The 144,179-nt window shown below is 47.1% G+C and overlaps 4 protein-coding genes and 1 pseudogene across 4 annotated transcripts; all 5 read left to right on the top strand.

Moving 5' to 3' along the window:
* Positions 1 to 1,359: 1,359 nt before the first annotated feature.
* LOC146050902 (U2 spliceosomal RNA) lies at positions 1,360 to 1,488 on the top strand (annotated as a pseudogene).
* Positions 1,489 to 21,102: 19,614 nt separating this feature from the next.
* Positions 21,103 to 39,007, top strand: LOC146050323 (alpha-1-antiproteinase-like). Its single transcript, XM_083167268.1, has 5 exons — positions 21,103 to 21,253; positions 28,819 to 29,495; positions 30,407 to 30,671; positions 32,203 to 32,350; positions 38,770 to 39,007. The coding sequence occupies exons 2-5, from the start codon at positions 28,823 to 28,825 to the stop codon at positions 38,956 to 38,958; spliced, it is 1,275 nt and encodes a 424-aa protein (XP_083023394.1). The 5' UTR covers positions 21,103 to 21,253; positions 28,819 to 28,822; the 3' UTR covers positions 38,959 to 39,007.
* An 11,636-nt stretch (positions 39,008 to 50,643) lies between these two features.
* L2HGDH (L-2-hydroxyglutarate dehydrogenase) lies at positions 50,644 to 65,089 on the top strand. The gene is made up of 10 exons (XM_083166207.1): positions 50,644 to 50,789; positions 52,860 to 52,975; positions 54,889 to 55,040; positions 56,200 to 56,331; positions 58,721 to 58,883; positions 59,074 to 59,108; positions 59,386 to 59,553; positions 61,974 to 62,131; positions 63,377 to 63,508; positions 64,659 to 65,089. The coding sequence occupies exons 1-10, from the start codon at positions 50,707 to 50,709 to the stop codon at positions 64,882 to 64,884; spliced, it is 1,365 nt and encodes a 454-aa protein (XP_083022333.1). The 5' UTR covers positions 50,644 to 50,706; the 3' UTR covers positions 64,885 to 65,089.
* Positions 65,090 to 71,379: 6,290 nt separating this feature from the next.
* SOS2 (SOS Ras/Rho guanine nucleotide exchange factor 2) lies at positions 71,380 to 127,183 on the top strand. Its single transcript, XM_083167160.1, has 23 exons — positions 71,380 to 71,973; positions 89,328 to 89,453; positions 93,128 to 93,259; positions 94,010 to 94,174; positions 95,945 to 96,151; positions 96,503 to 96,646; positions 97,111 to 97,221; positions 99,273 to 99,371; positions 99,896 to 100,023; positions 100,458 to 101,113; positions 101,833 to 101,914; positions 103,291 to 103,413; positions 111,021 to 111,124; positions 111,200 to 111,422; positions 113,039 to 113,158; positions 113,494 to 113,656; positions 116,651 to 116,768; positions 117,504 to 117,676; positions 118,115 to 118,231; positions 118,335 to 118,590; positions 119,918 to 119,959; positions 121,760 to 121,869; positions 124,523 to 127,183. Exons 1-23 carry the CDS (start codon positions 71,887 to 71,889, stop codon positions 125,030 to 125,032), a joined length of 3,996 nt encoding a protein of 1,331 aa, XP_083023286.1. The 5' UTR covers positions 71,380 to 71,886; the 3' UTR covers positions 125,033 to 127,183.
* A 6,944-nt stretch (positions 127,184 to 134,127) lies between these two features.
* Positions 134,128 to 138,945, top strand: VCPKMT (valosin containing protein lysine methyltransferase). Its single transcript, XM_083166114.1, has 6 exons — positions 134,128 to 134,419; positions 134,995 to 135,105; positions 135,199 to 135,271; positions 135,355 to 135,474; positions 136,459 to 136,563; positions 137,503 to 138,945. Exons 1-5 carry the CDS (start codon positions 134,184 to 134,186, stop codon positions 136,561 to 136,563), a joined length of 645 nt encoding a protein of 214 aa, XP_083022240.1. The 5' UTR covers positions 134,128 to 134,183; the 3' UTR covers positions 137,503 to 138,945.
* Positions 138,946 to 144,179: the final 5,234 nt, after the last annotated feature.

Here is a 144,179-nt window from a genome sequence, read left to right as displayed (position 1 = left end):
TCCTGTATTGTGCTCCCCCTCTCACCTGTGCATCCAGTCTTGTGCTCCCCCCTACCACCTGTGCATCCTGTATTGTGATCCCGCCTCACCTGTGCATACTATATTCTGCTCCCCCTTCACCTGTGCATCATGTATTGTGCATCCTATATTGTGCTCCCGCCTCACCTGTGCATCCTGTATTGAGTTATATTGCAGATGTGATGTTGCTATGGCCAACCAATCAGATTTCTATTATCTTCTAGAAGGTGCTAAATGAGAAGTAAATCTAATTGGTTGCCCATAACAATATCCCATTTTGAATAGAACTTCCATCTTAGTAAATAAACCCCCATATGTCATAGAGTGAATTGAGGTTATTGTGTGGCATAATGTGTATAGGGCTGCCTACAATGTGACATCATGTAAACTGGGAACTACAATGGGTCATATAATGAACTAGGGCACTGCTATGGCCCATAACATTAACTAGGGCATTGGTGTGTCTCAGAAGCTGAACAAAAACACTGTTACATCATAGTTACCTCCCTTCCTGCATTCTACAGGAGACTCCCTGAAATAACAGCAATCTCCCTCTCTCCCTCATTAGTCTAGCAATCTCCCTCATGTCACCTAGCCCACATTACACTGTTACATCATAGTTACCTCCCCTCCTGCATTCTGCAGGAGACTCCCTGAAATAGCAGCAATCTCCCTCCCTCACTCATTAGTCTCATAATCTCCCTCATGTCACCTAGCCCACATTACACTGTTATTTTTTGGGGGGAAAAGGGAATGAGAGACAGATACATTTACATAGATGTGTCTTTCAAGAAGCATTGGAACAGGGGCCCCTTTAATGTTGCTATGGGGCCCACAAAGTCCTGCTTACGTCCCTGCATGTAATGTAATATTATATATGAAACTGTATTGCTACTGAGTAGTCACTAAGTGTAAACATAAGTATCACTGTGTAAAAAGAAAATGTAATTTTCAGAACTCTTTTTGATTAAATTAATACTTAGCGCCCTCTGCTGTTTACTATAAGTATTGCGACACAATAACAGCTGAAATTGAAGCGCTGTGTACTGTATCTCAAACCAGAGATGATGTTTTATTGTAGATCATGCAATGCAGCATGGATCACTGTTTAGTAGAATAGGAGTGACCTATTGTGAGCGAGGGGCCAGATGGAAGTGCACATGCCGCAGAGTAAAGCATTAGTCCTACCTACATATTCTTATTAGATTATTAAAGTCATAATAGTTAGACTACGTCTAAACATTCTTTTATATATTGATGGGCATATTTACTAAACACGTTGGAGGTAGGTTTCAGATGATTTACCTTTTTAATTCAATGTGTGTTACTAAGGTATATCATACCCCTTCTCGGCCTTTTGGCTAAGATCAAGTGTAGTATCTGTTCTTATCAGTGGGTATGGACTGGCCTCTGGTAGAGAAAGGCTGGACTGAGTAGCTGCTCTGATGGGCGGAGGGTGTGGGACCCCTCTTTTTTGCCTGGGAGTGGTGAAAAGTCTGGCTGAGTACCTTCACCTCTGCCAGTGGTAGGAGGTGTTGTTTCCGTAAACCCACTGGTGAGAGGGGGGGAGAAACACTGGGCCTAGTAGTTTGGCTCTCTTGACGTAGTCTAGTATCCATTCCCAAGGAGCGGAGAAAGGCTGGGACTGAGTAGATGGCTCCTGTTCCAGAGGTTCGTAGCCTCTGATGGGGAGACAGCGAAAGGCCCAGCTTAGTACCTTAACCTTGGGATCGGAGAAACACTGAGACTGAGTAGATTGCTCTTCCGAGGGAGTCGCAGCCCCTAAGGGAGTCAGTCGAAAAGCCCAGTGGAGTACCCATTCCCCTGCCAGGGGCTGGGAAGTGCCCTACGATGGGAGCAGAGAAACACTTGGTCGGACGCTGATTGGTCGGCTGCCTAGGGCCCGAGGCTGCACTGTGCCCCCGGGGAAACTCGGGGGTGCTGAACCTGCACGGGTGATCCCAAAAATCACCTTGCACAAGTAAGCACTTGCACTGCGCACTTCCCTTTAGGTTAGGCTGCAAGTCCTTACCTCGTCCTTTTGGATGGGGTAGGACAATTTTTCACACCCCCACCCCGGCCTTCTGGCTGGGGTCCTCTTTATTATTTATTTATTTTCCTCTCTTCATGTTCGTGCACTTTTACACGTTTTCTGTTTTCTGTAGTGTGTCACTTTTTTTGGGTTGTGTGATTGACCCTTTCGGGCCTTCCATTTCCCCAATGTGCCGAAGCTCTCGCCTTTTGGGGAGAGCTTCGGTCCCCCGAGGACGACCCCGAGCCGCAAGGCAGAGGGAAGTCTACAGAGGGTCTCTCCAAACCTTCGGGTGCGGAGGACCCACCGTCCTAACCCTTCCGGGGGTTGAGGAATGAGGGTCTCTCTAAGCTTCGGCGAAGAGGACCCACTGTTCCCTATTTTCCCCCTCTTCGGCCTTATGGTTGAGAGGGGTTAGGGGAAAAACGGGGCCCGTCTCCTTCGGGAGATGGCCCAATTCGATCACACAGCCCCCTTTGCACGTGTTTAGGCACAGCACTGGTGGTAGGGAGCACACCTCGGGCTCCTGAGTTTTTTCAAACTCATATTATACCCCTTTTACATCACACTTAATTACCGGGTTCATGCCGGTTTCTTGCCTGTCAGACCCGGTAATTGGTGAAAGCTGAAAGGGTTGACCGGATCCAGCAAACCAGTAGCAAAACGACAATACGAACCGGTAAAAAAGAAGTGTTTTTACCGGTTCGTTACTGTGTTGCTTTGCGGTGTGAACGGGTTAATCAGGTTGAGCGACCCATTTCCTGTTCACACTATGGAGGAGGCAGTGCTTGGAGCAGCGCCAGCTCTAAGCGCTGCCTCCTCCCCCACCCCCGATGACCACTCTGCCCCGCCCCCGCATGACATCAGCGATCTGATGTCTGAACAGCGCAAAATGCAGGGTCTCATGGGGACTGAGGTATTTTGCAATGTGAAAGCGGTATTAGTCTGTTAGGGTTAGGCACCAAGGGGGGAGGTTAGTGTTAGGCTGTGGGAGGGGATGTTTGGGTTAGGCACTATGGGGGAGGTTAGGGTTAGGCTATGGGAGGGGATAATAGGGTTAGGCACTATGGGAAGGTTAGGCTGTGGGAGCAGTGGCGTAACTACTGTAAGGCAGCCCCAGCAGCCACTTGGGGGAGCAAGCAGTAGCAGGGTCTGTGTGGGCACTGGCACCTGCTCAACGCACTGACATTCTGCTGCCTGCGGCTGCCCACTGGCTGAGCACTGCCTCAGTGCAACGTGGGTGGGGCCATGGCAGAGATGACAAATTCCCCCATTGATTCTATTGACTGTACACAGAGCTGGCTATTGGCTACTGTGTACAGGATGGGTGGCGGATGGGCGTGCTAGGACGGCCTTGGATGCATCGGAGGCAGGGGAAGCAGCAGTGTATGCTGGTCTCTCTTCCTCTCTCCTGCTTCAGCTTCTGCGTTATGCGTGTGACGTCATCACATGACACGCTGGGGAAACATGCTGGAGAGGAGCCTGGAGGGGGCGCCACATACTCTTTGGTAGAGGGGAGCAAAATGTATAGTTACGCCACTGTGTGGGAGGGGATGTTAGGGATAGGCTCTATGGGGAAGGTTAGGGTTAGGCTGTAGGAGAGAATGTTAGGGTCAGGCTCTATGGGGGAGGTTAGGGTTAGGCTGTGGGAGGGGATGTTAGGGTTAGGCACTATGGTCAAGGTAAGGGTTAGGCTGTGGGAGGGGAAGTTAGGGTTAGGCTCTATGGGGAAGGTTAGGGTTAGGCTGTGGGAGGGGGTTAGGGTTAGGCTCTATGGGGAAGGTTAGGGTTAGGCTGTAGGATAGAATGTTAGGGTCAGGCTCTATGGGGGAGGTTAGTATTAGGCTGTGGGAGGGGATGTTATGGTTAGGAACTATGGGGGAGGTTTGGTTTAGGCTGTAGGAGGGGGTGGTTAAGGTTAGGAACTATGGGGGAGGTTTGGTTTAGGCTGTGGGAGGTGATTTTATGGATAGGCTCTATGGGGGAGGTTAGGGTTAGGTTGTGGTAGGGGATGTCAGGGTTAGGCTCTATGGCGAATATTAGGATTAGGTTGTAAAAGGAGATGTTAGGGTTAGGCACTATGGGGGAGGTTAGGGTTAGGCTGTCGGAGGGGAGGTTAGGGTTAGACACTGTGGGTGAGGCAAGGGTTAGGCTGTGGGAGATGATTTTAGGGATAGCCTCTATGGGGAAGATTAGGGTTAGGCTGTAAAAGGAGATGTTAGGGTTAGGCACTATGGGGGAGGTTAGGGTTAGGCTATGGGAGGGGATGTTAGGGTTAGGCACTATGGGGGAGGTTAGTATTAGGCTGAGGGAGGGGATGTTAGGGTTAGACACTATGGGGGAGGTTAGAATTAGGCTATGGGACAGGATATTAGGGATAGGCACTATGGGGGAGGTTAGGGTTTAGGCTGTGGGAGGGGATGTTAAGGTTAGGCTCTATGGGGGAGGTTAGGGTTAGGCTATGGGAGGGGATGTTAGGGTTAGGCACTATGGGTGAGGTTAGGGTTAGGCTGTCGGAGGGGAGGTTAGGGTTAGACACTGTGGGGGAGATTAGGGTTAGGCTGAGGGAGGGGATGTTAGGGTTAGACACTATGGGGGAGGCAAGGGTTAGGCTGTGGGAGGGGATGTTAGGGTTAGACACTGTGGGGGAGATTAGGGTTAGGCTGAGGGAGGGGATGTTAGGGTTAGACACTGTGGGGGAGGCAAGGGTTAGGCTGAGGGAGGGGATGTTAGGGTTAGGCACTATGGGGGAGGTTAGGGTTAGGATGTGGGAGGGGATGTTAGGGTTAGACACTATGGGGGAGGTTAGGGTTAGGATGTGGGAGGGCATGTTAGGGTTAGACACTATGGGGGAGGTTAGGGTTAGGATGTGGGAGGGGATGTTAGGGTTAGACACTATGGGGGAGGTTAGGGTTAGGCTGAGGGAGGGGATGTTAGGGTTAGACACTATGGGGGGAGGTTAGGGTTAGGATGTGGGAGGGCATGTAAGGGTTAGACACTATGGGGGAGGTTAGGGTTAGGCTGTGGGAGGGGGTGTTAGGGTTAGACACTATGGGGGAGATTAGGGTTAGGCTGTGGGAGGGGATGTTAGGGTTAGGTTCTATGGGGGACGTTAGAGTTAGGCTGTGGGAGGGGATGTTAAGGTTAGGCACTATGGGGGAGGTTAGTATTAGGCTGTGGGAGGGGATGTTAGGGTTAGACACTATGGGTGAGGTTAGGGTTAGGATGTGGGAGGGGATGTTAGGGTTAGGCACTATGGCGGAGGTTAGGGTTAGGCTCTATGGGTGAGGTTAGGGTTTAGGATGTGGGAGGGGATGTTAGGGTTAAACACTATGGGGGAGGTTAGGGTTAGGCTGTGGGAGGGGATGTTAGGGTTAGGCACTATGGCGGAGGTTAGGGTTAGGCTGTAGGAGAGGATGTTAGGAATAGGCTCTATGGGGGAGGTTAGGGTTAGGATGTGGGAGGGGATGTTAGGGTTAGGCACTTTGGGGAGGTTAGGGTTAGGCTGTAGGAGGGGATGTTAGGGATAGCCTCTATGGGCAAGATTATGGTTAGGCTGTAAAAGGAGATGTTATGGTTAGGCTGTAGGAGGGGATGTTAGGGTTAGGCTCTATGGGGGAGGTTTTGGTTAGGCTGTGGGAGGAAATGTTAGGGTTAGGCCCCGCGAGGGGGCGTGGATTACTTTACATATATTATGCGTCCCCTTGCGGGGCTTGCTTCGCTCACCACACTTTATAAAATCAACTCCACTCTGACGTGGATAGTGGGGGTATGAAAAGGTCGGAGGACGCGTTCCACCTCTGCTCGCCAAGCTTCGGGAGGGGGGGGGGGTTGTGGATAGTGGGGGTGACGTCAAAAATGGCATGAGTGCTTTGGAAATGAAGCACCCTTCATAACTCATAGAATGGGTGCTTATACAATGAAATATCGCATCGCATCGGATCGCACCCAATGTATGGTGCCGTGCGATCCCATGCGATATTTCATTGTATAAGCACTCTTGTGCACTTAATATGGACGTCGCATCACGTCGCATCGCATCGCACGGCAACATACACGCCGTGCGATCCGATGCGATGCGATTTTACTACGGGGAATAGCCCTGTATGCTTAGAGCGTACTGGGTGCCGTGATAATACACAAGTACCCTGAGTTCCTGCTGGTTCCTGGTGAAAAATAGCACTGGATATCGGTGTTCTAAATGTATTTTCCATTAATAAATAATTTGCAATTCTTGTTGCTCCTAATGCTGCTGATCCGCATGGCAGGAAATTCTTGTCCTTGTTGATATATTATACAACGTCTGTTTATAAACTCACATGTTCATTTTATTTTGCAGAGAAAACAGTATCCAAACTCTTTACACCTCTCTCGTAACATAACCGGGGGCTTAAAGAAGAATAAAAACCCAGAAATGTGAGCGGAGCGCTGAGAAAGCCGGTTATTTCCACATAAAGGACTGGATTCTATTAATTCTATAAGCCCGAAATGATAACGTGACACATTGAATCCAGGTCATATCTTCCTTGCAGATACTGCTGCCCCTGTTGTCTTGTGAGGCATAGCCCTCAGTCCGATAACCATCGATGGTCACCAGTGCTTTTTAACGGTTAAAGTCAATGAAGTTCAGCCATCTATGTGGACGTTGCTGCTGTGAGGATTGTCAGGTGGCAAGCCAATCAGGGAAGGGGGTGGGGCTTAATGGAATACACAGTTGTAGCGTTAAACTTCATGCCCCGTAATTATTAATACCTAAGCGTTACATGCAGAGGCGCTGGAACGTTTTTAGGTTGGGGGGGGCAAGATATAATCTCATTTTGGCGCCCCCTAAATTGCTATATGTTACCCCCGGGCACTATACACACTGGCAGCGGCATATATGCATGGGCATTATACACAGGGCAGCGGCATATATGCGTGGGCATTATACACAGGGCAGCGGCATATATGCGTGGGCATTATACACAGGGCAGCGGCATATATGCGTGGGCATTATACACAAGGCAGCGGCATTTACGCATGGGCATTATACACAGGGCAGCGGCATATACACGTGGGCATTATACACCGGGCAGCGGCATATACATGTGGCCAGAGACACCAGGACTGACATTAATCCAGGGGTTGTCATTTACTCGTAAAAAGTGGAAAAAGTGGCAGTGTCACCCCCAAACAGATTTATGTGATTATGTCTGATTATGATAATCAGACATAATTACATAAACCTGTTTGGGTGTGAATCCAGGGGTAAATGACAACCCCTGGATGTGTCAGTCACTGGGGAAGGGAGGGTGAGAGAAGCAGCATTGGCGGGCGCACATCTTCCCTGCCACCCGCCCGGCTATATTACTGATTAATCAGCTGCCCACCCGCCCGCCAGGCTATATAACTGATTTATTATCAGCCGCCCGCCCGCCCCTATATTTCTTTTGTATTATCCAGTGGTGTAGCTAGGTGCCACAGTGCCCGGAGCAAGGGCATGTTTCGCGCCCCCCCCCCCCAATTTGTAGTAGGTGAGGCTCCTGCTCCGTGAAAAGTGGGCACGGCCCAACATTATACCACACACCGTAATGCCCATTGCACATTTTAGCAAACTTTGTAATACCTATTACACATAAAGCCACATGCCATAATGACAATTACACATAAGGCCACACATGATGCCAATTGCATACTATAGAACACACCGTAATGCCCGTCGCATACTAACACACCGCAATGCCCATCGCACACTATTTAACAAATCTTAATGTCCATTACACATTTAACACATAAGTGCCACTTACCTACATGCTCGGTGCCAGGGGCTTCATGCTCGATGCCATGGGCTTCATGCTCGATGCCAAGGGGGACTGAAATTGCTCGTTGCCAAGGGGGACTGAAATTTGCTCGCAGGGCGGGAAGGTGTGAGTAAATGATAGTGCAGAGCAGGGAGGGTGGGAGTGATAGTGCACAGCAGGGTGGGTGGGTGGGTGAGGATAGAGTGCACAGCAGGGTGGGTGGGTGAGGATAGAGTGCACAGCAGGGTGGGTGGGTGAGGATAGAGTGCACAGCAGGGTGGGTGGGTGAGGATAGAGTGCACAGCAGGGTGGGTGGGTGAGGATAGAGTGCACAGCAGGGTGGGTGGGTGGGTGAGGATAGAGTGCACAGCAGGGTGGGTGGGTGGGTGAGGATAGAGTGCACAGCAGGGTGGGTGGGTGAGGATAGAGTGCACAGCAGGGTGGGTGGGTGAGGATAGTGCACAGCAGGGTGGGTGAGGATAGTGCACAGCAGGGTGAGTGAGGATAGTACACAGCAGGGTAGGTGGGTGAGGATAGTGCACAGGTGGGTGAGGATAGTGCACAGCAGGGTGGGTGGGTGGGTGAGGATAGTGCATGGGTGGGTGGGTGTTGGAGGATAGTGCACAGCAGGGTGGGTGGGTGGGCGAGGATAGTGCAGAGATTAGTGCACCCCACCCCACCCACAGTCGGCAAAGCAGCAGCGGTGCTTTCCGCGCACCCCCTCCCCCCTGTCGCCGGGGTTGCCGGCTCCCTGCTGTGCACAGTGCTGCTATTCAAAAGTCACTCACATCTCCCGCTGGACCGCGCTAGCCAATAGGCGCTTGCGGTCCAGCAGGCAATCAACTGGTGGCTACTGGACCGCGAGCGCCTATTGGCTAGCGCGGTCCAGCGGGAGATGTGAGTGACTTTTAAATATACCACGTCTCCTGGGGGCAGCGGGCAGCCGGCGGGGGAGCCGCACTGACTTGGGCACCTGAGCGGGCGTGATGGCTACGCCTCTGGTATCATCATCCGCCCGCCCGCCCTCCTATATTACATACCAGGCGCCGTGGATGGCTGCTGCTGCTGCCGCCGGGGAGATGTGTGTAGAAGACGCGCCCGCCAATCACAGTGTATGTGGAGGGGATGCGCCGGCAGTGATTGGCTGGCGCGTCTTATGCACATCTCCCCGGCGGCAGCAGCAGCAACCATCCCCGGCGCCTGGTATGAAATATAGGCGGCCGGGCGGATGATACTGGCGCCTCAGTAATTTTGGGGGGGGGGCAAGCTGCCCCCTCGCCCCCCCCGTTCCGGCGCCACTGGTTACATGTAAGTTTGTTGGGTATGGGTCATTGGGTCTCGCCATATTAGGTCGACATGGCTTAGGTCGACACGTGAAATAGGTCGACATGGATAAGGTTGACAGAGTTGGAAGGTCGGCATTAGCTTGACAATGGGGAGGTTGACAAGAATTTTTGTCCCAAACGTCGACATGGACACCGTCAAAGTGTACCGCATCCCATCCCATGGCTCACTGAATTCACCATGCTCCGGGCACCTTGCCAAGCTGGGAATGAAATATTGCCTGTCAGCGCATGTCAGCTAAAAAAAATGTGAAAAACTCATGTCGACCTTTTGACTGTCAACCATCCCATTGTCGACATTCCAACCCCGTTGACCTTACTAGTGTTGACCTACTTCATGAGGAGAGGAGCTCAGAATCGGGTATAAAGTCATACTTACTGACGCTTTACCAGGCAGACCCAGGAGATGCTCCGCAAAGCAGTCTGTGATCACCGAACCATCAGTGCAGGGAGGGGTGGGAGGGGCTACCCAGCTGCTCGGAAAACATTGGGCACGCCTCCAAAGTAATAAAAACCGGGGGTCATGGCAATCAACCCCTCCCCTCCACCCAAAGCTCCACCTCTTTTTTTTAGGAACAGGTCCAGCTTCCCAGACAATGAAAGTTCAGAGGTATAGGGTTGCAGCTGTGTAACTAGTTTTGTTACAGAGCTTAATATATTTATTTCATCTTTGAAATAATACACCAATAAGAGAACAGCAACCCGGAAGGGGGGCTGAGATGAAGCTTTGCACTAATCTTATACGAGGGTGGATCAATAAGTACCTGTGCTTGAAGACAGGTGGCGTGGCTGAGGAAGGTTGGTATTACTATCGTGTACTTCCATCCAGTGGTGTATCTACGTGTCACGATGCCCGGAGCAAGGGTATGTTTCGCGCTCCCCCCCCCCCCAATTTGTAGCAGGCCACCTTCCCCCAATTTGTAGCAGGCTGCCACCTCTCCCCCCCCCCCCCCCCCCAATCAATGATTACTACAGATACCTTTTGTAGAGAGAGGGGGGAGTATGTGGAGCCTTTAGGGAGTGTGTGTCCTGACTCCTGTGCCGCCCGACAGTAGCTCACACAGCGGTGCAGGAGTCAGGACACAGAAGACAGTGGGCAGCACAGAGCAAGTGGGCAGCAGTGCGGCACACAGAGCAGGCGGGCGGGTGGCACACAGAGCTGGCGGGCAGGGGGCACACAGAGGGCAGGTGGGCGGCACACAGAGGGCGGGTGGATGGCACACAGAGGGCTGGATGAGCGGCACAGGTGCCTTTTGTGGTGCCCTATTAACTTCTTGGCGCCCGGAGCTCGTGCTCCGCCCCTGCTACCATCTTTCGAACAATGCCATACCAAATTTCAGATAGATTCATAGGATAGTTTTTTTCCCACCACGACAATGCACCAGCTCCCTCATCCGGAATTGTTGCTGCCAAATTGCATGAATTGCGCTATGAATGTTTTTTATTTTTTCCGCAAAACACAGTTTCAGGTTAGGGAACAGAAAGAAGTCGCAGGGAGACAAGTCGGTCGAGTACTACATATACATATATATATATATATATATATATATATATATATATACAAAACCAGCAGGTGGCACTCGGTGGCACTCGGTTTCCACAATAAAGGACTCAGAGACGTGTGTCTATCAACGTTTCATTTCTCTAAATGGAAATTTCGTCAGGATATCCTGACGAAATTTCCATTTAGAGAAATGAAACGTTGATAGACACATGTCTCTGAGTCCTTTATTGTTGAAACCGAGTGCCACCTGCTGGTTTTGTATGTATCCTGACCTGGGGTTTGGAATTGGAGGCACCGGGGCCAAGCATATACTCTTTGGAAGAGTGCCGACTTCTCTGCATATATATATATATTTATATATATATATATAGCGAGGTGTAGGTGGCGGCACTCACGGCGAATTAAATAAATCAAGCGACAGCAAAAGGGAAGCTTAACGTTTCAATTCACTAGCGGAATTTTCATCAGAAGCTTCTGATGAAAATTCCGCTAGAAAATTGAAACGTTAAGCTTCCCTTTTGCTGTCGCTTGATTTATTTCATTCGCCGTGAGTGCCGCCACCTACACCTCGCTACCTACTGGAATACCCTGGAGGGCACCTGGCTCATTATTGCTATCAGGAGGGGAGAGTGCCGATATCCAACTCTATATATATATATATATATATATATATATATATATATATATATATATATATATATATATGTCCAAACCCCCACAGGGGAATAAACGGCACTCAGGAGACGGTGTAACTTAATAAACAAAACAAAGTGTACACTTTGTTTTGTTTATTAAGTTACACCGTCTCCTGAGTGCCGTTTATTCCCCTGTGGCGGTTTGGACATCTATTGTATCTTCTTCTGGCACCGGGGGCAGCTGATTATCTCCTGTGGAGTGCCGGCAGATTTGGAGCTATATATATATATATATATATATATATAGATAGATAGATAGATAGATATATAGATATAGATATATATAGATATATTTCAACATTTCTGACCTCAGGAAAGGTTTAATTCCACTTGACCAGTTTACATAAAATGGTGAGAGACTTGTGCGATGTCCTGCTACGTCAGACGGCAGTAGCGCACGAAGGGGGGGTTTCCGAGTACCCAGAAACCCCCCCCAGGAATCTAAGGGCCATTGTCTGAAAGCTGAGGGTCCCCTTTTTAAAGAGTACAAGAATTTTTAAAATCGGACCTTGGGAACCGGAGATATCTGACTTCAAAGCAGTGGTCCCCATCCAAGCCTGTTAATTGCTGTTCCCAGTCAGATATTTCAGGTTCTGTCTGACGTAGAGTTTTTCTGAGGACATATTCCAAAATCTGTGACTCTCCCCCTTTGAAGGACACTAGTAGCTTGTCTCTACTCTTCCCAGAACCAGAGATATCAGCCTTCCAGCAGCTGGTTACTGCTCCAGCTCCACACACCTGGTATGTAGTTTTATATACTCCTTGGCAGATTGCTCTGCCTCCTGAACTCTCATCCCCTAGTCCCCAATACCATTTGGTAGGTGGGATTCTCTAGTTTTTAATTTTATTAAAATCTAAGAAATCTATTTCTGGGAACTGGAGATATCTGCAGTCAAGCAAGTTGTCCTCCCACCAGAAAATTATGAATAATAAGCCCACTCCACTATATACCCCTCCTCTGCATATTAAACATTCTATACCACCCTGGAAGTTATGTATCAGGGCCCCTTCATTCAGCCCAATGCCCCCTTCTCCCACCCCATCTCCCACCATCTGTGCAGTAAAGGGGTAATTAGTGAAATTACTGATCCAGGCCCTACAAGCTGAGCGGTTGATATAATACCCCCTACCACCCGCGGGCCATCAAAACATATACTGGGTCACCTAAGTGTCCATCTCCGTACTTTGCTCCGCACCTCTGGAAACCCCCTTTTGAAAATCCTGCGTTTGCCCCTGCACGGGTTCAGTTATACAACCAGAGCCATAAGTTGTGCCAAACAGATGATGAAACCTAGCTTAGTAATGCACATATCAGGACGATCACTAATGCTGACACACTGTTACAGGACAGGAACTTTAGTACTGAGGAACTGTTTGCCTTCCACGGGGGGGCGACCCACCTTTTGGCTGTGCAATGTGCTGCAGCACAAGCGCTCAGCACACATCGCGGTGCACCCGCTCAGCAACCCCGCGATGGTTTGTGCTGAACGTTCATTCTGAGTGGGGCTTTGCCTATTTCTATAATAGACAAAGCCCCGCGATCTATGGAAAGCCAATGCAAGCACTGGCTTTCCCAGCCAGGATTACCAACGCACGTGACCTCGCATCGGCATCGCTGGTGGGTATACACACGGGGCCTGCGAACGGACCAGAATTTTTGCAGGGGCTCCGATGGCATGCTCCAGGCGTACGCACCCAAGTGTGTGGGCGGGGGCATGGGGTGGCGGGCTGAGCGTTTCATGGGCGTTCCCAAGAGAACGTTGAGCATTCTCATGCAAATGCCCCGATGACGCATGTGCGGCCAGCTGACATGACCGGATGTCAGCTGCCCGCCCACTTCCTCCTGAGCATCCATGCATGTGTAAATAACTTGAGAGTCACTTTATTATGCGTGCACCTCCGCCATCATTCGATGGTCGCCGTGGATCCCGCTGCGAATGGATGTAGGGTAGGGAATCGCCCTTGTGAATGGGTGGCGGCCAGGCCACCATTCACAAGACGGGGTTTGGTGGACTCGTAAGGCTGCGAATTCGCAGCCTTGCGAATCAACCAGAATAACCCCCACAGAGCGATCCATGCTCCTTTTCTGAAATCGCCCCGTGTGTATGCCCCTTATCACTTATGGAAGCTTAGTACATCTGGTTCTGAGACTACAATGCAGTTTGATTCCTTTTTGTGCAGGGGGCGAGGACACAGGGCACCCCTGAGTCCCTACTACGACGCTTTAAAGATCCGGTGGTAAGCATCCTGTGGTGGGCCAGCTTTTGGGGTACTTCAAATGATTGCAATTTGCTAAAAGGAGGTAATGACCTTTGACTGTCGACATACCCAATGTCGACTTAAATTGTTGTGTTTACCTTCAGTGGTCAACCCAATGCATGTCGATCTTAGTTTGGACAACCGAATGACCCACACACGTGCCAAAAACCATACTACAGGCCCCTATCTCTTCACAATGGGGTGATGGGAGGGCAGTGGCGTAACTATCGTCCCGCAGCCCCCGCGGTGGCGGGGAGGCGCTGAGAGGGTGTGGGCGCCGGGGGGGGGGGGCTGCAGGACTGTTATTAATCACTGTCTGCCTTCTGCCGCCGGCACTTTTGTCTGCACCGGGTCCCAGCTCTCCCGGCTACTGCTGCAGCCGCAGAGCTGCTAATACAAAAAGTGACACTTGAAAAATGGCTGCGCCCATAACGCAGACAGTTTTTCGTCTGCTGTATGGGGGCAGCCATTTTCCAAGTGTCACTTTTCATTAGCAGCAGTAGCCGGGAGAGCCGGACCAGGCGCAGACGGATGCGGCCCGAGGTAACACACACACACACCCCCGCCACACCCCGGCTCCCCTCCGCTTGTGTTTGTCTACCCTAGAGGGGGGCGCCCCCCTGCGTTTTCGGCAGGGGGATGCAGAATTATTAGTTATGCCACTATGGGAGGGGGTTGAATTAGTTGCAGAGGGAAATGAGTTCCACCACCACCTCAAGGAGAACTTTAAGTCCTGCATATCACCAATAGGTCTGTAAAACAACGGGATATTTTCTCGTTTCTAGAAAGATAAACCAATAATTAAATCCAAACGGTTCCTTCTCCAACACACACTGCGGACAGATTACACAACCCTGAGCAAAGAGAGAAGGGCAAGGTTTATATATGTGAACATAACATTTGTTTAATATTATATACCGTGAGTGCAACGTTCAAGGCAGTGTCCTCATAGAATGACAACAGTGCAGACACCTGTGTCCTATTTTATTTAGATGGGGGTCAGATATCATGTCTTCCAATATTTGATTATTTCCACCGTGACGAGATCATTCTCATTAATGATTAGCAGAAAATACACACGGAGGGTCACAACCACAGAAGTGAAAGGGATTTATTTATTAACAGTTTCCTATATAGCGCACACCTATTCCGCAGCGCTTTACAGAGAATAGTTGAACATTCGCATCCGTCCTTGCCCCAGTGGAGCTTACAATCTATATTCTTACAATCTATATTCTTACAAAAGAGAGAGAAATAAGTATGTCTTAGACGGGTGCACCTAAGTGGTCTTTATTAAAATATAACCTTTAATAGTCTAATAAAAATTAGTGAAATATGACAAACACACATGTAACATCAAAACGTGAATACAGGGGAAAGGGAAAGATGGGTACTTCAATGTTAGCCAGGCCCTCGGCTACGCTACGCTGACAACGTAGCTTTGGCTATGTTATCAGCGTAGCCATTGCCGGGCGGCTGGCTAATCTCGGGCGTCAGGCGGGGATTGTGCGGCGGGCGGGGGCGGCTGGGCAGACAGGGGGGATACTTACATCGTCCTGTTGAAGGACGGGCGGCAGGGATTCAGCGGCGGCCAGGCGGGGGACAGACTTCTAGACGGCGGTGAGCAATGGCGGCGATTTAGCGTACTCACCGCTGGGGGAGCATCACATGGTTTCCCAGCTCCCCCAGCGGCACTACGCTAATAGTGTACATGCCGGACTGTCATGGCGGGTGGGACTGCGGGGAGCCGAGTGCCGGTGCCGCCGGAGACATCGTGGATGGTAAGTATCATGCACACTACACACACACATTACACACACACACAACACGCACTTACACAATCATATGCCCACTATCCACGTCATAACCCCAGTGTCCACGTGGGCGTGGAGTTAATTTTAGAAAGTGTGGCGAGTGCAGCGAGCCACCGAGCCTGACGCATGGCGAGCCCCGCGAGGTGACGCGTATCTGCATTCTCTCGCCACGCTTCGGGCTCGGTGGCTCGCTGCGCTCGCCACACTTTCTAAAATTACCTCCACACCCACGTGGACACTGGGGTTATGACGTGGATAGTGGGCATATGACCCTTTATGTGTTAGCAGGGCTCCAGTTACGTAATTTACGTCATTTGCGTAAGTTACGTAGTTTACGTAGCCAGCATAGTGGTGTTTTGGTATTCTCAATACACCACTACGCAAACTACGTAACGGGCGCCCAACTAACATATAAGTACTGAAAGATGTGTTTATTAAAACCAGTGGCTTACTCATTGCGCACTGGTGTTATATATATTTTGTAAGGTACTGCAGGTTACTTGTGTCGACTCACACGTATCAAATAAATTGTATATTGTGTTTTTGTATTTTTATTTGTCCTTATGTTAACACAAAGGGTTCTGGTGTGTACACGTGTTCAAATACCCTCTGGATTTGTGTGTTTTGATAGGAGTTTGAGTCCTATTACATTAAGCAATGTTAAGCAGTGAGATTCACATTATCCTTTGAGACCGAGTACAAGAAAGAATGTTGCAAGTTCTAATTGACAGTCTGATGCAACAGTGTATCTCTATAGAGTTCTCACTATGAACTCTTTGTATTTGAACAGTGTAAAGTTTGTGGATCATTGAATGCTCAAATTGCAATGATCGATACTGTGTCGACTGATCCCTGAAGGTAGTCAGACATTTGATACGTGGGTTCCAGAGGTCTCTGATGCAATACTAAGTGGTATAATAATGTTGGTGGGTCCTCTTAAATATGTATCAGCTCTGTGGCTCTATGAGGCAACCAGTTATATTTCACAGTATTGCAGAGACAACTGTAGATTCATACTGGCATGCTTAAGAACCCATGACCTCAGTGCTGTGAGGCAGTAATGTAACCATTACACCATCCGTAATGGATGCAACCAACGCGGGCAAATATAACTATGCGCATAAATAAAGGGACCTTCTTTTTTATAATGAAAAGGAGGACACAAATAAATGTAAAGAAAAAAAATATATATATCGTAAGTAAAAGAAACTAAGAACAAATCTAAATAGACTAGCAGGGTGGGCAGTGGTGGAACCAGCGACTCGTAGGCTCCGGTGCAAGCATATGCTTTGGGCCCCCCAACAACCCATACCTCCCAACTTCTAATCCACGGCAGGAGAGACATCAACGCACGCCCTAAATGTGGGGGCGTGGCCTGGCGGCAAGGCAAACCGTCAGTGAAAAATAAAAGCCAACCCCAATTTGTACATTTTACACATATCAGCACTGACATCCCCCACTTCCCCTATTCTCTACTGCCCCCATCTCCAATATGTTCAAAGTGCCCTGAGCTGTCTCTTACCTCCTGCTCTGAGACCGGGCCTGGGCTGGGTGTGCTGCGCAGCCAGCTGGAGCCTGGACTCAGAACCGCAGGGTGCTGCTGCTGCGGGCGGGCGAGTGTGCGCAACAGCAGCTCCCACTGGCTATTATATTATGGCCGCAGAGATCCTTCCTCCTCGGCGTCTGTACTAAGAATGACTTCTGGCCAATCAGAAGCCGACTTTCCTGGCTCCTGATTGGCCGCTAGTCGGCTCCTGATTGGCCAGAATTCATTCTTAGTACAGACGCCGAGGAGGAAGGATCTCTGCGGCTCTGACAGTCGGGAAGCTTTGCTGGAGTCGCCGGCAGCGTGAATAAGAAGCCAGAAGATGGAAGAAGATGCAAGAATGCCTGGACAACGTCGGACCAAGCCAGAAGAACTTCCATGAAGGACCTGGGTGAGTTGGATTTCCTTCCACAGGTCCACCATGGATTTCTTCGGACCCGGACCTGACTCCGACGCCGACATGAAGATCGACATGATGAAGAATGATGACATGATCCGAAACCAGGACAAGGCACCGGATCAAGACTCTGGGACCTACCTACGGGATCAAGATAGGTAAGTATCAGTGTGTGTGTAATGTATGTATTAAACTTTTATTTTTAAGGTGTCAGTGTGTATTTATTTAACTATTTTTTTTTACTGTGGAACTACAAGTGCCAGCGGGCCCTTTAATGCCCCGCAGGCTGGGACTTGTGGTTCTCCAAGTCCCAGCTTGCAGGGGAGGCTTGCTGGGACTCATAGTTCCACAGTTTAAAACAATAGTTTATTCATCTTTTTTTTACACCAAGATCAGCCCGGTGGCCACCGCACAGGGCCACCGGGGACAGCACCAGGCTTCAGCCTGGTCCGGTAAGTCCTGGAGGGGGAGACCCCTTTATTGGGGGGGGTCCCCACTCCCCCAGGGCCCCTGGCCAGGCTGACTGGTCAGAGGGTTAATGCTTTGGCCGGGGGGACTTGTATAAAAAGTCTCCCCCCGGCTGTGGCATTACCCTGCTGGCTGGTTTGGCCTGGGGCTGGTTCTTAAAATACGAGGGACCCCTACTCATTTTGTCCCCCGTATTTTGGGAACCAGCCCCGGACCTGGAGCCTGGGGCTGGTTGTAAAAAATCGGGGAACCCCTATTTGTCGGGTTCCCTGATTTTTAATTACCGGCCCCAGCTCTGTCAGCCTGGTGCTGGTTACAGCTGTTTTTTTTACACTAAAGCCTGCACGGATCTGATTGATCCGTGCAGGCTAAAGGCAAATACGACAGGGAAAGCAAGGTGAATTTTCCTGTCGTATTTGCGTGCCTGTTTTACACCAATTAGAAGCCGTATTATCAATACGGCTGCTTAGTACATCAGGAACCACCATTCTTTTGAATGGTGATTCCTGTGGTATTCTATCGATGGTGTAGACATTCGTATTTGTAAATACAAATACGAATGTCCCATCATTAGGAATACGAATTGTTGTATTTTCGGGATTGTAAATCCCGAAAATACAAATGTGTAAAAAATAGGTGTATTTCTGCCTACGAATACACCTATTTTTTACGAATCCATTTTGGTAAATTTCCCCCACAGTATCTGAATCCACCATTGGCGCTGCACGGCCGTCTATCTGCTGCCGTCTCTGCATCCATATCTAGGCGCCTTTTTCTTCTCTGAGATGCGAAATAAAACTCTGCCTGCATTGCGCGTAATGAAAACCTGCTGCGACATTACAGAGGTATTAGTCCCACCTGCTTCCCATTAACGCAGCAGCAGCTGACCAACAAAAGTTTATGAAGCACAACAGAGACTCCTGAAACTGCGTTACCTGCTGTTATATTTCCCCACAGACGCGGTTTGTAGAGTGTACAGGATTGGAAACGGTTGTGCGAGTAGAGGGGGCCGGTATTTACAGACAGCGCACTGAGGTGTTATCAGTGGTAGAATTAGACTGTTATAAAGTGACAGGCAGACGTTGCTTCTACTTTACGACCTTGAAATGTCCATCATATTATTGGATCGGGAATGTCATGTTCATTCAACTTTATAGACGTGTCGAACATTCCGGTATTCCAACAAATAAAAATGTCAGAAGCCTTCACTACAGGAGTTTTATTGGTCAGGTGCCGCTTTCAGTACGATTCCTGTCAATCTTATTTGTTCGGCACAACTCTAGTGATCCAACTCTGCAAAGGCCCTAGAATAATACCTCCCTAATTGGAGTTATAGGGGTATATTCAAATAAAGTCGGATTCATTCCGACAGGAATTTGTCGGAATGGATCCAAAAATGTATAAATAGTACCTGCTGTTACTTACCCAGCCCAGCACCCAGACCAGGTGAGCAGCGAGAGGACAGCGCCGTGAGGCGGGAGGGTGGAGGACGGCGCCAGGTGAGCAGCGGGAGGACAGAAAGATGGTGTCGGGAGGCTAGAGGAGAGCGTTGGGTGAGCTGCTGCTCACCCGGCGCCGTCCTCACTGCCTCATCTACTCAATCCGACTTTTTTAAATTCGGATTGAGATTGTCGGAAACGGACCAAAACCTTTCGAATTTGGCCCCATTTCTGACAAAAGCACGTGGATCCGCGGCTATTCTGTCAATCCACGTGGTTTCCGACCTGTCGGAAAGAAATCAAAAAATTTAATATGTTCGAATCACGGATTCACATTAACATTTTCCCACAAAAGTAATTTTCCGACTCTAATTGAATACTGCCCAGAATGTCATCTCAGAAAACAATGAACAAAGTATTACAATGAATGAAATACAAGATAAGTACATTTTCATGAAATAACAATGCCTTAAGAGCAGGGGCGTAACTAGATTTTTGTAGGCCCCATAGCAAAAGTTTGCAAGGGCCCCTATGTATCACCCGATGGTGAAAAATATATACAACCCAAGTACCTTTGACAGGGAAGGTGGCCCTCTATCCGTCAGTGGCATAACCATAGCACCAGAGTCCAAGTGGTGGCGGGGAGGTTGGGGACGCAGCGGCAAAGGGTCTCTGCATCCGGTCTCGCCATCCAAATGCAATCTGCTATATTGGCCCTCCAAAAATGTCCGCCGCCTTGTTGGAGTCAGTGGAGTACATCGTCATACGGAAGTGCCGGATTCCGGGAGCGCCGGGTGCTGTGAGCAAGTAGCTCTCTGGCAACGAGCATGTAACTCCCTGGCAATGAGCAATAAACCACTGGCAAGGAGCATGTAACCCCTGGCAACGAGCATAAACCCTTGGCAATGAGCAAGAAACCCCTGGTGATGAGCATGTAGGGTACCATAGCCATCCCACTCACCGCACCCATTCAATAGGTCAACCACTATTGGTCAACACTTGAAAGGGTCGACATGAGTTTTTCACAATTTATTTCTTAATTTAGTTATTTTTTCATATTTTACCATCCACATGGACCACGATTGGGAACGGAACATGGCGAGGTGCATAGTACACTAATTGGGAGTCCATGTACTCAGATCTACAAAATGACACAAAAGAATGAAAATCTCATGGTGACCTGTGCATGTGTCGACGATTTTTGTGTCAATTGGCAAAGTGTGTCATGCGCAGCGATACCGGAGCAAGGCATCTGGCCTGGAATATGGCAAGTAACGCGAGGGCTACACTGTACACTTATTGGGGTCCACTTGCTCAGATGTTGATATTGACACCAGAGAAAACGTGAATCACTCTTGTTGACCTTGTCATGTGTCGACCATTGCCATGTTGACCATTTGACAATGTTGACCTTTTGACCATGTCTACCATATGCCTGTCGCCCGTATGGGGAGGAATGTAATGCAGGCCGAGTCCGGCGACCGTGCAGGATGTTTTATTCCGCTCATGGTGTCAACCTACTGACTGTCCATTTGGGTCCCCGGACAAACAAGCTCATATTGAAGTTTGACAGTTGGAAATTCCATTTCTTAATTTATGCACACTGTCCCTTTCTCGGACAACCCCCCCCCCCCCCCCCCCACACACACACACACATTTCACCTGTATACTGTACATGGAGAATCCGATTTTCATTCCAGCGATTTTCACATCATCGCTATGCATACATGCCGGGCAAAATCCCCCAGTGTGTATGCACCTTTATACCTAGAAAACATGCAAGCAGATAGGTGCCAGTGCCACTGGCCAGTATTTACTCCCCCAGCTCTGAACCTGCAGCCATAAGGTTATCTGGTTAATGTTTAGAGAGGTCTCTGCTTGCACAATAATGCTTGTCCTATATAAGTCATCATAGGCGGTGTAGGAGCCCGACAGCTTCTGTGGGATCCCTGACAATAGTGAGTACAAAGATTTATCACTGAGCTTTCCTTATGAACTAACTGCTTTATATCCCTAGGTGTATTTAGGTCCTACGCTGCAGCTGATAACATATGGGGTATGTAAGTAAAGGTAATTTGCCAGAGGTCCAGAATTTCATCCAAGACTCGATGTTTTTTTTTTTACATGGCAATATAAAAGGTACTGTGAGGGATTATCTGGGTTTTTAACGCATTGTGGGATGCACTGAAGACCCCTTGCCGGGTTACTGCGACGGGCGGTGTCGCCAGCAAAAGCTGGTGATGCCCCATAGAACATAGCTGCCTACCCTTCTGCATTCTGCAGGAGACTCCCTGACATAGCAGTAATCTCCCTCTCTCCCTCATTAGTCTAGCAATCTCCCTCATGTCTCCTAGCCCACATTACACTGTTACATTTTTTAGGGAAAAAGGAACAAGAGATAGATCCATTTACATTGAATCATCAGCACCATTTCCCAGCACTTTACCAAGTATAGTAGATCTTACTAACTGCTTTGGGGCTCATCTACATTTGGATACAAGTCATTTTAAAAGATTCCTCTCAGATGTAGCAGTACACACCCACGCTTCTAGGTGCCACATTCACAATCTCTTTTCACAATCTCTCCATATATGGAACTAGGCACGCCCTTTGGGAGGAGCATGACATTAGGGCGCTGTGCAAAATTCTACTACCAACTACAATCTCCCTGAAACTAGTATTCAAAAGTAGGCACGTATGCCATAGAAGTTTATGGGCTTCTACTGCGCCCCACCGCCGCCCCACACGGACCCCCACTGACCCCCCCATCACCTGTGTCCGGGCAGCACAGCATTGTGCTGCCCAGACCTGTGACCTCCTCCTCCCTGCACTGTAAATCCTCTTCCCAGTGCAGCAGCAGCAGCACCCAGCCAGGTAAGGGAGGGTGGGGGGAGCCACCGGTGCGCATCACCGGTCACAATGCAAAGGACAGTTCTTAACGCAAGAGCTGTCCTTTGCCATAATTACCGCATATGTTAGGTGCATATGTGATATTTATGTCTGCGGTAGCTGGCTATGTGTGGCCGCAGATGTTAGAGAATCCCGCCCTTGTCTTGTAAATGATTGCCGCTTTAAAAATACAGACAAAATCTCAGACCTCCAGCAACTCAGGGGCATGAACAGATGATGTTGCCCATAGCAACCAATCAGATTTTGTCGATAATGTTCTAGGATGCAATACAGCATTGATAGATATGGGGGAATTTAATAAGATGGGAGTTCTGTTTCACATGGGATGTTGCTATGGGCAACCAATCAGATACTATCTATTATCTTCTAGAAGGTGCTAAATAATTAAGAAGTAGGTTCTGATTGGTTGCCTATAGCAAAGTTCCATGTGAAAAAGAACTCCCATCTTAGTATATTTCCCCCATAGAATCTGATTGGTTGCTATGGGCAACATCACCTTCTTTCAGTTTTAGAAGCGTTAGTAAATTTACCCCTCAGACTCTATTACACTTTCAGACCGCACTAAAAAAAAAACTGGTATTTTAACGATTTTTAACCGTTTTAAAAGGGTAATCTGTAGTGTTTCGGCCAGACAGGTCCAGAGTGATTTTACCGTTTAAAAAAAAAAAAAAAGTTTTTGGAAACGGTAAAAGAGCCGGGTCCTACACGTTTCAGACCCGTTTTTTTTTTTGCGGTCTGAACGGGTCTGAAACTGTATTTAGTACCCAGCCAATAGTGGTCCGCTCTGTGCATATCTAATGAGTGGTCCGCTCTGTGCATATTAATGAAATATTCACTGCTGTCATTAGATATGCAGGGTCCGTCCCCCCCCCCACCACCCCTGGAGGCATCCCCCCCCCCCCCCCACCTGGGCAGCGCAGCCAGTTATGCAGTCTAAAAGCAGCATTACCCCCATAGGGCAGTTAATTCAGGGTGCAGTTCTGACAGCAGCTGGGAAGAAGTTTCTGGGGTGCACATGTAATATTTCCCCTGGTAGACATACTGCACGGCATTATCCCATTAGGGTATTATTTGCAGAATATCCCCAAAAAACAAACATTTTCAAGATGCTTCCACATAGATTTTGCTTCACAATCCCAGGTCCGACCCTGACCGGCGCTTTTAGATTGAACCCGGGTTGCCCATTATACAGAGGACGACCCACATTTAACCCTTTGAGTGCCAATATCTCTGTGAGAGATGCGCAAAATATCTGCAAATAACGCCAGCATCGCTCACATTTGTTATATAAAATCAAATAAAAAAATGTTGTGTAAATAAAGTTTCTATTTCCTATATAAGGTAACATTACAGGTCATTATGAGGAATAAAAATGTTTGCGTGGCAACTTTCACACCTATTTTGACAAATTCACTTGGCACTCAGAGTTAAACTTTCTTGTAACCTGGGTCGATTTGCCAGGTTGCTAGACCCGGGTTATAAGGTTTGGTGCTTTCCGCACCTGACGCCAGCAACCCAGCAATAACCCGGGTCCGAGGTGCGGTGTGAAAGGGGCTTAATATTTTCTGTGGTCCTTCCCATTGCAGAAGGAGAATCAGCCCCCATTAGTTTGTTACGGGTCACAGATTTACTAACCTGAACAGTCAGATGGCTTTAGCTGCTGTGGCCTATGACAATATGACTGGAGAGGGTTCTGGGGGAACCTTCCCTGTTAACTGTCACTGCACATGTGCGGTCAGCATCCCCATAGAGAAGTAAAGTGATAGCGTTATTCTTTTCTGAGTCTCTGCCCATGCGTGTGTATACATTCAGGCAGACAATAATTTGTTATTGACACAAATAGCGGCGATCATTGATAAATATGCCCCATAACAATTTACAGGGTTTCCAACTTACATGGTCTTATTTCATGATTTATTTTTTGGATTATGTTATTCTATCTATTGAAAGAATTTAGAAAAAGTTCTTAGATATAAATCAGCACTCGCGCACGCATGGGGGGGGGGGAGGGGTCCCGAGTACCTGGAAACCCCCCTGTCCACGGTTATATCAGCGCAGTCATACCCCTTTTACAATGCACTTAATTACCGGGTTTGTGACAGTTTCTTGCGGGTTCCACCTGGTGATTGGTGCGATTTGAAAGGGGTTATCAGGTCCAGCAAACCGGTAGCAACACAGCAATACGAATGGTAAAAAAGAAGGGTTCTTACCGGTTCATAGTATGTTGCCTTGCGGTGTGAATGTGTTAATTTGGTCGAGTGCCCCGTTTCCCATTAACACCCCGGATTGCTGGACTGAACAGGCCCCATTTATCAATTTCTATCATTCCAGAGCTTGTAGTGTCCGTCCGGGTGTGTCCTGTCTAGGGGGGGGGGGGGCTGCCTGTGACAGCTGTCACCAGAGAGAGGAGGAGGGAGAGAATAAAGCCTCCCTGTATGATCTGGGCATGTAGCAAAAACAGAAACAGCCCAGAACACGCGGGGAGGCTGTAATATCCTCTTCCCCATGTCCCAGGTGAAAGCTATCCCAGGCATCCCCCCAGACAAGACACCCCCCCAGAGGGGACGGCGTTCCAGTGTCTTGTCCGAGTCCGGTTTTTACTTAGTCCCTGTCCTGTATTTATGTGTACTATGTGTGTCGGCTTTGTGTATGTGTACTACAGTATCAGTATGTATACTAGGTGTCTGTGGGCCTGAATCTGGTTCACACGCAAAAGCAAATTCTCTCTCTAATGGACAAAACTGCGCTGCAGGGGGAGCAGATGTAACAATTGTGGGGTTTGTATTTCAAACTGATATCTATATTGCAGTGCAAAAAATAAAGCAGCCAGTATTTACCCTGCACAGAAACAAAATAACAACCAAATGTAACTCTCTCTGCACATGTTACATCTGCCCCACCTGCTGTGCAGCATGGTTTTGTCCATTAGAGAGAGAATTTGCTTTTGGGAGTGAACCATCAGGCCCTCAGTGTATATATACAGTATGTGTGTGTTGGCTGTGTGTATGTATACTATGTGTGCGTGTTTCAGCTGTGTGTATGTATCGTTTATGAATGCATATTATGCACAGTCCATTGTAATATACATATTATAGTCAGATTCCTTTTATATGATGAGAATTTGGATTTTATATGGTTAAACAAATTGTTTATCATATCTACAGCCAGGGGCTTATTTATTAAGCTCGGTGAAGTGATGAAGTGTCTGTTTTTTGTCAACGGCCAATCAGCTACTAACTGTGAAGTTTCAGGCTTGGTTTGAAAAATGACAGGTAGGATCTGATTGGCCGGTGATTAAAAACCAGATACTTTATCACTTCCCCGAGCTTAATAACCCTACCCCTCAGTTACCTATCGTGTGTACTGACCTCCATCACACAGCAATGACCTGCAGTAAGGGGCATTTTCATAGAGCAGAGGTCCTATGTGCAGACTACATGTGGGCTCCTCCTCCCTGGCAGTAGCGCTGTAGATTCTGGATTTGTGCCAGAGTCTACTGCACGTGTGCAGCTCTCTGAGAACATTGCGTCCACTCTTTGTTATTTCCCGCCATTTTCCCTGTGATTTCTGTCTGCAGCAGTGGTTGCCACGGGACTCCAAAGGGGTAAGTATACTAATATGGGTGCAAGATGTGTGGTGTGGAGCCCCTCGCAAAGATGCTTGTGTGCACCTATTATACATATGCCAAAGGCTGTCAATTATATTAACACCTATGGAATCTAGAGAGTTGTTTCTTCTTGATGTGTCCCGTGGGGGGGATCTGTTGGAGTCCCCCCTGTCAGCTGCTGAGCAGCGCAAAATAGACACTGTGCGCATGCACACAGCGTCTATTCCCGCAGCCAGCGGGGCTCGGGCATGGCTAGAGGTTCGCAGAGCCTCTGGGCTAGGGATGGCCATCGACCATCGATGATTCGAAATCATCGATGGTTCATGGCCGATGTCGAATACTTTTGCCATCGATGGTGGAGAACCAGATGGTTTCCCTCCGTCGATGGAACAGCAAAACGATGTTTTGCCTTTTTTTTTTTTTTAAGTGCCGGGACACTAAGCATAGCTCCGCCCCCTGACACCAGCGAAGCCCCTCCCCGTATTTTGATTGGCCCACAGGCCAATCAATCAAACACAATGGATGACCATCGATATGTCAAAATATCGATGGTTATCCATTGCATAGTTTAGCACTATCGATGGCCTGTTGCAGAATTGCCATCGATGGCAACTATCGATGGCAATGGCAACGATGGCCATCCCTACTCTGGGCCATGTCCCCACAGCGGCAAAGGTGGCGTGGCCTCACAGGGAAGACGTGGCCATAGGCCACTCCCCCTTTTCAGTAAGCCACGCCCTCTAATTTCATGCACGCGCCTGTGTCCCTCCTTACGGAGACTACAAGTTGGGAGGTATGTAATAAACTATAACTTTTTTTTAAACCCATTTAAATATAGGTTCATATAACCTTAGGGAAATCTAAACATTGTTAAAACGAATAAAGACATTCAATGATTACGAATAAAGTGAGAATTGGGGGTAAATTTGCCACAGATTGATTTTGAACAATTTAAAATCGATCAACATCGATGATGTGTTTCAGGGTCTTTATCGCACATTTACTAACAGTCTTTGAGGCCATTTAGACACATTCGTTAGAATTTCGCCACATCCCTGATGGGAACGCAGGCGGGTGGATGCCTTCTCAGGGCGGGGTGCTGGCGTCGCATATCGTCATGGACCTCCCAGGATTCGGCCATCTCCGACCTCTTGACTGAATTTTATTAGCGAACGGAAGATAAATCTTTTGATGGTGCAGCGTTTACCTGTTCGCTAGGCTGTGATTATACGCAGCGTAGCAAACAGGTCTGAAACAGGTCTAAATTGCGTGATTTAGACCCTGAAACATCACAGTTAATCTGGTAAAATATATTTAAAATCGATCAAACTCGATCTTTAGTAAATTTATCCCTAGGTGATTAAAGAGCAACAGGTGTCTCACTGGTGTGGACTGTAGGGCACAAGCTCCGGACCGTTACACTCGGACAGGGTAGAGCAGTGATTTTCAACCTTTTTACCTTGCGGCACACTAAATAAGACTTTAAAATTGCCAAGGCACACCCTAAGATCCCCACAGGGTAAAACACATTGGCCACCACAGGAAAAACAATAGTAACAAAGTTATTATACCAATTGTGCTGGATGATCTGGGCTGCACCACATATCTGGGCTGGTTTGACTACCCTTCCCACAGAAATACACAACAAGCAAAAGTATAAAGTGTAACAGGCGCTCAGAAGTACTTCAAAAAAGTCCAATCACTTACACTTTTCAGTGCAGTAAACAAATTTTCAAGTTCTGGATAAAAGAACTTGAAAATTTGTTTACTGCACTGAAAAGTGTAAGTGATTGGACTTTTTTGAAGTACTTCTGAGCACCCGTTACACTTTATACTTTTGCTGGTTGTGCACCACAGGAAAAAAAAAAAACCTATTGGCCCCCACATTAAAAATATTCACACTGGTCCCCACAGGTAACAAAAATAAAATACATTGTCAATTTACATGAAAAGAAGAGACCAGTAAACAACAGTTGAACTGGTGGTGGCTGTAAACGGGTTTGGGCTTCTCTAGATCTGGGTGCACACTTGAGAACAGCTCAAGGCACACTAGTGTGCCACGGCACCCTGGTTGAAAAACACTGGGGTAGAGGAACGTGATCGGGTTTATTTAGGATATTAGTTCTATTGAGGATGGGCTGTTTTCCATAGCAACCATATAGAATCTACTTATTTATTTAGAAGATAATAGATAAATAGTAACATCCTAACGTCAGTAGAACTCTATCTCAGTAAATTAACCCCATAGTCGCTCAAAAAAACTTTAATTTTTTTTTCTATTGTGCTGCTAGGCTATAATGAAAAGATTTAGCCTTTTATATATATACATTTCTGTTCTGAGTAGTGGCATATCCGGGGGGGGGGGGGGGGGGGGGCTACTGCACAGTTCAACATTCAAATAGGGGAGCCACACCCACTGCCAGTTTTTGTGCCTCCCCTATATGAAGTTGAACTGTGTTGCAGCCTCTCCTTTTGAGCTCCCCCTGGTTAGGAGCATTGCAAAATAGTTCCATTCCGCAATAATATAAAGAAGACTCAGGGCCGGCACCACAACTAGGCAGCTCTAGGCATTTGCCTAGGGCGCCGGCCACTGGAGGGCGGAAGAAAGGAGCAGGAGGTGAGCGGCAACTCTCCCTCCCCCTCACCCAACACCCCCCCCAGTGCCTCCCTCACCCTCACCCAACACCCACACCCCCCCGCACGGAGCGATGGCCGCATCAACCCCCCCCCCCCATGGAGCGATGGCCGCATCCACCTACCCCTCCACGGAGCGACGGTGCACCCGCCCTGAGAAGACTCGTAGATGTGCTGTTCTTCTGGCCATATGACATTTATTCAATCTAAAAACAAAAGTCAATACTTAAAAGTGACCTCATGTAAAGATAAAGAAAGTGTTAAATTCCTCTATTACAAAAAAAAAAACCTAATACCATTAATAGCCTTTTATTTTATTTGAAGCTCCACGATCTACCTGTTTTCAGCCTTTGGCTTGGTTTTCTCTTTCAGAATAATGAGGGGCATTCTGTTCCTGTCCTTGTCTGTGGCCCTGCTTTGTGCAGTGGCCTTTGCTGACCACCATAAAGACCATCACGATCACAAAGATGACCATCACAAGAAGGGTGGCCACAAGCAAGGTGGCCACAAGCACCACCATAAGTCCAACGAAACCCTGGCCTGCCACAGAGTATCACAACAGAATGCTGATTTTGGATTTAAGCTTTTCAAACAAGCAGTTTTAGAACACCCCACCGAGAACATTGTCTATTCCCCAGTTAGTATATCGACATCATTAGCTTTGTTACTCCTTGGTGCCAGGTCTGAATCCCACAATCAGATCTTAGAAGGACTTGCATTCAACACCTCTAAAATCTCAGAACATGACATCCATGAAGGTTATCAACATCTCCTGGAAGAGTTGAATGACCAAGACAGTGAGTTGCAGCTCAACATTGGCAACGCTCTCTTCATTAGCCAAACACGTAATCTCCAGCAGAAGTTCTTAGTTGACGCCAAGAATCTTTACCATTCGGAGACATTTTCCACGGACTTTACCAAAACCGAAGAAGCTAAAAAGCAGATCAACGACTACGTTTCTAAGAACACCAATGGCTTGATTCCTGAGCTGCTGAGCAGTGTAAACTCAGATGCCGCTTTCATTTTGACCAACTATATTTATTTCAGAGGTAAGCCATTATACCTTCCAACATGTTGTGATGGGTTTAGTATTAGTGATGGTTCCATAAGTGGGGCTGCAGCACAGATCAAGCTTCAAATAGGGGAGCCCGCACCCCCACACACACAAACCCTTGATAGGACAGAAGCGGCACCCTTCCTTCCAGCCTACATCCCTCCCCCTGGTGGTCAGGTAGCTGTACACCCACCTCTCCTCCAGGGTGGTCAGGCAGGACAGTAGCAGATCCCGCACCAAAGCCCCCCCCCCCTTGCAGTGAGACAAGACAGTGGTTGCTCCTGCGCCACCCCGGGTCATACAGGACAGTGGTGGTCCCTTGCTGGCAAGCCACCATCCCCCCCATGATCAGATGGTCCAGTAGTGGGGTGCCTGGGGACATTTGCAGGGGTGCCTTGGATTGGTGGTCTAGGACAAATTCATAATAGTTATGGACAAAGCAATAGGCAAAACCAGAGTTGGTGGCCGCCAAATCATGAAATATGTGGGCAAACAAAAGCTTATCTGGTTCCTCACTACATAATTGATCCTAAGGATGACAAATAAACACTATTTACTTAATTTAAATTTTTTTCCTAACGTTACCAACAAGAAACTCTTGACCTAGGGGTGCCATGAAAAATATTCTGATATTCTTGGGCACCGTGGTTCAAAAATGTTGGGAACCACTCTTCTAGAAGATAGGAGACTCTGATTGGTTGCCCTTACACATCCGCTCGCAGTATAGCAAGGGGATTCAGGCGGGGGGGGGGGGGGGGGCATGTGTTTGGCAGGGTGGCGTTGACCTGCACGTAAGCTCCAAATAAACACAGCCTAGCTAGCAGGTACAAATAAGTTAAATAACCCCCCATATAGTACATTCTTGTTACATTTAAAAATAAAACAACGCATTTTCTCTCTTAATAGGGCAATGGGAACAGCCATTTGAGGAGAGAGACACACAGGAAGGAGATTTCCATGTGAACGAGAACACAACTGTGAAGGTGCCTTTCATGAGGAGAACCGGTCACTACTACGTTGCATTTAACGAAGACGCCTCAGTCGTATCAATCCCCTATAAAGGAAACACCACCGCCTTGTTTATTTTGCCAAATGAAGGAAAGCTGAGAGAAGTGGAACTGAACTATAATTATGAAGCAATAAAGAAGTGGAAGAAGTCATTCAGACGACAGTAAGGAATCATTTCGGTTATATACTCATCACATGTAATGCTGATATGTGTGGTGGTTCCTGTGTACTTTATACATCAGGCATGTCCAAACTGTGGCCCTCCAGCTGTTATGAAACTACAAGTCCCATCATGCCTTGCCACAGTTTTGCTATTAGGGAATGCTAAAACTATGCAAAGGGGGGTGTTTGCAAGGAGCAAACCAAAAGACAAATGTGCCTTTTTGGGCGCACTCTTTATTATATACGTTCGATATGGTTACTGCATTAAAACATAACTTTTAATAGGCTTCTTACACTAAAATATTGAGAGCATTCGTCAATTTATGATCAGTCATTTAATGTATATTCAATTGACTGTCAATCAAAAATCACATATAACATTAAACTAAGACATGGACAAACAAACATTTAAGAGACATGCTATACTAATAGCCTGTCTAAATGAGCATCATGAAATCAATCTGATATTGAATTAACTCAGTGCAATACCAATTTCTCTGTTATATTGTCAAAGAATTAAAGATATTAAATGCCTTAGCAAAACATAGACTGGTGGCTCAGCCGCTTCAGCTCGGACCATTACTCTTGCTAAAACTATGGCAAGGCATGCTGGGACGTATAACAGTCGGAGGGCCATCGTTTGGACATGCCTGTGATAATGCCATCTCTTATATGGGGTGATACTGTAAGGCTCGCTAAGCGCTGAAACACCGCCTTGCCGAACGCCAGCCCCAGTGGCGTAACTACATTTTTGGCGCCCCCTGCCACTAAAATATGGCCGCCTACCCTCCCTCCCCCTCCTCACCACTGCATTTGTCGCCTGGTCCGTGGTCCGTTCTCCTGTCTGTGGTCACGGCATGGCGCTCCTCCAATTAGAATGTCACATGCAAAATGCCCGCCGCCTTACAGCAGACCATTATTTAGGATGCAAGAGGAGGTCTTCCCCTCCTCTAGTATCCTTAATAACCATCTGCTGTGAGGGGAGCGGCCATTTTGCAAGTGGCATTCTAACAGGAGCCGGAGGAGCCCCGGGACTACAGACAGCAGCAACTGGTAATCGTCAGCGGCAGTGGCCCCATTAACAATAGCTTCTGCAGACCCCGCTGCGCCCAAATTTACCTAGCGCTTCCAAGCCACTTCGGGGTCTGTGGAGCTTTTGTTACGCCACAGGCCCACCCTTCCACTGCCGAATCGGTACCATGCAAGGTGATGTGTTAGTGAACACATCTGTACTATTGGGGAGTATGAGGATTAGGTGCAGTAGAGATTGTGGGGTAAATTTACTAAGATGTGTCTTCTAATTCACATGTGATGTTGCTATGGGCAACCAATCAGATCCTGTCTACAATCTTCTAGAGGGTGCTAAATAATTAAGAAGTAGATTCTGATTGGTTGCCCATAGCAACATCACATGTGAAGTAGAATACACATCTTAGTAAATTCCCCCTATACCTGGGAATAGAGTGATTTGTAAAGTTACAGTTGTGTTATTTGTGCCATTCACAATTTCCTATTTGTGTTCCTTTACACAGGGTAGTGAACCTATCAATCCCAAAGTTCTCCCTTTCTAGCTCACTGGACCTGACAGAGATTTTACCTAAATTTGGTATGCGAGATATCTTTACCGACAACGCTGATCTCTCTGGGATCACAGGAGAGAGGAATCTGAAAATTTCTAAGGTAAGATTTGGGGCGAAATGTAATAGGGTTCGTTTTTAGACAAGGGGGCGTTTTTTGGTAAAAAAAACCTCCGAAATCGCAAGTTTTCCAAAAATCGCACATGTCATAGGGTGAGATTCGCGGTAAAAAAAATCCTGCACTTTTTGCTGCAAAATCGCACATTTTGAAGTGGCGATCTTTAGTTACACTTCAGTTCGCATCCAGATGTTTTCCCATTATAAAGTATCTAACTCGCACATGTAATAGGGTGCGGTTTTTGGTAAACATTACCAAAAATCGCCAACAAATTGTTAAAAATATTAAATATAAATATGTATTCTGTCCTCATAAATGTTGCAAGTGTAAAGATAAAATTGCTTACCATGTGATATCTCTTATATATTTGGCTACATCTGTCACTCAAAGTGTGTCTGAAGCTGTAACGCTGGGTGGAGCCTCTGACAGAGAACCAGCCCAGTGAGCCCACAGTCATAGGAGGGATACAATGCTCTGCTCCTGCACTTTCCTTTTAATGTATGATTGCCATCACCTGTGTTGAAGCACCTTTCCTATCAATTAACCTGTTCAACACAGATGGAGGTAATCATACATTAGGAAGAAAGTCCAACGGCAGAGCATTGTGTCCCTCCTGGCATAGGTCATGTTGGGAGGTACGCACAGTGCCAGACACCCTCTGCCTCCCCATGTTACCCAGCAAAGACACAGCTACTCACCAGACACACCAGGTGAGCGCCCCACATACCTCCCAACATGACCCTCTCCAGGAGAGACAGAATGCTCTGTTTGTGGACTTCCATCTTAATTTAGGATTGTCATCACCTGTTTTAAACAGGGTAATTGATAAGAAAGGTGTTAAAGGAAAGGTGATGGTAATCCATAAATTAAGAAGAAAGTCCAGAAACAGAGCAATGTGTCCCTCCTGGAGAGGGTCATGTTGGGTATGCACCTTCCCCCCCCCCCCCCCCCCCCCATTCACGGCATCCCCACGATTAAATGGCACATGCAAAACACTGACATGGCTATGGTCGACTGAAAAAGGTTGACAAGATTTATTTTTCACTTTTTCAATGTTTTCATATTCATTCTCATGTGTCGACATGGACACCAATGAAGTGCCACACTTCTGTCAACATTTACATGTGTTGACCTTTCTGTGTTGATTTTTTCTTGTGGCGATTCGCGGCACCCCCCGCAACCCCCCTCCCGCGATTTGCAGCACACCCCCCGCAATTCGCGGCACCCCCGGTGACTCCCGCGATTCGCGGCCCCACCCCGTGACACCCCCCCCCCCCTGCGATTCGCGGCACCCCGCGACCCCCCCTCCCGCGATTCGCGCCAACCCCCTGGGCCCCCCCTTGCGAGGTTCACGGTGCCCCCCACGACCCCCCCAACCGCGATTCCCCACCCCTGACCCCCCCTCCTGTCATTGCGGCAACCACCCGCCCCCGCGACCCACCCTCCCGCGATTCACTGCAACACCCCTCGCCCCCGCCTCCCACGATTCGCGGCACCCCCCCCCCCCCCGTGGCCCCCCTCCCGCAATTCACGGCATCCCCACGATTAAATGGCACATGCAAAACACTGACATGGCTATGGTCGACAATGAAAAAGGTTGACAAGATTTATTTTTCACTTTTTCAATGTTTTCATATTCATTCTCATGTGTCGACATGGACACCAATGAAGTGCCACACTTATGTCAACAAATACATGTGTTGACCTTTCTTGTGGCGATTCGTGGCACCCCCCGCAACCCCCCTCCCGCGATTTGCAGCACACCCCCCGCAATTCGTGGCACCCCCGGTGACTCCCGCGATTCGCGGCCCCACCCTGTGACACCCCCCCCCCTCCTGCGATTCGCGGCACCCCGCGCCCCCCCCCCTCCCGCGATTCGCGCCAACCCCCTGGGCCCCCCCTCGCGAGGTTCACGGTGCCCCCCACGACTCCCCCAACCGCGATTCCCCACCCCTGACCCCCCCTCCTGTCATTGCGGCAACCCCCCGCCCCCGCGACCCACCCTCCCGCTATTCACTGCAACCCCCCCGCGCCCCCCCCCTCCCACGATTCGCGGCACCCACACCTTCCCCCCTGTGACCCCCCCTCCCGCAATTCACGGCATCCACCCACGACCCCTCCTCCCGTGATTCGCGGACACCCCTCACCTCCTCCTTCCCCCCCCCCCACCCCCGCGCGCGATTCACGGCAACCCCAGGATTAAATGGCACATGCACGGCTATGGTCGACAATGAAAAAGGTTGACATGAGTTTTTGAAGATTTATTTTTCTTTTTTTCAATGTTTTCATATTCATTCTCATGTGTCGACATGGACACCGATGAAGTGCCACACTTATGTCAACATTTACATGTGTTGAACTTTCTGTGTTGATTTTTTCGTGTAGCAATTTTTTTCCAGTGACAACTATGAACTATGTGCAGGTCAACCTACACATCATCAACCAATTCTTTGTATAATATATAACACCTGTTCTGTTTTACTGTAGGTGTTTTAAGTCAGATCTTTTACTGCTACTATTACTGTTTATGTAAATGCATTCTGAATGACAGCAACATCCTACCATCCTTCTACAAGAATATATAACCAACTAGGTGATTCATCACGCCCCGTGCCCCCCCCTTCCCGCAATTCACGGACCCCCCGCGCACCCCCCCTCCCGCGATTCGCAACTCCCCCTCGCGCAATTCACGCCCCCTCCCACGCTTTGCGGACCCCCGTCCTCTCCCGCGATTTGCCGACACCTGCGCCCCCTCCCTCCCTTGATTCACGGCACCCCCCGCGCCCCTCCCGCAATTCACGGCACCCCTAAGCCCCTCTTTAGTCCCCCGTATACTCACACACCCCTATCACTACCCAGCTTCCTGCTCTCCTGAACCGTAACTTCCACCACTGGGGAGTCGCTGACGCTGTTTTGCCCACATGCCCCTATCATGCCTCATAGCCCAGCCTCCTGCTCTCATGCACCCGAACTCCCACCCAGTAGGAGGAGACACTGACTAAGGGCCACCATCCTGTACTCCTGTACTGCCACGCTGGACCCTCACCCACTGGCAGAAGCTGCACAGTATCTCCCACCCTCCTCTTTAGTCACCCTTATGCCCACACACCCCTATCACTACCCAGCCTCCTGTTTTCCTGTGTCGTGACCTCTGCCAGTGGGGAGCCGCGAACTCAGAAACACCCTACTATACTATTGCACACACACACCTAAACAACATGCACACACAGCCCCCCCCCCACCCACAAATGTCACTGTACCCTCCACACTATCAATGTACATCTTACTCTGTAACCGCTTTTTAATTAAACAAAACAATACACACCCCCCTTCCACATCATATGCTCTCTATTTAACACATCTCACCTAAAACTCAAGTTGCAATACAGGCCATCTTACATACAATTCTAACCATATTTCTCATATACAAATGTTCACAAATTAAGGGGGCGCAGCCCCTTACGACGGTGTGAAGAGCGCCCGTAGGGCGCAATGAATCACCTAGTTCTTATAAATTTATTTAAATATATAATCATATTTTTTCTTACTTTTTTTATTTTTTTTAGTTTGTTAAAAGTTGTTGTTCATGTTTGCTTTGTTCTATGAAAAAATCAATAAAAAATTACTCAAATAAAAAATAAAAAAACCTCGCCAAAAAATTAGACCAGGTTCTAACTGGTGAATTTGACAGAACCATGCACAGATCTTTGTGATCTGTGCATGGTTGTGTAAAAAAAAGGGTTAAATACCAAAAAATGGGAAAGAAACGGTGTGGGGTCCCCCTCCCAGGGCCGTTTCTAGAGGCGGACAAGCCGTGCAGCAGCTCGGGGCGCCGCACGGCTTGTCCGCCTCTGTTTGACAGCCGGGGCGCCCTGCAGCCAGGGCCGTTTCTAGAGGCGGACAAGCCGTGCAGCAGCCCGGGGCGCCGCACGGCTTGTCCGCCTCTGTTTGACAGCCGGGGCGTCCTGCAGCTCCCCCGACGCCACGGCCGCCGCAGCCTCCTCCCCGGCGTCCACACACAACAAGCAGAGAGAGGGGAGGGGAACACATCGCGCGTCTCTCCTTCCCCCTCGCTCAGTGTGTCACTGGGCTGTCAGCCTATCAGAGCTCGCAGGCTGGCAGCCAATAAGGAGCCAGCCCGCGGGGTATGAATGGCTGATGGGCGACGGCTCAGGACAGACAGGTACACACTACACAGTAAATGGGGAAGGAAAGAAGCGCGATGCGCTCCGCTCCCCTCCCCAAGGAAGCAGCGCTGCAGCAGCACTCCCCAAGGAAGCAGCAGCAGAGGCAGAGGCGATGGCACAGGGGGAGACACAGACACAGTGAGTTTGGCACTGTGGGGGCATAGATCTATGGCACTGTGGGGGCATATTTGGCACTGTGGGGGCATATTTGGCACTGTGGGGGCATACATCTGTGGCACTGTGGGGGCATATTTGGCACTGTGGGGGCATATATCTGTGGCACTGTGGGGGCATATGTTTGGCACTGTGGGGGCATATGTTTGGCGCTATGGGGGCATAAGTGTGGCACTGTGGGGGCATATGTGGCACTGTGGGGGCATATGTGGCGCTGTGGGGGCATATGTGGCACTGTGGGGGCATATTTGGTGCTGTGGGGGCATATCTGGCACTGTGGGGGCATATATCTGTGGCACTGTGGGGGCATATGTGTGGCACTGTGGGGGTATATATTTGTGGTGCTGTGGGGGCATATATGGCACTGTGGGGGCATATTTGGCACTGGTGGCATATGTGTGGCACTGTGGGGGCATAGCTGTCACTGTGGGGGCATATATGTGTGGCGCTGTGGGGGGCATATCTGGCACTGTGGGGGCATATTAGTAAACGGCATCAGTTGTGCGTCACCGGCGCGTGGGGCATAATTTGTAATGGCCATTACGGTGTGGGGTCTAATGGGCATCACGGTGCGGTGCGACATAATGTGTAATTGTCATCACGATGTGTGCGACATAATGTGTAAATGTCATCACGGTGTGTAACATAATGTGTAATTGTCATCACGGTGTGCGGCGTAATGTGTAATTGTCATCACGGATAAATAGTGTATAATGATTTAAGTAGCCTGTCATTGTTTGGCCTTGATCTGTGAGGTGTACTAAGTCCCTGTGTGGCCTTCAGCCGGCCAACTTAAGTGCGGGAGGACAATGACAATTCCTGCGGTAACCAATGTCTGGTCATGCAGGATGCAAATGTGTGATGTAAGGTAATTGTTTTCCTGCTAGACCACGCCCTTATATTAAGCCACACCCCTTTTAAAATTAAGCCACACCCCCTATTTCGGCGCGCGCCTCCGGCGTGTGCAATTTCCGCAGTACCATGTTATGTATTTGGTTGGGGGGGGGGGGGGGGGCGCATTTTTTTTCCTTCGCCCTGGGAGCTAAATTGTCTAGAAACGGCCCTGCCCCCTCCTGAGCATAACCAGCCTCAAAGAGCCGGTCCCGGTTTCATAAAATCACAGGGACAAACAAGTTGATTTTACAAAACCAGCACCAGACTCAAGGGCCGGTCCTGGTTCCCAAAATACGGGGGACAAAATCACTAGGGGTCCCCTGTATTTCAAGAACCAGCACTGGGCCCAATCAGCCAGCAGGGTAATGCAACAGCCGGGGGAGACTTTTTATACAAGTCCTCCTGGCCAAAGCATTCATCCCTCTGACCGGTCAGCATGGGCAGGGGTCCTGGGGAAGTGGGGACCCCCCCAAAGAAGGGGTCCCCCACCTCAAGAACTTACCTGCCCAAGTTGAAGCCCGGGGCTGTCCTCGATACCCCTGGGTGGTGGGCATCGATCTGATAAAATGGTGTAAAAAATAGCAAGAATCCTATTGTATATTGCTGTAGAACTATGAGTCCCAGCAGGCCTGCACCGCATGCAGGGACTTGGAGAACCACAAGTCCCAGCATGCAGGGCAATAAAGGGCCTGCTGGGACTTGTAATCCCACAGTAGTACAAATAGTTCAATAAATACACACACACACACAGACAGTAAAACTTTATTACACACGGAGCCCATTCATCCAATACTCACTTATGTTGCCATGAAGCATCGGTCCTCTTGTCCAGTAGTATCCATGTGGGTACATGTGGATAGAAATCAGGGCACCCCTGCACCACTGTAAGCACTCTCCGGTCTTCTGTTTATTTCTGGGGCTCCGCCCCCTGACCGGACTTAGGCCCGCCCACCAGCCAATTATGGTTCGGGATTTCCCGATGCCGGACCATGATTGGCTGGTGGGCGAGCCTCATTAAGCAGCACATTTTGCTCCTTACAGAGCCAAGCTGAATTAGACCCAATATTTTTATATTAAAATGTATTCATCAATTTACCTATCTGGCAACACAGCATGAAACTCATTGATTTATTTTCATGACCCCTGCAGGCTCTCCATAAAGCTACACTGAAGGTTGATGAGAAGGGCTCAGAGGCTGCTGGATCCACCGCGTTAGAGGCCATTCCTATGTCACTTCCTCCAAGCATCACTTTCAACAGACCATCAATAATATCGATTTACAACCACGTATCCAGGAGTGTGCTCTTCACTGCCAAAGTTGCAAATCCTGCAAACTAATTCTGTTGACATTTTATGCCTGGTGTTATGAATAAAATATTATACTGAATTTATTGATTATTTGTGAACTTTGTTATGTTTTGCTGGTAATAATAAGTTAAAATAGATTGGGTGAAATCACAGGACATGTTGGAAGATACCATAAGAAGAGTCAGCAGGCTTCAGTGATGAGGAAGATCTGGCTTCCCAGCATAAGCGCCAAACAGATGAATCTTCTCAAGCTGAAACACCTAAGTACCTGGATAGCAGGGCTGCCATCTTGGGGGGACTTCTGGGTGTCCAGATAGAGCGTGGGCCTGCAAGTTTCTCTATGCACTGTGGAGATTATGTTAATTTAATTGTAACTGACCACCAAACTCCTTTGATCCATTCCAGGCTCTTCTCCTGCTCTGGCTTTTTAATCATAGTTGCCTACCCTCCTGCATTCTGCAGGAGACTCCCTGAAATATCAGCAATCTCCCTCACTCCCTTATTAGTCTAGCAATCTCCCTCATGTCACCTAGCCCACATTACACTGTTAAATTTTTTGGGAAAAAAGGAATGAGAGAGAGATACATTTACATTGAATCGTCAGTACCATTTCCCAGCACTTTACCGAGTATAGTATCTCTTACTAACTGCTCTGGGGCTCATCTACATTTGTCTATAAGTCATTTTAAATGATTCCTCTCAGATGTAGCAGTGCACACCCACGCTTCTAGGTGCCACGTTCACAATCTCTTTTCACAATCTCTCCATATACGGAACTAGACACGCCCTTTGGGTGGAGCATGACACGCCCCCTCAATGGGGCACTTTGCAAAATGCTACTACAAACTATAATCTCTCTGAAACTAGTTTTCAAAAGTAGGCAAGTATGTTTTTTTTTTTTTAAATAATATATTTATTGAATTTTTTCAACAGATTTGGGGGAAGGGATACAGAAAATGAAAAAGAAAAGGGGAAGGGGGGAGGGTGCTAATACACATTAAAGGTAACACAAAGAGAAACCAGTGTAATTTATAATCTCTGCACATACATCATGTTCTATACATACATAATAGTATTGAAAGAGTAACAGGATGGTCCGTAAGTATTATGTGGAGTCCACACATATTGCTGAAATTCTCTATAACTTTAAGTCTCGGATACTGGGGAGTTTAAGAGGCTAATAGCCACAGAAGTACTATTCTCCACTATATGTCTTCCCTATATGTAGTCCACCCCATCCACTTTACATGTATAGAGTGAGGGGAGGAGGAGTACTGCACCCCTGCTGTCTCGAAATTGTAGTGTTTCTGAATTTTATTACAAATCAAGGCCATATTAGGGATGCTCGCTGATCTCCATAACTGGGCAATAGCTGCTTTTGTAGCAATCAGAATGTGTCCAGAGACATAAGATTCGTCTGTGGACAATTGTCCCCTAAATAGGTGGAGTAAGGCCGTTTCCGGGTTGGGTTCAATCATTTCGCCTATTATCTTACTAATCATGCTAAATACTGACTTCCAAAGGGGCTTCAACAGGGGGCACTCCCAAAATATATGGAAGATGGTTCCTATTCCCCCGCAATTTCTCCAGCATGATTTAGGGATATCAGGCCATATTTTATGTTGGCGTTCCGGAGTGTAATACGCCCTGTGGATTAATTTGAAAAACATCTCAGCATGGTTAATGCACCTCGATACTCTAAAGCATGACTTATATATCAGGTCCCATTCCTCATCTTGCAAGGTTCTTTGGAAGTCTCTCTCCCATTGGGCCTGAGATTTAAGTTTAGGCGTGTTGTTCCGGTTGACGGTTATACCACTTGGATATTCCTCTTTTGTGGTTGGGGTTGCAGAGTAGCTTATGGGTCAGTGGGGCAATATAAGGAGACATATTCGGTGAGGGAAGTGATTTTGATAACCAGCTTCTCAACTGTAAATATTTATAGAAGTCACCTTTAGGAATATCGTAGGTTTCTTGTAAATAAGTAAAGGAGGCTAGGTGACCGTCAATATACAAATCGCCTACCTTACTCAGGCCCCTAGATATCCAATCTAGCAGATTTAAATTAGGTATCAAGGTCATTACCGACCTAAGGGTCAGAAGGGGGGCAGGGAGGGTAATGTCTCCTCCACCAGACATACTCTCGTGCCAGACCTTCACTGTGGTCCCTATAGCCGAGTTATTTATATTCAGTGAGCGGAAAGAAGAGGACGGCATCCAAAGTAGATCATCTAGACTGCAAGGCCCTATATATGCCCTCTCCGAACAAACCCATGGTTTTGGGGCTTCCTGAGTAAACCAATCTTTCACTTGACACAGGAGACATGCACGGTGATATTGTTCTAAGTCCGGGTATGCCACTCCCCCAGTTAGTTTAGAACGTATTAAAATGTTTTTGGCTATTTTTGGTTTTCCAGACATATTTAATAAGTGCAATATTAAACTTATTATACATGGATTTTGGGAGTAGTCTAGGGATTGCCCTTAACATATATAAAAGTTTTGGCAGGAGTACCATCTTTATTGCAGCTACACGGCCCAGCCAAGAAATTTCCTGTAGCATCCAGTCTCTAGTTAGGCCTTCAAAAGCCTTTAGTAGGGGGCCGTAGTTGCAGTCTAACAAGTCTGCCTCACTAGCCAGCTGGATTCCCAGGTATTTCAAAGATCTAGATTGCCAGGCGTACCTATATTCATCTTTAAGTCTAGACAACGTTTCGGGCGGGATAAAAAATGGGAGGACTTCTGTCTTGCTTGTGTTCAGCTTATAATAGGAGACGGAGGAATATTCTGTCAAGACGGCATGTAGTACTGGAAGGGAAGTTATTGGGTTCAAAATACATAGTAAAACATCGTCTGCAAATAGGCAAATCTTATGAGAAAGGCCTCCTAGTTCTGGACCGGATATTGATGTTGTACTTCTAATTTTTGCCGCCAAGGGTTCGATTGCCAAGGCAAAGATCAGAGGGGATAAAGGGCACCCCTGTCTTGTGCCATTGGTAATGGAGAAACTTGAGGAGAGACACCCGTTTGCGAATACCTTTGCTGAAGGTGACGAGTACAATGCCAGAATGGAGTCTAGTATTCTACCTGTGAAACCAAACTGGAGCAGGACGGCTCTGAGGTAGCCCCAATGCAGCCTGTCAAAGGCCTTTTCTGCATCCAAAGATAGGAGGAGCATTGCTTCCTTTTTCTTAGAGCAGTGTTCTAATACATTAAACATTCTACGTGTGTTGTCGGGGGCTTGTCTACCAAGCACGAAGCCGACCTGGTCAGGGTCAATAAGAGTTGTAGTAGTGGACAGAGCCTGTTGGCCACCATTTTAGCGAATAACTTTATGTCAATATTGAGTAAGGCGATAGGTCTGTAGTTCTGCACCAAGGAGGGGGATTTCCCTGGTTTGGGGATGGTTATAATCTGCGCTGCTAACATTTCTTTGGGGAAGACATTTAGGTCAGAAGCTTCATTAAAGACCGCTGTTAAGACTGGGGCTAATTCCGTTTTAAAGGTTTTATAGAAGTTTGCTGGGAAACCGTCTGGTCCCGGAGCTTTATCTCGAGGCATGGAGTCTATTGCCTTCGAGACCTCCTCAAGAGACCAGGGTTCATTAAGGGCCTTACAGGCCTCAGGGGACAGTCTAGGTAACTTCAGATCCCTAAGGAATGTTTCAATTAATTTTGTTTTTGGTTGGGGCGTGGAAGGGTCATTTTTGAGATTATATAAACTGGAGTAGTATGTGGCAAATACATTAGCAATCTCGACTTGGTCTGTGACTTTCTGGCCCTTATCCAAGGTTATGTTGTGGATTATTTCTTTGGCTTTCCTGCCCCTCAGTTTGCGTGCCAGCAACCTGCCTGCTCTGTTCCCCAAAATATAGTAATGCTGGTTAAGTTTTTTAATATTCTGCTGGACCTCTGCTAGGGAGAATTTGTTTAATTCCTCGCGTGCACTCATCAGGGATTTAAGTAAAGCCCTATCTGTGGGATTAGATTTATGGAGTGCCTCAAGTCTCTTTACTTCAGCTTCCACTTCTACAAATCGTATCCTATACTCTCTTTTTAATTTTGCAGCCGTCTGTATTGCTGTGCCTCTGACTACCGATTTAAGAGCGCACCAGTGGTTGAATACAGAGGTCTCCACTGGGGAGTTTTCACTCAGATAATTCTGAAGTGAGTTGCTAATCTCTTGGTGCGCCTTTGGGTTTGTAAGGGATTGTCTACCTAAACGCCATGGCCCGGGCTGGGCGCTCCTCTTACTGATGTCCCAAGCTATAAAGAGAGGGGAGTGGTCTGACCATGTCATAGGGAGGATCTCAACTTTACTGAACGCTGGCAGTGACCATCTATCTGAAATAGCCATGTCTATGCGGGAGTAAGTATAGTGTACATGTGAATAGTAGGTGTAATCCCTTACTGACGGATGTTTAGTCCGCCAGACATCGTATAAATCAAATTCTGCTAGGAGCATTCTAAGGTTTTTATTGGATTCTGTCTGGGGTGGATTAGGCAATACAACTGGTTTTCTAGTTCTATCTATAGTGGGGTCTAAAACTGTATTGAAGTCGCCTAACAGTAGCAAGGCTCCTCTATTATGTTTTTGGGTAATTTCTAATATTTTATCACAAAATGCTAGTTGTTTAGAGTTTGGAGCATAACAATTGACTATAGTGACTTCCACATTGTCTAGTCGCCCTATTAATATTAGATAACGGCCTTCTGGGTCAGTAACTTGTTTGGATAGGGAGAATGTACAGTCTTGGGATATGAGAATAGCTACCCCAGCTTTTTTGGCCGGGCCGCACGCCATGTAACAATGTGGGAATTTTGCGTTGGTAAAGAGTGGCAAGTATGTTTTTAATGAATCTAAACCTTTCTAGGCAACTTTATATCATAAGATTATAGGATTAGGGAGACTATATTGTTTAGTTATTTAAAAACATTTTTTTGTTAAATATTACTATATGCTAATTACAGCATGTATTGTAGCCGCACTTTGACGCATACGCAGTCTGACGATCATCGCTCACTTACCTGGAACCACAGCTTTGTGTCCAAGTCTGAATTAGGCACACAGCTGGGTACATTTAAAGGGAAACTATAAACCAAACGCATTTTGCCAAGAAACGGCTGATACATTTACTTGGACCTTCTGTCTGTCTGCATTCACTCAGCTTCCCCATGAAACAACAACACTCATTTTAAAAAGTTCTTCCATGTTGTAAAATGTAACAGATACCCATAAGAGTTACAGTGACAGTATTTGGCCAGCACCTGATCTATTCAGGCTGGGTTTTTTTAGTTACTCAATACTTTCTCCGCCCATTCTGTAAGCTTTCTAGACTGCCTGTCACCTTAAAGTATAAGTACTGTATGGCTGCCCACCAAATTCTCCCATACACTGGGGTGATTCACATGCAGTTTGGCCTCTTTTAATATGATTGGGGCAATCAATCCCATGAAAGGCCTCCAAATTGCATGTGATCCTACCGCCTAGGAAGGTTCTGCATGGCTCAAGGAGGGATTGCGGGAAATTCTAGGGGGGCCCTAGTGTGTACCCAGCTTTAATTTACTAATACCCCTTTCAGACAGAATTTCCCTGGTCCAAGAGGGTAGACCCGGGTTTTTTTTCTGTCTGAAAGGGTCAAGCCGGGGCTAAAATACCAGGGCTTCAACCCAGGAATTTACCTGGGTTTTTCCCGGGTCTGAATTCCAAAAACCCGGGTCGCCGTCTGTCTGAAAGGAAACGACCTGGATTTTTGGAATTATTACACATTGTTAGGCACTGATTGGCTCTCCTGGTGGGGTGCTGGCTGATTGGTTGTGAGAATGGGCCTCTCTGATTGGCTGAGAGGGCATGGCAATGGGTCTGGCATCTGAGGTCATTAGGGAGCTGAAGAAAAGACAGCATGGCCCACTGGAAGAAGCAAGAGGTGAGAGCTGCTGGCAGTGAGAGGGGAGGAGGATATCGGCAAACAGATGACTGGGACAGTCAAAGATGCCACAGTGTACTCAAACATTGCAAATATACTGACAGCCATGTGAGGTAACATCAGGGTTGCCGACCCTCCCGGAATTACCGGGAGTCTCCCGACAATCGGGACCCCCACTGAGCCCCCCAATCGTGGCATTTAAATGCCGCAATCCGCGGGTCTCAGAAGAGGGGGCGGAGCTAAAACGACACACTCGTGTCATTTTAGCCCCGCCCCCTCCATGGCGGGGCTTAATGACGCCACAGTCAAGCCCCGCCCCCGAACGGGTAATGAAAGTCTCCTCTCCGGGCTTCTCCCGGAGAGGAGCATTTTAAAGTCGGCAACCCTGGGTAACATGTACCTTCCAGTTTATAAAAATAATAAAACTTGTTTACAACATATCCTTGTGAGTTTTTCACATTTTTTTTCAAGAACAGGGTGTATTTCATATCCTACCTACTAGGGCGTGGAGGGAGAATATAATAGCGAGCGCAGCCAGCCATATGAGGGGACACGGTGCACTGATACAGTGTCCGTGTTGACTTGTGTCGACATTTGGCACTAAAACAGTGGAAATGTATTTTGACTGTTGACTTTCCCATTGTTGACTTGAATGCTTGTGTCGACCTTCCAACCCTGTCAACCTTAGGCCCAACAACGTATTTCTTGTATCGACCTAAGCACCGTCGACATTCAGTGGTCGACCATCATACAGTCAACCTAGGGCGAAATGTAATAGGGTGCGATTTTTTAGACTAAAAAAAAATCGCACCAAATCGCACCTTTAAAAATCGCATTTTTTGCCGCGAATTCGCATATGTAATGAGATGCGAATTAGCGGCAAAAAAATGCGATTTGCCGCGATTTGCCGCGATTTTTAGTCATGAAAATGTGCGCATTTTCAGTCATGAAAATGTGCGCATTTTTATAAATGCGCTTTTGTGCAAAAAAAAAAAAGTAAAAAAAAAAACGGCGTGGGGTCCCCCCTCCTAAGCATAACCAGCCCCGGGCTCATTGAGCCGGACCTGGTTCCAAAAATACGGGGGAACAAAAAGCATAGGGGTCCCCCGTATTTCTGAAACCAGCCCCGGACTCTTGGACCGGTCCTGGTTCCAAAAATACGGGGGACAAAAAATCTGGGGGTCCCCCGTATTTTGAAACCAGCACCGGGCTCCAACAGCCCGCGGTGTCATGCCACAGCCGGGGGACACTTTTTATACAAGGTCCCCCGGCCAAAACATGAGCACCGTGGCTGGTCAGCCTTGGACGGGGTACCTGGAGGAGTGGGGACCCCCCCAATAAAGGGGTCCCCCCCCCCCAGGCTTCACCCGTCCAGGGCTGAAGCCCGGGGCTGTCACCGGCGTCCGTGGCCAGTGGACGCCGGCCTGATAGGGTTAAATCCATCATACATATCATTACATTGCTTTTTACCGGCGAACTACAAGTGCCAGCAGACCTCCCCCGCATGCTGGGACTTGGAGAACCACAAGTCCCAGCATGCAGGGCATTAATGGGCCCGCTGGGACTTGTAGTCCACCTGTAAAAAGAATGTTTATAAAAAACACACACACAGAGAAGTACAAGTTTATTACACACACACACCTCAATTTTACACCAGCATACTTACCATTCCTGGATCCAGCGCTGGTCTGGCTGCTTTACAGCCGGCTCCCCCCGCACTGACAGGCAGCGGGGAGAACCGCTTTCTCCGTTGCCTGTCACCGGCTTTCTCCGTAGCTTCTGTAGCTCTGTCCCAGTGCTACAGAGGCTGAGAGCGTGATTGGCTGAGCTACAGTATGCGTCTCCATGGAGACGCATAGCTCAGTCCTGATTGGCTGAGCTATGCGTCTCCATGGAGACGCATACTGTAGCTCAGCCAATCACGCTCTCAGCCTCTGTAGCACTGGGACAGAGCTACAGAAGCTACGGAGAAAGCCGGTGACAGGCAACGGAGAAAGCGGTTCTCCCCGCTGCCTGTCAGTGCGGGGGGAGCCGGCTGTAAAGCAGCCAGACCAGCGCTGGATCCAGGAATGGTAAGTATGCTGGTGTAAAATTGAGGTGTGTGTGTGTAATAAACTTGTACTTCTCTGTGTGTGTGTTTTTTATAAACATTCTTTTTACAGGTGGACTACAAGTCCCAGCGGGCCCATTAATGCCCTGCATGCTGGGACTTGTGGTTCTCCAAGTCCCAGCATGCGGGGGAGGTCTGCTGGCACTTGTAGTTCGCCGGTAAAAAGCAATGTAATGATATGTATGATGGATTTAACCCTATCAGGCCGGCGTCCACTGGCCACGGACGCCGGTGACAGCCCCGGGCTTCAGCCCTGGACGGGTGAAGCCTGGGGGGGGGGACCCCTTTATTGGGGGGGTCCCCACTCCTCCAGGTACCCCGTCCAAGGCTGACCAGCCACGGTGCTCATGTTTTGGCCGGGGGACCTTGTATAAAAAGTGTCCCCCGGCTGTGGCATGACACCGCGGGCTGTTGGAGCCCGGTGCTGGTTTCAAAATACGGGGGACCCCCAGATTTTTTGTCCCCCGTATTTTTGGAACCAGGACCGGTCCAAGAGTCCGGGGCTGGTTTCAGAAATACGGGGGACCCCTATGCTTTTTGTTCCCCCGTTTTTTTGGAACCAGGTCCGGCTCAATGAGCCCGGGGCTGGTTATGCTTAGGAGGGGGGACCCCACGCCGTTTTTTTTTTTATAAAAACACTTTTACACATTTTTATTAACAGAACCATGCACAGATCTCAATGATCTGTGCATGGTTCTGTCAAATTCGCCTGTCAGAACCTGGTCTATTTTTTTTGCGATTTTTGGTAACATTGACCAAAAATCGCACCCTATTACATTTGCGAGTTGTATACTTTATAATGGGAAAACATCTGGATGCGAATTGAAATGTGACTAAAAATCGCACTTCTAAAAGTGCGATTTCGCGGTAAAAAGTGCGATTTTTTACCGCGATTTTCAACCTATTAAATGTGCGATTTTCGGAAAATGTGCGATTTCGGCCGTTTTTGACCAAAAATCGCACATGTCTAAAAAATCGCACTCTATTACATTTCGCCCCTAGTGTTCATTCTAGCACCCGCCATTTTTGAAAACCCATGCAGTTCCTCTTCCCTGCCTGGGGTGTCACCGTCTGCTGTGGTGTTTCTAGCACAGGTCTGGTTTGCATATCAGTGCTGATATACAGACCACACTGTGATAGGTGCACCACTGCAGACGGCGACACCCCAGGCAGGGAAGAGGAACTGCATGGGTTTTCAAAGTTGGTGGGTGCTAGAATGAACACTAGTCAACCCTATGACCCATACCCAGCCTAAAGGTTAGAAGTGAAGGAGGAGCGTAATTCCACCTCTCTGGATGTAAACAATGATGGGAGAGGATAAATGTCCGCATGATGTCACCAGCCCACCCCCGGCGCCCACGTCACCGAGCGATATCCACAGGAACGGCCATGAATTGCTGGCCATTCCCATGGGCGCAACTATCCCCCGCCCCCCGCCCACAGTCTTGGGTGCATGCACCCAGCAAACAGTCTTTTCGCTGTGGCCGCACGCACCCGGGGTACGCACAAGCACAGAAATGCAGCTGTGCAGGCGCATAGGCATAACATCGGTCCCTGTGCGAACCAGCAGCCACTACGAACGGACCTCAATAAGGTCCTATAAATATACTTACTAGGGAGCAGGGATTTTTCTACCAGCAGGTGAGCTGTGTAATCAAAAACAAGCTAATGACGCAGCATCTATGCAAAATACCCGCTAATGACGCAGTGGGTATGCAAAAACATAATAGTCAGCGGGTATACAAAAATACACTGACGCCGCAGATGTGTGTAAATATGCTAATAACTCAGCGGAAAATGCAAAAACACGCTCATAACATAGCAGATATGTAAAAACATTCCAAAAAGGCTGTGTATATGTGAAAACATGCTAATGATGTAGTGAACTGCGAAACACGCTAACGACACAGCAGGTATGTGAAAACACACTTATAGTGCAGTGGATATGTGGAAATATGCTAATAATGTTTCCGCAGGGATTTGAGCAGAGATGCCACTGATAGTGTCTCTGATCCGCTGCTTGCATACAAAGACGCAGCACCAGTTACACCATTGGAGCTTTGATTGCTCCAATGGTGTAACTGGTGCAGAATACTAAAAAATGCTCACGATACATCCGTGTTTGACTCGGGTGTGGATCGTTTTGTCGAACACACTAAGGTCGACAGTCATTAGGTCGACACCGTTGGATCGACAGGGTGCTAGGTCGATAGGGTGCTAAGTCAACATGGGTCAAGGTCGACGGGGTTTAGGTCGACATGGGACAAGGTTGACATGGGTTTAGGTCGACATATGCGTTAGGTCGACATGGGTTAGGTTGACATGGGTTTTTTCACTGTTTTTTTACCAGAATGTCGACACAGTCGACATGGACACAGTTGGAAGTGAACTTCAGCCCCTCGCATCGATCGCTTCGCTCGCGATGCTTCGGGCACGGTGTCTCGCTGCACTCGGCACACTATTTTATTCTCCCACCACGCCCTAGTGGATGGTAGGGCATGAAATACCACCTGTCGGCACATGACGGCTCAAAAAACAGTGAAAAAACCCATGTCGACCTAACGCATATGTCGACCTAAACCCATGTTGACATTGTCCCGTGTCGACCTAAACCCTGTCGACCTTGACCCATGTCGACCTAGAACCCTGTCGACATTCCCCCCTGTTGACCCAACGGTGTCGACCTAATGACTGTTGACCTAAGTGTGGTCGACAATACGACCATATACGGTATACGGTTTGACTCTCAGTCCAGCCGCCACTGCTGCCACCAATAAACCCTTTGACTGTCAAAATTGCAAACAAATTTTCAATGCATCCGGTGTCTCAAGACGGTTGTTGAATGTGCGACTCCAGTGCAGTGCAACAATAATGGCTCAATCATGGCACAAAAAGCAACAATGCTAATTTACTAAAACCTATTGAAAGTGGGGACGTTGCCCTTAACAACCAATCATTTCTTTATTGGGTACTTGTGTAGTTTCACGGCGCCAGCAAGGCGCCGTGCTACTTCCGGGTTCTACGCTCGCCACAAACTATGTTAAAAAAAGTAACTTAACTCCTGCCAACATGGATAGTTCATACCTCCACTATCCATGTTGGCATGGAGTTGATCTTAAATAGCGTGGCGAGCGTAGCGAGCCACCGAGCCTGCAGCGTGGGCGAGCGAAGCGAGCCCCGCAAGGGGACTCAGACGCGTGAAACTACACAAGTACCCTTTATTGCATCCTAGAAAAAAAAGACAGAATCTTATCGGTTGCTATGGGCAATATCATCCCTTTTCACTTTTAGTACTATGCATCCACCTCAGGCTCAGACAGGCTGCACTATGATGTGTGACAGACCGTGCTTGACAGCCACAGAGGGTATTATCCAGCATTTAATGATTATGAGTCATGACATTCTATGCGGCATAAATCGATGTCCACAAATAAGTTCTAGATAACATCGATGTCATTGTGCCCATATCGAAAAACAATAGATTATTTCTGCAAGAGAAACCTAAATCTCTAAGTCATTGCAGGTCGCCAAACCCACTGCCCTCACACCTTTAGCAGAATGACGTCAGATACTGCCCTTTTTCCTGGATCCACCCCATTGGTTGTGTGCGTATGAGTGCTCACTTCTTATTGGCTTAAGTACATTGCATTGTATGGTTGATTGGCTAAGCTGGGGAGTGTTTCAGTGATTGGCTGGCACTTGTCCACTCTGTGAGGCCGGGGTGTCCAGGGGACAGTGAGCAATGTACGGGCTGTGCTGTGCGGGGACCGCCCGGTTCCTAACCTTGGGCCGGGGGTGTTCCAGGCTTCACGGCCGGAGCCACAGGTAATGATGCTCTGTGTGATGGCAAATACACATCCCTCACTGTCCGGCTGCTGTGTAACTACAAGCCTCAGCACGGCTGGTTGGGCTTCAGGGATAGCTGGGACTTATATTTCAGTAACAGGAGCAGAGGCTTTATTCCACCCCTTCCTACATTGGCATTATACCAGTGTCTGCTCCCTTTTGCTGGTTTCCTCCTCACCAGTGTTAGAGCTTCCTAAGTGTATGTAAATAAAGGGGTATGAGTCATAGCAGGGTCGATAGTATTTGGTTCGACCACTATTGGTCAAAAGTCAAGAGGTCGACACATGACAGTGTTTGACATGGTCAAAAGGTTGACATGGGAAAAGGTCAACATGAGTTTTTAATTTTTGCTTGGTGTGTATGTCGACCTAAACACCGTATAAGTGCATCGTTTTGCCTGCCTTAAGGCACGGTGCCTCGCTGGGGTCTGCATGGAAAAAAAGTCTATATTTACACATGGAAAAACTCATGTCGACCGTCAACCTTTTCTTGTTGACCTATTGCTTGTATTGACTTTTTGACCATGTCAACCTAATGCACGTCAAACTTGTTTTATTAAAATACATCTAAATATATGTACAATCCGCCTTTAATGTCTTTACAATTCTATTATCAGCACAAAACTGGCTTCTAAAGGATACTGGAAATAATTATAAATATATATTTTTTATAGATAAAGGTTGAGTCTCCCTTATTCTGGTAAAACCAGCCGACGGGGGACTTTGCTAGCAAGTCTGCCATCGGCGGCCTATACACATGCGGCGATTTTTCGACTGAAAATCGCTCAAAACGGCCAAAACGAGCGATTTTCAGCTGAAAATTGTCTAGTGTGTATGGGCCTTTATCCGTATATTCCAAAAACCGAAATATTCCGAAAACCGCGGATTTCATATTACATGTTGCCAAGAATGTTGGTGACCTTTGATATTCTTAAGTACAATCACGATGCAGAAAAGGTGGATTTTGGCCTTTACTCCTTATTTAAGTACAAGTTAGATATTTGAAAAGTAATTAATGAAATAATTCTATTGTGCTGTGTGGATTAGAGACTTGTAGAGGTACTGTAATGGGTGTGTATCATTAGGTTGACCACTATTGGTCGACATTGACAAAAGGTCTACAGAAGCAAAAGATCGACACAGGAAAATGTTGACGTATGGTTTTCCCCTTTTTTTTGTGTCTATGCTAAAATCTGCCGACATAGCCTCCCAAATGTTCCTGTGTCAACAATTTTCATGTCGACCTTTTGCTATCCCAAGCCTTCCCCTCTCTTGCAGCCTATCCCAAACCTCGCCCTCTTATGCAACCTACCCTTTACCTCCTCCTCTCGAACCGTACTGCCTAACCCCTAACTCCAGTATTTCCATCCAGGATGTGTCGGTATTGTGACTGTCTGGATCCTGCTGTCACTTTCTGAATGTTGATATACTGAACGCCTCTTTTACAGTTGTCAGTATGAATTTGGGCAGGATATGTTCTCCTGGCATTATTTATTTATTTTTATAGCGCAGGAAATTCTGTTAGGCTTTGCAATTGGAAACAGTGATACAACAAACTGGGTATGTACAAACTGTTAGAAAGGTAGGAGGGCCCTGCTCACAAGCATAACATCGATAGGGTAATATACATTGATTCACAAGGATAGGTGTTATCTCTCCTTGGTTCCTGGTGTGCTGTATGATGCGGTAACCCAACAGTTTGGCCAGGGGTCAGGAGGATGAAAAGTGTGAAAAAGAAAGAGAGTGGATATGTGTGTACTATACAGTGGGGATGTGATTGGATAGGAGAAGTTTGACGGTTATGTGGGCAGTTCTGGAATACGATAAGCTGCCTGAAGAGGTGAGTTTTCAGGGAACGCTTAAAGAATTGGAGACTGGAGCTTATTGAGCTGGTGGACGTAGCCTGAAGAAAGTCCTGTAATTGGGAATGGGAGCAAGTAATGAGTGTGGATGAGAGACTTGTGAGGAGCACAATAGGAATAGACTGAATTACCTGCTGGTGTTTTATTAGAAATTGTTTCCTTTACCAATATTTTTTTTTTTTTGTCAGCACGTACGACGTGCTCATTGTCGGAGGCGGGCTTGTAGGACTGGCATCTGCCCGGCAGCTCATACTTCGCCACCCAGCCTTGCGCTTTGCCATATTGGAAAAGGAAAATGAAATTGGTAAGATTTATCGGGAGCAGCAATGTAATAACAAAATATGATCGAGGCAAACTGCTCATTGGACCAATTGGGTCACATGCACTGAAGACAACACAAAGTAAGGATACAAATTTCTATAAGATAGAAGAAGAGTGGAAAAGTCAGAAGCCGCCTTATACAGATTAAGTGTCTGGATATCGGTTATCCAAATTATTCTGAAAACCATAGTTTCTGCAATGTATCTTTTATTTTTTTCTGCTAAAAGCACTACTGGGGACGTCTGGAACTGGCCACTACTGGGGACAGGATCTGTAACTGGCCACTACTGGTGACATGATCTGTAACTGGCCACTACTGGCGACGTGATCTGTAACTGGCCACTACTGGGGACGTCTGGAACTGGCCACTACTGGGGACAGGATCTGTAACTGGCCACTACTGGCGACATGATCTGTAACTGGCCACTACTGGCAACGTGACCTGTAACTGGCCACTACTGGGGACGTGACATGTAACTGGCCACTACGGGGGACGTGACATGTAACTGCCCACTACTGGGGACGTGACATGTAACTGGCCACTACTGGGGACGTGACATGTAACTGGCACTAAATATGTGCAGGAAAAGGATTGATTGGCATTCACATTCCGTACCTAAGATAGTACACAAACTTGCTTCATGTTTTCAAACATTGTTTCATACTCAAATAAAATATATTTGTGGGTATTTCATGTGTTTGTACAACATTAATGCATTTTGCTCTCACACATGGGTCTCTTCCTCAAAATATTCCCCAACACTGCCCCGAGCAGTTTGGATAATGGATACTCAACCTGTATAACATCTTATTGAATTCCCATTGATTTTTAAGGTCAAGTATACACCTCATGCTTACAAAATCAATATCTGCTTTAGTTTTTCCTGAGTAATGTGTGTGGGCAGAGAAGCTAAATATATCTTTCCCATGAACACAACTTTTTTTTTTCCCCTTTGTTCCCCCCTTTATTTATTTACAGTTTAATATATAGCGCATACATATTATGCAGCGCTGTACAGAGAATATTAGAACATTCACATCAGTCCCTGCCCAATGGAGCTTGCAATCTATATTCCCTACCACTTATACATGCACACACAGACATTCTAGGGCTAATTTTTTGTTGGAAGCCAATTGGCCTACCAGTATATTTTTGGATTGTGGGAGGAAACTGGAGTACCCGGAGTAAACGCATGGGGAGAATATACAAACTCCACACAGTTAGGGCCATGGTGGGTATTGAACCCGTGACCTCAGCGCTGTGAGGCAGTAATGCTAACCGTTACACCATCCGTACTGCCCTTGCGCATGCCTGTCTTTTTGAAGTGTTCATCTCTTTCTACTGGCTAGATGCCCTGATGCCATTGTACGCCAATAGGGCTGGGTAGGGTGTTGGAGGCCAAGGTACGGTAAGGGCATGTTAAGATGAATTGTTCCAAAGATGACCGCTGTAAATGCACCTCTAGAGAGAAGTTTTGGTCACTGAATCTCTGGTGCAAAGCCGATTGTAACGGCCACAGGCCACATCTGATTTGATGAATGCATCTAATGGTGTCTACACACAGGTCGACTTGGCAGCCGTCAATATCGATTTGATGTTGATGGCTGGAAGGGAGGGGGGATGGGAGGGGGTCATTGAGCAGCATGCTTTCCTTATGATCATGGCAGATCGAAGCAGAAACAGGTTACAATGGCTTCCTATGAACTCCCAAATAATTTACTTGTGATAAATTGCATCATTTAGTATTAAAGTCAAAATAGCTTTTTATCCCCCCCAGGCTGCTTTCTAAATACTGTATATATATTTTTTTTATTCATATTTGCATTAAATGTACAATGCCAGTGTCCCGTTATTGAAGCACATGTGCAAAGATCATTTCTCTTGTGTTTTATCAGCTTTCCACCAAAGTGGGCATAACAGTGGTGTGATTCACAGCGGAATCTATTACACTCCGGGGTCTCTGAAAGCCAGACTGTGTGTGCGAGGGTCTGCTCTTCTGTATGACTACTGCGACCGCAAGAGAATTCCCTACAAGCAATGCGGGAAGGTACCGAGCAGTAATATTCTTATCCTCTGTTATTTATATGGGACCACAACGGTTCCACAGCACCTTACAGCGTGCGTGAGCATACACGGTGCAAGAATTACAGTACAATACATTTCAGAACATGAGATACAAGCTATATACACAGCGGTAGTGTTGCAAGTTGAACTTATAAAGATTTGGTTCTAATGGGGACAGATGAGAAGTACGTGAGAGAAGAGGGTCTTGCCCGTGAGAGCTTACAGTCTAGAGACTAATACCCCTTTCACACCAGAAAATGCAGGGACTTACTCAGGAATACGGTCCCTGGATCATGCAGGGACATTCCCAGGTTGGCCCCTCTCACACCAGCCTAGTCCCTGCATTTTCTGGTGTGAGGGGGAACCCGGCAGCTCTGTGTCCCCATCAGTCCCCCTAACAATGGACGGGAGGGGGCACATGGCAACTCCGTCCCCAGCAGTCCCCCCAGCTCCAAGCTGATAACAAGTCACAGGACAATAAGGACAAGCAGGAAGGCGGGGACGGGCCAGCAGCTCGAGCACAGCAGCTGCAGGTTCACTTCCATCAACGGCGAGGCACCACGGCCATACAAGAAAGCCAGGAAACCGGGTAATTACCTTTCACACCGGCCTGTATCCCGGGCTGGTCCCGGAAGCAACACTGCTAGCTAGCAAGGTTGAAATCCTGGGACATTGGTCCCGGGATTTTGGCTCGGGAACCTTTCACACCAGCGCTACTCGCCTGGGAATTTAGGCTGGTGTGAAAGGGGTATAAGTGGAAGACCTACAGAGGTGACACAGAGGAGAGGGGCAGATAGGGGGAGCACTGAGAGGTGGGGTAGGATGAGAGCTGGAATGTTCGAATAAAGGCGTGCGTTTGGAGATTGCGATTGGGGGAGGGAGAGCATTCTGGTGGTGAGAAGCGGTACAAGCAAAATCTTGGAGGCGATCTGATGGGAAAAGGGGCGGCAGCCATTGGATAGGTGTTTCTTACCAGAATGATGTATTTTCCCTCTAAGTTCACTTGATACTGTTCTATTATTATGTTGTGACTTAGATACATTGATTTTAAATAAGACCTTGCCATCATTTGATTGTAATGCTCTATGATTGTGGTGGTGTAGGAGTGAGATTCCACCTTGATGACACTATGTTTTCTCCAGCTGATAGTAGCTGTACAACACCAGGAGATACCAAGACTCCAAGCTTTATACGAGAGAGGGCAGCAGAACAGTGTGCCCGGGCTGCGCCTCATCAGTGCCAAGGAAATCCGGGAGAAGGAGCCCTACTGCAGGGTGAGCGTACACATATATACTGTTGTAGAACTTCACCTATCTTACAAAGAGGATGCCAGCACTAGCAGCCTTGTTCATGAGTTAAAAGCAACAGCATGTGATTGGGGGATCTACTGACATGTGTGAGCTCATTAAGCACGTGGTCTGATGTCATCAGGCCATTGCTGGATTTAGATAGGTTGGAAGTGACTGAGCGTGCAGGCTGGAGGCAAATGCAACGTCATAAGTTTGCTAAAAGCCTTTACTCTGAGAATAAAAAAAAACGGATGTCCACTATGAGCAATACCTTGCTTTTGGGACGGTTCAGCCTGGTGCCTTATATTAGCATACAGATGTAGTCATGCTGGTTGTGGCTGTGACTTGACGCAAGTGCAACTCGTTTGATGCGATTTGCATGGAATTACAGGCGGGTGGTCTAACACTGTTGGCCATATCCTACCATTGAATAACAGGAGGGTGGTCTAAAAGTGCTGGACATATCCTTCCATGGAATAACAGGAGGGTGGTCTAATGGTGGTTGCCTTATCCTACCATGGAATAGCAGGAGGGTGGTCTAACGGTGCTGGACATATCCTTCCATGGAATAACAGGAGGGTGGTCTAATGGTGATTGCCTTATCCTACCATGGAATAGCAGGAGGGTGGTCTAACGGTTCTAGCATTATCCTATCATGGAATAACGGGAGGGTGGTCTAACTGTGATGGCCTTATCCTACCATGGAATAGCAGGAGGGTGGTCTAACGGTTCTAGCATTATCCTACCATGGAATAACAGGAGGGTGGTCTAAAAGTGCTGGACATATCCTTCCATGTAATAACGGGAGGGTGGTCTAATGGTGATTGCCTTATCCTACCATGGAATAGCAGGAGGGTGGTCTAACGGTTCTAGCATTATCCTACCATGGAATAACAGGAGGGTGGTCTAAAAGTGCTGGACATATCCTTCCATGGAATAACAGGAGGGTGGTCTAATGGTGGTTGCCTTATCCTACCATGGAATAGCAGGAGGGTGGTCTAACGGTGCTGGACATATCCTTCCATGGAATAGCAGGAGGGTGGTCTAACGGTTCTAGCATTATCCTACCATGGAATAACAGGAGGGTGGTCTAAAAGTGCTGGACATATCCTTCCATGGAATAACAGGAGGGTGGTCTAATGGTGATTGCCTTATCCTACCATGGAATAGCAGGAGGGTGGTCTAACGGTTCTAGCATTATCCTATCATGGAATAACGGGAGGGTGGTCTAACTGTGATGGCCTTATCCTACCATGGAATAACATGAGGGTGGTCTAACAGTGTTGGCCATATCCTACCATGGAATAACAGGAGGGTGGTCTAACGGTGCTGGCCTTATCCTACCATGGAATAACGGGAGGGTGGTGTAACTGTGCTGGCCATATCCTGCCATGGAATTACAGGAGGGTGGTCTAACAGTGCTGGACATATCCTTCCATGGAATAACAGGATGGTGGTCTAACAGTGCTGGCCTTATCCTACCATGAAATAACAGGAGGGTGGTCTAATGGTGCTGATCTTAGGGTGGTCTAACTGTGCTGGCCTTATCCTACCATGAAATAACAGGAGGGTACTAATATCCTACCATGGAATAACAGGAGGGTTGTCTAATGGTGCTGGCCATATCCTACCATGGAATAACAGGAGGGTGGTCTAAGGGTGCTGCCCATATCCTACCATGGAATAGTAGGAGGGGGGTCTAACAATGCTGGTCATATCCTACCATGGAATAACAGGAGGGTGGTTTAACATTGCTGGCCTTCTCCTACCATGGAATAAGGGGAGGGTGGTCTTATGGTGCTGGCCTTATCCTGCCATGGAATAACAGGAGGGTGGTCAAATGGTGCTGATATCCTACCATGGAATAACAGGAGGGTGGTCATATCCTACCATGGAATAACAGGAGGGTGGTCTAACGGTGCTGGCCTTACCTTACTGTGGAATAACGGGAGGGCGGTCTAAGGGTGCAGGCCTTACCTTACCATGGAATAGCGGGAGGGCGGTCTAATGGTGGTGGCCTTATCCTACCATGGAATAGCGGGAGAGTGGTCTAATCGTGGTTGCCTTATCCTACCATGGAATAACAAGAGGGTAGTCTAACGGTGCTGGCCTTACCTTACCATGGAATAGCGGGAGGGCGGTCTAATGGTGGTGGCCTTATCCTACCATGGAATAGCGGGAGGGTCGTCTAATGGTGGTGGCCTTATCCTACCATGGAATAACAGGAGGGTAGTCTAACGGTGCTGGCCTTATCTTACCGTGGAATAACGGGAGGGTGGTCTAATGGTGGTGGCCTTATCCTACCATGGAATAATATGGTGCATCAGTAATACCACCAGAGGGCCCACCTTTTACCTCTGTCTTTGCATTGCAGGGTGTGATGGCCCTGGACTCTCCATACACAGGGATTGTTAATTACAAACAAGTAGCTCAGTCCTACACAGATGATTTCCAGGATGCCGGAGGTAGTGTCATCACAGGCTTTGAAGTATCCGATATAAAAATGGTGAACGAGAGCCCGGCTGGGTCAGCGCAGGGTGAGTTACCATAACCCCCATCTTTTTTAACTGGCATATTAATAATCAGCAACATATTTGTTTGATAAATTAAAAACTGCTGCTGTTTAAAAAGGTTTTTATGTTTTATGTTGTTCTAAAGCTGTACTGTTTAATTTCTCCTGTGTTTGTGAATGATGTATTAAGCACCAGTTTGTTCATTTCTCCCTAGGCTTGGAGCATCCCGTTGTACTCCGAAACACAAAGGTAATGTATTATTCTGCTAACACCTACCAGCGATGGTCCCCACTCAGTCCTGTGGGACTTTCCTGGCAGCCAATCCCCCTCCGTTACCCTACACTTTGTCATAGAAACAACCGCTTTTGGGTAGTATTCCGTGACCATGTGCAGCGATATTGGTGCCTTTGGTAGATCTCTGCCATAACTCTTGGAATATCCTTAGGTTCTCCCCACCCGGGTCCTGATGCATCTAACAGCTAGAAGAGCGTTGTCACATACGTGTTACATTATATCTATATTACAGGGAGAAGAAGTGTATTGTAAGTACGTGCTGACGTGTGCCGGGCTTTTCTCCGACCGATTGTCCCAGGTCAGCGGATGTAGCCCAGAACCGCGCATCGTTCCGTTCCGTGGGGATTACTTGGTGCTGAAACCAGAGAAATGTTATCTTGTCAAAGGGAACATTTACCCAGTAGGTATTTCCTTCAGCCTCTGCATTGCTATTTATTGTGTATTTTCTTGAGGTTGCCCTCCGATTTTAGGCGCTGTATAAATTTATAGGTATATGTGTCAATTTGAATTCTCTGAACAAAGAATTGTGAATAAAAATATAAATATGGAAAATTATAAATAAAAAATAATAATAATAAAACACTGATACTCGTTCAGCTGCAGATGGGGTGGTGTGACTGTGTAATCACACCTAATTTGAAGGTTTTAACCTGCACAAGTGTAGGGCACCTTCTACAAGACAACAAAAGAAAAATCCCAATATCTGCGCTAATGTTTCATGAAGTGCAATATGGCAGAATCACTGCCTCAACACAGTTTAAATCAATTATTGTTTTTAATGGATTATAAAAAGTATCAAAGTACAATAAAGATATTTCACAATTTAAATCAATAAAAAGTTTTATAAGCTATTGCTCGTATATAATTTAGGTGGCCACTTATTTTTCTCATTCATATACTGATTATAGCATGCATTTAATATAAAATAATATATCTGATTAGTAACTAATAATAAAAAAAATGGTACTTGTGTATTATCTGGGCGCCCGATATTGTTAATTGCATGCCTTAACTTAAGGCATGCGATGCGATTGACGCGATTTTTCCATAGGAATCAATGTTAAATGGTCCCTGAGACCATTAGGGTCAATGTGAAATGCCCCCTCATTGTTAACGCCACCCCACCATCAACGCCAACCCGATGCGCGGCGAGCCCGCGAGGGGCGGCGGTACGCGTCCTCTGACCTTTTCATACCCCCACTATCCACGTCGGCATGGAGTTGATTTTATATAGTGTGGCGAGCGGACGCGTAATACCAGTGAAGTAATGCGCGTCCCCACGTGGGGCTCGCTGCGCTCGCCACGCTTCGGGCTCGTTGACGCGCTGCGCTCGCCACACTATATAAAATCAACTCCACGCCGACGTGGATAGTGGGGGTATGAAAAGGTCGGAGGACGCGTACTGCCGCCCCTCGCGGGCTCTCTGCGCTCTCCATGCTTCGGGTTGGCGTTGATGGTGGGGTGGCGTTAACAATGAGGGGGCATACAAACAATGGGGAGGCCTGGGAGGCATTTCACATTGACCCTAATGGTCTCAGGGACCATTTGGGACCATGTAACATTGATTCCTATGGAAAAATCGCGTCCATCGCATGCAACCAAATCGCATGCGATGCGATGGACACGATTTTTCCAACCCAATGAAAATATCGGGCGCCCAGATAATACACAAGTACCAAAAAAATTAGTCTATATTAGTCTGTTAGTCTATACTAGTCTTGAGTCGAAGAGGAAGATGGAAAACCAGTGACCACCTCTGATCTAGAGGTGACTCCATCCCCCTGGTCTGGTGAGTTCCCCATACAGTAGCTGGATTTTGTTGCTGTGCCGGTTGCCAGGTTTCATTTAGCCTCGAATTGTCCAGATGGCATGGTGGTACATTAAATGTATTTGCCTGTTCTTTTCTGGGAGGTTTCAGGGCACTCTATAATCTGGTGACTTCTGCGGACCATCACTTCTAGAAGACTTCGAAGCCTACTATGGCCAGATATTGCTATACTGCTCCATTGGTGGACCTTCCTTAAAAAAAAGTCCTAGTTAGAGCTTATTCTAAGAGGGAACTTTACTAAGCCAGCCGTATATGACCGATCCTGTACGGGATTGGCCATATACGATCCAAAAAAGAAGTCGACAAAGTTACAAAGCTGTTGTATTCGCCTTATTCGTATTTTCCGATGCCGTAGGCGTTAGGATTTGTATTGAATACATACGATGCGGCACCATTGCACGGATCTGTTGTGCGCGAAAAATAAATAAATGAAAAACTGTCATGCCCCCTTCCCCCACGGCTATAACCAGCCCCGGGCTCATTGAACCGGTCCTGGTTTTAGAAAGAAAGATTGGGGTTCCCCCGTATTTCTAAAACCAGCTCATGGGCTGTTCTAGGTTCCCAAAATACAGGGACAAAATGGGCCTGGTGCTTGTTGTCAAACAGCCAGCAGGGTAATGCCACAGCCAGAAGAAATCTGACCGATCTGTGCAGACTTCAAAACTCACCGCAGAAAAACTGTTCTACTGATCATTCCTATTTACCGGTGAATTCACCAGTTCGAGTGATACTAAATTCAATAGAATAGTTCTATCATTGTTGTATGCATTCGTATTCACCCGAATATGGGTGACCCACATTCGGATGATATTAAATCCTCACGACCGTATGACAGATGGATTAGTTACGACTATTCGATTTTAGTCATTTTTCCTCCAAAGAATGCATCTGAGCTGTAATTCTCCAACATATTTTACCAGCTGCAACAACTACCCCTGCGTGTATCTGCTTATGTATGTGAGATTTACTCTTTTCTCCATATTGGGCTGTAGGTTCCAGACCCTCGCTTTCCCTTTCTCGGAGTCCATTTCACTCCCCGGATGGATGGCAGTGTTTGGCTTGGCCCGAATGCAGTATTGGCTTTTAAAAGAGAGGGCTACAGACTGTGGGATTTCAACAGCAGGGACTTTGGTGAATCTGTTACGTACAGGTAAAGTGTTACATTATTGGATTCTCTACACTGCTATAAATGACGTTGGAGCAGATTTATTAAGCCTGGTGAAGTGATAAAGTGGTAACGCAGCAGCCATTCAGCCCCTAACTGTCATTTTTCATAAATTGACAGGAGCTGATTGGCTTCTTCATTACCAGCTTACACTTTATCACTTCACCAGGCTAATTACATCTACCCCATTATGACCGTATTTGCGTACCTTTCAGAGTTTCTTCTCTTGAGCAATTGCTGATCCTTGACATAAACCGTATCACCCGTCATCATTTACTCTCCTCTCTTACTGAGATTACCTAAATAATTAGTTGCTGAGAAGGCAGCTATTTAATAATTAAGAATAATATTGTTTTATTTTACTACTGGGGAAGTGATCTGTAACTGGCCACTGCTGGGGACGTGATCTGTAACTGGCCACTGCTGGGGACGTGATCTGTAACTGGCCACTGCTGGGGACGTGATCTGTAACTGGCCACTGCTGGGGACGTGATCTGTAACTGGCAACTGCTGGGGACGTGATCTGTAACTGGCACTAAATATGTGCAAGAAAATCATTGCTTGGCATTCAAAATCAGTACCTGAGATAGTACACAAACTTTGTTTGATGTTTTGACACCTTGTATCATACACAAATGAAATATATTTGAGTATTGCATGTGTTTATACAACATAAATGCATAAAGGGACAGGTGTGATATAGGGGTCCGACAGTCGGGATCCTGACAGTCATTATCCCGACATCGGGATCCCGACTGGCCAGACCCAGACAGCAGGGCAAGCGCAACAATGCCCCTTGTGGGCTCGCCACGCTGCAGGCACGGTGGCTCGCCACCTATTCTATTCTCCCTCTATGGGGGTCGTGGAACCCCACGAGGGAAAATAGCCGATGGCTGTCGGTTGACAGTCGGGATCCCAACGTCGGGTGAATGCCTGTCGGGATCCCGTCCGGCACCCAAAGGGACATGGGTTCCTTCAAGTTACATAGATTATTCCGTATTTCGGAATATTTTTATATTATCCAGGTATACTTAATGCTGCTTAACAACATCCTGCACATTTATGTAGTTCAGAATTTGTAAACTAATAAAGCAGAATGAAGCCATCCAAGTGTTCTGTCATCAGCCAGAATTGGGTTTCAGTGATCAGTCTGTAGTAATGTGGAGCACCCGCAGATGTTATCGTGCGATGAGTCTGTTTTATTCCCACTCTCTTCTTCTTCTATTCTAGCGGCCTCCGTAAACTGGTGCTGAAGAATCTGGCGTATGGCGTGGGAGAATTATACCGGGCATGTTTCCTACGGGCGCAGCTGAAGGAACTGCAGAAATTCATCCCAGAGCTTTCTCTTAGCGATATTCACAGGTGAGGCCTATACTTACAGAGGGAAGGCACCAAGGGCCTGATTCAGGGTTGTATGCTTATCGTATTGCGACTGCGTCTTCCTATGGAAAGATCCTGTGCAAAAATATGCAAATGTCGCAGATGGTTTCTGTTCTTGCCAGTAGCTATACCACATAGTGACACAAGAGGGCGCTGTGCATTAAATGAAAACACTGTGTATGGACGACCAGGCTCTCAAAAACTCCAGTTACGTTTACACTAAAGTTACTGCAGAACCAACGATGGGCCTGATTCAGAACGGCTCATTCGATGGTCGCTCGCCAAAATGCCTGCGTTCGCGGGGGAACGCCCATCGTTTTCATGGGCGCACCCACTGTTTTTGTGGGCACATCCTTGAAACGCTGGTCTTACCCCTGGCCCTCCCTTCCCGGATCGAATGGACCGGCGAGTATTCGCTCCTGGAGTTTGCGCATATTCGCGCGTGCGCAAGCCCCTAACAGCGGGGCGGGGACGAATTTGGACACTAAGGATCAGGTCTGAATCCCCCCTTAATTTTAGATGTCATCCTGTAATCATGGTGGACTGCATCTGGTGGGGTATGGGTCACTGCATTAAGGTCGACATGCATTACGTCGACCACTGAAGGTTGACAGGGCTTAGGTCGACACAAACATTACATTGTCGGCATATGTCAGCTAGAAGAAAAATGCATGTCGACCTAATGCTTGTGTCGGCCTTCCAACCCTGTCAACCTTAGCCATGTCAACCTATTTCAGGTGTCGACCTAAGCCCTTTCGACCTTCGTTGGTTGACGTAATGACCATATACCATTTGGTGATGGTTTACTTTCTAAACTTTGTACTCTCATTATTTCTCTTTTGTATAAAGATGAGGCTTTTAATTCAATATTTGAGCCCCTGTATTTACCCCCCTACCCCTATAATATTTTGTTCGGTACTTATGTATTATCTGGACTCCCATGTTAAATGCACCCCATTTTTTCATACCCCTACTATCCAACTACGCATGGAGTTGATTTTATATAGTGTGGCGAGCGCAGCGAGCCACCGTGCCCGAAGCGTGTCGATCGGCCGCAGTCTCATAAGAAAAACGGGAGCCCAGATATTACATAAGTACCTTTTGTTCACTTAAGCCAATCTTTCCCCCACAGGGGTCCCTCGGGGGTCCGAGCACAGGCACTGGATAAAGATGGGAACCTGGTGGATGATTTTGTCTTTGACGGAGGCTCTGGGGACATCGCGAGCCGCATTCTGCATGTCCGGAACGCCCCATCTCCAGCCGCCACCTCTTCCCTCGCTATAGCAGAGATGATCGCTTCTGAAGTAGAAGAAAGGTTTGGACTGCGAGACCGGAGCCCTGGGGAATCCAACCTGTGAACTCAATCTTCGCTTGATAAAGAATGACCTTTGGCGTTTAAGTCACGTAAAAAAAACTACTGCCCTCAAGAATCTTGCGTCAGGATGACACCATTATGTGCACGGTTTCCATCCAAACTCCAGCAATCTTCCTCTATACATATATTTTGACCGGGATGAATAGAATATTTTATATTGTGTGATTGGATTTAAAGCCAATTCTCTATTTCTGTACTGTCCTCATTCAGAACAACAGTCACGGAAGTGGGTGGGGGTAAAACTTGCAGCAAAGCTAAGCATTTGATTTTAAGCAGCAGCACAGAGCATTTCAGGTCAGCCATCAGGGCGTGGAAGGCAAGTATGAAAAGGTGGTGCTATGCCAACGTGTAACCAGCAGCTCAAAGAATACAGATCTGAGTCGTGTCACAGGCCTGGAAGACTATTGTGGTCTTAGATGCTCCTCCTATATAAAGTTTGATCTAAAGTTCATGCATGGGGGTATATTCAATTAATGTCTGATCCATTCCGACATTCTTTTGTCGGAATGGATTCCGACATGCCCTATTCAATTAGCGGCCAAATCCGACTGTCAGATTTGGCCGCTGCTGCTCACCTGACCGGCTACAGGACTGAGCAACTAAGGAGGCGGTGGGTATGTGGCCAGGGGAGACGGGACGTATTACACTTTTTTTTTTTTAAATTGTCAGATTTGGCCATGTTTCACATGCACATGGATCCACAGCTATTCAGCCAATCCACATGGTTTCCGACAGGTCGGAGCATTCCAACCTATCAGAAAAAAGCAGACCTTATTGAATAGGTAGGAACCCTTTCCGACCTATTCAAGTTGGAAACTGCTGTCTTTCCAACAAGACGGCAGTTTCATCAACAATTGAACATACCCCATGGTTTATAGAGGATGATGCTACGCATAGAAAGCTTGTGGCGCTTATTTAGGTACATTACCACCAGGACACAGCATTACCCCAATGGAGAGGCGTGTACTGGTTTTCCTTTTGTCCAATCAGCAGCTTAGCGGTAGAGACAGAACTTACTTGTAACCACTATTGACAGGTTTGCGTACGGCACTCCTCCATTACCTGTATACAGTATCTCAGCAACCTGCACCACAAGTACCAGAAAAGCTTTGTAAGGGCTGAAATCATCTTGACAACCACTTGGCACCAGCTTAAAGAATTTGCTTCTTTAATAAGACATGAAAACCCCTCTATGGTGCTGGTCATTTGTATCTGAAATGAGTGCCAATATCTCTGTGAGAGATGTGCAAAATACCCACAAAAACTCCCAGCGTCGCTCACATTTGTTATACGAATTCAAACAAAAAAATTGTGTGTAAAAAAAAATATATATTTATATATATTTCCTATAAAAGGTAACATTACAGGTCATTATGATGAATACAAATATTTACTTGGCAATTTTCACTCCTATTTTGACAAATTCACTTGGCACTCAAAGGGTTCATCCATGTTGCCGTAACTATAGGTAACGCGGAAAGAGATGGGTTTAACTTTGGTTGTTGCATTTTTGCAACAAAAAAAAAATGAAAGGTCCACACCTGGAAAAGGTTGACACAAGCATTATGTCAATGTGGGTATTTCTCCCGCATGTTGACACAGTTGACAGGGACACTGAAAAAGTGCACCAGGTTCCCACGCATGGCTTACTGCGCTAGCCATGCTTTGGGCTCGGTACACTATTATAATCTCCCTGCACACCATAGTGGATGGTAGGGCATGAACCATTGACTGATGACAAATGTCTAGCTAGAAAAAAACGTGAAAAACCCATGTCACCATTTAGGGATACGGTCGTATTGTCAACACCACTTAGGTCGACACCAGTTGGGTCGACAGGTGGCAAGGTCGACATAGGTGAAGGTGGACAGGTGTCTAGGTCGACATGGGTTTAGGTCGACATAGCGTTAGGTCGACGTGTTTTCTTTTACTGTTTTTTGAGCCGACATGTTCCAACAGGCAGTATTTCATGCCCTACTATCCACTAGGGCTGGTGGGAGAATAAAATAGTGCCCGAAGCATAGTGAGGGGCTTCGGTTGACTTGCAACTGTGTCCATGCCGACATTCGGATAAAAAAAACCATGTCGACCTGCTGACCTAACACTATGTTGACCTAAACCCATGTCGACCTTGTTCTAAGTCGACCTAGGCACCTGTCGACCCAACGGTATGGACCTAATGATTGTCGACCTAAGTGGTGTCGATAAAACGATCCACACCCACATTTAGACTGTTGACCTTCCCAATGTCGACCTAATAGTTGTGTCAACCTAAAGCCATGTCGACCTTTTTCAGGTGTTAACCTAAGCTAAAAAAAATCTACCAGGCCTAAGATTTGCATTATAGCCCTTAGTACCAGACACGACTTTCCCTACTGTAACAAGTCTCAGTGTAATTGTGGCAAGAACCAGGCATCTACCGCCCCCCAAATGAAGGTGAAGACCACACCGGGCCTATTCTGGATTTGCCACCCTAGACACCAGTGACCACTGTTTTGTAGTTATAAAGCATATTGGGCCTAATTCGGGTCCAGTTGGTCTTGCACTCATCGTTGAAAAAGTACCAGTTTCCAGTACTTTGCACTTGTGCAGGACCCATTCTGCACATTCACAAACTGGTCCAGTGTCTTAGGACGCAGTATCCTAGGACACCGCACAAAACACTACCGCAGCAGGAGGAGTCTCCATGTAATAGACGCCTCCTGCTGCGTTACCATACAGCGCTATCACTGCTTCCAAGAAAACAGCAGTGATCGCAGCTCCAACCACTTGGTATGTGCAAGTTATTATCATGGGGTAACATAAGCATTGCAGCTCCTGAGTTATGTCACAAAGCAGTGAGGTGCAATCAGGCCCAGAGTGGATTATAGTCCACAGCACTATGGTCCCACTAGAATTCAGTAGGGTTACTTCCAGCAAGACACCTGGTAGATAAAGCCGGCTATTATTCCCCACAATCTGCACAGTGTCAGGAATAACCAGATGTGGGCAAAGCTGTGTCAGACACAGACAACATGAAAGTCTACTTCAAATAATTTAAAGTCAATGTCCAATCAATGCAGGGATGGAGAGACCCTAGGGCAGGACAGGCCAACCTGTGGCTCTCCAGATGTTGTGAAACTACAAATCCCAGCATGCCTTGCCACAGTTTTAACACTCCCTTATAGCAAAACTGTGGCAAGGCATCATGGGATGTGTAGTTTGACAACATCTGAAGAGCCACAGGTTGGACTTGCCTGCCCTAGGGCATCTACTGCCTTATTCATTCTGAATTGGTTTCACCAAAATTCTAATGGTGCCCAAGCACATGTGAGATATGGCATGCGATCCATGTGATTTTGATAAATCGCATGCCACCTGACTTGCACCAGTTGAATCTCGCGTTGATAGATATTATGGTTTTTATCGCTCACAAGGATGGTCATCGACCATCGATGATTTAAAATCATTGATGGTTTGTGGCTGATGTCGAATACTTTTGCCATCAATGTGGGAGTACCAGATGGTTTCCCTACACCGATGGCAAAGGAGTAGCGATGTTTCCTTTTTTTTAAAAGGTGCCTGGACACAGAGCATAGCTCCGCCCCCGAAAGTCCCGCCCCCGTGTTCTGATTGGCCCACGGACCATTCATGGTTATCCATCAAATAGTTTGCCACTATCGATGGCTGGGTGCAGAATTGCCATCGATGGCGTCTGCACCGATGGCCATCCCTACTCACAATGCGATCTGTAGTAGAGTTGGAGGCAGGAGAGCTGGCAGCGGACGGCAGGCGAGTGGCAGAATTTGAAAACATTTTTCTTTTAAAAAGACTGGGGGGCCCTCTGATCAAAGGGCCAATTTTTTTTTCAAATTCTGCTACCTGCCATCTTCCAGCACCCGATGTGCCATCACAGTTAGCGACAACGGTTGCTGGGGGAAAAAGCCCTTAAGATGTGATCGGATGCGATGGGAAGTGTATGGACACTACTAAGGATTAAGCCGTCAGCAAAGCAACTTTGCTATGGCTTATGTCCATTTGTACTTAGGGGGTTATTCTAGTTCACTCGCAAAGGCACAATCATTCTCTTATGGACAAAACCATGTGCACTGCAGGTGGGGCAGATGTAACGTGCAGAGAGAGTTAGATTTGGGTGGGGTTTTACTTCAAATTGATATCTATGTAAAAATAAAGCAGCCAGTATTTACCCTGCACAGAAACAATAAAACACCCAAATGTAAGTGATTGTGTCTTTGCATGTGAACTAGAATAACCCCCTTAGTGTTTTGTCGAGATGGTGACCGGCCACTAGCTGATCGCTGGAGAGTGGGCACTGACTTGTGGGTAGAGGGTAGACAATTTAAGCACAAGACACCTCCATAGCTGGGCACCCAAGAACTCTGAAGACTCCTGTCCAGCCTGCAGAATTCATTCTGGATTGGAATCTTCAACCAAGATTAACTATAGTCTTGTGAAATGTGTCAACATCTTGTGGTCCATTGCCCTAAACACAATGCCCATAACTGGTGAACCCTTTCAGTAGGTCAAGGACATTGCAGATCCCTATAGTAAAGTGTGCCATGTGCAATGAGACGCCATGCCCGAAGCATGGTAAACGCAGTGGTACACTGATACGTTGTACATGTCGACTTACGCCAAAATTCAGGACAAAAAAAGGTGAAAACCCATGTCGACCTTCCCATTATCGACCTAATGTTTGTGTCGACCTTTCGTGTTCAGCTTTCATAGTGTTGTTACTATGACGCATACAAGCCACTTCCCCACCATCCTGTCACCTGTGTCACTACCCCCATCCTCGTCTGTGTCCCGTCTCCGCCATGGCACTCTCCCTCCCTGCATCCAGTTACCTGTATCCTGGCTCTCCTGTGCCACATCCCAGCCATTATCCCGTCACCTGTACCCCGGATCCACCATCACCTGGGTCCCGGCTCCCCTGTGTCACATCACCCCCCATCCCGTTACCTGTACCCCGGATCCACCATCACCTGGGTCCCGGCTCCCCTGTACTGTGATCCCTCCATCCCACCACCTGGGTCCCAGCTCCCCTGTGCTGTGATCCCTCCATCCCACCACCTGGGTCCCAGCTCCCCTGTACTGTGATCCCTCCATCCCACCACCTGGGTCCCAGCTCCCCTGTGCTGTGATCCCTCCATCCCACCACCTGGGTCCCGGCTCCCCTGTGCTGTGATCCCACCACCTGGGTCCCGGCTCCCCTGTGCTGTGATCCCTCCATCCCACCACCTGGGTCCCAGCTCCCCTGTGCTGTGATCCCTCCATCCCACCACCTGGGTCCCGGCTCCCCTGTGCTGTGATCCCTCCATCCCACCTCCTGGGTTCCGGCTCCCCTGTGCTGTGATCCCCCCCTTCCCATCACCTGGGTCCCGGCTCCCCTGTGCTGTGATCCCCCCCTTCCCATCACCTGGGTCCCGGCTCCCCTGTGCTGTGATCCCCCCCTTCCCATCACCTGGGTCCCGGCTCCCGGGTGCTGTGATCCCCCCTCCCCATCACCTGGGTCCCAGCTCCCCTGTGCTGTGATCCCTCCATCCCATCACCTGGGTCCTGGCTCCCCTGTGCTGTAATCCCTCCATCCCATCACCTGGGTCCCAGCTTCCCTGTGCTGTAATCCCTCCATCCCACCACCTGGGTCCCGGCTCCCCTGTGCTGTGTTCCCCCCCTTCCCATCACCTGGGCCCCAGCTCCCCTGTGCTGTAATCCCTCCATCCCATCACCTGGGTCCCGGCTCCCCTGTGCTGTAATCCCCCAATCCCATCACCTTCGTCCCGGCTCCCCTGTGCTGTAATCCCCACATCCCATCACCTGGGTCCCGGCTCCCTTGTGCTGCAATCCCCCCATCCCATCACCTGCGTCCCGGCTCCCCTGTGCTGTAATCCCCACATCCCATCACCTGAGTCCCGGCTCCCCTGTGTTGCAATCCCCCCATCCCATCACCTGCGTCCCGGCTCCCCTGTGCTGTAATCCCACCTTCCCATCACCTGAGTCCCTGCTCCTGGATCACACGTCCCTTCTCCCTGTATCCCGTATCCCCAGTCCCTGTATCCCGACTCCCCCAGTCCCTGCTCCCTGTATCCCGGCTCCCCCAGTCCCTGCTCCCTGTACCCCGGCTCCCCCAGTCCCTGCTCCCTGTATCCCGGCTCCCCTGTCCCTGTGTCCCGGCTCCCCTGTCCCTGTGTCCCGGCTCCCCCAATCCCTGCTCCCTGTATCGCGGCTCCCCCAGTCCCTGCTCCCTGTATCCCGGCTCTCTCTTCCCCTGCTCCCGGCTCCCCCAGTCCCTGCTCCCTGTGTCCCGGCTCCCCCAGTCCCTGCTCCCTGTATCCCGATTCCCCCAGTCCCCGCTCCCTGTATCCCGGCTCCCCCAGTCCCTGCTCCCTGTGTACCGGCTCCCCCAGTCCCTGCTCCCTGTGTCCCGGCTCCCCCAGTCCCCGCTCCCTGTATCCCGGCTCTCTCTTCCCCTGCTCCCGGATCCCCAGTCCCTGCTCCCCTCTGTGCCACAGTCCCCGATCCCCCCCGCTCCCTGCTGGGAGGCTGCTGAGCGGCTCCTCCTCCCGCCCGTGGCCGCCTCCCTCCCCCAGGTTCCGGGCATGCTCCGTGGCGTCGGTGCGGGGCAGTGGGAGGGCAGCCGGGGCTGAGATTGCAGGACAGAGTCCCCCTGAGGACGCCGGATCCCAGCAGCACAAGCAGCGGCAGCTCCCCTCCCTCCCCCGGCCTCCATCACCCCCCGCCCCGGCCTCCAGGCCCCCGGCATGCGGCAGCGGGGGGAGCGCTGACAGCCCGGCGGCATGTAGCGGCAGCAGTGGGCCGGGGATCCTGTGCTCCCGGGGGGATATGCCGGCGGCAGAGCTCCGGACACACACACACTGCGGGCGGACAGCGGCGAGCTCCGGGGCTGCGGCCTGAGCGGCCCCCCCCTGCCCCGGCCTGTGCTAGGCGGACAGCGGGGGTGACGGCGTCCCAGGAGGCCAGGACCATGCAGCAGACACCGCACAGCTACGACTTCTTCAGCGAGGAGAACGGCGGCAAGTGGCGGGGGCTCTTCGTGCCGGCCCTGCGGAAGGTGAGAGGGGCCTGGGTGCACCACAAGTACCAGCATGCCCTGTCTGACGCTGCATGGTACCGCATGCTGGGATTTGTAGTTCCACCACAGCTGCAGAGCAGCCACTGCCAACCTTCTGTGCATTGTAGAGCTTTCTGTTGCTGTGGAACCAAAAGTCCCAGCATGTCATGGGAGTCTTTGCATGGCTAGGGCATGCCTTGGATTTGGGGACTTGAAGGCCTCCTATGTCCTCCAGCTCTGGAACCAGCACTAACTGGGGAGGCATGCTAGGACTTGTAGTTCTCCTGTATATAATTATGTAGGTTTTCTGTCCAGGTTCTGTGGAACCACAAATCCTAAAATGCCCTGAGGAACAAGGGCTGCTTGGATTTGTAGTTCTACAACAGCCGGTAAGCCGCAGGTTGACTATTTGGGCTTCTGGCTAGGGTGCTTGCTATAGGGACCTCCTATGGTCATACTAGACTGAGGGTGAGGAGTCACGTATGGGGAACCCCTCACAATATGCATGTCTGGCTAATGGTAATGGCAGGGTATGCTGATACTTGTAGTTCCATAATGGTCACCAACCTACAGGATACACAAACACAGCCCCAGAGATACAATGGTGGGGGGTGTCCCGGGAATCCTGAGGTGTCCGCAGAGACGCATTAGGTCAGGGCTGGGCAACACCGGCCCTCCAGATGTTAATGAACTACACATCCCAGCATGCCTTGCATCAGTTTCAGCATGGCCACATAGCAAAACTAATGCAAAGCATCCTGGGATGTGTAGTTCATTAACATCTGGAGTGCCGGTGTTGCCCAGCCCTGCATTAGGTGCATAGAGAAGAGTGTTCCTGATGCTGAGTTGTCTGCAGCGCAACGGACATGGGTGTTGAGCAGTATAATGAGGATCCACTTTTGTATATAAGGATTATATTGTGCATTGGCTGGGAGGTGACGAGCAGGGCCCTCATCACATTGCCTGCAATACCAGTATCCAGTTTTGTTAGCTATCTCCCTGGTGATTAATATCCAGCATGCTGGATAAATCAAGTTAATCGTCGGTGTCAGGGCCAGTGTTGTCACTAAGGGATCGCTCAGCGGAACATCACTGACACATCGCTGTGCAGCGATGTGTGCTGAGCGATCTAGCATCACTCAGAACGCTCATCTCCCCGTGTGTGCACCGCTTAAGTGCGGTAGTTACGGTATCAAATCGTGGAGAGAGATAAGATTGTGAGAGATAGAAGTGCCGATCAGCTCCTAGAGGGGGTACACACTAGAAGGGTATGACGGTTTCCCATATTGAAGTATCGCTGTCAAGTGTGTGCACACATAGTTGCGCGCCCTGACAGTCGGCCAATCAGGTGAAACTGTATGCGTGGCTGTGCAGTGTATCATTCCGTCATTCGTGTAGTGTGAACGGCCCATAACTTGTAAGGAAGAAGCTGATTGGCTGGTACTTTATTTCTCTCTCCTAGTTTTGATAAATATGAGTGTCAGGAATTGAGACTTTTGGAGTTGGTTTATGTTTGTAATGGCGGTAAGAAGATGACGGACCAGACTGTTACACTCCAAGGTGGCCGGTTAGTAGAGGATATCGCAGCCATGAGGAACTATAGTGATCGTAAGATCTCCTGTAGAGCCTGGTTGTCTTGGGGTCCATTTACTAAAGCGTCTAAGAAAAAGGAAAAAAAGTAGGGTTGCCCATAGCAACCCACCAGCTTCTACCTTTCATTTACCTATTGCATTCTAGAAAATAATAGAATCTGGTTGCTATGGACTACACTCTCACTTTCCATTTTTAGAAGCTTTAGTAAATCTATCCTCCTTTTTTTTCCGCTTCTAGCACAAGTCTCGTTTGTATATCAGTGCTGAAATACAGACCACAATTTGCTAGAAGCACCACAGACAGGAAAGAGAAACTACATGCAGTTCCTCTTCCATGCCTGGGGTGTCACTGTCTGCTGTGATGTTTCTGGCACAGGTCTGGTTTGCATATCAGTGCTGATATACAGATCAAACTGTGCTAGAAACAGCACAGCAGACAGTGACACCCCAGGCAGGGAAGAGGAACTGCATGGGTTTTCAAAGATAGCGGGTGCTAGAATGAACACTACTATTATGTCTTTGGACCCTGCTCACTTTCAGGCATTTTCCCCGGGACTTGCGTGACCCGGGTTACATCTAAAATGATTTGATTGGGTGGGACAATAGCGCTTGGAGATTATGTCATCTCCAAGCGCTATTGTCCCAAGTGATCTCTTGATAGATGTCTGGTGAGAAGGGTAACGACCCAGGTCACCCGTGTGTGTGCGTTAAGGAGTAGCCCTGACTTGACCTCTTGCTCCGTGTTTCGGATCCGAGCCTGGTTGATGATGGGAATTTAGGGCGAGTTTGCAACCTTGTGTCGGCGAATGTAGATTTATTTTCTTCCAAGGCAAAGACTGACTGGTCGGTCGTTTACACATTGCTGTGTTCTGGGCTCACTGCTGACCAGACTTAGGGCCCTATCGCAGAGACACTGGAATCCTGCAGGTTTATTGCATGGTTTGATGCTGTTTGTTTTATGAGATACAGCAGGACATTTATGGCAGTGATCCACTGTCTTTTGCTTTCAAGGCTTGTGATCCATTTATAGAAACCATTACATTCTCAGTCCGTCGCCTTGCTTTCTAGTCTTGCAATAGTCTGTTACATGTGCTTGTGTTCATGTGCTTGTAATAGTCACAGGCAGATAGCCTACGGCAGGCCATGGGACTTGTAGTTCTTCAGCAGCTGACGCGCCACAGTTCGCCTGCTACGGTCTATATACTGTATATGTTCTACAAAATGGACTCAAATTCTGTATTCATTTGGGGAGGGGGGGAGGACAATAAGCAGCTGAAAATTGTATCGAGGATGAGTCTATTACACTGGGGCAGTCCGAATAGATTTTAAACCGTGTTCAGTCAGTGATTTTTGCACTCTTATTAATGGTTGAAAAATGACAGCAAGCGTATTTCAACAAATTAAATTCTTTTCTGCATTTTGGGGGACGGAAAAATGTTTTATAGTAATGTTTCTTTGGTTTTTATTCAAGTTTGTAAAAATCAGGGATAAACACTTTGGGGCTTATGTGATACCCCTTTCACACCGCACCTCGGACCCGGGTTATTACCGAGTTGGTTACGTATGGACTCGGGTCAAGGTGCGGTGGTAAAGCACCACGGTTTATAGTGTTCATTCTAGCACCCGCTATCTTTGAAAACCCATGCAGTTCCTCTTCCCTGCCTGGGGTGTCGCTGTCTGCTGTAGTGCTTCTAGCACAGTGTGGTCTGTATATCAGCACTGATAGGCAAGCCAGTCCTGTGCTAGAAACACAGCAGCAGACAGCGACACCCCAGGCAGGGAACAGGAACTGCATGGGTTTTCAAAGATAGCGGGTGCTAGAGTGAACACTAGTTTATAACCCTGGTAGACCAACTCGGCAATTCATCTCAGGTTATAAGTAGGGATAAACTCAGGTCCCCATCTGTAAAATGGGTGACCAGGTTTTAAGGCAGGCATGGCCAAACTATGGCCCTCCAGCTGTTGTCAAACTACACATCCCAGCATGCCTTGCAATAGTTCTAGCATTCCCTAATAGCAAAACTGTGGCAAGGCATGATGGGACATGTAGTTTCACAACAGCTGGACATGCCTGGTTTAAGACTTTGCAATATCAAAGGGGTATAATAGTCTTTGTGAGATGCAGTCTGTGGGGGAATTCCAGTGAGTACATTATACCCATCTTGTTAAAGTGGCAATCAATTACAAGGCAAACCCAGGTTGGTTATGCCTTGTAAATGATTGCCTTTTTAAAAATATGGGCATACTCCGGAATTCGCGCACATTACATAATTACAGAATTCACGCACCTTACATAAGACCATTTACCTCTTATCTGCAAATTGAAAAACCTCTTTCCCGTGAATACATCACCTCCATGTACCTGTCCCACATCACTTAACTGATTTTGTCTCGAAAATCCATGCAGATAACTGTGCGAGTCCATTGCTAGAGCGGCTGGCAGGAGCTGACTCGCACCTCATTACTGAGGTCTCAATATGCTATGAAATTTAATTAGTTCATTTACATTATTATTATTTTTTTTAAACTTGTGTTGTGCTCTTATATTTGTGGAAACAGCCTGTTATACTGTCGGGACAGTAGCAGACAATGCAGGTAAATGATTACAAACCAGTGTCGCTTCTTAAATACTATGGGGTGTATTCGGTGTTTCCCATTATTTCCGATCCGCAGAAATAACGGGACTTCAATCACAGCCGCGTTTGAACAGGATTCGCGGCTGCAGATTCAACTCTATGAAAAGTCGAATCTGCATAAGCGGAAACGGGCGCTAACTTTGCGAATTAGTCTCTGTTCCCGTGGGAAAAGACGTGAATTCGTGGATCCCAGACTTTTACGATTGTGGGATTGTTTCAGAAAATCGAGGGGGAAAAAATCAAGAAAATTGAATAGATGGATGCAAATTGTATCTATTCTGCGAGAAAACGGCCGCTATTTCCACGGATCGGAAATAACGAGAAACATTAAATCCCCCCCCCCATATGACATGACATGACATACATTGGGTTGACTTGGTTTAGGTCGACACGGGAAATAGTTCGACATGCCTAAGATTGACAAGCCTGGAAGGTCTACACAAACATATTAGGTTGACAATGGCTAGGTCGACATTGGGTTTTCACTTTTTTGTCCCGAATGTCGACATGGGCACCGCATCCCCTCGGCACACTATTCTGTTCTTCCTCCATGCCCTAGTAAATGGTAGGGCATGAAATACTGCAAAAAAAAAGTGAAAAACCCATGTTAACCTTTTGACTGTCGACCCAGCCATTGTTGACATGCTTGTGTCGACCTTCCATCCATACCGACCGTAGGCGTTTCGACCTAAGCCATGTCGACCTTCAGTGGTCGACGCAATGTATGTCTACCTTTTTATATGTAACGACCATATACCATCCAAATGTATCAAAAGTGAAAAAAACAATAACTGTTGACCTTTTGAACCCGTTTGAGCTTTCACATATTGACCTATTGTCCAGGTTGACCTAATGTATATTGACAATATAGGTATGACACGAATACCAAATCACCCGTAAGAACTGTGTGTTGGCTATATAAGTTCCATCTAGTTATTTAGGAGTTTGGTTGCATTAGGAAACAATGATTCACACAGTATCGCTGCCTGCAGCTATGTCCCGGTGCTCCGGGAGCTGCGACGCACATAGTGCTTTGGGTGCAGACTTTCCCCTTGTTTCTGTCTGGAATTTCTTTTGCTTTGTTTGTATTATTAGTTGTATCTTGTTTGTGCATAAATAGAGCAGATGTTTCTCTTTACCTTTGAGTGTAGTAATATTATTGGGAACTTCCGTAACATTTCGAGTCTATTTCCTCTTTCCCTAGTCTCTGTATTGGGAACTGTAATGTTTACTGTACTGTGTTGTACTGTGATTACGGCACCCATAAATTATAGTGTTCCTGCATCGCGTATGGGTCATTGGGGTCGACCACACAAAGATCAACATGACTTAGGTTGACATGGCCGACATGCTCAAGGTCGACAGAAGCATTAGGTCAACAGTGTCTAGGTCAACAATCAATAGAATGACATTGGTTTTCTACCTTGTTTTGTCCTGGAAGCCAACATGGACACCGTATTGTTGAACCTCGTCCCCTCACATGGCTCGGAGCCTCGCTATGGCGCACTATTAGGGCAGGAAATACCGCTCGTCGGCTAAAAAAAAAAAACATGTCAACCTAGACCCTTGATGGCTAACCATGACACGCCAGCTGTTGTTGAACTACACATCCCAGCATGCTGTGCTTCAGTTTTGTTATTTGGCCATGCTAAATCTGATGCAGAGCATGCTGGGATTTGTAGTTCAACAACATCTGGAGTGTCAAGGTTCGCCATCAAGGACCTAGACACTGTCAATGCTTGTGTCGACCTTCCAACCCTGTCAACCTTGAGAATGTCAACCTGTTTCATGTGTTGACCTTTAGCAGTCGAGCCAATGTATGTCGACCTTTGGTGTGTCGGCCCAGTGACCATATACCGTTACATCCCTGGTGGGGACTTTATCAAAGAGTCTCTGAAAAAAAGTAGACACATGAAAAGTCGTCATGTGTTTTTCAAATTTTTGGGTGTCTATGTCGACATGGACCACCAATTAGGGTAACGCGTACCCTCGCAGGGCTTGCTGCGCGCTCCACGCTTCGGGTTCGGTGCCTCTCTAGGCTCGGCACATCTAACGTCTTAGAGAATGTATATGTATAACAATATGGCTGACACCCGGATTGGACGTAGCGCGTGTCCAGGTACCGCCCAGCTGGAATACCTGTTGCGGTCTCTTTGCTTTGTCCTTATCTACCTGGTCTCCAGCTATTTTGTAGTCGTCACTGATTGGCTCCTGTCAGGGTTAATCACAATAATGCAGCGTTTCCTGGTTCCATCATGTTCCGAGGCCACGTTTTGGTCTCTTTTCATAAGATCATAGGTTTGGTATTTGTACGTGGACCAAGGCCAAGGCGCTGCTGCTGCTGTGAAGGAAACAAACCTAGGTAATAATAATAATTCATTATTCAAATTCAGCTTTCGGGGTTTGTCACTACCGTTCCTTTAAAAATTGGTGGTGACTCTAATTTGTGTTGAGTGCGCTGATCAGCCTCTTGCGATGAGGTGAGACGTCCTCTGCATATTAAGACCAAGGAACGCCTTCGCTTGATATCAATCTGATTATCATCCAAAAAAAAATGGTCCGTGCACAGAAGTAGTGACGACATGGCATGCACAACGCAGAGGCAGGCTCCTTATGCATCTGAGAGCATATAAGCAATAAGAAATGATCATTATTGGGTGTATGACCTGATAATAATTATGTCCCTAGATATATTATGTTTGGGTTTATTACATCTGGTGAAATAATTCATTTTCTGTTTTTGCACATATGGGTATAGGTTATTGGGTCGACCACACAAAAGTCAACATACATTGGGTAGACTAAAGGTTGGCACAGCTTAGGCTGACACAAGCATTAGGTTGACAGTCTTGCCGCTTTCACCTACGCAACATCTCGCGCATCAGACCATTCCTCTCCACTGACGCGACCAAAATTCTCATTCACTCTCTTGTCATCTCCCGCCTTGACTACTGCAACATCCTTCTCTCTGGGCTACCTCTCACCCGCCTCGCACCTCTCCAATCCATTCTTAACGCTGCTGCTAGGCTCATCTTCCTCTCCCGCCGCTCTACCTCCGCCCCTCTGTCTATCTCTTCACTGGCCCATTCCTTTCCGAGTTCTCTTTAAACTCCTCACCACCACCTACAAGGCTCTCTCCTCCTTCACCGCTCCTTACCTCTCTTCACTGATCTCTATCCACACTCCCTCCCGTCCTCTTCGCTCTGCCGCTGACCTCCGACTGACCTCTCACCTAATCACCTCCTCCCACTCCCGTGTCCAAGACTTCTCTCGCGCTGCCCTCCTGCACTAGAACAACCTCCCGCCACCCATCAGGCTTTCTGATTCCCTTACCTCCTTCAAGCGCTCCCTCAAAACCCACTTTTTTCGACTAGCCTATCCCTCCTCCTAACCTCTTTTGATCCTCCTATCCTGCCTCCATTCCCATCAGTTCCTACTTATCCTATTGTTTTTTGTTCGTCCACCCACCTCCTTTTAGTATGTTAACTCTTATGAGTAGGGACCTCCTTCCTCACGTACTCACCCTACCTCTTTACCTCACCTGTGCTCCTGCCAGGGTCTTCCCTTCCTCTACTTCATCTTCAGTCTCCTCGACAATTTCGACACCTACTTCAGAACTGATGCTGATTTTAGTTCTACCAGCTATACCCCTATTTATGCTGTATTTTATCAAAACACCCTGTGCGTTACCTTGTAATCTGTTTTTTTTTTTTGCTATGTACGGCGCTGCGGACACTTTGTGGCGCCTTATAAATAAACGTACTACTACTACTGGATGTGCTGGTGTTCCCTATAGTGGATAAGTATATACTGTAGGTGCTGTATTCAGTATAGTGGGTATGACAGACATGTGTCAAGTCTGTTGCTACAAACTCTTTTCTTCTCTGCTTTGAAGTGGTTGTTGACCCTTCTGCAATTACACCTGCAGCAAGTGTCTGACTACACTTGGCTTGTAAATAGCTGTACACCTCTGTTACTATTGTGTTGCCTGGGGCATGGGAGTCTGGCAGGACTATTTCTGACCAAATAGACCAGAGTTAAATGACAGCTCTGATCAGTGTGCTGAGACCTGGAACTCTTATATGAAAGGAAAACATTTCCCCTACAGTACTGGTTACTTTGTGAGAGGAGACACAGACGTGTGTGTTCTGTCGCCCCTTAATGTGCCCTTATTGTACTTTCTCTATGCCAGCACAGAGATGCCCCAGCGTCTCCACACTGCTGCTGCTGCTCACATACATTATACCCTTTCCTGGAAACTCTGCCACTGACCTTGCTGTGGCTGCACACACACAGAATAGTCTGTTTCCTGACTTCGTTCTTGTGACAGTCTAGGAAGGAATACCACACTTGTGCAACACGCCTTATAATAACCAGGAATGAAGTATCTCACTGACTTGTGTAAAACACCTTTATAATATCCAGGAATGGAGTATCTTACTTGTGCAACACGCCTTACAATATCCAGGAATGGAGTATCTCACTTGTGCAACATGCCTTATAATATCCAGGAATGGAGTAACTCACTGACTTGTGTAAAACACCTTATAATATCCAGGAATGGAGTATCTCACTTGTGTAAAACACCTTTATAATATCTATGAATGGAGTATCTCGCTGACTTGTGTAAAACGCCTTTATAATATCCAGGAACAGAGTATCTCACTTGTGCAACACGCCTTATAATATCCAGGAACAGAGTATCTCACTTGTGCAACACGCCTTATAATATCCAGGAACAGAGTATCTCACTTGTGCAACACGCCTTATAATATCCAGGAATGGAGTATCTCACTTGTGTAAAACACCTTTATAATATCTATAAATGGAGTATCTCACTGACTTGTGTAAAATGCCTTATAATATCCAGGAAAGGAATACATCACTTGTGCAAAACGTCTTTATAATATCCTGCAATATCCAGGCAAATAATGACTTCTAAAAATGCCACTATAACCATGATAATGTCCAGGATAGGAATACTGACTGTAAGACGCAGCGTTACTGAATGCACAATTACAGAGGTTATCCTTCAGCTGGATATACACTCTGAGATACTTCTTAACGATATGCACGATATTGATATCGGTAACTGTATTATCGTCTTGTATGTACACACTGTATTGTTAACGCTGCACGCCCCCGTGGGCCATTATGACCCCCTGTCCTCTGAAAATGCAGTCAAATCTGACAACATCGGCAGCATGTTTGGTGGTGGTCCGGGTGATGCCAGTGAACGACAGCTGTCTGTCGTTTTTTTATCATGCAATAGAGCAGGGCTGGGCAACACCGGCCCTCCAGATGTTAATGAACTACACATCCCAGCATGCCTTGCATTAGTTTCAGCATGGCCACATAACAAAACTAAGGCAAAGCATCCTGGGATGTGTAGTTCATTAAAATCTGGAGGGCCGGTGTTGCCCAGCCCTGCAATAGAGAAATAACAGACCGGATCTGATTGGTCTCTATGGCACCGTCACCTCTAATTATTTTTACAAGCATGCAGGGGACTACAAATCCCAGCGGGTCCTTTAATGCCCCACATGCTGGGACTTGAGGTTCTCCCAAGTCCCTGCATGCGTGGGAGGCTTGCTGGGAATTGTTGTTAAACAGCACACCCCAATGTTGGGGGGGGGGGGGTTCCCCACTTCCGCAGGTACTTCCTCCAGGGCTGACCAGCCAGGGTGTTCATGTTTGGGTCGGGGGACCTTGTATAAAAGGGTATGGATCATAGGGTTGACCATAGGAAAGTCGACCGTCATTAGGTCGACCACTGGAGGTTGACAAGCATCATGGTCGACAGGGTCATTAAGTCGACACAAGCATTAGGTCGACATGGGGTTTTTCACATGGACACTGTAACAGAACACAGTGTCCCCTCGCACGGCTCGCTGTACTTGGCACACTATTCTATTCTCCCACCATGCCCTAGTGCAGGAGTGGGGAACCTTTTTTGTGGCCACGGCCGTTTGCATGTAGAAAAAAATCCTTCGGGGGCCATATGTAAAAAATGTCACTTACTGTTTGTCCTGCTGCAGCCGTCCCAAACTCCGGCTGCTGCAGATTAAGTGGAAACTCGTGAGAACTACCGGCCTCTCTGTTCTTGACTCCCGGCAAAACCGTCTCCGGAGGTTCCCCACCCTTGCCCTAGTGGATGGTAGGGCATGAAATACCGCCTGTCGGCACATGGCGGCCCCCCCAAAAAAGTGACCCCTACTCTTTTTGTCCTGTATTTTTGGAACCAGGGCCGATCCAAGAGCCCGGTGCTGGTTTCTTAAATAGGGGGGACCCTATTACTATTTCCCCTTCCCTTATTTAGGAAACCAGGACTAGCTCCTGTTACTTGTTAATTTAAAAAAAATATATATGTTTAGTAATTTCTGATTTTGTCCAAAAATTTGCACCCTATTACATGTGTGATTTTCAAATGAAAATGTCACATGTACGATACGGTGCAATTTTTTCTTTTCTTTTTATAAGTGGTCTAAAAATTAGCATCTAACTACATCTCTCCCCAGAGGGCTGAGAGTGTTCTGCAAATAGCTAGTAAGCCTAGTAGTCACCCCAGGTCCAGAAGCCCTTTAGGAACATGGTCCTTGATCCCATGTCACCATTTTAATCCCCATTTTTGTAACCCGTAACCTGGATGCTCCTCTTCACACGATTATTGTGTCAGCCAAAAACCGCTTGGGTTGCACTTTCTTTAATAGAGATACATTTTTAATTTGATCTATTTAAAGCTGTTTTTCCATCGATCGATAACTTGCAGGACTCTCTCCAGCTTTCTCCCCGTGCTGTAATACTATTCTGATCTGAGGTTGCTGATTCCACTGTCTGCCGCACATAGAACTCATGGCTGTTAGTGACCGTGTGTATATCTCATTAGCAGCATCTGTAGTATAGAACATTCAGCACATCGGCTGTATACCCACTTGAATAAGGTTGTGTATGTTAGCGCATAAAGAGGAGATTTGTGGCCTTGCTTTGTTTTTGCTTTCTGGTTTTATTTGTGTGTTCTTTCCATCTCCTTCTCTTCCAAGAATTTCTGACTGGTGAATGTTTGCTGAATTTTGTGGTGGAACGAAAGTGTGAAATGATTCGCAGGAGAACAAACGTCTCTCTCTCTCTGCTCTCCCTGTGATTTTGTTACCAAACTTTGGGTGTTGGGACCCCTTGAGCTGCTCGTAAATTGTCACCAGGCAGCGGACAAGCGCGAGAGGGGTGCAACACTGCTTTTTCAAATTGGTTAAATATGGTCTAAGAAGGGCCCTCTGCTTCTAACCCCCCCCCCCCCCCTCATAATTTAGAATTACCTCTATTTTACAACGTGGCTTGCTACTGTTAATTGTTTTTTTTTTTTTTAAACGTGTCATTCGTCAGTTAAGAAAACATATAAGTAAATGTATTTGTAATATAACTGAAAATACCAAAATACTGTAAAGTTCAACTGTGCTGTTTTTGTTCATATTATTATCAATAATAATTATCATATCTAGCTGATGTACTCTGTTTTTTATCCAGGCAGTGGTGGCTGGGCGTAACATTGTACCCCTCTTCAAACCGTAGTATCCCCTGCTTATACCCCTTTTACACCAAAATCCCGGATCTGACCCGGTATTTGGAACACGATGCCAAGCCACGGGTTGACCCCTTTTACACCGCCGCTGACCAGGGTACATGAGGGGATAACCCAGGTTTTTGCGGCGGTGTAATGGGCCCCATACATCAGCAATCACAATTTATGGATTTTCAGATATTGGGATATTTTGGCCAGATAACTGGATTTTCAGATCTATCCGACTTTGCCCACACATTACAGATTTTTTCAGTGATCGGCAGATTTTTCCATCTAAAGATTGCATCTTCATATCTGGAAATTGCCCCAATCGATTGTCATTTCAGCTGTTCATAATGTAAATAGATGAAGAAAACTAATTGGGAATGCCCACACATCTAAAAAAGATCTGCAGATAATACCAGATTATTAAACATGTTTAAAAACCTGATTAAGCAATCGATTGGCGATTGTGATTGGGATTGCCAAAAGGGGGAGCCCACACATCTAAAATTAATTGTGGCAATCATCTCCATATCTGAAAATTGTCACAATTAATTGCTGATGTATGGGGCCCTTAAAGTCACTGCACATAACGGTCACAGCTCCCAGACCAGCCAGCAAGGTCACACATTGCAGGTGCACAGGCAGACTTGACCAACTGTCAGATTTTCGAAGAGCTCAGTGGTGATGCATTGTGATTGGCTGGCTCGATTCGCTCGCCACAGATTTATATTCCCCCTCCAGGTATACGTGGACCCAGTGCATGAAGGGAAAATTGTCAAAACTGAAGGGGATGTAGACACTACCATGCCACGAAGCCTGCAAGAATAGATGCTGTCCGCATACGCACAGTGTCTATTCATTGATGACAGGGGGGGGACACTACCAGCCGTGGGAGGGATGCAGGAACGTCCCAAAAAAAAACGGGACGTTCCCGTCATAAGCAGGACAGTTGGGAGGTATGTGAATATTTGCTCAGTACTAGCTGCAATGCATTCACTACATGACGGTCTTTCTAAATGGACATGTGTGCTCTGCTCTTCCTAGGAGCTTGTGCCATTCTGTAACCTGTAAATTGTGCTGATGGTAGTATTATTTTCTTATTTCTTAATTCTCCTCCTCTTTCCCCCTCCCTCACTCCTCTTTCTTCCCCCTAGCTCCTCCTCTGTCTTCCTCCTCTTTCTCCCCCCTCCCTCTTTCTCCTCTCTCCTCTCCCCCCCCCCCCCCCCCTCCCCCCTCTCCTCCCTCCTCCCCCCCCCCCTCTTCTTCCCCTTTCCCTCCTCCTCCCTCCCCCTCCCCATACCCGGCCGTATCAGAGCAGGTCCGCTGCTATGTCAAAACTCGAGGCGGCTGCTGAGCCAATCAGTGCTCATGGTCAGAAATCCAATCAGGAGCTACCACTGCTGCTCCTGATTGGCTGCCAAACCAATTGGCTGCGCGTTAAGCAAGCGCACCACTCCACCCGGCCAGAGGAATGCTGGGGTGGTAGGGTGCACCTTGCAATCTGGTCACCATGGCAACCTGACCCCCGGGATTTGTCAAGCCCTGTCTTATTTGAACATCTGTAAAATTTGTTCTAGTTCCAAAGTCAAGAGAAATATTAAATACAACCCTTTGTTTGTCTGTCTCGTGCTCGCCCATGCTCTCTCGCTATATCTATACATACATACTGTGTGTGTGTGTGTGTATGTGTGTGTATGTATATATATATATATATATATATATATGTATATGTAAATTTGTTTCTAATGCTGTCTGAGCGATGCTGAGCTGTATTCGCCGTAATCTTTGCAAGCTGTCATTTTCACAGAGGCAAACAAGAATCCATTAATACCCCCAAAGTGTTTGGGGAATGAGATGCAGTCATTGTGTGCAGCTCAGGTTACAGACTGTTATTGCCTCTAGGAATTGCAGTGCGCGGCTGAGAGACGCGTAAGGAAAGGCACTCGCCAGCGCCAGCTATTTCTAGATGCATATAAAGCCTATGCTGCATTTTTAGACTCTTCTATATGGAATTTATTGGCTGTGTGCTTTATAATAGGCCGATCAATTGAAAATGTACTTGTGGCCTGTATATGGAATAAGCAGCCATTTCTTCAGGTTGAACGCTTACTGAGGAGAATGCAGCCTGTCTGGGAGCTAAGGACATCTCTGAGGTATGAGACACTTTGTACCTCATGCCTCAGTTACAGTATTCCACTAGTTCTTCGTGCATTGTGGACAGGGCATAGAAAAGAGTAATGTGTCAATGAGTAATGAGTGCACCTGCTGGCTGACCTGGAAAATGTGAACTGTGTGGGGTCCAGGACCGAGTTTGAGAACCCCTGCTCTAGGTCATTGCACCACTGGTAAGCTGTTCTGTCCACCTAGTGGTAGTGGATTATTTCGGACAGATCAGAGAAAGGATATGGATGGGGTTCTGTGGCTGAGATGCTCCGGCATACACCGTACATGTGATGTTAACCTCTCACTATTAATCAAATCCGTGTTACCTAAGCGGTTCTGTCCGGGCATGTTATAGGAATTCCTTATTAATCTGGTAACTTATTGTTGGAGCTGGGCTGAGTATTACGTATGAACTGTTTGTTTTCTCCTTTTGTCACAAATCAGCTGATTTTGACAATGACAGATCTACAGAAACCGGTTTGGAGTTAGTGAGACAAGAGCAGAGTATTGTGGTTCTAGGTCCCATTCCCACCATGGCCCTAAAGCTGGGAACACCCAAACTAGGGCCCTCCGCTAGCGATGTCTTGCGTTGAGCCTGCATTGGCAGCGACATAATGGGTACACACTAGAAGATGTCCCCGATTATGTCGATCCGTAACACGTCATAGGCCCCCATACGCTAGGCTGAGGTATCGCATGCAACTTCGCATGCGTTACCTCAGCAGCACTGACAGTCTCGAGATCCAATCCGATGTGCACAGGACTGCGGATCGGAATTGTAAGTAAATGACATACAGTATGACGCCTCTCTCAAGATTTATCGGCTTAATGCATCAAAATCGTGAGGGAAAAGGGACAAATCGTACTAGTGTATGGTCACCTTGAATATCATTATACGGCAGATTCCAAGCATTATAAATAATAGATCCTACGCCAACTCTTATAAGTTTGACTAGTTAAAAGCCCATCAAAATGACGGCTTCTGCAATGCACTTTCACTTTATGCTGTGACCGCACACAAAGGGCCAGATTCTCTAAGCTTCAAAAGTGATAAAATAGAGAGTGATAAGCAGCCAGCCAATCAGCTCCTACCTGATATTTTTCAAACACAGTCTGTGACATGGCAGGTAGGAGCTGATTGGCTGGCTGTTTATCACTCTCTATTTTATCACTGTTGAAGCTCAGAGAATCTGGCCCAAACTCTCTACCCCACCCCCAGTCCCTGTCTTCACAGCTCCCTCTCTCCATATCCAGCAAGTTTGATCAGTGTCCCTGCAAAACTGCTTTCACTTTGTGGTATGACATCTGTTGGCACACAAAGGAGTAATTTGGTCCGCCGAGTGACCTCTAGTGGTCAGTGATGGTACTTCTCTTCATAGAGGTGAGGAGTAGCTAGTCTTTTATATAGATTTATGTAAAACATGTCCTGTTCCTCCCAATTCCCGTAGCTCCATTTTCATATGTTTATCCACTAAGATGGGAGTTCTATTGCAGATCGGATGTTGCTATTGGTAACCAGATTCTATCTATTATCTTCTAGAACAGTGTTGGATAAATTGACACTCCAGATGTACATCCCAGCATGCCCTGTATCAGTTGTAGCATGGCCAAATAGCAATACTAGCAGGGCATGCTGGGATGTGTAGTTCAACAACGTCTGCAGTGTCAAGGTTAGCCATCACTGTTCTAGAAGATGCTAAATAAATAAGTCGGTTTGATTGGTTGCTATGGGCAACATCCCATCTTCAATAGAACTCCCATCTTAGTAAATAAAGCACGTTTCCCTGACTACTTTTCCTGCAGTACTCTTAAGCCCTTACACACTAGGTGACCCTGGGCCCCGCCAGGGGGTGTGGTATGACATGTCCATGTTCACTATGACGACACTGACATAATGTTGACGGTTCAATATGTAGACATTATAAATGTCAACATTCTTGTTTTAGCCTAATCCTAATATCATATCTTTGTCATTTTGGAAGTGTCGACATGTTATGTATGAAGGTCGACCACGTCAGGTCGACCAGGGTTGGAAGGTCGACACAAACATAAGTTTTTCACATTTTTTTTATTTTTTTTAAAGCGTTCGGCATTTCATACCCTACCATCCACTAGGGTGTTGAGGGAGAATACGTAGCGAGTCATGCGTTGGGACGTCAACATTTGGGACAAAAAAGTGAAAAACTCATGTCAACCTTTTTGACTGTCGACCTTCCCATTTTTTACTTAATGCGTGTGTTGACCTTCCGACCCTGTCAACCTATTTCATGTGTCGACCTTTAGCGGTCAACCTAATATGTCGACCATCATACTTTTGACCCTATGAGCCTTACTCGTGGCGACCACTTCTTCATCTCCTGTCCCTTACAATGATTCCCTCCGCTCCACTGGACCAGAACCGGGACTCCGTACAGTATCTCGTATATAGACCATGCGCTGTATTCTCACTCCGGGTGTGGTACTAAATCCCGGCGTTCAAAATCCTGACGCCGGAATCCCGACAAGGGGGGACGTGGATCGCCCCCCCCCCCCCTTGTGGGCTCGCTGCGCTCGGCACACTCATTTATTCTCCCTCTATGGGTCTCGTGGACACCCATAGAGGGAGAAAGTGTTGGGATTTCGGCGGTCGGGATTTTGAACGCCGGGATTGTAACTGCATCCTCTCACTCCCACCGTTCCTCTGCAATGCTTGGGGAGTTTCCAGCCTGTCCCATTGATGGTTTTGCAGAGTATTTTGTCATGGTTGAGTAGGCAGGAGCTGACGTTCCCCTGCTGCCGACGCACCCTGTTCTGGCAAGTTTGCACCTAGATACTGGTTTTGCCTGTTAATCAAGTTCTCGCTTCGTGAATTTGTCCTTTAAAAAAAAACAACCCTTTGTTATCGTCGCCTGGGGAAGTGTATCTTCAGCATGAGCAACACCAAAATGTTTCCCTGTGGTAGCATATGCTCATGACCTCGATATGTATTAGTAACGCGGCTTTCTTCGGTTTCTAGATAGCTAATGGCTTGCTTATTATAGAACCTATATTAATGGGCCTTCAGGAGCCAGTCTCTTGCATTGAAGCGTTCCCATCGTCTACACACAGCGAGGCTGCCATATCATACTCTGGCCTGTAGTGCCGCAGCGCTGAGATACAGACCATGCTGTAGCGCATGCAAGATCATTATTATTACTTTTATATATAGGCCTATGCCAGGCATGGAAAAACAATGGCCCTCCAGCTGTGGTGAAACTACAAGTCACATCATGCCTTGTCACAGTTTTGCTATTGGGGAATGCTAAAACTATGGCAAGGCATGCTGGGATGTGTAGTTTCCAAAACAGCTGGGAGGGTCATCGTTTGGCCATGCCTGATCTATGTATTCTGAGACTGTTTGCTGATTGTCTTGTTCCTTCCCAGGTCCAGCAGCAAGTTCATCCCACACTGTCTGCCAAAGAAGACTCCTTGTACTACATAGAAGAACTCATCCTCCAACTCCTCAATAAATTATGCATTGCTCAGCCCAGGACTGTTCAGGATGTGGAGGTAAGCCATGTTATTGTGTCGCCTTTTACCAGGAGGTGGTGACATCATCGATACACCAAAGCTCTTGGTCACTGGTCCTTTGCGAATGTGTGTGTGATGTTTTTAACGCATGTAGTTCTCATCACGATTCAGTTTCCCAACTTTCTCTTCTTCCCTTTTTGCTTTTATTTTATTTACTAACTAGTCTTAAGGCCGGAAATTTCTTGGGCTGAGCTGCACTGCAGGAGCGAGGGGGCTTCCTGAGAAATTTCCGGGCATGCCACTGTAAAGAAAGGGTGTGCCAGTGGTGCCCCAAGCGATGAACCACTTGCGCACCACCATCCCTCCTGTCGCTGATCCTGCCCTGCCCTCAAACCCAAACCCCCCCATCCCCCTGTTGCGGAGCCTCCCCACAGCCGCTTGGGATGTTCGGCCGCTCTCGGGCATCCAAACTCAGAAATGCCCGAACACTCAAGCGCTCCAGAGCCCCCCAAGCGACTTCCAACTTCTCCAATCGGCCGCAAGCAGCCGAAGCCAGCAACAGCAGCCCCAGGGGAGCAGGAGCTGCTGCAGAAGGCTGCAGCTGCCCCTTCTGTGGTCAGAATATCTGGGGCAGGATAAACCTGCCCTGTAAGCTTAGTGCTGCCCCAGGAAAACCCACGACTCAAGGGGTTAAGGGTTCACTTAAGGGAGTCTGTCTGTTGTGTTGTATTCAGTTCCATCGAGAAGGGGGGTCCGGGTCCCGTGCCCCCGTCCCCCAGCTGCAGAGACCGGGCAGTGGGAGTAGAGAGCAGAGGCTGCCGCCGCAGCAGCACAGCCTCTCTTCCCCGCTCAGCACACACTGCTCAGGCAGCTGCAGCAGAAGCCTGTGCTGCAAATAGGGTTTGTGGGTTTTTTTTCCACCATCGATAGTAGCTGTGTTCCTGATGGTTCGGTATAGATCGAGTCCATATAATTGTGAGTCTGTACAGACACAAAGAGACATTGCTGTATTGTTTACGATGATGATGATGCTTGGGTCAACCTGAGCCATGTCAACCTGTTTCCGGTGTCGACCTAATTCCTGTTGGCCTTCAGTGGTCGATCTGATGTATGTTGACCTTCATACAGTCTACCCTATGACCCATACCCCCTTTGTGTAAGGTATTCGCACCTAGTGGCGCACACGTGTTACGCTATACACACAATGTGCTACTGATGCGGTCTTTCAGAAACCTTGTATTCATGTACTGGAAACCTTATTAACCAGTGAGACACCAGCTTTCATTGTATAACGAGCACTTGCAAGATCAGAGCTGACTGCTCATTGGCTGCTGCTGCTTAGTGCTGATTAATAAGCCCCAGCCAGTCCGTGGTGATGTTGGATATTTTAGTGTATCTGTCTGGGTACACATCAGTGTGTATCCCAGCTGACCAAAGAACCGATGGTACGATATATCCTACGACCATACATACTGTACATACTGCAGTATCCAGTGTTCAGCTGCGCAGTATATCGATACCGCCAGTGGAGTAGGGCCATCTGACCTGCAGCGCATCAAATGGGACGGCCGCGAGCGAGCAATCACGAGTCGTATGGAGGATGTATCGTTCCAATCCGCGTCAGAATGATATATCGTCCAATCAATGGGCTAAGGTGGCAGTGATACGGCCAAGGTCCCTCCTCCTGGCTGGTAATTAGAACCAATTCCTCCCCAGACCTCCTGTGCACTTCCACCACCTCCAGCAGCAGCTTTCGGGGTTTACCCTCCGATCCATTCAATAGCTATAGCACCCAGCGGGCATGCGCACGCCTCATCCCTGCTGTGGTCCTGGCTGCTGCAGGCTGGCATGGCTTCCCTGGTCTGTAGCCAAGTCCTGTTGGCAGGCCCTCTGTCTTGCACTTGCCGGCAGTCTCTCTACATTATTTCCTAGGAACAGTCTGTGGTCTCTCCCTCATTGGCGTATTAGCCGTCACTACAGACTGGGGAAAGATCTGCATGCTGGACCCGGACATGAAAGAGTTAAGGGAAAGTTAAATGTTAATGATAACGCTTCTCCTACAGACGTCTATTTCATTGACCCGTAACCAAGCCACAGATGCAATGCGATGATACAAGCCTTCTATCAGCAATGTGTTTATTCACGCTAAGGTTACAGCTGTATCGCAGGGCGAAAAGTTTGTTTTATGTTTGGTATTCGGTCGTTAAGTCGACACAGTAAATGTCGACATGCATTCGGTCGCCCTCTGAAGGTTGACATTGCTTAGGTCGACGCCTGAAATTGGTCAGCATGGAGGGAATGTCGACACAAGCATTAGGTCGACTTGGGTTTTTCACTTTTGTTTTGAGTTGACTTGTGCCGACCGGCGTTACTTCATGCCCTACTATCTACTAGGACGTGGATGGAGAATAGAATAGTGTGCCCAAAGCATAATGAGCGCAGTGGGGCACTTGGACGGTGTCCATGTCAACTGTGTCGACATCCGGGACAAAAAATGAATAAAAAAAACATGTAGACCTTTTGACTGTCTACCTAGCCATTGTCGACCTAATGAATGTGTTGAGCTTCCATCCATGTCGACCTATTTCAGGTGTTGACCTAAGCCTTGTCGACCTTCAGTGGTCAACCCAATGCAAGTCTACCTTAAATTGGTCGATCCAATGACCAATACCCCTAAGCCACCCCCACCCCCCCCCCCCCCCCCAAAAAAAAATGGCCACGCCACCATTTAAAAAAAGTTTTTTTTTTTTTTAATTCTGCTCGTGCGTAGTATAGGTTAAGCCTTCTAGCGCTCAGACTCTACTGCACTGTGCAGTGTGTGGTGCTGCAGCGGGCAGGAAAGAGGGGCCGAACAGAGGAGGCTGCTACACGGGCCTACACCTCTCTTAAAGTGCCCTTGGATAGAGTACCGCCATGTTACCAAGGTTACAGCAGTGATATATCACATTTATATTCTCTTTGGCTCGTTGATCTCTAATTGCTGTTCGTTCAGGTTCACTGTGTTTTTAACAACCTTACATGGCAGTTATATCTCCTATTATAATCTTGTTGTTTATGACATCTCCTGCAGGGGTGCAGCCAAAACGCATTTAAATTGCTATATGCCCAGATGCACTGGGTTCAGAGGCATTTAGCGATCAATGACTGTCAGACTGTTGCAGTTCATCTTTGCTGCCTATGGTGTCGCGGGATCCGATACGATTTGCCGGCGGTCGGGATCCCGGCGGTCGGAATCCCGACACTGGAATCCCGACCGCCGAAATCCCGACAAGGGGGGGACATGGATCGCCCCCCCTTGCGGGCTCGCTGCGCTCGCCACGCAGCGGGCCCGGTGCCTCGCTACGCTCGGCACGCTATTTTATTCTCCCTCTATGGGTGTCGTGGACACCCACAGAGGGAGAAAGTTTCGGGATTTCGGCGGTCGGGATTCCAGTGTCGGGATTCCGACCGCCGGCAAATTAACTGCATCCCGGTGTCGCGGTCTGCTTGGGTGCAACTAGTACAGTCTGGTCTGTAGTGAGATACAGGCCACAATGTTGTAGACACACCACAGCAGACAGCGACTCCCCAGGCAGGAAAGAGGAACTGCGCGAGTTCTGGGTATGTGTTTTTAGATCATAAAGAACTGCAGCTGTGGCTGAAATCATCCACGTTCCATCATGGTGTCTCTATAAATGCTTCTGTTCCTGACCTTTTCCCTTTGATCTATGTAGGAGCGAGTGCAGAAAACCTTTCCTCACCCGATTGATAAATGGGCCATTGCTGATGCTCAGTCTGCCATAGAGAAACGGAAGAGAAGGAATCCGCTGCTTCTCCCTGTGGATAAAATCCATCCCTTATTGAAGGTAACGGCTGTTCCCCTTTTGCGTGTTCCATAGAGATGTATGATAATGTGCCAAGCTTCCATAGACCGTTATTTCCCCATCAGAAGCCAATGTAAAGGGTTAGCGCCCTTCTTTGTTAGGAAGAGTCTTGTGTTCTCTGCCCCCTGCTGGATGGAGGTATGTAATGCGTCTCCTCCATGCATATAAATATTGCTGGCATTACTCTGTATATACATCCAGATATGTGTCAGCATTGTCTTCATGCCACTGGGCTGGATACCTCTGGCAAATGTTTTCTGAAGGTCGGCAATGTGTAAGTCGACCACTAATGGTCGACAATGACTACGTTGACACCTGCAAATGGTTGGCAGAAGGTCGACACAAGTGTTTCACGTTTTTTTTTGGTGTAGACTGACTTCATTCATACTTTACTAATCGTGTCCGAAGCATGGCGAGCGTGGTACACTTATACGGTGTCCATGTCGACATAGACACCAAAAAATTCGAAAAACCTCATGTCAACCTTTTCAGTGTCGGTCATGGCCATGTCAACTTTAAGCTTGTGTTGACTTTCTGGCAATGTTGACCATTTTCAGGTGTCCGCCTAGTCACTGTCGGCCATTAGTGGTCAACCCAGGGACTGTCGACCTAAACATTGTTGACCCACTATTCTGTAACCCATGGCAACATGTCAGTGAAACGTGTTTAGCTGTCAGTAGGTGTTGGGTGCGGCACAGTTAAGTGAATGTGTTCTCCTCTTGTCCTACCCAGGAAGTCCTTGGCTACAAGGTGGATTACCATGTGTCTCTGTACATCGTGGCCGTGCTGGAATACATCTCCGCTGACATTCTCAAACTGGCAGGAAACTACGTCTTCAACATCCGGCATTATGAGATCTCTCAGCAGGACATTAAGGTGTCTATGTGTGCCGATAAGGTAAGATACGCCTCCACGGGTCAGTCCAAGTGCCCCCATGTACTGCAGAGAATAGGAGGTTACATTATCCACAGCGTTCTTTACTAGGCGGGAGGGGATCATTATGGAGCGCTTTGGCTAAAAGTCTGTCAAAATGACAGCTTCTGCAATATACTTTAACTTTGAGCTGCGACCGTTTTTGCTTTCACTTTGAGCTGTGACAGTTTTTAGCCCACAATCTTTCCATCCCACCCCAGTCCGTATCTGCTCCTACCCCCCAATCTCTGTCTTCATAGCTCCCTCTCTCCATATCTAGCAAGTTTGGAACAAGATCAGTGTCCCTGCAAAAATTGCTTTTACTTTCTGTGATGACGTCTTTTAGCGCACAAAAGAGTAATTTGATCCGTTGAGTGGTCACTGGGGGTACTTCACCTCATAGAGGTGAGGAGTAGTTAGCCAGATTGCATTGCCACAGCCTTATTAGCAGATTAGGGATGACTGCACGCGCAGGGATTTCCATTCCATGTTTGCTGTGCAAATGTTTTTAGTATGTTACTGTGACAAAAGGTTGGGTGAGGTTTGTGAGGCGTGTGCTTAGCGACAATCTGTGTTTACAGAGTGAGCCACCGAAATCCGCATGTACAGTGACGGCGAAAGGGAAACGTTTTTCATTGGCTGGAGGAAAATAGAAAGTATTCTGGCTATTCGGAGATTCCAACCTTTATGTATGATCTCAGTGTTCCTGATAGACACGTGGGGGGGGGGGGGGGGGGGGGGGGGGATGCGGGGCGGTGGGAGAGACTTTTATGGTGGTGGCCCCCCAGCGGGTCTGTGGTATAATGGATCTTACAGAAATAGGTAGACCATAAAAAAGGTTTATCTAATTACGTGCAGTAGGTTGAAAGGTTAACAGGTACAAAAAGTTGACACACAAATGGTTGACACAATTTTAATGGCCAAAATTTGTCCGTTTCACATTCTGTAACCACCTTTACTGCACACGTAATAAGGTTGACCTATTAACTGCCTGTCTATACAGGCATGTCCGAACTGTGGCCCTCCAGCTGTTGTGAAACTACACATCCCAGCATGCCTTGCAATAGTTTTAGCATTCCCTAATAGCAAAACTGTAGCAAGGCATGATGGGACTCGTAGTTTCACAAAAGCTGGAGGGCCATCGTTTAGACATGCCTGATGTATACGCTCCAACCACCATAGATTTCTAGTGTTAAAAAGAGTAGGACTGGCTGGGATACGAACATTAGGTCCACTATTGGTTGACAGTGGAAAAAGTCGACACATGAACTTCAACATGCATTAGCTCGACATAAGGTCAAAAGGTCGACATGTGTTTCTCTGGATTTGTTTTTTTGGTAACCTTACCATCCCAGTGGACATGGAGGGGAATATAATAGTGTGGCAAGTATAACGAGGCATCGTTCCCGACAGTAATACGGTGTCCATGTCGACATAGACGCAAAAATAGTGAAAAACTCATGTCGACCTTTTCACGGCAACCTTGTACTCGTGTGTACATTTTGACTGTCAACCCTTTTCATATGTCGACATTAATTGTGTCGACCTTATGACCCATACCCTAGACATGAGAGGCAGAGCCCTATTGGCTGATCATCGCAGCCATCCAATCAGGAGGTTGGCTAGAAAGGGGCTTCCTATGATAGCGAGTAGGGACCCAATCCATCTGAGCTCCTAGGAAGGGACGGCAACTGGATTGAATTCATTTATTCCTTAGAACTCCTTAGAAACTTTCCTTTGTACTGTTCATTTCAGGTTTTGATGGACATGTTTGACCAGGATGATGACATTGGGTTAGTGGCCCTCTGCGATGAGGAGCCGTCCTCCACGGGAGAGCTGAGCTACTACGAGCTGGTCAGGACCGAGATTGCGGGAGAGCGACAATACCTGCGCGAGCTCAACCTGATCATTAAAGTCTTTCGGGAAGCGTTCCTTGCGAACAAGAAGCTGTTCACGTCCGGTGTAAGTCGCACTGCGCTGTATACACGGGTTCTTTTCTACAAACTTCTGTTCGGCGGGGTGGCGTTTATCTGCTAGCTGGCAGTGGATATACGCATCCTAGTGGGCAAGTCTGAATGACCCCTCCGATGTTAAATGTCCAAAGGAGTAGTGAATGGGGTGTAGTAACGCCAGATCCCAGAAGGATAGATGTTGGCCTCAGTGTAGCTTCCAACAATCTCTTTAATCATATCTCTGCATAGTCCTCCCTCCCCTAAGTCCTGCTGGTTGGTTGGTGTTTGAGGACTCTTTGGTGGACGGGCATCTGTTCTCTTCTACCATGAGTCCTAACCTGCTTCTTCTACTTTCTCACAGGACATTGAGATGATCTTCAGTAATATTCTGGACATCCATGAGCTAACGGTCAAGCTCTTAGGTCTGATTGAGGACACTGTGGAGATGACCGATGAAAGCAGCCCACATCCTCTGGTAGGAAGCTGCTTTGAAGATTTGGCGGAGGTAAGGATTGGGGCTTAGGACTCACCCCCAGTGACCTCGCATCTTCAAAACAGTCATTGTCCATCTGATCGGGAGGCCTTGGGGGCTAGTGGCCAGATGGGCCTTTCTGCTGTGGGATCATTATAAGCAGAGGGACAACCCCAGATGTGTCCTAGTACGGTCTTGCCAGTGTAGAGGCACTATATGAATTCACATCACTAGTATTATATACTGTATATGGCATTTGGAAAGTGTTTTTTTTTTTTTTTGGTTTATCATCTTTGGCCTAATCTAATTAACATTTTTCCTCGTTTGCTGGGAATTAAATAATTCAAATATTACTGTGGATTGGATGTGCAGATTAATTTTCCCATTACATAATCAGTTATTAAAAAACATCTTCTCTCTAGAGAGCCCATCTCATACGGGATAGGGAAATAGACATTATGCCACCGTGTAGAAAACTCTCCCCGTTCCTCCCACAGGAACAAGCCTTTGACCCGTATGAGACCTTATCCCAAGACATCTTGGCCACCCAGTCCCAAGAACACTTCAACAACCTCATGGCTAAGCCTACTGTTGCTTTTTACTTTCAGGTGAGTGTTTTATATATTTGCGTATTCCAGTGTTGTGTATAAGGTCCGTCGTTTCGTGTACAGTTGTTGGTTGTCCCTCCGGGATGTGTCAGTCCGCATCCTGCGCTAACCCCACTCCAGGCAACAATGACAATAATTTATATCTTTACGCTGAAATGTGAATGGTTTGAATGTGTGTGTGTGTGTGTGTATGTGGTGTGTTTTATTATATGTAGGATGGCTGAGATTGTGGAATAGGAGGGTTTAATAGTGTCGTTTCCCAGTATCGTGCAGTGATGTTTGTTGATGTTCTAGAATGCTCTCCTCTACATAAGTTGGATGGAGGTTATGATTTTTTGTTTAAATTCGGAAATCTTTGGTTAATGGGCAGTATAATGTGCATCATTTATTTTGGATTTCCATGTATTTAAGCTGTTTTCCTGCTGGGATGCCGCATTTAAGAAACTGAGGGCAGATTTATTAAGCTCGTGAAGTGATGGTGTCTGTTTTTGTTTTTTTTTTCACCGGCCAATCAGCTCTTAACTGTGAAGTTACAGGCTTGGTTTGAAAAATGACAGGTAGGAGCGGATTGGCCGGTGATAAAAAAAAACCCAGACACATTTTCACTACTTCGAGCTTAATAAATCTACCTCTGACTATGAAATCTGCTATTGTGGCCCCATGACCAACAGGTCAACTTATAAACACAGGTTGTACGAGGTGTAGAAAAAATATATGGTGGTATCTTGGACTACTCAACCTAATTCTATATACAAAAAAAAAAAACACAATATCTAAATACTGCTAATCCAAACAATTATACAAAAAACTCTGCAATCTAACATGGCGTGCATTTGAAATGATAATATGGGCACACCACCCATGCCCAGGTGATCTCATCTGGTGCGTCTTTTAACGCTTAAGGTGGCCATACACTGTTCCAACTTGTTGCATGTGATACATCACATTGGCAGTCAGTCAAAATACAGACATGTTCAAAATGTTGACATTAATTATGCCAACTTGGTCAAAGTACCGACGTCTAAAGTGCTGACATGGTTTTTTTTTGGGGGGGGGGTTGTCTGTCGACTAGGACACCATATAAGTGTCCCGCATCCCTGCGCCAGCTAGGCTTCGGGCATGATGCTTCGCTGGGCTGGGCACACTGTTATAATGTTACATTCTGCCGTTTTGGATTGTGAAGTAAGAACAAGTCGGTTTCAAAGTCATGGAATCATGGATATTTTTGACACATCGTCATTTTAAATGTCGGCATTTTGACAGTGTCGTTTTGACCATGTTGGCATAATGAATGTCGGCTATTTAAACGCTGTCAGTATTTTGACCGTCTGTAAATTGACTGCATCCCGTACTGCTTTGTACACGGCAGGATAGAGTTAAGAAGGGTTTGTCCAGGATATATGAAACATTACGAGCTGCTAACTGTGTTTAGTGTTGCAGTGGTGAGAAGTTCATGCGTTCTGCTTCCAGCAGAAAGAAAACCAACATTGCTTTGCAAATTGTCTTATCAATTGCTGATAGGTACATCTGGAACATGTTAACAACAACTTGGAAGATTCAGTTGTTGAGGTTTCGAGTTCCTGTAAATCGTTACCCTCATAGGAACGCATGTCATAGAGCAGGATCCGTTCTTCGTTTTTATGTTAGCATATTATTTTCTAGCACTGAGCTGCAGAATCTGTATTGTAAGACCTCCCCGTGCCCCCAGCACAACCTCTTGTTCAGACTTTTTCTCAGAAATGTTTCCTCTTGGCTCCGTGCAGACGCAATGTTTTTGGGGAAAAAAAAATTATTTGGTAAGAGACGACCCCCTCCCCTGCCTTACAGCAGGTAAAACCATCATGGTCATCAAAGGCTCAAAGATGGGAATGCAACTTACGTTAGATGTAGCATGTCGTTCTGTGGGACCTGGGCAATCATGTAGTTGGAAGAAAGAGTGTGTGCGGGGGAAAGAGTGTGTGGCGTTGTAATGATGCCCTGGATTGACATAGGTTTGGTAAATAGCGATAGGTTGGCTATACAGCGGTGTCACTGTGTGTATTTTTCCTTAGTCCATATCGGATGGCTTCAAAGAAGCATTGCGATACGTCCTTCCGCGCCTGATGCTGGTTCCTGTTTATCACTGTTTGCACTATTTCGAATTATTAGAGGTAAGGAAAATAAAGTTTGGATATTTTTTCTGTAGTAAAAAGTTAGGTTTAGGAAGACAAAAAAAGGCACAACATATATTTAAGAATAACATGCATTAATTGCTACTTTACATCTCTCCCAACACCTATATGCTATCCTATATACTAAAAGGGCATAGACACGGGGCGATTTTTGCCTATTTTCTAAGCGATCTGTCTAGATTAAATAAAGCACACATCGCTCCGTGTGCGCACGCCATGGCGATAGGCGGTCCCACAAGTTGCAACCGCCGGCTCAGATATTTAGTGCATGCAGTAATCTCGCTCCTCAGGGAATTCAAGTGTTTTGTGCGCATACAGCCACTAGAGGGCATCTGAGAAATTCAAGAGCTGCTCAACTTGGGCGCACCCAGCCGCTGGCGCTAACATTACTGTCATGACGATCCAAGATTATGGTCCCGCAAGGAGCTGCACTAGTGTTCCCTGGCTGGGACTGGCAGACCAGTGTAGTTTATTAAGAGATATTTCCACTTCTTCATTTTAAGCTGTTACAAGAGCGGAGCAAAGAGCAAGAGGACAGAGAATGTCTGAAACAAGCCATCACCGCTCTGCTGAACCTCCGATGTAGCATGGAACGCATTTACAATAAGCACTCGCCGAGACGCAGACCCGGGTAAGAGAGGGGGCAAATGTACCTAATGGCCGTCTCATGGATTATTCATCTAATGGGATAGAATGTAGCCCAAGATAAACATATAAGGCCAAATGTTAATAGCTTCTGAGTTTGACGGCCATGTGGGATGCTGGCCGAACCCACAGGTTAATTTTAAAGGGGGAATTTTTTACAAGGCATGGTTTTGCCTTGTTAATGATTGCCCCTTAAAAAAAACCTCCGGCACGCCCGCCGAACTCGGAGTCTATTACATTTGGTGGTTTTATTTAGATGTGAAATTGGTAACTAAGTGCGCACGGCCCCACTGACCGATTTTGACCTGCGCAGCCTTAGATATTGAGGGCCAAAGATCTGGTTGACCACTCCAACCACACACCGCCGGCGCCTCCGCTGTGAATTGTTGACCTGTATAATTGTTGATTGTGTTTTTTCAGGGAGCCCATTTGGCGCCTGTACAACCGCCAGATGCGCAGCAAGCATATGGCCATTAAGAAGATGAACGAAATCCAGAAAAACATAGATGGTTGGGAAGGCAAAGACATTGGGCAGTGCTGTAACGAGTTTATCATGGAAGGCTCCCTAACGAGGGTGGGGGCCAAACACGAGCGGCACATTTTCCTTTTTGATGGACTGATGATCAGCTGCAAAACAAACCACGGGCAATCTCGCATCCCTGGATACAACACAGCCGAGTTTCGACTGAAGGAGAAATTTGTCATGAGAAAGGTGCAGGTGGTCGACCGTGAGGACTCCAACGAGTGCAAGCACGCCTTCGAGCTAATCTCCAAAGATGAGAACTGCGTAGCTTTCGCTGCCAAGACGGCGGAAGAGAAAAACAATTGGATGGCTGCTCTGATCTCCCTGCAGTACCGCAGCACGCTGGACCGTATGCTGGACTCTGTGCTGATCCAGGAAGAGAATGAGCAGCCTTTGCGGTTGCCCAGCCCAGACGTCTATCGCTTTGTAGAGGAGGACTCGGAGGAAAACATTGTTTTTGAGGACAATGTGCAAAGTAGGGGTGGAATCCCCATGATTAAGGGAGGGACTGTGGTAAAGCTCATTGAGAGACTAACCTATCATATGTACGCAGGTACGTTCTTTTTTCCAGGGAGTATTACAATTCTCGTGAGGTTGAAAATTGACAATAAAAAAAAAACTTCCAAAAATGCCCAATGGTTATCTCAGTCATGCCAAACTTGTTGAGTTAATTTTGTTTTTGACTATACCGATCTATATATTTGACATTACAGATGTTTCCATGTACATCTAGCCTCCTTTTGCGTTAAAACCTCGGTAGTGCCGGGCATCTTTTTTGTGACTTTTACCATTAAAAGAGAGTCTTATTTGGAAAACGGAATGAATAGGGTGCACATGCAGCTTCTGCTGATTAATATATGTGGCATGTCTGTAGTTTGTGTGGCTGCTGCTGTCCGAAATACGAAATGCTATGTTAAACTGTTTACAAGGAAAACGCTCTAACGTCCATTTCTTATGCAGATCTAGCTGCAGTCGCACACTAACTATAGACATCCCGCCTATAATTTTAATCAGCAGAAGCTGATTGTGCTCCATTTTACAAATAAGATGCAGGAAGTAAAGAAAGAAAGTTACTATAACATGCTAGTAAACTGTTTATAGTTATGTAATTACTATTGTCCCCTTAACTCGGATTTAATGGGATTTCAGTACTAGCTCGTAGATGGGGATAGAATCAAGGGATCGTAATAAAGCAATAGCAAAAAAAAAAAGCAAAGCAATAGTAATTTGCTGAATAACTCTCCTCTTTTTCTGTTTTTTTTTACCCCTCAGATCCTAACTTTGTGCGCACTTTCCTGACCACCTATCGCTCCTTCTGTAAGCCCCAGGAGTTACTAAGCCTGCTAATTGAAAGGCAAGTAAAGTAAATTGATACAAGCATGGTCACCCGGCATTGTGTGGGTCTGATTTGGAATATGTACCAGTTTATATATGTTGGTAAATAGACTAACAAGAAGCTGTTAAGTAATGTAAATGTACTAAAATTCTAATGAGAGATTTCCTTCCATTAGTCAAAAGCCGTTCGATTTTGACCAACTTTCTATTAGTTTTTGCTGACAGTGTATAGTTAAATTTGAATTGAATTTGGGCAGTTTCAGCCACATTCAATCCCGATGCGAGAGTCCGTGGAATCGAAATCAAATAGAAAAAAAGACAGTGCAGGCAAAACTACCATATATACTCGAGTATAAGCCACTTTTTCAGAACAGTTTTTATGCTGAAAAAGCCCCCCTCAGCTTATACTCGAGTGAGGGTCCCACTTGGGTCAATAAGTTTTCTCAGATTTTTGTTGTAAAATTAGGTGCCTCGGCTTATATTCGGGTCAACTTATACTCGAGTATATAGTAGAATATAGTCTAAATTGGATGTGTACACTGTGCTGTGCAATCTGATCCCAATCAAATCGGAATTAATTAGAAAAGGAATCTCGCCGTGTGTACTGGGCTTAACAATTGTTTACAACCAAACAGTGTGCAAATAATTGTCACATTGTTGCTGTGTGGTCTTATACCTTAATTTTTAGCTGCCACACAACTGTGTAAGATTAGTCCGCTTCACCTCGAGAGCTGTGGAATATATTCCCATACAAAAACACTTATTTTATTTGTGTAAAATATAGATAGATAGATATAATACTAGTAAGCCCGCTCAAAGCAAAAGCTTCGAAAGCTAGTCTTCTACCCTCTGTGTGCATGTATGAAAAAGATGTCATTTCACTCTCTGCCAGCAGATGGCAGTGTTTCTGAGACTAACGGACACTAGACTTGTATATAGATGATAGATATTTATTTATTTATATATATATATATATATAATCTCAAATACAACACAAAATCTCTAAAATTGCGCTATTTCTTTAAAACGTATATTGGTCGATATATATGTGTAAAGCACAATGACATAAAAAAAAAAGATTCTAAAAAATAATAAAAATGCAATTCCTGCTTTTACTCTCTTCATTGATGGTTGTGTATTTTAAGGGGAGAAATTCTACCACGTAAAACATCCATCTGTCTCCTTCACAGTGCCGGCAGCCATTTTGTGGGCTAAACACATTTTGGTACGCATGTAGCCTACCGATTCCCTAGTTAAGTGGATAAAACATTTTTTCATTGAATATTGGCCTAGCCCACAAATATGGCTGCCTTGACGTTGCAAAGGTTATGCGTACAGTTTACTTGTTAAATTTGTGTACATGGAAATATCATTTTTTTCCTGCTGGTTTGTTAGGTTTGAAATACCAGATCCTGAACCCACAGAAGCAGACAGAATGGCAATAGAGAAAGGGGAGCAGCCCATCAGCGCCAACCTTAAACGGTTTAGGAAGGAATATGTTCAGCCCGTGCAACTCAGGTGGGTTTACCGTCGTAGGTGACCGACTGCCAGAATTTGGGATTTTAACCCGTCAGACACTTTCTCACAGGGGAACTGTCACACTCTGTTATATTGTGTGAATACCTGGTACTCTGACATCACCTTGTCAGCTGATCTCAGCAGCCTATCACACCCCTACAGCTGAGTGATACTCCCTGTGAGAATTCCCCCTGGTGCCAGAAGCAAGGTGTTATTTCCCTGAGTTACATGCTGTTCCTTGTCTCCCATGTCAAGTGAAAGATTCTGTTATCTGGCCCAGAATTGCAGTTGCTGTAATTCCCTGCACTCCAGCTAAGTACTTGTCTGCAAGTAATCAATCCTGCAAATACCTGTTCACCAAGCTCATCCTGCAAACTCCAGTGTTACCTGCCTATACAGCTGACTGCAATCACCATCTGCACAGTACCTGGGGAGATCCACTCTCAGTTTGCTCATTCAGGCCCTTATTCTGAATCGAGCGGTACGGCCCGCGTGCGGCCGTACCGCTGATGTTTTCAGTCTGCACATGCGCAGAGGTCAATCTGCGCATGTGCAGGCGAAATCGCCGCACATAAAGTTTCGCCGCCGCAAAGGGGGCGTATAGGGGCGTGAGGGGCTTCATACCCTCAATTCCCTATGCATACGCCCCGCGTTTCATGGGCGTTCCCATGCAAACGCGGGGCGTATGCATGGTAATGAGGCTATGACGCCAGTGATGGGGGCGGAAAGCTGACATCGCCGGATGTCAGCTCTCAGCCCCCAAACAAGCTTTCACACGGACGATTCTCCGTGTGGTCTCAGCTTGCGGGAGCTGGTGGGGCGTGCGGCCCTGCCTTCGTTGGTCGCCGACCATCGAATGCAGGGGGCAGCTCCCACCATGGTGGAGGCGTACGCCCCACCATTTTCATGCGGATCGCCAGCCGTCCGTGTACGGACGGCCGTGGCGATCCGTATAGTAGGCGGGGATTGGTTGGTGCGGCCGGAGCACCGTATGCGGCTCCGGCCGCACCGATCTGAATAAGGGCCTTAGTCTCTGTTCACTGCTTGTTGGTTTCAAGCTCATACCTGAAGTCATCCAGTGCTGCATAGTATTATCAGTGTCCAGTGTCTCAGGTACTCACACCATTCCAGCATTATACCTGTGTGTATCCCGCCTTCTGATTTACTGTTACCGACCTGGCTATCCCTGTGACCTGCAACTGCTAAATCCTTATCTGCACTACACTCCCTGATATCTGGTACTGACCTGGCTATCCCTGTGACCTGCAACTGCTAAATCCTTGTCTGCACTACGCTCCCTGATATCTGGTACTGACCTGGCTATTCCTGTGACAAAGAACCTGCTCAATCCCTGTGTACCTCCAGCCATCTGTTATTTGCTACCGACCCGGCTATACCTGTGACCTGCACCTGCTAAACCCTTGTCTGACTACTGCTACTTCCAGTGTAACCAGCACCTGTACGAGAAGCCTGGGCAGAGGGCCGCGACCGACGTGCCAGGTGCCGCAAAAGCCCAAATCCCGCTTGGAGGGGTCACTGGCAGAAAACCCCTGGCACGGTTAGACTCCGCGCCTCTGCTCAGGTACAGTCAAATTCTCACACAGGTAGTGTCCTCCTCTGTGATCCGTGACAGATTGCTTCTGGCCTAATAAAAATGGACACTGCTGGTCAGACCCAGGTGACAGACCTTCATGTGGACTTAATGAAGATATGTGAGAGGTCGCAAGCATCCATGTTGCATTATTTAGCTGATTGTTTTACCATGGCTTCTCAGTCCCAAAGACTTTTTGCTGACTCAGTTAACCCTTGCATTCCTCCAGTCTTTTCCAATGAATTTGCTGGTAATCTGAAAACAGATGACTCAGTTAAAGGGACCACTCACAATTATTCACAGACCTTCCAGTCACCAGGTATCCAGACTTCTGTGAGACTGAGAGTTTTTGGGCAGATGTTAGAGCAGCTGCAAAAGATATTAATCAGGATTATTCAGTTTCTACCAGAACTTTTTGAAAAAATGCCTGATTCCATTAAAACCCCAGCGCAAGGCACTGCATTTAAGGAGTCTGTTGATTTAGGAGCCCTAAAAACTGAGATAACGTTCTCTGGACAGAAAAGAGAGAGGCATCAGAGCTTTCTAAGGCCCAAGTTGTCGGAAGCTGAACGCCAACGGCGCAAGGAATTGCAACTTTGTCTTTATTGTGCGGGTCCTGATCATTTCATTGAGATTTGCTCCCTGCGCAAATCCAGGAATCAGAGTAATGGCATCAGTGATAAAACATCTCGAGGGTCCTCATCAGTTCCAGTTTGCACCATTCAGACTATGGGTGTTAAGGAGAGTGTCCAAAGAGGAATTCAAGTTCAAGATTGGGGTCCTGTGACAAAAGCACCCAATTACAGGTTTGGACTTCAAAAGAGAGTTCTCAAATCTCTTAAAGTCAGTGGGAAATCTGTTCCTGCAACATCAGGAGGAATGACCGATGTTTCTATCGATGATCGGTTCCAAGGCCAAAAACCCGATTCTGAAAACCCTGAAAAGGGTGTTACGTCAGTCCAGCCCCAGGAGGGGGCTCCGTCAGTCCAGCCCCAGGAGGGGGCTCCGTCAGTCCAGCCCCAGGAGGGGGCTCCGTCAGTCCAGCCCCAGGAGGGGGCTCCGTCAGTCCAGCCCCAGGAGGGGGCTCCGTCAGTCCAGCCCCAGGAGGGGGCTCCGTCAGTCCAGCCCCAGGAGGGGGCTCCGTCAGTCCAGCCCCAAGAGGGGGCTCCGTCAGTCCAGCCCCAAGAGGGGGCTCCGTCAGTCCAGCCCCAGGAGGGGGCTCCGTCAATCCAGCCCCAGGAGGGGGCTCCGTCAATCCAGCCCCAGGAGGGGGCTCCGTCAATCCAGCCCCAGGAGGGGGCTCCGCCAATCCAGCCCCAAGAGGGGGCTCCGCCAATCCAGCCCCAAGAGGGGGCTCCGCCAATCCAGCCCCAAGAGGGGGCTCCGCCAATCCAGCCCCAAGAGGGGGCTCCGCCAATCCAGCCCCAAGAGGGGATTCTGGCCTTCCAGCCCGAGGAGGGGCCTCAGAGCATCATACCCCAAGAGCGCCCTCAGAGTATGGTGTCCCAAGATGGATCATTGTGTGGCGTGCCCCAAGATGGATCATTGTGTGGCGTGCTCCAAGATGGATCAGTGTGCCATGCACCAGGAGGGGTCACAGTATGCCATGCCCCAGGAGAGATCTCCAGTCCCAGTAGGGTATCTGGTCTTGTAGACCTAGGAAGGGCATCTGAATTTGTAACTCCAGAAGGGGTGTATGATTTTTTTTCTCCAGGATGGGCAGCTGAGCTTCTAATGCCAGGGGAGATGTCTGAGTTGGCAGTTTCAGGAAGTGACTCCAGTGCCTCCAGTCCTAGTTCAGTTCTGTCTATACAGTCAAGTGGAAACCTTCCAATACTGGGTCCCAAAAAAGAAGTAAAGTTTTCTGAAATGAATAATATTCCAGCAGTTGTGGACTCTTCATTTGATTCTCTGCCTAGAAGTTTAGAGGATGGTCGACCATCCGTTTATTTCGATGGAGATCTGGATCAGTTTTATGCATTGGTTCGTCAATATCTTGCCGATGTGGATTCGGGATTGCTGACATCGCTTTCTTCTTCCAAGGTTGTGAAATATTTCCTTTTGGCCTTTAGGGGTAAGGCTTTGGATTGGGCTAACCCACTCATAGAGACCAAGGATCCTATTTTAGAAGATCTCTCAGCTTTTACTGAAGCAGTTCTACAAAGGTTTGCTCCAAAAGCATCAAGATCTGTACCAGGTCCACAGTCTGCTATTTTGAGACTCGGGGTTGCTTCCTTGGTCTCTCTTCATGACGACTCCTCTAGGTATTCTGGTTCTTTGGATTCTTCATCCATTTCTGATACTACTGTCAAAAAGAAAAACATGGTTCTAACACTAGACCAGGACTCTGATTCTGATTTTGATCCCGTAATGGATGAAGCACCGTTTCCTGGTGGTCCTATATTTCGGAAAGCAGTTTTTGTTGAACCGGAGATTCCACCTCTTCCAAGTAGATCAAGACGTTCCCGAGGAGGGAAGAAGAGTCGTCGAAAGCATTAATTGCTACCAGTCCAAGGGGTGTCCGGAGGCCACCCATTCAGGGGGGAGTAATGTCACACTCTGTTATATTGTGTGAATACCTGGTACTCTGACATCACCTTGTCAGCTGATCTCAGCAGCCTATCACACCCCTACAGCTGAGTGATACTCCCTGTGAGAATTCCCCCTGGTGCCAGAAGCAAGGTGTTATTTCCCTGAGTTACATGCTGTTCCTTGTCTCCCATGTCAAGTGAAAGATTCTGTTATCTGGCCCAGAATTGCAGTTGCTGTAATTCCCTGCACTCCAGCTAAGTACTTGTCTGCAAGTAATCAATCCTGCAAATACCTGTTCACCAAGCTCATCCTGCAAACTCCAGTGTTACCTGCCTATACAGCTGACTGCAATCACCATCTGCACAGTACCTGGGGAGATCCACTCTCAGTTTGCTCATTCAGTCTCTGTTCACTGCTTGTTGGTTTCAAGCTCATACCTGAAGTCATCCAGTGCTGCATAGTATTATCAGTGTCCAGTGTCTCAGGTACTCACACCATTCCAGCATTATACCTGTGTGTATCCAGCCTTCTGATTTACTGTTACCGACCTGGCTATCCCTGTGACCTGCAACTGCTAAATCCTTATCTGCACTACACTCCCTGATATCTGGTACTGACCTGGCTATCCCTGTGACCTGCAACTGCTAAATCCTTGTCTGCACTACGCTCCCTGATATATGGTACTGACCTGGCTATTCCTGTGACAAAGAACCTGCTCAATCCCTGTGTACCTCCAGCCATCTGTTATTTGCTACCGACCCGGCTATACCTGTGACCTGCACCTGCTAAACCCTTGTCTGACTACTGCTACTTCCAGTGTAACCAGCACCTGTACGAGAAGCCTGGGCAGAGGGCCGCGACCGACGTGCCAGGTGCCGCAAAAGCCCAAATCCCGCTTGGAGGGGTCACTGGCAGAAAACCCCTGGCACGGTTAGACTCCGCGCCTCTGCTCAGGTACAGTCAAATTCTCACACAGGTAGTGTCCTCCTCTGTGATCCGTGACAGGAACAAATGTACTAAGCAATGGGGAGCGATCTTTTAGAGAGAGATTGAAAATAAAAACCAGTCAGCTCCTAACTGTCGTGTTTCCGATGTGTATACTAAACCTTGGAGAGCGGCAAAATACCAACCGATAAGCTCCTCACTGCCATGATACTGTTTGTGTTTGGTAAAATGACAGGACCTGATTGGCTGTCACTGTGCACTTTATCTCTTCCAAAGCTTTATACATCTGCCCCAGAGCCCTTAATATTTCCCATAGGAGCTTCATGTAAATCTATCCAGCCTCCTTTCAGTTGCATGCTGGGAGAAAGATGGTTAGACAGACGCTCACATTGACTGACCTCCCTGGAATGATGTGAGGTCACAGTACATGTAGTTTTAAGTTCCCTTTCCCTCATTATTCACCTTTAATGGTACACCTTTAATAGAGTATATGTACTCTAGCATTACTGACATCTTGTACATCTGTCTGAATCCGATTCTGTACCGCTGCCGCGGCCATGAATTTTTTTTGTTTCTTTGGTTTTTTTTACATGCTAAAGATCTGTGGTGCTTCTTATATAGAATCGGTGGCAGAGAGATATACAAGTGTTGCGTACTAAATTAATCAGTGGTCTCACAAGCCATTTTTATCGCAATGCATTCAGATTAAGACGATCTTTATTTTTATGGTTTTTTTAGTTGAATTTTAGTCATTTTTATTGAATTTTAAGAAACCATACATACAAAAAGAAAAGTGCAGGGTATGTTGATATAAACAAAAGACTCTATGGGGTTGATCCTATTAACTCCAAAGGGTGTGAGTTATTATTATTATAATTTTATTTATAAGGCGCCACAAGTGTTTCGCAGCGCCGTACAAAGGAACAATACAGGGAGACAAAGCTTGGCATAACATTGAATAAATAACAAAAATACAGTACAAATAAAGAGCGCCACAGATCAATACACATTACAGCTTAAATATAAGTAGTGAGGACACAATCAACATACAACTAGAGGCTTGAGGCCAATGATGGAGAGGAGTATGAAGATGGTCACTGAGTGTTGGAGTATAGGAGAGCTGTGAGTGAAATGTGAAGAGAAGAGGGCTTTGACAACAGGATGGAAGAGGGCCCTGCTCGGAGGAGTTTACAATCTAGTAGGAAGGGGAGACAGACAGATTACAAGAGGTGCAAGCGAGTGGGTGGTGGTTAGATAGCAGGATGTTAAAAGGTAAGAGGTCGGAGAACCAGCTGGTTTATGCAGTGGAAGGGTACGCTTTGATGAATAGGTGAGTTTTCAGTACCCGTTTAAAGCTTTGCAAGGTCGGGGAGAGTCTAATGGACTCTAATGGAGTTGCCGTTCGGGTGCCGTTTTCACTCTGAAAACGGCACCCGAATTAACCCTAACTCGCACCCTTCGCAGGGCTGAATTCACTGAAATTTGCTCGCACCCCTATGGAGGTGGGAGAATTTTTCAACTAATTCGGCCCGCCGTAAAGTGTCGGGATGATTTGCACTCGGCGAATTATCCGCACCCTTAGGGTTAATAGGCTCGACCCCAAAAATAGAACAAATTTGCACAGAAAATAGTTTGTCAAAACAACATATACTGTAGGTAAAACATTAACCCGTTGAGTGCTGAGTTAATTTGCCAGAATAGGTGGGAAATTTGCCAAGCCAACATTTTTATTCATTGTAATGACCTGTAATGTTACCTTAGGTAATATAATCTTTTTTACACCTTTTGTATTTGAATGCAAATAACACATGTGAGCGACGGCGGCATAGCAGAAATTTTGAGCATCTCTCACAGAAATGTTGTCACTCAAAGGGATAAAAAAACATAAATGAAGAACTGTGGGTTGCGGTGCAGGCCATTGACCTCTCAAACTGTAATAGACTATTATATAGTCTGTCACATTACAGAGAGCGTGATGGGGAATATGACCCAATATTGCCATAACCACACAGTTGCCTGTGCGGCAGTAATATGAAACGAACGCCCCTTTCACATCGTAAACGCCGGCTCCGATACAGTTCCGGCACTTTCACATTAAACCCAAGTCGGCCATTCTACAAAGGGGAACCACTTTTAACCCTTCTTATAAACCCGGGTTGGTCGACTCGTGTTTTAAGCTATGATGCTTTCACAACGCACCTCGACCTGGGTCCACACATCACCAACCTGGCAATAACCCGGGTCCCAGGTGCGGTGTGCAAGAGGGTATAAGTAACATCCTGCATGAATTTGCCCAAGAGCCATCTCAAAAAGTATACCCAGATGGGTTTTTGTAAATAGCGCAGAGGAGCTTTTCACCAGAAAAATGCCCCACGCCTTGGGGTGTCCCATTCGTGCCAGGTGTCTTATGTATGATTTTTGCCTTCTAAACGATTTTGCCGCATTAAAAAAATGTCCCAGATTGTCCGGCGTCCCGCACCTCTGTACGTTGTTCTGCTGTTATTGTGTAAACTGAAATAAATCTCCTCGTCTCCCGCAGGGTATTAAATGTATTTCGACACTGGGTTGAACATCATTTCTATGATTTCGAAAGAGACCCGGAACTTCTCGACCGGATAGAAACCTTTATATCCAGCGTAAAAGGTAACCGTATATAAAATGTATGAACTAGAACCCCCTGGATTATATGGTGCTTTATTCTTCTCTTCTGTCTTCTAGGCAAATCCATGAAGAAATGGGTCGAGTCCATCGCCAAAATAATCAGACGGAAGAAACAAGCTCAGGCGAATGGCATTAGCCACAATATCACATTCGAGAGCCCCCCTCCTCCTATTGAGTGGCACATAAGCCGCGCGGGCCAGAATGACACGTTTGACCTGATGACTCTGCACCCGATTGAGATCGCTCGGCAGCTGACTCTCATAGAGTCTGATCTGTACCGGTAGGTGTCCCGGCTGCTGTAGCGTAATAAAAGTGAGATCATTGAAGAAGCACAGTAAAGAAGTCTCTTCAATCATGGCTGCTGTAGTGTCTAGTGTCACTGGCCTTAGCACTCCCACAAAATGGTCGCAACACACCTCTGTGTTGTGCTACATACCATCTCCTCCCCCCAAACAGCCACAGGCTATGAGTCACGCTACTGACCCTGCCCGCGCTGCATCTGTACCCATAGCAGTATCGCAGCACATGCGCGATGTGGCTGTAGCGCAAGCAGCTAAAAGTCAGTCACTGGCAATTAATGCAGGTTGACCACTATTGATAAAGCTTGACATGAGTTTTTCTCTTTTTTGGTATCTGTCGACATAGGTTGACATGGACACCGTATTATGCTGCGCCCGCCATGCTTTAGGCACGGTACCTCGCTGCACTTGGCACACTATTATATTCACCGTCCCAGTAGGCATAGAGGGAGACGTGTGAACAAGTCAGGTTTTTTTTTTTTTTTTATCATGAAAAACTTACGTCAAACTTTTCCAAATTGGTTATTCTAACATCCTGCATCTTTCAAAAACCTGTGCAGTTCCTCTTACCTGCCTGGAGTGTCACGCTTTGCTGTGGTGCTTCTAGCACAGTGTGGTGTGTATTTCTGTACTGATATGCAGACCAGACCTGTGCTAGAACTGCAGGGGGCTAGAACAAACACTAGAAGGAACTTTTTTATTTAGGGGAGTACATTAACCCCTTACCGACGCAGCCTGTTTTTGCCTTCCTGACAGAGGCCTTTTTTTCAAATCTGACATGTATCACTTAAGTGGGGATAATTTTTTTTTGCTTTTACTTATCCCAGTGATTTTGAGATTGTTTTCTCGTGACACATTGTACTTTAAGTTAGTGGTAAATTTTGGTCGATACAGTCTTTTTTTTTTTGTGAAAAATACCAAAATGTCGTAAAAAAAATTGAACATTTTGCAAAATGTTAAATTTTCTGCTTGTAAGACAAATAATCATACCACTCAAAATAGTTCATAACTAACATAGACCATATGTAAACTTTATGTTTCATTCATTATTTCAACTTTCTTTTATTTTTTTTGGACACTAGGGGGCAGCAGAGTCAAAATTATATACATAACACAGTAAACGCTGCAATTGGCTGTTCACATTTGAACAGCCAATTGCAACGATCGCCGATCGGGGGGGCATCGCTGCCCCCCCTGGGCAATGAGGGAAGATGTCTGCTGTCAGGGACAGCAGACATCGTCCCTCTGTCACCGCGTCTCTAGACGCGGTGACACTTTAAAGTCATGACGTACATTTACGTCAAATGTCGGGAAGGGGTTAAAGACACGTTTAGGAAAATGCCGCACGTGCTGACCCAAACACGCTCACCTGTTGGGCGGCATATCTTTAACACCAGCTGCCATTGAGGAGGATGACTAGTAAATTGTTGAGAATGGGCATCCAGTGTACGGCTCCACATAAATGCATACGGTCACTATATTTGGCTGTGCTCTGTAAATTGCACCTGTTTTGATACAATCTCTGCAATAGTCCCTTAGTGTGTGCTGCATACTGATCTATAATTCTATTCTGATGGATATTTACTGTCCCTTCCAGGGCCGTGCAGCCGTCAGAGCTTGTAGGCAGCGTATGGACAAAAGAAGACAAAGAAATCCATTCCCCCAACCTGCTGAAGATGATCCGTCATACCACCAACCTCACGCTCTGGTTTGAAAAGTAGGTTATGCCCGTCTGCAGGGGCCTGTTGTCATTGGGTGCAACCTCCTAGCTCTCCGATATAGTGAGGTTGGGGGTCACATTCTAATTTGATAATGAGTTTCCAAGTTTAAGAAGAAGGAACAAGTACTGTATTGCATAGTGACCAAGCAGATGTTGACTTAGATTTCCTACACTGTATGGAAATATGGGGAGTCGGGTTGTCATGGGTTACAGCATCTCTTTCTGTGCACCATTAGATTACATTTTCCCAATGGGATGTGACATAGTGGTGTGAGGACAGTAAGTGCTGAAAGTTTCACTTTCTTGATTTGTTGCTGTTTTCCGGAGTGCAGGTGTCTTGTGGAAACTGAGAACTTCGAGGAGCGGGTGGCGGTTTTCAGTCGGATCATCGAAATCCTCCAGGTTTTTCAAGACTTGAATAATTTCAATGGCGTTTTGGAGATTGTGAGCGCAGTAAACTCCGTTCCAGTGTATCGGCTGGATCACACCTTCGAGGTTAGTTGTTGCTTCATTTTCCAGGGCTGAGTAGCTAAATTATTGGTAGCTAAACTGGTCCTTGAGATCTACCAACAGTTCATGTTTTCCAGGCCAACTGTGGATCTGTAGACCTGTTTGAAAATGACTGCACCTGTGCACCAGCTAGGTTATCTGGGAAACATGACCGTTAGTAATGACTGCACCTGTGCACCAGCTGGTGGTCTGGGAAATGTGACAGTAATGACTGCACCTGTGCACCAGCTTGGTGGTCTGGGAAACATGACCATTAGTATTGACTGCACCTGTGCACCAGCTAGGTGGTCTGGGAAACATGACCGTTAGTAATGACTGGACCTGTACACCAGCTAGGTGATCTGGGGAATGTAGCAGTTAGTAATTACTGCACCTGTGCACCAGCTGTGTGGTCTGGGAAATGTGACTGTTAGTAATGACTACACCTGTGCACCAGCTGGGTGGTCTGGAAAACCTGTTGGCAGATTTTGAGGACCGGTTTGGACAGCACTACTTCTGCATTGAAAATATAGATTGTGTAGAGTATTGTATAACTGGAGTACTAGGAAGTGATTGGAGAGGTTACTGTAAAGCAGGGGTCTTCAACCTTTAAGACAGTGTGGGCCACCTAAAAAAATCCAGTGAAGCCCGAGGGCCACTAAACTCTACTGCAGTATTTGGGACAGCCCCATAGAATCACAGCTCCCCTATAACGTCAGCACAGTCCTTCATAGATAATTGGCACAGCCACCCATACTCAGCACATAACCCCCCCACACACACATACCCCAATAGTCATCAGCAGCCAATTTGGGTTCCAGTGCAAACAGTAAAATATATGTGCCCCCCCCCCCCCATATATAATTTGATATTGAATAAATTGCATGCGCCGTAGCCACGCTCCCAAAGAGGGGTGTGGCCTTATTATAAGGGGCGTGGTCTAATTATAAAGAGTATGAACTAGCAGGAAAACAATTACCTGACACCTCTTTTGCAACCTGCATGACCAGACATTGGTTACCGTAGGAATGGTCTTTGTCCTGACACGCTTAAGTTGACTGAAGGCTGCACAGTGACATATAAACATGAAGGCCCACACAGTGAACTAGTGTGCCTCACAGATCAAACCCAAACAATGAAAGGCTACTTAAATCAATATACACTGTTTATCCGTAATGCCCATTACACATTGTGCATCACACCATAGTGTCCATTAGACATTATGCCACACACCGTAATACCTGTTGTACTTTATGTCATACACCGTAATGTCCATCACACATTATGCCGCACACGTGATGCCCATTACACATTAATCCACACAAAATTATGCCCATTGCACTAATGCCCATTATGCCACAGACCATAATGCCAGCAGTACTCCTGCTTATACATATGATGCCCCAGCAGTGCCCCTCACCCAATGCCCCAGCAGTGCCCCCACACAATGCCCCAGAAGTGCCCCTCACACAATGCCCCAGAAGTGCCCCTCACACACAATGCCCCAGCAGTGCCCCTCACACACAATGCCCCCAGTAATGCCCCACACACAATGCCCCCAGTAATGCCTGCAGCTTTGCCAGGTCCCCTGCTCCCGCCTGCTGTACCTCCTCAACCTGCAGCTTTGCCGGGTCACCTGCTTCCACCATCCATGCCTCCTCCTGCAGTTTCGCCGGGTCCCCTCCGCCAGCTGTGCCTCCTCCTCCTGCAGTTCCTGCGCCAGGTCCCCTGCTCCCGCCAGCTGCGTTGCCTCCTCCCGCAGCTTCGCCGGGTCCCAGCTCCCACCAGACGTGCCTCCTCCTCCCTCAGCCACACTGAATACACTCCTCTGCCCTGCCTGCAGCCAATGAAAATCGGGTAGGCGGCACCCGGGGGGACTCCATTACGCTGCCTCCCTCGGCAGTATTTTCTTTTACTTGAAAAAAAAATCCTGTGCATGGCGGGCAGGGGGCCACTGAGATCAGCTCCGCGGGCCACTCGTGGCCCGCGGGCCATGGGTTGAAGACCCCTGCTGTAAAGTATGAGACCCACATGCATATATGGCAATGGGCAGCATAGTCCCATCAATTGCCCAGCTTGGGAACACAAAGGACCTATTCCTGAGAATGAAAGCTGCATTGTATCATGGATCAGCACTGTGGAAGCTGCACTTTATGAAAGAGTGACCAGTCCTCTGGTTCTGCTCTTCGGAAGACGGGGAGAGAGTGATGGAACAAGACAGTAGGGAGGCTCATATTTTGCATTTAAACCAGAAGCCTTGAGTTGGGCTGAGCAGGTGGAATTCGCTCTATTAACCATGAATGGTTTTCTGAAGATAGATGTGTTGCTAGAGCTAATATTGTATTCACTTTAAAGGGGCAAAAATATATATTTATCATATTAAATGAAACCTTTAAATAAAGTGATTACTACATCCTAAAGGGTAACGGTGCAATGAGCATCCAATGCCGAGGGTTTCCCTGAAGGCTGCAGTGGTTCAGCAGTGACTCCTGCGGCATCTAAGATTGGCCACTTAAGGGAGGCGGGCAGGTGTACGCCCCTCCCCCATTAATTTTGAATGAGGTGTAGTACTGTGCTAATGATCTACAGTAGCATTTGGGGGGGGGGGGGGACACTGTAGGTTGAATCAAACTAAGTTATGGGTGGTATTCCTCATGAAATAGTCTTGTATGAACCTGCAGCTGCTTAAAGATAAAATAATGTTTTAAATGGTATAAATTTAAGTAGTTTTTAAAATGGCACCACAAAGTCCCACGTATTTACCTAGTGCCCGTGGTCCCAACTCTCTCCGATAATATCTGTACTACAATGAAAACTGCAATAAAATAACAGCTAGGCAAAGGTAACAGGAAACATTATTTCAAAATGTAGAAATCCAGTCATATTATGGCCGTAACCAGAAGAGGCGGCTGGCGTCGTATGATTGCTGATGCCATGCCACTGACCGCACGTTGCTCCCAGCTGGCCCGTACAAAACTTGTTGCACCGATCTTCCCACAGGCATTACAGGAAAGGAAGAAGAAGATCCTGGATGAAGCGGTTGAGCTCAGTCAGGACCACTTCAAGAAATACTTGGCAAAACTCAAGTCTATCAACCCACCTTGTGTGCCTTTTTTCGGTATGTTATTTTGAACCCTTCATAAGCTGTCATTAATTAACTCAAAGTTAATGATCATATTGCTGACACTTTACATCTTATGTTCAGCAAGTTTGTTACAATAGTTCAGTTTTGGCCAACTAGTTAGGGAGTAATAGTGCGGTCTATAGTCATTGGTGACCTCTCGCCTTTTGCCCCCGTCAGAGACCTCCCTCCACGGTCCCCATCACCCGAGACATTTGCCGCCATAGGAGACTACTCTTCACGTCATCGTTCCCCCCCCCCCCCCAATTGAAATCCTCTCTCCACGACCTCCACCACCCCCTCCCCTTTGGAAGCTTCGCTACACGCGCCTTCCATACCCCCTCCCCCCCCCCCCAAACCAGAGACCTCTCTCCATGTCCCACCCCATCGGAGGCCTCCCTATTCATTTCCCCTCATCAGAGACCTCTCACCATGTTGTGCCCCCCAATCGGAGGCCCTCCTCCCAGGTGTCGTCATCGTGTGCCCCCCCTCCCTCCACATCCCCTCATCTGTGATCTTTTGCCACATGCCCATTTGTGACCTCTTCATTATCTGATCCACCCGCAGCCTCAAGGTTACTGAGGAGCTTGGCAGTGGGTGGAATCAGCCCTTTGATGGGGTGCGTGAATGTACTGCCAGGTCATTGCACCGCTGAGAGCGGTTACATCGACAAGTTTCTGGAGGCCTTTCTGTCAGATATTTACCTATACAGCATACTTGTCTGTATTTTAGGAATATATTTAACGAATATACTGAAAACAGAAGAAGGGAATCCAGACTTTCTGAAGAGACATGGGAAGGAATTAATCAATTTCAGCAAAAGGCGAAAAGTGGCTGAAATAACAGGGGAGATTCAGCAGTACCAAAACCAGCCTTATTGTTTACGGACAGAAACGGATATCCAGGTACAGGCGCACAATGATGCGGTAACCTATAGCAACCAGTCCATTTCTGGCATTTATCCTGTGTACAATATATATCAATTATGTTATGAGAGAAAATGTACCTAGGTAGTGGTGTACTTTGAATCAAGATTTTTTTCTTAAACTATCTGTGTTATTTATGAGCAGTAACCAATAGCAACTTATCAAACTTTTTTTTTTGTTTTCTTAAACCTGCACTCAATCAGCTGTAATTGTTTAAAGAGCAAACCACTATAGGCATAGGAAGTGATATGGGGGAGGGGGGATATTCAGTGCAGTTAGAGCTCAAGGGGTTGTTCCAAAGTGTGTCTGCTCACAATATCATGTGACCCCCTCAAAAAACAAAATACCCATCTGATTTTATTTTTATGGGCTTGAAGTGTATCTGAGGATAATAATAATCTTTGTCTTTACTTGCAGCGGTTCTTTGAGAATCTGAACCCCATGGGAAACACTGCTGAGAAAGATTTCACAGACTATTTGTTCAACAAATCGCAAGAGATTGAACCACGGGGTTGCAAACAGCCTCCCAGATTTGTGCGTATTTCTCATTCGCCAATGGCCATTATGAATGCCAAATCCAAATGAGTGCATGGTCAGCAAAGAGGATCTAATATCATACGTCTTTAATTTGTTGCAGCCACGGAAGACCACGTACCCACTGAAGTCTCCAGGTATAAGACCCAATAGCGGGAGGCACCTCTCCTCATCCGGCACGCTACGTGGACATCCCACCCCTCTGGAGAGAGAACCGTATAAGATCAGTTTTAGCAGGATCACAGAATCTGAACACGAGTCTACAACCTCTCCACCTGTGTCGCCGAACACTCCCTGTACGCCTCCCGTGTCTGCCTCATCTGAGCTCAGCGTGTTTTTTGACCTCAGCACATCTTACAGTGAGTATCTGCTGCTTTTGACTCTAAAGCTATTTTTTAAAAGGCACCGTCGCACCTTTAAATCACTGCCCAAAGCTGCTTCCAGCTGTGCTTGCTGTGATGCGCCTTAAGCTGGGCATACATCAAGGCGATTTGGTTCGATTTCGGCCGATTGCGACCAATCGGCCCGTTAAATCGGACCAAATCGCCTCTCCCTGACATGTAGTCGGGTCCGATGCGCGGTCCCGTGCGCATCGGACCCGACTAGGTGGTCGGACCGGCTGGCCGTCTGACCACCTGTTCTGGGACGGGCGCTAAGCAGTGACTCATGCGATCCATCACAACGGATCGCATGTGTCCCTGCCGCCGGAAGACGTCCGGCGGCAGACGAGACGTCGCAGGCAGTGTATGGGCACCTTTAGCTTCAGTCTTTTTCCCATAATCCTGCTGTTTTCTTGGGGGGAGATGTATAAAAGTTTGGAGCAAGATGAAGTGAAGAAGTTGCCCGAGGTAATCAATCAGCTTTCGTCATTTATTATTATTTATTTCTGAACAGTTTCTTATATAGCGCAGCATATTCCATTGCGCTTTACAAAGGAGACAGTGATACAACAAACAGGGTATTTACAGACAGTCAAAAGGTAGGAGGGCCCTGCTCGCAAGCTTACAATCTATAGGGAAATAGGCATTGATACATAAGGATAGATTCTTTATTGCATTGATTCCACTGCAATTCTGGAATTTGATAAGCTTGCCTGAAGAAATGAGTTTTTAGGGAACGCTTATAGGTTTGGAGACTGTAGGAGAGTCTTATTGTTCTTGGGAGGGCATTTCACGGAGTGGGTGCCGCCCGAAGAAAGTCCTGCCGTTGGGAATGGGAGCGAGTAATGAGTATGGATGAGAGACGCAGATCTGGTGAGGAGGGTAGAGGTCGGGTTGGATGATATTTTGAGATACAAGAAGATATATATGTTGGTGTAGTTTGGTTTATGGCTTTTTGTAAAGAATTGTAAAAGAATTTTGTATTGAATACGGTAGAATACAGGTAACCAATGAAGTGACTGACAGAGTAGCTTTGCAGACGATGAGCGTCTGGCTCGGAAGATTAGCCTCGCAGCTGCATTCATGATGGATATAGTGAGCACAGTCTTTGAAATGACTGAAGCTTATTGGTTGCTTTGGGCATCTCCTCCACTTTATCTCTCTCATTGGTTGGTACATCTCCTCACATGTTCACGGAAACCGGTACAGAACTGTTGTCCATTGTTTGGTAAACACTTGAGTTCTAGTGAAAGGATGAGAAGCTTTGGAGAAATAATAATTATCTCTTAACATTGTGTCTTTATAGGTAGCAACAGCATCTTTGCCCCGGTATTTCTGCCAAATTCCAGTAAGTATATTGATTTTTTGATTTATTATATTGTTTTCTTTCATTAAAACAGTCCTGGAATTACACAGAATTTTTGTAATAAAGATGAGTATGTTGGGTACTCTTTACCTAGCACGGCGCCCACGATTTTGATCGTGGGCATCGCAGGTAAAAAAATCGCGGGCATCGCGGCCATTAAATGCACTAAAAATCGGGTGCGACGCGATGCCCGCGATTTCCCATAGGGAACAATGTTAAATTTCTCAATTGACCCGATTTTACTGTTCAATGCCTCAATTGACCCGATTTTTCCATAGGAAACAATGTTAAATGGCCCACAGAGGCCAAATAGGCACCCTGAAGTGTGAAATGGCCCCCACAATTGTTAACGCCACCCCACGATCAACGTCAACCCGAAGCGTGGCGAGCCCGCGAGGGGCGGCGGTACGCGTCCTACGACCTTTTCATACCCCCACTATCCACGTCGGCGTGGAGTTGGGAATAGAATAGTGTGGCGAGCACAGCTCGCCACCGAGCCTGAAGCGTGGCGAGCGCACGCGGATACCTTCACAGGTAAACGCGTCCCTTCGCGGGCTTCACAGGTATCCTCGTCCCCTCGCGGGGCTCGCTGCTCTCGCCACGCTTCGGGCTCGGTGGCTCGCTGCGCTCGCCACACTATTCTATTCTCAACTCCACGCCGACGTGGATAGTGGGGGTATGAAAAGGTCGTAGGACGCGTACCGCCGCCCCTCACGGGCTCGCTGCGCTCGCCACGCTTCGGGTTCACGTTGATTGTGGGGTGGCGTTAACAATTGTGGGGGCCATTTCACACTTCATGGTGGCTATTTGGCCTCTGTGGGCCATTTAACATTGATTCCTATGGAAAAATCGTGTCAATTGAGGCATTGAACAGAAAAATCGGGTCAATTGAGAAATTTAACATTGGTCCCTGCGGGAATCGCGTCGGTCGCGTCGCACCCGATTTTTTAGTGCATTCAATGCCCGCGATGGGCGCCGTGCTAGGTAAAGAGTACCGTTTGTTGTTAAGCTGGCCATACACTAGTGCGATTTGCGCACTTTCACTTGATTCCGACGGATCGGCCTGAAAAATTTGATGAAAATTGTCAAATTTAATGTCCTTTATCTCCGATTTTAGATAGCAAAGGCTGCACCTGGTGTTTATTGGATCCCACAGCCCATGCTGGGATCGCATGCGATCTATCATATGCCTAAGGACGGCATACGATATATCGCATGCGGTTCAAGGGAGATCGTATGCCACTTCTCCCCTTGGTGAAGTCACATGGTGTGCTGGGGCTGTAAGGTCGGACATTTAAAATGGAAAGTTTCTGTGGACTGATGAAGGACTATTAATAGTACCTAGAATCTTTTTAAATTTGTTTGGGGGTCAAACTTTTAGCTGAGTAGCCCCAACTCTATGGAAATCGCTTCCTCGCACCGTTCCCTCTACATTCCATTAAAAAGTCAGCGATGCATGTCACTGATGGGGTGTGTTCTAGCTCACCGACAATGTGTGACATCGGACATCGGAGTACACCTGGATGTTAAAGTATAAAAAGATCCCCAAAACTCATGTCAACCTATTCACGTGTTGACATTTTCCATGTAGACCTTTTGCTTGTGTCTATTGATTGTCAACCTAGATGTTGTCTGTCAGACATCCAGATTCCTTACTTTCATTTGTATTGAAGATAGTTTAATGCCATTTTCTGCGGTACAGGAGGGACGGGGCCGTTTACAGTAGCGGCATTAGCCTTCACAAAGTCTCTGTGTGTTAATTTTTTATCATTTCATTTTCAGAGTCCTTCTTCAGTTCCTGCAATAGTCTGCACAGGTTAAGTGAAGAACCGCTACTGCCTCCTCCGTTACCTCCACGCAAGAAGGTCGATCAGGATTCTTCCAGCCTCATGGTGTGTGGATTCTACTGCCTCCTGGTGGCAACATCAATAAGCAGCTTGGCAAATGAATAGCTCATGTTTTATTACCAAATTTCAATAGTTCAAGGGAATAAGCCTGACCCAATATCAGGAAGTAATGAACCATCTCTGGTTAATTTCCATAATTTAACAGAAAATGAAATGCTTAAATGCTTTTTAAGAGGCACCTCTCCACAGCAGCTAGATTTATTTATGCCCCAAATTAGTGCCCTTGTTAATGCTATGCCCCATAGTAGTGCCCTAGTTATTGTTATGCCCCATAGTAGTGCCCTAGTTATTGTTATGCCCCATAGTAGTGCCCTAGTTATTGTTATGCCCCATAGTAGTGCCCTAGTTATTGTTATGCCCCATAGTAGTGCCTTAGTTATTGTTATGCCCCATAGTAGTGTCCTAGTTATTGTAATGCCCTATTTACTCTTATGCCCCATAGTAGTGCCCTAGTTACTCTTATGCCCCATAGTAGTGCCCTAGTTACTGTTATGCCCCATTGTAGGGCCCTAGTTACTCTTATGCCCCATAGTAGTGCCCTAGTTATTGTTATGCCCCATAGTAGTGCCTTAGTTATTGTTATGCCCCATAGTAGTGTCCTAGTTATTGTTATGCCCTATTTACTCTTATGCCCCATAGTAGTGCCCTAGTTACTGTTATGCCCCATAGTAGGGCCCTAGTTACTCTTATGCCCCATAGTAGGGCCCTAGTTACTCTTATGCCCCATAGTAGGGCCCTAGTTACTCTTATGCCCCATAGTAGTGCCCTAGTTACTGTTATGCCCCATTGTAGGGCCCTAGTTACTCTTATGCCCCATAGTAGTGCCCTAGTTACTGTTATGCCCCATAGTAGTGCCTTAGTTATTGTTATGCCCCATAGTAGTGCCTTAGTTACTGTTATGCCACATAGTAGCGCCTTTGTTACTGTTATGCCACATAGTAGCGCCCTTGTTACTGTTATGCCCCATAGTAGCGCCCTAGTTACTGTTATGCCCCATAGTAGCGCCCTAGTTACTGTTATGCCCCATAGTAGTGTCCTAGTTATTGTTATGCCCTATTTACTCTTATGCCCCATAATAGTGCCCTAGTTACTCTTATGCCCCATAGTAGGGCCCTAGTTACTCTTATGCCCCATAGTAGGGCCCTAGTTACTCTTATGCCCCATAGTAGTGCCCTAGTTACTGTTATGCCCCATAGTAGTGCCCTAGTTACTGTTATGCCCCATTGTAGGGCCCTAGTTACTCTTATGCCCCATAGTAGTGCCCTAGTTACTGTTATGCCCCATAGTAGTGCCTTAGTTATTGTTATGCCCCATAGTAGTGCCTTAGTTACTGTTATGCCACATAGTAGCGCCCTTGTTACTGTTATGCCACATAATAGCGCCCTTGTTACTGTTATGCCCCATAGTAGCGCCCTAGTTACTGTTATGCCCCATAGTAGCGCCCTAGTTACTGTTATGCCCCATAGTAGCGCCCTAGTTGCTGTTATGCCCCATAGTAGCGCCCTAGTTGCTGTTATGCCCCATAGTAGCGCCCTAGTTACTGTAATGCCACATAGTACTGCCCTAGTTACTGTTATGCCCCAAAGTAGTGCCCTAGTTACTGTTATGCCCCAAAGTAGTGCCCTAGTTACTGTTATGCCCCATAGTAGTGCCCTAGTTACTGTTATGCCCCATAGTAGGGCCCTAGTTACTCTTATGCCCCATAGTAGTGCCCTAGTTACTGTTATGCCCCATAGTATTGCCCTAGTTTATTTTATGAACAATTGTAGTTCCTAGTTTACCTGAGGTCATATTGTACAGCTGCCAGTGCACATTATCCCACACAGTATCCCCAACTCGCATTGACCTAGAGTCCTCAGTTCATATTATGCTACATTACAGTGCCCCCTGCTCATACTGTGCTACATTACGGTGCCCTCCAGTTTACATTATGCCATGTTAGTGTTCCAGTTCATATTATGCCACATTAATATTCCAGTTCACATAAACATATTATGACACATTAATATTCAAGTTCATATTATGCCACATTAATATTTAAGTTCATATTATACCACATTGCAGTGCCCCAGTTCCTATTATGTAACATTGTGTGTCCTCTGAACAGATTAGATTTACACATTACATTGCTTTCCAGTTTTTTTATGTAACATTACAGATGCCATTTAAACATGGCAGTTAGGAGCTGATTGGTTGGTACTTTATCTCTATCGCTTAACTTTATCACTATACAAGGCTTAGTACATCTTCCCCAGGGTGTTTTTACTGAAAGTAAATTATATGTTGCCCTCTAGTCTTAAATGATAACACCACATTTAACCATTCAGTCATGAAGGCTGACACTTCCCCCTCATATACACACACACACACACACACACACACACACACACACTCTCTCTCTCTCTCTCTCTCTCTCTCTCTCTCTCTCTCTCTCTCTTTCTTTCTCTCAGGGACATAACCCTGCCAGTTGTGAGCCGTTGTACACATTTCATGCTGGGACCCTCCTAAAACCATCAAAGACAATTGATGATGTGATTTCTGCATTTATTCCATACTTCGGATATATGTGTGCATATTATATAAATTTACATCATTGGACCTCTATACTTACTGTTGTACGTTTCGCCATTTCATCCAGGGAACTTCTAGACTAGATGAGGAACCTCCTGCCATTCCACCCAGATTGCCTCCACCTCCAAAGATCCAGCCCAGAGTTCCTGCTTACACTGGGTCCTTCGATGGACCTCTGCACAGCCCTCCACCACCACCACCGAGGGATCCACTTCCTGACACCCCACCACCAGTCCCACTGAGGCCTCCAGAACACTTTATAAACTGCCCCTTGAATCTTCAGCCTCCTCCGCTAGGACGTCTCCACCGAGAGCAGGAATGGTTCAGAGAGGCCAACACCGTTCCAAACTCTCCCAGCACTCCTCCCAGCACCCCGTCTCCAAGAGTGCTGCGGCGCTGCTGCGGGCTTAGCGCCAGCCACAACAACCTCTTTCAGTCCGCAGCTCCTCCGGTTCCACCCAGGCAGAACTCCAGTCCTCAGCTACCGAAACTGCCTCCAAAGACTTACAAAAGGGATTTCTCCCATCCTCCTTTGCACAGACTAACCTTATTGGAGAATTCCGAAACTCCGCAATGACGTACAGCCATAACAGTCCTTGACACTGGATAGGGATCAGCAAATGGATTTACACTTCACGTTCTTTATGTTTTTGTAATTTATTTTTTGGGAAAAGGCACTGTACTTTCACTTTTTACATTCTCTGCCTGATGTGTTGTCGCTTTTTCGGCGACAGAGGGGGTCAACGATAACACTCTTATAAAGTTCTACTGATCATAAAGTGCAGGAATCAAGTCCATGGGGGAAGGGACTGTTTCAACACACTACGGCCTTCAAACACTAAAACAGCGTGTTACTGCCTCAGGTGAAGACGTGTCCTGGCCTTTCGGACACATCATACATGTCCAGACCTTTTTAATTTTTTTTTGTTTTGCACTGTACCCTTCATAAGACCAAATCAGTGAGTTATCTGTTATATACAAGGAACCATGTTTTTATTTGGGAAAAAAGTGCATTTTTTTTAGGAGGGATATTTTGTTACATTTATTTAAAGCACTAGTGGCCTATTTATTTCCAAACCCTGAAACGGGACGTATGGCGTCATTGAATCGCCTTAGGAATCTATAAGTTACATCCTTCCTCTTTATTGCTGGGGGAGTCCCGGTAGATTCTGCAGAGAGGACAACATTGACATCTGCCATGGTGAAGGAGATCCAGTCTACTGGTCGCATATAAGCAGCCCGGGTCAGCCAGTACGCAGGAGAATGCAGCCCGTAAGTTCGTTGTAGGAACAAATGATGGCAATGAGACGCACAGTGCCTCCGCGATATCACAGCTTCCTAGGGAATTGGAACTCTTTCTTTTATATCTCCCACAAATGGAAGCTTGGCTTTATACAGGCAGCGGGTTACCGACTGTCGGACTTCATCCAAGAGAACCGAGCAAGGAAGCAGGTTTCCATATAGAATTGAAGTGCACTACATGTTTGTTTGTTCACAAACACTACCTAAAAAAAATAGCTACTGGATCTCGAAAGATTAATATTAAGCATGCAGCGTATTCAAATGTGCCTTTTCCTTTATTTTAGCAGGTAAAAGCCAGATCGGGCTACTAAGTTGCCTTTTTTTTTTTTCTTTAAATCTCTGCTATTTGCCGTGAATGTAATCACTAATCAGGTTTGTGTGTTTGGGAACCGGCAAAAGGCGACATCTTCGTTCCTTTAGCACCGTGACAACTATTTTCTCTTCACAGGTCCTTAAACGGTCAATGTAACTTATTTTCTCAAGAATGTCTTAAGCCGCCATGCAGTGCATTACTGTGCAGAACGAATTCAATGAACAAAATGTTTGGGTAAAAGAGATCGCAAAGCAAAAAGGTTAAAGCACAATATTCTCAGTAAATTCTCGTGCCCCCATCCCCCCCCCCCCTTTTTTTTCCTTTACAAAAATCGATATTACGCATGGGATTCGCCAATGTCATGGATTTTAAAAAAAAATGTAATGTTCGAACAGATATTCGATTATTATAACTTTTTTTAATGTAGCATAGTTGACGACAACGTTCCAATTTGAATGTGTTGCCTACACGGTCCATGGACAAAGCCACGTAATACACAAAGACCGTTAGTAAGATTATAGCAGCGGTTGTTAAGCGCTTATGACATCACTGAAGAAGAGATAACCTGTTGGATACACTCTTATGCATGCCCCAATGCAAACTTTTTTTTCCCAAATTCATGGCACTCTCGGATAAAGTGAAGGAAAACAGTATTGTGGTTAAAAATAGACTGATATATCCTGGTATGTTGTATTTATGGCTATTCTGGATGGATTTTTACGGTCTGCCTGTTGCGCATAGCAATGGTGGATTTAAGCTGATACGTATGGTAGGTAACGAAATAACATTGTGATACGTGAACCCGGTAGGTGTTCAACCACACAAGAACAAAGCGTTCAGCAGTCCCTTCTGATTAATCCTATATTAATAGCGATGGCGTAAGTCTGCCATCACTTAAGGTTAGGCTCCAGATTAAATCTGCAAAGTAAGCCGTAACTTTTTTTTTATTCTGAGCGTCTAATGACGATGGTGTGTGATGTCACATGACTTATCAGGTATCAGCAGTGTTTGTACAGATGTCTTAAGAGCCACGTTTATTTCCTGTCCTGTGGCCTTTTACTGTGCTTTGTATCTGTGTTCTTAACAGATGTAATAAATTTACAGTAGTCTTAATCCTTTGGGTCTCGGATATGTTTCTTTGTCAGGTGAAGGTAATCAGACTACCAACGATATATAGGAGTCCTCTGATATTTACCAACGTGTTGGGTTTCTGCCTGATTTAAATAGTGGGCTGTGATGACCTTGTGCTTCGTGTACCCACTGAACGATATGCAATTAGGATTTATTTATGTTGCCGATCCGCATAAATACGGCAAAATTGCGGCTATTTTCACACAGAATATATCGAATTTGCAATCCATCTATTTTACATGTTTTTTTTGTTTTTTTTTAATTCTGATTTTCGGAAACCATCGTAAAAGATGTGGATCTCCGAATCCACGTCTTTTTCCGAGGATCTCCGAAATCCACGTCTTTTTCCTCGGAAAGAGCTGATCATTCTCAAATTTAGTGGCCATTTCCACGAATGCAAATTCGGATGTTGAGCTGAGTCTGCAGCCTCGAGTTCTCAAGTCTCATTATTTTCACAGTTGGGAAATAGCGGGAAACATTGAAATTACATTGTAGTTGAGCGAGGATTTGCTAAAACACAACTGCCAACTCAATTTCACCAGTTATTTATATAGCGCACACATTTCGCAGCACTTTGACAGCGAGAATATTATTATTTTATTTAAAAGGCGCCAGAAGTGTTTCGCATCGCGGTACAAAGGAACAGTACAGGGAGAAAAAACTTATTACAGTAAATAAATAACAGATGTAGATTACAGGTAATGAATTAATAAAATGAGGTACTTGTTTCCTAGAACGGCACCCACTAAGCTATTTGCTTAGTCTGGTATTCTGCGTAGTAAAATCGCATCACATGTAATTGTACTGCCGTGCGATGTGATTTTTTTCTTGTAATATTAGGTATACAATAATATGACTATGTCCTAAAATGAGGTTTTAGGCAACCCCCCCCCCCCCCCACCACCACCACCACTATCCACGCCAGTGAGCGGTGGCGGTACACGTCCTACGACTTTTTCATACCTCCACTATCCACGTCGGCGTGGAGTTGATTCTATATAGTGTGGCGAGCCACCGAGCCCAAAGGAATACATGTAAAGTTATCCGCGTGCGCTCGCCACGCTTCGGGCTCGCTTCGCTCGCCCACTATATAAAATCAGCTCCACGCTGACGTGGATAGTGAGGGTATGAAAACATTGAAGGACATGTACCGACGCACCCTCGCGGGGCTCGGCACGCTTCGGGCTGGCGTGGATAGTGGGGGGGTGCGTATGTCATACAATCATATAATTGTATAGCTAATGTAGTAGCATCGCACACCCGATAAAATCACATGCAATTTTGCGGGAGGTGCTATGCGATGCGATGCGATCCCATGAGGCACACAGAGCAGTGAATAAATCACATTAAAAAATCGCAACCACTAAAATGGCCCATGCGATGCGATTTCTCTACCTTTTGTGTACGTAGAAAATTTGGGCGCCTTTCTAGGAAACAAGTACCTAAAATGATTGCCACAGTACAATACACATTACAGCTTAAATGTAAGTAGTGACAACTTGATCAACATACTACTAGGGGCTGGTGGTCAAAGATGGATGCTGAGATGTTTCAGTATGGGAGAGCTGTGAGTGAAATGTGAAGAGAAGAGGGCCCTGTTCTGAGGAGCTTACAATCTAGTAGAATATTTGAATATTCAGATCAGTCCCTGTCCCAGTGGAGTTTACAGTCTATATTCCCTACCATATGTACACGCATACACATAAATTTCTTCAGAGCCAATAAACCTACCAGTATATTTTTGGATTGTGGGAGGAAACAGAAACCCACGCAAGCACGGGGAGAATATACAAACTCCACACAGTTAGGGTCATGGTGGGAATCAAACCCATACCGTGAGGCAGTAATGCTAGCTAGAGATGTGCAGGCTCTGATTTACTCTGATTTCAAAGCAGGATCTTATTGGATATCCCAAATCACATGACAGATGTTGACCGTTGATAGCCAATAAGATCCTGCTTTGAGATCAGAGTAAATCAGAGCCTGCACATTTCTAATGGTAACCATTACACCATCCGTGCTACCCTGAATCAGGCCTATAGTATGGGCCACAATTGACCCTAAACAGGAAAATGTTGTTAGGACTAGTCGTTATCGCGCATATCATTAAAAAGGTTGTCTAGTGTGTACGCACTTTAAATGATCTGTATGAGAAATTATATGTACCCCACATAACTTATTTTATATATTGCACTTGATTATTGATGGCTAGAATGATGAGCTGCTATTGTCCTGTTTAATATCCCCCTTATGGGGATTTTAACAGGGCTGATTGGTTGGTACTTTATCTCTCCAGGGCTTAGTACACAGACCCTGAAAGAGATGGAACAGGGGCCAATGTTTCGTATACTAGAGGAATCGATATCTCTGGAGCAGCACAGCCCCCCAGGTGAATGAAATGGTGGGGTGGATCTTACAGTGCGGGGGTATAGATGGGGTGGAGTAACCATGGAGAGGAGTTCTCATCCATTCCTAACACCGTAAGGGCTACTGCACACACTCCGGCTCCTGCCGGATGGCGAAATCCCGCACGGCTAGGAAGCCGTGCCGCACTAAGAAGTTTAGAATGGAGGGGATGGCCACAACCCGGCAGCCGTCCCTTCCAGTGGCGGGATCTGGCTGCGACCGGACGGCCGGGCCGTCCCGTGTCAATGGACACAATAGTGTCCATTGACAACTACTTTGCACGGCACGGATTTTGGCCGTGCGGCAAGAGCCGGAGTGTGTGAAATAGCCCTAAGAGTGCTTTTAATTATGCATTCATAATAGTTTCAAAATATTGGAGAAAAGACCAGATGGAGTTTTACGGACCTTTAAATGCTATTAAAGGGCTCTAACATTTGTTTATTTTTTGTTTCTCTATTTGTAGAATGTAAATATTAGTCAATGTATACAATAGTCATTATAACATTTATAGATTTATTGGTACTTGTGTAGTTTCACGGCGGCAGGCTACGCTACGTTTTCAGTGTAGGTTAAGCTACGTTGTCAGCATAGCCCAACGGCTGCCTAGCGTGGTGTTCCCATCAGGTAGCGTTGTCACCCTACTGTCCCCGGGAGCTGCAGCACTGTCCCTGGCAAGCCTAGTGAGCGCATCTCACACATCGCTGGTAACCGCCAGATCCCCTGCGCTGGCAGATGCCGGGGGAAGAGGGGATCATGCAGGTGCTGGCGGAGAGACACTCCATCTGTCTGAGATGCAGGAGCTTCTCAGTAATTATTGCGGCAGGGTACGGCAACCCTGCTTGTGTCCACTTCAGGGAGACTGACAGGGTTAGGGGTTCAGTAGCACGTGCGTCTCCTGCACAAAGGGGGGGAGGGTGCGGTGTGCAAGTGCGTGTCATGCACAATAAAGGACGCATTTGCCAGTGCTCCATGTTACACACTAACAAATGCCTCCATTTCAAGCCCCCCAATATCCACACCAGCCCGAAGCGAGCCGAGCCCCGCAAGGGGACGCGGTACGTGTCCTCCCAACCTGTTCATACCCCCACTATCCACATCGGCGCGGAGTTGATATTATAAAGTGTGGTGAGTGGATGCGGATCACTTGACGTGTATTCCACTGCGCTCGCCACTCTTTTTATAAAATCAACTCTACACCGACGTGCATAGTTGGGCTATGAACAGTTCGGGAGGGCGCGTAACGCGTCCCCTTGCGGGGCTCGCCTTGCTTCGGGCTGGCGTTGATAGTGGCCAACCAGCTCTTGACAATTTTCCAACATGCGTCTATTTATTAAGCCTGCAAGGGAGATAAATTGGACAGCGATAAAGTACCAACCAATCGGCTATTCGTTGTTATGTTACATTTGAAAAATGGCAGTGAGGAGCAGACTGGCTGGTACGTTATCTCTCTATAAAAATTAACACACACCCCCGCGCACACACACACACACACACACACACACACACACACACACACTCACACACTTTGGTATTCCAGAAGTAATTTAAAACCTAAAGCAGCATGTTCTACATTTTATACAGCCACTGGTTTATGGCAGGGCAATCTGGGAGGAGGAGTAGTTATTATTTTATTTATAAGGCGCCACAAGTGTTTCGCAGCACTGTACAAAGGAACAATACAGGGAGACAAAGCTTGGCATAACATTGAATAAATAACAAAAATAGAGTACAAATAAAGAGCACCACAGTTCAATACACATTACAGCTTAAATGTAAGTAGTGAGGACTCAATCAACATACAACTAGAGGCTTGAGGCCAATGATGGAGATGAGTATGCAGACGAAGATGGTCACTGAGTGTTGGAGTATAGGAGAGCTGTGAGTGAAATGTGAAGAGAAGTGGGCTTTGACAACAGGAGGGAAGAGGGCCCTACTCGGAGGAGCTTACAATCTAGTAGGAAGGGGAGACAGACAGATTACAAGAGGTGCAAGCGAGGGGGTGGTGGTTAGATAGCAGGATGTAAACAGGCAAGGGGTCGGAGAACCAGCTGGTTTATGCAGTGGAAGGGTACGCTTTGATGAATAGGTGAGTTTTCAGTGCCCGTTTGAAGCTTTGCAAGGTCGGGGAGAGTCTAATGGAGCGAGGGAGTGCGTTCCACTGAAGGGGTGCAGCACGGGCAAAGACCTGTACTCTAGTATGGGAAGCAGTGATCAGGGTGGAGAAGAGACGACAGTCGTCAGCTGACCGTAGAGGGCAGGAGGTTGTATGAATGGAGATGAGGTTAGAGATATTTGGAGCAATGGAATTAGAGATGGCCCTGTATGTGAGTGTGAGGTGTTTAAAGAGGAGTCTGTAGGGGAATGGAAGCCAGTGCAGATTTTGTTGAAGGGGAGTGGCAGAATAAGAGCGGCAGGAGAGGAAGATAAGCCTGGCTGCAGCATTGAGGACAGATTGGAGAGGAGCTAGTTGGGCCTGAGCGAGGCCGGTGAGGAGAGCATTACAGTAGTCAAGCCGTGAGATGACCAATGAGTGGATGATCAGCTTAGTTGCACTCTGTGAGAGAAAGGGCCTGATGCGAGCAATGTTGCGTAGCTGGAACCGGCAAGAATGGGCCAGGGCTTGGATGTGGGGTGCAAAGGAGAGGGAGGAGTCCAGAGTGACACCCAGGCAGCGGAGTCGGGGAACAGGGGAGATGATGGTGTTGTTAACAGTGATAGAGATATTAGTAGGGGGCATAGCTCTGGGTGGGGGAAAGATAATAAGTTCGGTTTTGTCCATATTCAGCTTCAGAAATCGCTCAGATATCCAGGTGGAGTTGGCAGAGAGGCAGTTGGAAACTTGAGAGAAAACAGTGGGGGACAGATCAGGAGAGGAGAGGTAGATTTGGGTGTCATCCACATAGAGGTGATATTGGAACCCAAAGGAGTTAATGAGTGCACCCAGAGAGGAGGTGTACAGAGAGAACAGAAGGGGGCCAAGGACGGAACCTTGAGGGACCCTGACTGGAAGGTGGTGAGGTGGAGCCAGAGACTGAGAAGGAATGGTTGAAGAGGTAAGAGGAAAACCAGTTAAAGACTGTGCCAGAGAGACCAATGTTTTGGAGTGTGTGGAGGAGGAGAGGGTGATCCACAGTGTCAAAGGCAGCAGATAGGTCCAAAAGGATAAGCAGGGAGAAGTGACCCTTGGATTTGGCTGACAGCAGGTCATTGGTGACTTTCACTAGGGCAGTCTCAGTGGAGTGAAGTGGGCGAAAGCCAGATTGAAGGGGATCTAGGATGGAGTGGTCAGACAGGTAGCTGGTGAGATGCCTGTAAACCAGCCGTTCTAGTATTTTAGAGGCAAATGGGAGAAGAGAGATAGGGCGGTAGCTTGTGGGAGATAAAGGGTCCAGGTTTGGTTTTTTAAGAATAGGCGAGACCAGAGCATGTTTGAAGGGTGAGGAAAAGATGCCAGTAGAAAGAGATAGGTTAAAGAGGTGAGCAAGGTGGGAGCAGCCAGTGGGGGAGAGGGAACTGAGGAGACGAGAGGGGACAGGTAGAGGGGGGGAGTGGATGAGATGAGGGAGCGGACTTCCTCAGCTGTAGTAGGGCAGAAGGATGACAGAGTGGGGTAGTTGGGAGAGGAGGATGATAGGGGTGGGTGGGCAGCAGAGGGAGTAGTTCCACAGCAGCTGGAGTGCCAGCCAGGCCTTGCCTATAGGAATGCCAATCCCAGGATCGGGAGGATTCTGGGATCTCTGCCCAAGATTTTAATCCCAGGGTTGGAGCCTTCAATACGCATTACATCCCTTACTGCCGGGATGATCGGGCAGCGCTCGGATCAGGCACTGAACAGGAAAACATGCTGTGCGGCTGCGGACCCTGTCTGCCAGGCTTTTCCCGGAGGGGAGACATATGGGGCCTATTCAGGATCCGAATTCAGCCCCTGCCCCAATAGTCGGGGTTTGCGCATGTGTAAACACCCCCCACAGCCGGGCCATTTGCAGCGGGGAAGGCTGGACAGGGGCGGTGATGGCGCTGGACTATGGGAATGCCCAGTGTTTTATCGGCATCCCCATGAAAACGCTAGTCGTTCCCATGGTTTAACAGGCAGGCGGATAGCTGGCGTCAGCTTCCCGCCCCGTCTTTGTTACTCGCATTCGAATGTCAGTTGACCGACTTTTATTTGCAAAAGCAGAACAATCATAATTTCTCCTCATATATCGGTTTATGTAAGGGGATGTGTTTTTCTCGTACACATCCCCTCGCATTTTTCTGAGGAGGTTCGGACGGAGGGCCGTATTCGGCTAGGTGGCGTCTCAGGCCCTCGGTGAGCTGCCAACCTATTCAGTATCATTCAGTGATTAACCCGGTCCCTTTCGTGGTACCGCCAATATAATTAACTATGTCCATATTGTATAGTGTGTACAGGGCTTTAGCCATTAAATACTGTATTTCATATTATGCGGATTACTGTACAGTACACCACTATGCTAGTAACAGGCAGCTGGCACAGAGAACCAGTGCACACGCGCGGAGGGATCCCAAAGGCGCCAGCTTCACGCATGCGCGGAGGGCGTATTCGCCGGCGTCGGTCATGGCGGAAGCGGCCGGGGTATTCATCAGGGAAGTGGAGCGACGGGACGGCTCCGTACTGCAGATCCGGCAGCTGAGCTCCGGGGATGTGGGCTGCGTGGTGTGGGACGCCGCCATCGTCTTATCCAAGTTCCTGGAGCGCCGGGAGTGCATGGAGCCGGGTTCGTTGAGAGGTCGGTCCGCGCTGGAGCTCGGCTCTGGCACCGGCATTGTGGGCATCATGGCCGCCACTCTGGGGTAAGGCCGCGTCTCGGATACTGGTCATGTGTAGCCCCGCCCACTGACCAGGCACAGGCCGACCTGCATGCCGGGAGTCGTAGTTTCACAACACGTCTGCACTGTTTAAAAAAAAAAAAAAAAAAAAATATATATATATATATATATATATATATATATATATATATATATATATATATATACACACACACACACAACCACTTGTGGCACCCTTATAAAATGTCAATATATGGATATATAATATAAATATCAGGGTTGTCTACCGGCTCCTGAAAATTGTTTGGGCAACCCTTCTGGCTACCTGCGGCGTTAATTTCCTGTGATTCCGGGATTTTTTTTGGGGTGGGTAGGGGGGCTAAAGATGCAAATCACGCCCCCGCCATGACTTGCGAATTTGCGGGATTTGCAGTACTGGGGGTGGAGCTTGATGGCGTCTACATCAGGCCCCGCCCCCAGAAGCGATGCTGACAGTCTCCTCTCCACAGGCTTCTCCCGGTTAGGAGACTTTAAACGTAGGCAACCCTGATATATGTAATATTTATAAAATATTTTATTATATACTTTGTTTGTTGCAGGGCAAATGTCACCGTGACCGACCTGGAAGATCTGCAGGAACTTATGACCACAAACATTGCTAGTAACTCTCCCCTGATCACTGGTTCTTGCCGAGCGAAGGTACTAAAATGGTTTGTATTATTGTGGTTTTCAGAAGCATTGGCGCCGCGATTCGCTTTACCATGTAGAATGCCGTTGATGACCCCAATCTGCTTTGCATGTAGGGGTGAAGACGTATCCGACTTCTTCCCCGCTCCTGACTACATTCTGATGGCTGACTGCATCTACTATGAGGAGGTCTGTATTCTAGCATTGCATTATCAGTACTAGCCCTTTATGCTCCACCGTCACAGATTGCAGCATTGTTCTTCATTACGCAGTCCCTGAAGCCATTACTGAGAACTCTGAAGGACCTGGCCGGACACGACACCTGCGTTTTATGCTGCTATGAGGAAAGAACGACTGGTAAAAACCCTGAGATTGAAAGGAAGTTTTTTGAGGTGAGATATTGCAATGGTATAAAGCGGGATGCAGTTGGCATGCCGGCGAATGAGATGCTAGCAGTCAAAATATCACTGCAGGAATCCCGACATTTATGTCGGCCGGGATCCTGATTGACAGTATCCCCGGGGGGCTGGTAGTTATGGGGCCTACACACGGGGCAAAACTGCTGGGCGATCTGAGCAATGCTACATCGCTGTGTGCTGAGTGATCTGTCAGCGCCGGTGTTCTCCGGTGAGAGCACTGCCATGACCGGCGATCTCACTAGATTTATCCAGCATGCTGGATATTAATCACCGGGCGATAGCGATGTATCGCTGCAGCCCCTACACACAGCGCGATGTAGGGGCATTTTTTAAGCAATCTAGTGAGATCGCTTAGAAAATACCCTGAATTCTCCCGTGTGGGGTGTGGATCATTGGGTCAACAGTCATTAGGTCGACAGGGTCATTAGGTCAACATGGGTTAGGTCGACAGTCAACATGGGGCTTTTCACAATATTTTGTCCCGAATGTCGACATGGACACTGAAACGCAGCACCGCATCCCCTCGCCCTAGACTCATGTTGACCTAAATGCATGTCGACCTAATGACTGTTGACAAACATGCTGGTGACCCAATGACCGTATCCCTCCGTGTGTAGGCTCCAGTAGTCACCAGGTAGGGAGGGTGAAGGGTTAGAGGAAGAGCAGTAAATATTTGGGGCATGGAGGAACAAATCTGAGAGGACATACAAACTCTACACAGACAGAGCCATGGTGAGATGCAAACCCATGACTCCGCCCTGCAGGACAGCAATGCTAATTAGAAATATATAATACAAATAAAGTTTATTTTATCCCCAAAGACGTTTGCCGGGGCCTGGGGTGAACGAGCGGGTCCTAGTGCCAGGAAGCTCGTGTGCACATTTCAGTAGAAATGTATCTGATTACTCTTCTGTTACAGCTAACCAGTACCTATTTCAGTATTATCTCCTGTTTCAGCTTCTCAAAAATGACTTTGAATTCGAGGAAGTGGCCATTGAAAAACATGATGAAGAATACCGGAGCGAAGACATTCATATTCTGCAAGTGTACAGGAAAAAATAGGTGAGACCCTGTATAGTCCCTCGGTATACAGCTGCCCCTGTGTTTCATCTCACAGGTTACATGTTTTTTTCTGTTTTTAACATTAATTTAAATAAAAAATAGCATTCTCCAGTTTTGATGATATGAGCGTTATTTCAGGTTTGCCCATTAATACCCCTTTCACACTTGCAAAAATATCCTGGGTTTTTGCACATGAACGCGCATTAAACCGGGATTTAGCTCAGTGTGAAAGGGTCTTGAAAGAACATCCTGGGATTTCGGTACTTCTTTACTTTCACGGCGCCAGCATGGCGCCGCGCGTACTTCCGGGTTACGCTCGCCACTAACTAAGTAAAATAAACTAAGTTAACGCCATGCCAACATAGATAGTTCATACCTCCACTATCCATGTTGGCATGGAGTTGATTTTAATTAGCGTGGCGAGCCACCGAGCCCGCAGCGTGGGCGAGCGAAGCGAGCCCCGCAAGGGGACTCTGACGCGCGGCGCCATGCTGGCGCCGTGAAAGTACAGAAGTACCGGGATTTCTAACCAGGTCCTGACCTGGGTAGATTCCGGAATAGACCCGGGATGCGGTCAGTGTGAATGGTCCCGCACCTGGGATTGGGTACACGGGACTTTAAAAAAGCTGCTGATTGGAGCTTTCTTGGGCTCACAAATGCTGATGTCATCTTTCAGAGCCCTGGAGTCCATTTCTAATGACATGCATATGTATTTGCAGGGATTTCCCGGGGTCAGTGTGAATGGGGCTGTCCCGGGTCGATCCCAGGTCTGAGTGCAGTGTAAAAGGGTACATTCCAGGGTAGAGTCCCGGGAAGCATCCGGGAACACATTCCCAGGTATGACCCGGCTCTGCGAGTGTGAAAGGGGTATAAATGTAGCATTGTAAAGGGTTATGGGTTGAAATGGCACAAAGTAACCCCTCTTTCCTTTTCCCACAGACAGTGTGATGTTTTGGGGGCATATTGTAGCATCTCGCCCTCTTGTGGATGAAATCAGCAGGGAATACTCACAGGCCATGGGTGACTAGACTTGGCAGAACAAAATGTCATCCTTCATTGACTTATTTTACAATATCATGGTATAAAAGTGGGCATTGCCAGTCACTCGTGCACACAGGGCATGACTGGCTGAAAGTATAAGGTATGTCCTGCCTTCTCAGTACACACCCAAGACCAGCCCTTCATGCTGGATGACCTTCACATTGATCCTGCTGGCCTGATCATCTTCAGTGTTGAAGACGGCCTCCATATATGCCGCTTCCTTCCGGGATTTGCATGTTGAGGATTTTAAAAGGGACAAATATCGGAATTGACATGTACAAACTAGAGTAGAGATGTTCTGTCTCCGATGTGCCAACTCCAAACCTAGTGCTGGGTTGTGCCTGGTGCTCCCTGTAGACCGGGGATAGAGGGCCTCAGGTATGAGCTGATTGGTGGAAGGAGCAGCAACGATCCCAGTAGGGAGATTGATGACTTATTGAGCCAATGACTAATATGATGTGACATCGCTTACACCATTGGTCCACACAGGGCTTTGGCAGCCTCCTACATTTTTTAGCTGCTGCCGATTTGTAACTCCCCAGCTGCCAGATTGCCGCAGATTGCCTGGCTTACAGGGTGCTGCAGAACTCGTGTAGATACCAGTCAGCCCCATGTGAATGCATTTCGGTATCCGGACTGATCATAGAATGACTCTAGGTCGACAGTTATAAAATTGACCACTATTGGTCGACAGTCAAAAGTTTGGTAGGGTCTAAAGGTCAACAGACAATAGGTTGACATGGTCAAGGTCGACATGCATTTTTTTACTAAATTTTGAGCCAACACGTGCCGACAGGCAGTATTGCCCTACCACCCACTAGGGTGTGGAGGGAGAATAAAATAGAGCGCGGAGTGCAGCGAGGGACCGAGCCCTTGTGGCCCTGTCGAACTTGTGGCCCTGTCGACCTTTTCAATGTCGACCTTTAGACCCTGTTGACATTTTGACCCTGTATGATTGTAGATGTTTTATACCAAAATTAACTTAAATTAAATTAACTCCACCTGCGGACCTTATAAATTGTGTCTGAGTAATTAGTACACCTGGGTTACCAGCAAAACATGCACTGTGTGGGGTAATGAGGACCGAGTTCCCGGACCACTGTTTTATACCATAACCGTGTGGTCTCGGGGGTAGAAGCTTTATCCCAGTCTGATGCATTAATGTGGCTGGAGAGTGACATCTGTGCTCTCATCCCAAGCTGTATGTGACCGCTTCTGTACGTGTGTCATTGGTACATTTATTTGGGGCACTTTCCTTTCTGCAGACTGTTACACTATGAATGTATTATAAGATAAATGGGCGCTCCATGTAATGTTGATATTAAATACAGAATGTTGAAACTCATGTGTTGTCCTTTGTCTGTAGTAACTGACCAGTAAGTTGTTGATCTATAATAATCATTAAATGTAAAATGTCATAAAACGTCCCATGTTGTCACACACACACACACCCCCCCCCCCCCCTTAAACACTGCGGCAGACCTAATCGTGAGTAGACAGGACGTTCCTGTTCCCATATTGAGCCTGATTCAAACCTGTTATCAAAGCTGCAATTTTTGCAGATGGACCAAGCCATGCTGCACTGCAGGTGGGGCAGATGTAACACGTGCAGATAGTTACATTTGGGTGAGGTGTGTTCAAATTGAAATCTAAATTGCAGCTTAAGAATAAAGCAGCTAGTTTTTGCCCTGCGCATAAACACAGTAACTCAGCAAAATCTAACTCTCTGCACCTGTTACATCTGCCCCACCTGCAGTGCAGCATGTGCAAAAATTGCAGCGTTGCTATCAGGACTGATTCAGGCCCATAGTCCCAGTTACTGGGCTCTTGTCTGAATACATGAGGCCTTCCTATGAGTAAGGGAGCTCCAACATCGGCTTACGGTAAGATAACGCTACCCCGAGTCTTTCCTGGCATTGTGTCTTCCGTCACTGCTGCATGGTGCCCCGAGATTCCTGATTACATGCCCAGTAAATGTATCGTCTACTTATTCAAGCAGGCACCAGAGCCACAATGTGTAACTGTGCTGAGGTGGAACCAGTGACTGGGCCAGATGCACTAAGCTTCAAAAGTGATAAACAACCAGCCAATCAGCTCCAACCTGTCATATTTCAAACACAGCCTGTGACATGGCAGGTAGGAGCTGATTGGCTGGCTGTTTATCACTCTCCATTTTATCACATTTGAAGCTTAGTGCATCTGACCCAGTAACTATCTGTTACTTGTAAGGGGATAGGGTCGTATTGTCGACCCGACAGGTCGATAGTCATTAGGTCGACACCGTTGGGTCGACAGGCAACAAGGTCGACAGGGTTCTAGGTCGACATGAATGAAGGTCGATAGGTGTCTAGGTTGACATGGTTTTAGGTCGACAAATGCGTTAGGTCGCGAGGTCGACATGGGTTTTTTCACTGTTTTTTTTGAGCCGACATGTGCCGACAGGCAGTATTTCATGCACTAGGGCGTGGTGGGAGAATAAAATAGTGTCCGAAGCATAGCGAGCAACTGCGGTTGACTTCCAACTGTGTCCATGTCGACTGTGTCGACATTCAGTTAAAAAACATGTTGACCCATGTCGACCTTGCAACCTGTCAACCCATGTCGACCTCGCAACCTGTCGACCTTACCCATGTCAACCTAACACATTTGTTGACCTTGTCCCATGTCGACCTAGAACCCTGTCAACCTTGCTGCCTGACGACCCAACGGTGTCGACCTAATGACTGTCGACCTAAGTCGGGTCGACAATACGATCCACACTAGATATCTATCCTGATATACATATACTCTATAAATAGTCTTTTCACGTCGGTGCGTTGACCTGTACTGTTTGTGTCTGCTGTAGCCATGCCAGTTTATCCCTGTGAGGCTGAGGGGTAGATTTATGAAAGGGCGATCAGGGGAATCTGCGCTATCCCCGTGCGTTATTGCAGGGGATAGTGCTTCCCCTGATCTATGACACCCGCTGAGCGGGTGTCTAGTGTGCGGCGGTGCGGGGCAGGAGGCATAGCGCAGCTACGATATTTCGTGCTGCGCGCCTGCCTCCTGCCTAATTTATGAACGGTCAGCATCGCTGACCGTTCCGCCGCCTGCAGCTATCGACTTCGACAGCTGCAAACGGCGATGCCCTATGCCTACAGCAGGAAAAGTGCTGTCCCTGCTGCTGGCGCTGAGCTGCGCTGGGATCTCGCGTGAGTAGCGAGATCCCGCGCATGCGCAGTGAGCCAGCCGGGGGAGAAGCAGACAGCGTGTCAGTGTTAACTGACGCGCTGTCAGCTGGAGGGGACATCGCCGGAGGGGGGAGTTAGCGCTCCCCCGCTTCGGCCGGCAAGATGTTGATACATCTTGTCGGTGTCCCCTCCTGCTTCGCCTCGCTAATGAGGCGAAGCAGGAACTGTTATAGCGGCGCTCTTAAAAAGTGATAAAGTGGAGAATGATAAACAGCCAGCCAATCAGCTCCTACCTGTCATTAGTCAAACCAAGCCTGTAACATGGGGTGCCGGACGGGGTCCCGACAGTCATTTTCCCGACATCGGGATCCTGACTGTCGGACCCCTATACCACACCCGTAACATGACAGGTAGGAGCTGATTTTTTGACGCTTGATACATCTGGTCCTAAATCCGAGGAATCAGTGCAGTCCCTACTAGATACTAATTTAGGGCATAGTGGGGGGTGGGGGGGCTCCATTGCTGAACCAGAACAAATTGCTTTGGCCTTAGTAGTATCTCCGATGCATGGTTTATCCAGATGGGACCATTATATATATATATATATATATATATATATATATATATATATATATATATATATATATATATAGTCAGTCTTTGTATGGATCGGCACTCCTTAGGTGAATAATCCAGTATTGCCTCGGTGCCAGTTAGAGTGTAAGAATACACCATATAACAAGGGTTAGCTACGGCACTCGTAGGACTTTACAGAAAATCAAACACAGACACTGGGGTCCGGGGGCAACGTTTCGGTTTTAATCAACCGTTTTCAAGCTCAACAATACAGACAATGGGTACATACCTATAACACCTCTCCCTCCACCGTGTGCAGCGCCAGCTCCCTCGCCGGGTGCCCGGTCACAATGACGTCACCCCTCCGCGACGCATGCCGTCCGGCATGCCGAGACCTCCGGCTCGGTTGCTAGGCAACTGTAATCAACAAACAATAAAAATCAATCAGTGACAGATACATAATAAAATGTAAGCGGCACAATGTATTAACATGATAATACTTGAAACAAGACGAAAATACAAGTAGACTGCAGGATATAGTGCAGTAAGTTATGTGACATAATTGATTCACAGAAAGCATGAAAAACTGACTGCTTCGTTCAACCCAAAAGGTGCGACGGTATTCAGTCGACTGAATACCGTCGCACCTTTTGGGTTGAACGAAGCAGTCAGTTTTTCATGCTTTCTGTGAATCAATTATGTCACATAACTTACTGCACTATATCCTGCAGTCTACTTGTATTTTCGTCTTGTTTCAAGTATTATCATGTTAATACATTGTGCCGCTTACATTTTATTATGTATCTGTCACTGATTGATTTTTATTGTTTGTTGATTACAGTTGCCTAGCAACCGAGCCGGAGGTCTCGGCATGCCGGACGGCATGCGTCGCGGAGGGGTGACGTCATTGTGACCGGGCACCCGGCGAGGGAGCTGGCGCTGCACACGGTGGAGGGAGAGGTGTTATAGGTATGTACCCATTGTCTGTATTGTTGAGCTTGAAAACGGTTGATTAAAACCGAAACGTTGCCCCCGGACCCCAGTGTCTGTGTTTGATTTTCTGTAAAGTCCTACGAGTGCCGTAGCTAACCCTTGTTATATATATATATATATATATATATATATATATATATATATATATATATATATATATATATATATATATATATATATATATATATATATATATATATATATATATATATATATATATGTATGTATATATGTATGTATATATATAAAGGATAAAGAAACCGGTATGTTCTAACCTATCACAATTATGAGCAGTAATGACTGGCATTGTTCTGCTGGTGGAGCTGTTTCCCCACTCATTGTGTATGTACAACAGACTGATGTCCACCTAAGGTGGTGTGTGTGTGTGTGTCATTGCACATGACTCTTGCAAACACACAGTGGACCCGCACACACCATGAAACCACTCTCACGTCTTCCCAGGACCCATGAACTAAGCTTTGGATGGAGAGAAAATACCAGCCAACCAACATATTTTAAACACATCCTGTAACATGGGGGTTAGGAGCTGATTGTCTGATACTCCCAAGGCTTAGTACATAAACCCCCTTAAGCTGGGTACACATATGTACAATCGTCGGGCCGTTCTTCCGATCTGCGGACGTATATATGTGTACGCTGTCCCGATCCCTTCGTTGCGATCGATAAACGGCCAAAAACGCTCTTGGCCGTCCACGGTCGGTCGGTCGCAGGTTCTTTGCTGCTTAATATTCTTCCGACAGGACGGCTCCATATCGAAAGAAAAGTGACATGTGTACGCACGTTCGATCGATATGCAGCCCGTTCCTGCGATCATTCCTCCCAAAAGCAGCACGCCCATGTGGGTGTTGACTAGCTGCGTCATCCCTCCATCAGCGCAGCATGTAAACAACAGGAAGTCTTCTCCCCCGTACTTTCCGCGCCATGCTGTTAAAGAATATTCGTTGTGTGTGCATTCCTTTTGAAATAAATAATCGTTGTGTGTGCATTCCTGACAGATATAGTTATAGAAGATAGATAGATAGATAGATAGATAGATAGATAGATATGTGATGTTCATTGTTCTGCATAAACACTTAACATTTATTAAGAAATACTGACAAAAAATACTGTGAACACTTTGTTTATTTGGGTGGTCGGACCTGAACAGAGTATCACATACAGGTGCTTGCGTTAAGGTGTAGCAGGAACGCCCACCCACCCAAAAAACATAAAAACACATTTGAACATGGTGGTGTATGTAGTGGAAAGCGGGCCCACGGCAGCAACGCATCACATGGGAACATCCCGGCCTGCTCACATGTGATGCATTGCTGCCGTGGGACTGCTTGCCATGACATAAGTGCCACGTGTGAAGGTTTAGCAGGAACGCCCACCCACCCAAAAAACATAAAAACACATTTGAACATGGTGGTGTATGTAGTGGAAAGCGGGCCCACGGCAGCAACGCATCACATGGGAACATCCCGGCCTGCTCACATGTGATGCATTGCTGCCGTGGGACTGCTTGCCATGACATAAGTGCCACGTGTGAAGGTGTAGCAGGAAAGCCCACCCACCCAAAAAACATAAAAACACATTTGAACATGGTGGTGTATGTAGTGGAAAGCGGGCCCACGGCAGCAACGCATCACATGGGAACATCCCGGCCTGCTCACATGTGATGCATTGCTGCCGTGGGACTGCTTGCCATGACATGCACCATTTTAAGGTGCATGCTGCTGGCCTCCAAATAAACAAGAAGGAGAAAAAAGTAAAATAAAGTACACAAACTATTTTTTGACTTTATAATGCAAACCGTTATAAATTTTTTCATAT

The sequence above is a fragment of the Crinia signifera genome, chromosome 12 (assembly GCF_055691185.1).
Source record: "Crinia signifera chromosome 12, ASM5569118v1, whole genome shotgun sequence".
Taxonomy (NCBI): domain Eukaryota; kingdom Metazoa; phylum Chordata; class Amphibia; order Anura; family Myobatrachidae; genus Crinia; species Crinia signifera.
Note: the sequence above shows the minus strand (reverse complement) of the source record. Positions and strands in the feature narration are given on the sequence as shown.

Excerpts from the sequence above, each read along its gene's own strand:
- LOC146050323 (XM_083167268.1), top strand. The coding sequence starts at position 28,823 with ATGAGGGGCATTCTGTTCCTGTCCTTGTCTGTGGCCCTGCTTTGTGCA. Across the intron at positions 29,496-30,406 it reads CAACTATATTTATTTCAGAG|GGCAATGGGAACAGCCATTT; the intron begins GTAAGCCATTAT and ends CTCTCTTAATAG. Across the intron at positions 32,351-38,769 it reads GGAATCTGAAAATTTCTAAG|GCTCTCCATAAAGCTACACT; the intron begins GTAAGATTTGGG and ends TGACCCCTGCAG.
- SOS2 (XM_083167160.1), top strand. The coding sequence starts at position 71,887 with ATGCAGCAGACACCGCACAGCTACGACTTCTTCAGCGAGGAGAACGGC. Across the intron at positions 103,414-111,020 it reads GTTCAGCCCGTGCAACTCAG|GGTATTAAATGTATTTCGAC; the intron begins GTGGGTTTACCG and ends CGTCTCCCGCAG. Across the intron at positions 116,769-117,503 it reads ACCTTGTGTGCCTTTTTTCG|GAATATATTTAACGAATATA; the intron begins GTATGTTATTTT and ends TCTGTATTTTAG.
- L2HGDH (XM_083166207.1), top strand. The coding sequence starts at position 50,707 with ATGTACGGGCTGTGCTGTGCGGGGACCGCCCGGTTCCTAACCTTGGGC. Across the intron at positions 55,041-56,199 it reads CCTACAAGCAATGCGGGAAG|CTGATAGTAGCTGTACAACA; the intron begins GTACCGAGCAGT and ends TGTTTTCTCCAG. Across the intron at positions 62,132-63,376 it reads GGTGAATCTGTTACGTACAG|CGGCCTCCGTAAACTGGTGC; the intron begins GTAAAGTGTTAC and ends CTTCTATTCTAG.
- VCPKMT (XM_083166114.1), top strand. The coding sequence starts at position 134,184 with ATGGCGGAAGCGGCCGGGGTATTCATCAGGGAAGTGGAGCGACGGGAC. Across the intron at positions 134,420-134,994 it reads ATCATGGCCGCCACTCTGGG|GGCAAATGTCACCGTGACCG; the intron begins GTAAGGCCGCGT and ends TGTTTGTTGCAG. Across the intron at positions 135,475-136,458 it reads TTGAAAGGAAGTTTTTTGAG|CTTCTCAAAAATGACTTTGA; the intron begins GTGAGATATTGC and ends CTCCTGTTTCAG.